The 115,020-nt window shown below is 53.2% G+C and overlaps 13 protein-coding genes and 1 long non-coding RNA gene across 27 annotated transcripts; 8 read left to right on the top strand and 6 right to left on the bottom strand.

Moving 5' to 3' along the window:
- Positions 1-10,049: 10,049 nt before the first annotated feature.
- LOC105702173 (4-coumarate--CoA ligase 1) lies at positions 10,050-14,185 on the top strand. 2 transcript variants are annotated; one of them, XM_012429540.2, is made up of 8 exons: positions 10,050-11,502; positions 11,878-12,054; positions 12,156-12,487; positions 12,574-12,720; positions 12,808-13,056; positions 13,119-13,390; positions 13,567-13,907; positions 14,065-14,185. In XM_012429540.2, the coding sequence occupies exons 1-7, from the start codon at positions 11,224-11,226 to the stop codon at positions 13,890-13,892; spliced, it is 1,782 nt and encodes a 593-aa protein (XP_012284963.1). In that variant the 5' UTR covers positions 10,050-11,223; the 3' UTR covers positions 13,893-13,907; positions 14,065-14,185. The 2 variants fall into 2 exon arrangements, with proteins under 2 accessions (XP_012284963.1, XP_012284962.1); XM_012429539.2 differs by having other exon boundaries at positions 10,052-11,502; positions 14,034-14,170.
- On the bottom strand, positions 11,495-15,141 carry LOC105702174 (glutaredoxin-related protein 5, mitochondrial). 2 transcript variants are annotated; one of them, XM_012429543.2, is made up of 4 exons: positions 14,612-15,141; positions 14,364-14,505; positions 13,995-14,207; positions 11,495-11,580 (listed from the first exon to the last, which is right to left on the bottom strand). In XM_012429543.2, the coding sequence occupies exons 1-3, from the start codon at positions 14,693-14,695 to the stop codon at positions 14,008-14,010; spliced, it is 426 nt and encodes a 141-aa protein (XP_012284966.1). In that variant the 5' UTR covers positions 14,696-15,141; the 3' UTR covers positions 11,495-11,580; positions 13,995-14,007. The 2 variants fall into 2 exon arrangements, with proteins under 2 accessions (XP_012284966.1, XP_012284965.1); XM_012429542.2 differs by lacking the exon at positions 11,495-11,580 and having other exon boundaries at positions 13,882-14,207; positions 14,612-15,129.
- A 358-nt stretch (positions 15,142-15,499) lies between these two features.
- LOC105701989 lies at positions 15,500-19,306 on the top strand. Its single transcript, XR_001104261.2, has 5 exons — positions 15,500-15,630; positions 15,710-15,786; positions 16,120-16,286; positions 17,650-17,799; positions 18,523-19,306. It is a non-coding gene; the product is annotated as an uncharacterized LOC105701989 (long non-coding RNA).
- Positions 19,307-23,723: 4,417 nt separating this feature from the next.
- LOC105702126 lies at positions 23,724-66,809 on the top strand. Of its 2 annotated transcripts, none has more exons than XM_012429442.2 (3): positions 23,724-24,159; positions 61,285-61,615; positions 62,184-66,809. In XM_012429442.2, the coding sequence occupies exons 1-3, from the start codon at positions 24,084-24,086 to the stop codon at positions 62,728-62,730; spliced, it is 954 nt and encodes a 317-aa protein (XP_012284865.1). In that variant the 5' UTR covers positions 23,724-24,083; the 3' UTR covers positions 62,731-66,809. The 2 variants fall into 2 exon arrangements, with proteins under 2 accessions (XP_012284865.1, XP_012284866.1); XM_012429443.1 differs by lacking the exon at positions 23,724-24,159 and adding an exon at positions 46,176-46,553.
- Positions 66,810-67,399: 590 nt separating this feature from the next.
- On the bottom strand, positions 67,400-81,512 carry LOC105702078 (titin homolog). 5 transcript variants are annotated; one of them, XM_012429349.2, is made up of 8 exons: positions 81,399-81,512; positions 80,832-81,037; positions 75,954-80,287; positions 75,785-75,860; positions 74,908-75,170; positions 74,614-74,769; positions 74,221-74,537; positions 67,400-74,130 (listed from the first exon to the last, which is right to left on the bottom strand). In XM_012429349.2, the coding sequence occupies exons 3-8, from the start codon at positions 80,262-80,264 to the stop codon at positions 72,600-72,602; spliced, it is 6,654 nt and encodes a 2,217-aa protein (XP_012284772.1). In that variant the 5' UTR covers positions 80,265-80,287; positions 80,832-81,037; positions 81,399-81,512; the 3' UTR covers positions 67,400-72,599. The 5 variants fall into 5 exon arrangements, with proteins under 5 accessions (XP_012284772.1, XP_023288596.1, XP_012284771.1 ...); XM_023432828.1 differs by having other exon boundaries at positions 74,221-74,534; XM_012429348.1 differs by lacking the exon at positions 80,832-81,037 and having other exon boundaries at positions 81,399-81,492.
- A 471-nt stretch (positions 81,513-81,983) lies between these two features.
- LOC105702081 (probable 39S ribosomal protein L49, mitochondrial) lies at positions 81,984-83,530 on the top strand. Its single transcript, XM_012429355.1, has 3 exons — positions 81,984-82,106; positions 82,889-83,066; positions 83,149-83,530. Exons 1-3 carry the CDS (start codon positions 82,005-82,007, stop codon positions 83,424-83,426), a joined length of 558 nt encoding a protein of 185 aa, XP_012284778.1. The 5' UTR covers positions 81,984-82,004; the 3' UTR covers positions 83,427-83,530.
- A 124-nt stretch (positions 83,531-83,654) lies between these two features.
- LOC105702080 (elongation factor 1-gamma) lies at positions 83,655-86,786 on the bottom strand. Of its 2 annotated transcripts, XM_012429352.2 has the most exons (9): positions 86,677-86,785; positions 86,399-86,548; positions 86,025-86,088; positions 85,796-85,938; positions 85,247-85,549; positions 85,089-85,175; positions 84,739-85,017; positions 84,500-84,652; positions 83,655-84,418 (listed from the first exon to the last, which is right to left on the bottom strand). In XM_012429352.2, the coding sequence occupies exons 1-9, from the start codon at positions 86,686-86,688 to the stop codon at positions 84,263-84,265; spliced, it is 1,347 nt and encodes a 448-aa protein (XP_012284775.1). In that variant the 5' UTR covers positions 86,689-86,785; the 3' UTR covers positions 83,655-84,262. The 2 variants fall into 2 exon arrangements, with proteins under 2 accessions (XP_012284775.1, XP_012284777.1); XM_012429354.2 differs by lacking the exon at positions 85,089-85,175 and having other exon boundaries at positions 84,263-84,418; positions 86,677-86,786.
- Positions 86,787-87,141: 355 nt separating this feature from the next.
- LOC105701974 (probable trafficking protein particle complex subunit 2) lies at positions 87,142-88,021 on the top strand. The gene is made up of 3 exons (XM_012429146.1): positions 87,142-87,337; positions 87,466-87,699; positions 87,767-88,021. Exons 1-3 carry the CDS (start codon positions 87,248-87,250, stop codon positions 87,863-87,865), a joined length of 423 nt encoding a protein of 140 aa, XP_012284569.1. The 5' UTR covers positions 87,142-87,247; the 3' UTR covers positions 87,866-88,021.
- LOC105701973 (transcription initiation factor TFIID subunit 7) lies at positions 88,017-89,893 on the bottom strand. Its single transcript, XM_012429144.1, has 7 exons — positions 89,738-89,893; positions 89,521-89,649; positions 89,348-89,428; positions 88,891-89,257; positions 88,471-88,821; positions 88,222-88,391; positions 88,017-88,104 (listed from the first exon to the last, which is right to left on the bottom strand). Exons 1-7 carry the CDS (start codon positions 89,822-89,824, stop codon positions 88,081-88,083), a joined length of 1,209 nt encoding a protein of 402 aa, XP_012284567.1. The 5' UTR covers positions 89,825-89,893; the 3' UTR covers positions 88,017-88,080.
- A 250-nt stretch (positions 89,894-90,143) lies between these two features.
- Positions 90,144-91,728, top strand: LOC105702163 (60S ribosomal protein L12). Its single transcript, XM_012429521.2, has 4 exons — positions 90,144-90,309; positions 90,404-90,477; positions 90,720-91,110; positions 91,453-91,728. The coding sequence occupies exons 1-3, from the start codon at positions 90,273-90,275 to the stop codon at positions 91,104-91,106; spliced, it is 498 nt and encodes a 165-aa protein (XP_012284944.1). The 5' UTR covers positions 90,144-90,272; the 3' UTR covers positions 91,107-91,110; positions 91,453-91,728.
- LOC105702162 (serine/arginine repetitive matrix protein 1) lies at positions 91,670-95,814 on the bottom strand. Of its 6 annotated transcripts, none has more exons than XM_012429515.1 (5): positions 95,464-95,814; positions 93,978-94,034; positions 93,047-93,855; positions 92,614-92,765; positions 91,670-92,476 (listed from the first exon to the last, which is right to left on the bottom strand). In XM_012429515.1, exons 3-5 carry the CDS (start codon positions 93,851-93,853, stop codon positions 92,047-92,049), a joined length of 1,389 nt encoding a protein of 462 aa, XP_012284938.1. In that variant the 5' UTR covers positions 93,854-93,855; positions 93,978-94,034; positions 95,464-95,814; the 3' UTR covers positions 91,670-92,046. The 6 variants fall into 6 exon arrangements, with proteins under 6 accessions (XP_012284938.1, XP_012284943.1, XP_012284942.1 ...); XM_012429520.2 differs by having other exon boundaries at positions 95,702-95,810; XM_012429519.1 differs by lacking the exon at positions 95,464-95,814 and adding an exon at positions 94,950-95,116.
- A 262-nt stretch (positions 95,815-96,076) lies between these two features.
- On the top strand, positions 96,077-99,780 carry LOC105702195 (nucleoprotein TPR). Its single transcript, XM_012429573.1, has 3 exons — positions 96,077-96,357; positions 96,529-96,747; positions 96,841-99,780. Exons 1-3 carry the CDS (start codon positions 96,264-96,266, stop codon positions 99,546-99,548), a joined length of 3,021 nt encoding a protein of 1,006 aa, XP_012284996.1. The 5' UTR covers positions 96,077-96,263; the 3' UTR covers positions 99,549-99,780.
- Positions 99,781-103,853: 4,073 nt separating this feature from the next.
- On the top strand, positions 103,854-106,745 carry LOC105701985. The gene is made up of 2 exons (XM_012429159.2): positions 103,854-104,121; positions 105,210-106,745. The coding sequence occupies exons 1-2, from the start codon at positions 104,077-104,079 to the stop codon at positions 105,483-105,485; spliced, it is 321 nt and encodes a 106-aa protein (XP_012284582.1). The 5' UTR covers positions 103,854-104,076; the 3' UTR covers positions 105,486-106,745.
- Positions 106,746-107,623: 878 nt separating this feature from the next.
- LOC105701981 lies at positions 107,624-114,337 on the bottom strand. Its single transcript, XM_012429155.2, has 3 exons — positions 113,078-114,337; positions 112,079-112,293; positions 107,624-109,125 (listed from the first exon to the last, which is right to left on the bottom strand). Exons 1-3 carry the CDS (start codon positions 113,809-113,811, stop codon positions 108,728-108,730), a joined length of 1,347 nt encoding a protein of 448 aa, XP_012284578.1. The 5' UTR covers positions 113,812-114,337; the 3' UTR covers positions 107,624-108,727.
- Between the last annotated feature and the right edge of the window lie 683 nt (positions 114,338-115,020).

Below are 115,020 nucleotides of genomic sequence, written 5' to 3'. Positions count from 1 at the left end.
TCCATCGACCGTCGTCAGTTACAAGAACCACGGAACACATTACAAAGGGATTCCATTAAATTGCGAAACCCCGACTAACGATAACGCGAATGAATCAAGTCTCGCAGCTAAATCGTATCGATTTTTAAACCTTCCACCCGTCGACCCCGAAAATAGAAAAGCGATCCAGTCACCCCCTGGAAGATCGTCAAGGCGTCGAGGATAAAGTCTTTAGACCGGAGCACGTGTAACGTATACGTCGGTATATCTCCCAGGCGGGAAAAAGGGAAGTCCGGAGGAACCGGCACGAGTTCCCAGGGTCGGAAAGATCGATCCCCTGCGAAGCGTTTCCCGGTTGCCAAAAAGCTCCCCTAAATCGCCCCCAGAAGCCGGGCCGCTTCGGGACTTCCCGCGAGTTGCGGAGACAGGATAATGAATTCGCGGCCGCGCTTATTCACGGGACGATAAAAGAGTCCGCGGGGCGAATTAATAACCCCTCGTATCTCCGGTGTGCCGCGGGTACCCCGTTGCGACAATATTTCCAAGCGACCCGATAAACCAGTGGATCGTTTCGCGCCGCGGACGGAGAAGCCTCGAAACCTCCGCCGGGGGCGATCCGCGTTTCCTCCCTCCATTCCCGGAAAAATCTCCCCGATAAACCGAGGCCCGAGCCATAATCCGCATCCTGGAAAGAGGATCGGGACACGCGGTGGAAATCGAAGGTCGTGGAGAGCTCGCGACCGGGTTGATCCCCGAGCGTTAATGCGCCGATCGAAAGCGGCGGTGATAGCGCGATAAGGACGACTCTCGGGACCGTGGCCGGCCATTTAAACCGGGGAAAACCCGAGGAAAACTCGGGGAAAACGGGCCCTCTCGACCGTTACCCGGCACGGCCGCGGTATCGCCGTCGGGGTATACGGTTATCGGGTCGTCGCGCGTTATCGGAAGCGAAGGAGGAGGCGATAAAGTCGGGGAAAAAAAAATATAAAAAATAAAGAAAGAGTCGATCCGTCCGGATAAATTACCGAGCGTCGAATGGCCCAGCTCCTCGCGTAAACGGTCGATTGATTTCCGCGAGCTCGGCCCCGGCCCTCTCTTCCGATTAAAGCGATTATTTCGAGCGAGGCGTCGCGCGGGCTCTAAGACGCGGAAGCGGCTTTCCGCGTCTACCCGCCCGGCCAACGTAGGGAATCAGGTAATCGCGAGAAGTGCCGCAAGGTAATTACGCGAGGTTACCGCAAATGGCGGCCTTTCGGAGGGAGTTCCATGCCGTTCCGGAGTTTTCCCACGTTTTCGATCCCGGGCCGCGTAAGTGGCCCTATAAACAAGGCCGACCGCGTAATCGAAGTTAACGTCCCGCGGACGGAGTCGCGCGATTGCACGCCTGCGTCCGGAGGAGCACCTCCAGGTCGATCTCGCCTCGGCATGAATTCACGAGTAGCGAGGAAACGAGAACGGGAAGAAGTCTAAGACCTAATAAAGACCGCTCCCCGAAGAACCGTGACAATTTGTCCAGGGATGGCATACCCCGCCCTCGAAAAATGAAGTGCCCCCCGCAGAGAGAAAAAAAAAACAAAAAAACTAGTCCATCGTCTAAGGTTCGAGGTAATTTTGACACAGGAATTCGAGGCACGCCTCGTTAAGTGGCCTTAGCGAGTTCGCCATAAGGAAACGAGGTGAAAGAAGAAGAACCCCATTCCGGCCTGCGGGGGCGTCCAAGTGGGCTCGGTCTCTCGGTTTTACGGCACTGCCATTTGAAATATCTGCCAAGGGAAGAAAACGACCGGGACGACCGCGACCTCCTAAAACGTCGGGACCGCAAAACCGATGGCTCCGACCTCGGCGACGGGTCTCGATCGTTTTTCCCCTTTTTTCGCCTCCCCTTTCTACCCTTATCGAGAAGTGGCCGAGAGAACCGGCCACTTCTCGCGACCGGGGAAATTTCTCACGTTCCTGGACCCTCCCAAATCTCCATACCGAGACCTGGACAAGGCGTAGGCAATCGGCCCTCCTCCCCCGCGACATATCCTGATCCGGCGTTAATTGCCTCCCCCGTTAAAAACGGGTGGAGGGAAGTAGAAGGTGTCGCCGTCGATAACGAGCCACCGAGAAGGATCCGAGTCGATGGGTCGACGATCATGGAAAAAAAGTGCCTCGGAACGTATCGATTCCCGAGGGGTAAGGGAGAGAAGGAGAGTGGGGGGGGGGCAGGGGAAGGGGAAGGAAAGAAGAAATAGAAAGATGGCCGAATCGCGAAAACAATTCTCGCTCGGGCGCGTCCTTTATCCCCGGGTCGAGTGAGCGAATCCAAGATACGCCCCGACGCGTCCGTATTGCAAAAACCGAGAGGGAGGGAGGTAGAAATTGCAACGTACGATCGTGGGAATAATTTTCCCGAGGTCGGGGGAAAGATGGATACGCGAGGAGACGAGGGTGGACGGATGGAACGACACCTAGGACGAATTGCGCTAGGAAGACGAGAAGGAAAGTCCGAGGCGATCGACGCCCTCGTTTCTCTCTCTTTCTCTCCCCCTCGGAGCCCCAGGAAAGAAATCTACGAGGAAGGCAACGGAACGTGACGCTCCCCGGGAGGTAGGGAGTTATCCGGGGATTCCGCCTCCTCGTCGTCGGGAAAAAAGGGAGAAGGAAAGCGGCCGAGCTTTAAAGCCCGACGGAAAGGAGCCGCTCCATAGGCGCAACGGAGAAATTAAAGACCCGGGAGACCTTTTATCAAAGCGGGCCAATTTGCACGGGGGTACTCGTTATCATCGCCCGTCCCGGTCGGAGGGAACAAATGCGGTGATTCACCGTGATCAGTGTCGCGAGAGCCATCGGAGTGCCTCTCTTCCTGGATGAAAAAGGGTCCCGATGAATGCCCTGCGTCGAGGAGAGACCCTCCAGGACGGCAGACATCCGAGGAACCCGGCGTTGAGACTTCGCCTCGCAGCCGGAATGAATTCGTCCGGTACGCGGGGTTGATAAGACCCCGGCATGGATTTGGCTCGCGGGAAGCAAAGACCGAGGAAAGAGGTTACCCCGATTCCCTCGTAACGTGTCGCGGCCCAGCTTGACGAGGTTCGAGATCGCACAACCCCCTCGCGGGGGGTGGCCTCTTTGGCACGGTCCCTCCCGGTCCGGGCGTAACGACTCGCGCCCCTTTCGTTTTATTCCATCTTTTTCCCATTGTTTTTGCGATCCCCCTCTACGGTCCCCCGGCACCGACTCGCCCAACTTAACGCCAGGACGGGCCACCCCTAATGTAATGGCCAGGAAGTGACGGCCGTGCCTCGTCATGGCCCCTTAGGCGCCCTCCGACCCCGAAGTCGAGCCGAGTCTCGAAGAAAAATGCCGCCTCGCCGATGCCACGTCCCCTGCCACGTAAACTCGGAGCCTGGGAAATATTAATAAACCCTAAAGATCGTTAATTACGGGCGATCGCAGGTGATTCCAGGGTCGCTACTCGGCCGCCCCTGCCTTCACCAGGTTTCGCGGATATCTCGGCGCGATCCGGCTCAGATGTCGAGTCGAATCTAGGAAAAAAAAAAAATACGCGCCTTACTGATAACGCACCCCCCGCGATATAAACTAGAGGCCTGGGAAATATTAATAAACGTTAAATATCGATAATTACAGGCGATTGCAGATGATTTCAGGGTCGCACCCCTGCTTGGACCGGGCCTCGCGGATATTTCGGGGCGATCCGCTTATCACGGCGCGAGAGCGGGCCGATAAATAATTGACAATTCGCCTTGTCGGGCCCGCCCATCTGGCGGTTTAATTTCGCCCACTTGGCGCGGCACACGTGAAAAGCCATCAATCGATGCACCGCTCGATTATCATTAAATTATCCCGCGCCACCCTTAGCCGAGGGGGGCCGTCCCGGATTTGTCCGCCACTTACGACCCGCCAAAGGAACGTTCACTTCCGCCGATTAATTAATTCGTTGCCGCCGCCGGAAAAGAAGCCCGGTCAAAGGGCGCGACTTCCCCGATCGAGATACCCCAATAACGAAATATTCCCTCCGCTCTTTAAACGAGCTCGACGTGGAGCTCCTCTCTCTCGGATAACCGGGGGGGTGGAAGCGTCGATTTTTCTCGCCCTCCTTTATTTTTTAATCCCTCGATTAACGACCCCGCGCAGAAGCCGCGGCGCCGGGAGATTCCGATTTCCGCATTCGCCCGGTGAAATCTAATTTCCGCTGGGCCAATTATAACGATTTATTTCGAAGTGAAGCCCGATTTTTGCCCGAGGAAAAGGGGGTTGAATTTACCCCCGCACGTTTCTCCTCTGAAAACGAGACACCGTCCCGAGCTAGGGATCCCGAATTAAAGTTTCCTCCCCCCCGATGATCCTTATATGATTCGGAAAAGAGCGTCGAGGGATGCAAGTCGGTTTTCCGCTGTATTGCCCCACGTTACCCCGTGTCTTGCACAACGTTGCACCGGGGCAGGGACGGGAATTACGTCCTTCCGGTTTCTGGCTGCGTTTCCGGCGAGAAGGACTCGCCGGAGCAAAAGGACCGGCCGATCGGAGCCCGCCTTCCGGTGGAACGTTCTCGGATCGATCGAGGCTGCAATTAACGGAGCCGTATACCGGAAACTGGCTGGCAGTGCCCCAAGTATCGCACTGGGACACCACGCGTTTCGCCCGCGGAAAAAGGGAATCCGCTCGTCCGTCACTTCGGAGCAGCCCCGTCGAGCTGGTATCGAGCGAGCTCCGAGAGCCTTTCGCCCTCTCCGCCGAGGAGCATCCCTTCCGAGCGATCGATGTCGAGAAGACGTCGACGAGACGTCGAAGGGACGTCCCGAGGAGGGACTCGCGAGCTCCCCCGGGAGAAGACGACGAAAGAGAGGGAACGGCTGCCCAAAGGGGACAATTCCGACTTCTTTGAGGAGCACGAGGCACTTATCGCGCGACATTAGGCGGCCCCTTTCTCCCGAAAATCTGGAAATCCTCAAATCATCGAGTCCCCGGAACCTTGCCTGGTGCCAAGTTCGATCTCCGTCGCCGAGGGATCGGAGGTACCGGATATAATTTAATGATAATCCGGAATCGGCTCGAAACACCCGATAACTAGGTCTGCCAATTACGGGTACATGGTCGATGGCGGGGGACGTTCACCTGAGCCGTCTTCTAGGACCTCTCCGTTGACGTCAGGGAATGATTTACCCGCGATTGACATTAGCCGGAGTCAATACGTCGAGCTCGGGAATAATTAAACGTAGGTCTCGAGGTTCCCACCGAGGGCCCCATCGAGCGACGTCCGAGATACGTTTCTCCGATTCCTCGACTCTTATCAATCCCTTGATAATGTACAGTGTTACGCGAGATTCCTCGTCTCTTCCCGCAGATTCCCAATGCACCGGCGAAATTCCCGATTCGATCCGATTTACTAAAACCCGGTATAAGTCCCGCCGACCCACGTGGTGGAAACGCTCGCTCGAGGCGACGCTTACTCGGCTAGCCTTCGATATTCCGATGAGAAACCATCAGGGGCCGATTTTGAATCATCGCCCTCGTACACGATCATTCTATAGCGATAAGGTCACGGGAGCCATTGTCTACCCCCATGGGCCTCGCACCATTAATTTGGCCAGGGCCTTTATCGGCCCCTCGATTCGATTCGCGATCACCAGGTTATAGGAACGATGACACAGGCACGTCGAGAGGTGGTAAGGTACGACCGCGAACTCTCGGTACGGTTAAAAAAAAAAAAAAAACAGAAGAAGAAAAATTGTCAGGACATTGTGCACTTTTCCCAGATTTCACGGAGCGCGCCCTCGACGGGGAGCTTTCAATCCGCATTAGTACGGCGACCGCGACCCACGGAATTCCGGACCGGCGAGGTGGGTCGCAATTTCCACGTGAAACTTTCGAGTTCACTCCACATTTTTCAACCCCCTTAGCGCAGCCGACCTACCCCCAGCCATTGAGAACGGGGCTAATTCCATCCGCGGGTATTCGCTCCAAACGAGGGATTGGCATACCTCTTTGACGGCGGCTCGCAAACGGGATTCCGGGCAGCCTAAAGGAGAGCCGCGCTACCCGGCACTCCGGGGAAGGTACACCGCACTCCGGCGCGGCATCACTGAGAAACCCAAGTAGATCCGCGTGGTAAATAAAAATCGTCCAGGTCGCGAGGGCCCGTCGGCGGAATTCCAGCCCCGCGCGGATCGGACACGCGGTCGACTCCGCGTCCGAATTCCGCCGGAGCTCGCTCGCTCGCGGAAGAGGCGCGGAGAGAAGAGGGGAAGGCGGGGGGCGTTCGGAGGTTAGATCGCGTCCCGCTGGCGATCCAGAGCGACGGAGGGAGGGGGTAGCGATCTCCGGTCACGTGCTCTCGGGGGAAGCCGTGGTGGCACGGCTACGCCCCCTCCCGGCGATCAAGCGACTTACGGTCCGCGTCGACCCCGGCCCCCACCCACCCCCCCGCTGTCTACCTTCGAGGGTCGAGAGAGTTCCCCCGTGGCGGCCTCCTGGGGCGGCTCGGCCGACGCCAGCCTCCGGGTGCCGGTTCCTCGGGCGGCCCGGGCCGGAGGGTTCGATCGGGGCGCGTCGCCGAGGTGGTCCCGTCCTCTCGGCCGGCGCTCCTGCCTCGTCGCGGGGCGGCGCGCGACTAGGTCGCCCGACTCGCGCGCGGGGGGTGGCCGGTGTCCCTTTCCGTTGGGCCGTCCCGACCGGTCGGGATCGCGCCTCGGGTGGACCAATCGGGCGCGGCGGTTCCGACTCGCGACTGGCTTCGCGTGGGGTGGCGCGCCTGGTGGCTCCTCGCGCGGCGGCCGAGGGCGACTGTGGCCGACTGTGGCCGACCGGGCCGACCGGGGCCGAATCCGCCTCCCGCGGCGCCGACCACCCCGACCGACCGACCGACCGACCCCTAGGCCTGCGTACGGAGGACCCGCGGAACGGAACCAGGGTCGATCGAACGCGCCGTCCCGCGCGGGAGGGCGCCACCTCGCCGGCAACCCCGTTTCCACCCCCGCGGCGATGCCGGTTCCGCGAGTCTCGCGGTCTCTCCCCGAGAATCGGGCCCACTGGGTCACCGAGACCCGCGAGACCCTCTTCCTTCCGGAGGACCTTCCGGCGCGTCCTTTCCCTCCCCCTCCGGACACCCGGATCTGGTCCTCGCTCCCCGGCTCCGATATAGGGACCTCTCCCGTGACTAAGTAGCACGGGAAGATGCGAATTGCGCCGCGTGGTGAGGACCGCGCGCCGTTAAACCGGAAGGGGAGTGAAATAAAGCGTAAGGAACTCCGGTGGGAAAGCGCTACGGCCAAACGGCCGCGTTAAACCCCGCCGTACGATCCGCCAATGGGCCGCGGCACGTGTAATATCCAGGAAATTACGTCCGTTAACGGGTGCGCGGGTTTTACCCGCCGCGGACTTCCCGTAACTCGGTTATCGGGCGTTTCCGTTTTGCGCTACCGATCCTCGCGGAGCAATTGTCCGGACGCGCGTCCCCTTTGGGTCGCCCTCCTCGCGGAGGGTGCACGCCTCTCTCGGTGGGTCTCGGCTTTTGAGTGCACTTCGTTGCATCCGCCCTGACGCGCGTTAAAAGCGTCACGGATCGCTCGCTCCCCCGGTCGGACAGCTATCACGTCATCTCCAGTTGTCCCCTCGTACCTCCCCGAGGGGGTGATACCTGCCTCGGTTCTAAGACGGCGATATCCGTCTACTTACGCGTGGAGTCTCCCCCACACACCTGGAAACGAGTGCACCAGCGTACCAAGGGCGGTGTCAATAATGCCACGTAGCTCATCCGCTCGCGCGATAGACCCATGTCCTGATCCACTTCGTATAGATTCGAGTATCGAGGTTTACCACGTCCAAGCCGGAATCGAGGGCCGAGTTTAAAAACGACTAAGGGACGGTCGGGGGGTGGAAAAAGAGACGCCCAAACCGGACACATCCCGCGACGACTTTTTGCTCGGGCCGATCGATCCCCCGCAAATGCGGGGCTTTAATTTAATATGAGAGGGGAATTGATCATCGGCGGCGTCGTCGAATTCCAGTGCGATTTGGGTGCATAATGCATGCGATTGCATGCAGCCTCCGAACGACGAGAGATGTACCCGCTGGTCTAGTTGCGCGTCTATCGATCCGGGGTGAGAGGGGTATCGGAATCGGACGTCGGTAATCGAAAGTGTCGCCCGAAGAGGAGGAAAGACGAGGTCCTAGTGGGTCCCGGAGTCCTGTCGAGAGAGATAAGTCTCCTCCCGGGTTAGCGGCTCCGCCGCCCGATGGTTCCCGCGAACGTTGGGGTAGGTCGTCGAGGTTTTCCGTCGATTCGAAATCCGGACGTACCCGGCCCCGCGACGATCCAGGAGGCGCCGGAAAGAGGTTAGGTCGGTCGTTCCCGACAAACGAGGGAGGCTTTTGGAGTGCCGGGACGGGCCGGGGGTGGAATACTTTGTCTCCCTTCCTGGGTTTTTGCGGGCCGCATTTGCGGGGCCGCCATTGTCGGCGACATGGCCACTTTCGCGGAGACCATCGCGAGCCATTGTCACCGAGCCGGGCGCATGCAGCCCCTCGAAGGGGTGCGCATCCCCTTTTTCCTGGACAACTTGCAGCCGCTTAGGACGGAGTTCCGCTACGTCGCGAGGATTCACATGAGACGCGACGTGTAGCGGGTTCTCGAGATTTCCTAGGGGAGCCGTCGGTCGCGGTTGCGTAACTACCGCGCGGCGTTATTCCCGATTTTCGATGAATTTTCCGATGAATTTCCCAATGAATTTACGAGCCACGCATCGGGAATAGCGCGTAGAGGGGCGACCGAGCCGCTTTTTTCAGCCGCCATCTCGACGGCGTTTAACCCTTTCAGAGCCACCCAAATGGCTTCGTTTGATCGCTGAAACCGGGTAAATAATTGAGAACGGAAGGCAATTCGAAAACCCTAGGATGGAGCGATATACCCCTTCGTGCGTGAACGACGAAGATATAATTGAAAACGGGATAAGAAGCATCGTCCTCGAGGAAAGGAGGTAAACTAGCGAGCGATAGCTCGTGTCCTCGTCTAGAGTGGAGGACGCGTCTTCGCCGAGTGTCGGGAAGGGTGCCAGAAAATGATTTTAAAATAAGCCGACAGATCAATGCCCTTCGATTGATTCCTGGCCCGCGTCCTGCTCCAAAGTAAATACCAAACCACACAGCCCGGCTGTGTAAACCTGGAATCCAGTTTGAGGCACAAACAACATTAACGGGCTTATTGGAACGTTTCCGTGATGTAGACGTTTGTGTCATGTTCAGTTTTCTTTCTCGCATTTCTTTCGCAATAGCCATAGCTGTTAAAAAAGATAAACAAATTCCGAAATCGTGGAAATTTTGATTTTTTACTCTAATGGGTTCTATGACTTTAGGAAAATTCAGAGCCTCCCGTCGAGAGAAGCTTTTGAGGAAATTCGCGACGTCGAGCCCTCTGCGAATGGGCTCGAAATTCGGCTTTTGAGAAAGTAAGCTCCCTCTCCCGAGGACGTCGAGGACCTCGGCGAGCCCATTGAGATTCTCCCGGATAATACGGAAAACTTAAAGAGTCTGCCCTGAGGAAAAACCGTAAAAACGAGCCTCAAGGTCCTCCATCGCCCGTTAAAGGAAAACCGCGCCCGTCGATGACCACCCTGGTGGTAACCGTGTAATTTACCCCGTCAAGGGCTCAGGTCCTTACGTTAAACCTACCCCCTTAAGGGTGCTAACGAGGTCGCGGAAGTGATTGCCAAGTGCGAGGCCCGATCTCGGCGAAGAATCGGAGGGTGGCGTATTTCATAATTACCCCCGTTACGTTTCGGTCCCGGTTGTATCGGGCAGTAAATCCTCGACTGCGGTAATGACATTTTCCCCCCTGGCGAGAGTGAAGGCGCGAGTCGAGTTTCCCTATCCGCAATGCGTTAAAAATAATCCCAGTGCACGAGATTCCAAGCAACGTGGCGCAACGTTCTTCCAAGGTACCAGCGCGGGTACCTAGCATGAAGAGGGGGGGGAGAGGAAAAAAAAAACGCGAAATGCCGTGCAGGTGGAAAAGGCGTCGTCGAGTCGTGCCACGTCCATACGCGGGTAAAAATCGCGAAATCGCGTGCCACCGTGTTGCACTAATATGCCACTCGACCTTCGTCCGTTTCGTTTATTCTTTTTTCCTCTCCTCCCCCGCTTTTTTTTCATTACAATTCCCACCTAGGTATTCCTGGGTCCAGAATAGCGCACGCACTGCTGCAACTCCACCATAACCATTCAGTGAGACCTCGGTAAAAAATGTTCCGATTATTCAGATCGATTATTTATATTTCCCCAGTCCGCAATTCGCGGCAAAAATCCGTCCCTGCGTCGCGACCAGAAGTTTAAAATTCATCTCCAGGGTACTCCGATCCCTCTCGATAACGCCGCGATGAGATAACTCGATCTCGCGATAAGCCCGAATGCAGTGCCCGCGATCGTCACGTCCGCGCAATCCTCGCGGATAACACGTCCAATAAAGCGCAGCATTTCCGGGCAATATCGCCCCGAATTCGTGATAATCACGGCGTCCGATATCTCATCTCTCCAGGGACAAAAGAAGAAGGAAATATAAATAACCGCGGTACGGCGTCGCAGGAGCGGCATCGACGATCGATCCGGAAGTCATGTAGGTCGTCGGAGGCCGATTGCCTAATTTAAAACGCATTGAACTTGGCCGTTAACGTAGTCGATAAGCTATCATAAAGCGCATTCAGGGCGGCGTCCGTCACCGGTAAAGCAGTTACCCGTGTCGGAAAGTTAGGCAACTCCCCCGGGTGGAGGTGCCTCTTTTGTTCCCCGCCAGAGAACGCGTACGGTGGGGCGTGCACGCATAAGCCAGAGTACAATTCAGCATACATTCCAAGGGCTCGTGACTTAACAGAGTATGAGCGATATCTGCTATCGTTAGATCATAATAAGGCCGATTAATCGACCTCGCGAATTTCGAAGGTAGACGCGCTCAGTACCGTCAGCTGTGCGGCCGTGAAGGTCGCACCTCCGGCTCGAATCCCGGCGGTGTCTGAGCGTTGCGGGCGATCCCTACTTTTACCGACCCGCCGGTAGTGGATTTCGATAGCAACAGATCCGACAGATCCGTCACCGAGTGGCGGTACGTACATACAGAGTCGGCCCGGCTACGCAGCTCGCAGTTTCGCGGCTCGTTGTCCGACGAGTTCCCATATCCGCGGTTATCATCTGACGTGACGCCCCACCGGTTTTCGAGGTTCCGAGTGATAGGAAGTAAACACTACCAACGACATGTCGCGCGTCTGCTTCGGCCGGATTTCTTCTCGCTACAGGGCCGTCCAAGTTCCTCCGATTCGGCGCTTCTGCTCCGTAATCACTCCGCCGTATTCGCTGAGAAACGCCAGATGCGACGTCACCCGGGAGTTCCGCAGATTCGCCTCCAGCCTGCTGAGGCTCAGCGAGGACAACGTCGTCAGCAGCGGCTTCTCCGACGTAGAAGGTTTCGAAGAGAGGCTGATCCATGAGCTCGTCTGGGAGAACCTCGACAAATGGCCGGAGAAAGTTGCGATGGTACGCCAATTTGCCGTCAAACTTCGGGTTTCTTCTATATGACTTATCTCGTTACTTTTCCTCCTCCCTTTAGCCTCCCTGTTGGTAGAGAAAAATGAGCGTTGTAGAGAAGGATACTTTAGCCCCGGTAGATTTAGACACATAGCCCGCCTGACAGACGGTAGACCTTGACCCACGATCAACGCCCTGAACGGTCAAACTTGTCCTCGGGACGTACTCTTTTTTGTTCGTTATCATCCAGTTGCTAGGTCGTTGATAACAATTACCGAGCGCCTATAAGCGCCGGGAGTGTATTATTACAAGCTAATTTCCAAAGCGCCTATAGACGCCGACGGGTAATGAAAGGGTTAAACTCGGACCGTCCCCTGTTCGCAGGTGTGCGCCGCCACGGGGAGGTCTTACACGTACAGCCAATTGCGCAAATACAGCAGTAGATTGGCCTCATCTTTTCGCAAACTCGAGCTTCACCCGGGCTCGACTATCGCCCTCGTGATGCCCAACATCCCGGAAATGGTCATCGCCATTTTCGCGGCGAGCAAAGCCGGCCTTTGCGTGAGTATCCGTCCCCTCCCATTGACCAAACGGTGGCCAAAGTTCCCCGGGACGGGAATAAAAATTGCATTTCAAATTAATCGTTTAATACATTCCTTTAGATAACTCCACTAAACCCGGCGTTCACTGCCCTAGAACTGAGATCAGTTTTGGAAAAATCTAACGCATCGGCAGTCGTCACGAGTTCCACTAAATTTCCTACAGTTGCGACGTCCATTGACAATATGGCGAGTATGAAACTACGACCGATCGTAGTCGACGATGGAAGTACCCCGCTGTCGTCCGACTGCATATACTTCAAGGAGCTGATTCACGGTGACATCGAGGAGTACATGAAAGTTGATAACACCCCGGCTAATTACGAAGATACCGCAATATTACCCTTTTCCAGTGGAACTACTGGGTTGCCGAAAGGCGTCGAACTTTCACACAGGTACTAGGGAGTATGTGTAATTTTAAACCACATTACAGCAATGAGAATTCCGGTAAAATTGATTTTACGAGTCGTCTTCCTTCCAGGAATATCGCCGCAAACGTTTACCAAACCTCTCACGAGGGCGTGGAGGTAGGAATAGAAGCCACGGGGATGTTTCAGGACGTTATTCCCCTGATTTTACCCATTTTTCATATCTACGGACTAGTGGAATGCTTGATTAAACATCTCAGGTACGCGGTAATGTATGCAATTATGTAACGACCTGTCCAAAGATTAGAAATTATTATTCCCCTGACATATCGTTTCCTGCAATCTAGACTTGGCGCGAAATTAATCCTCTTGCCGCAATTCTCGCCGAGCGGTTTCATAGACATTCTAGACAAGCATCATGCTACTTTGCTGTACTTAGCGCCGCCATTGATTCAATTTTTGGCGAACACCGACTTGGTAAAGAGTAATCACCTAGAGACCGTTAGACACACTATCTCTGGAGCTGCTCCAATTGGGAGGGAATGCATCGAAAAATTTCGCAGCCGAGCAAATAAGTCTATGCTGATTAGCCAAGGGTAAGATTGATAAGTAACGGGCAATTAGTTAAAAGAAAGTATCTTCAGCAGTAGTTTTGCAGGTACGGCATGACCGAAACCTCGCCCTGTATTACTTTAAGTAATAAGGGGAATTTCGAATCCGTGGGATTTGTTGTATCTAATACACAGTTACGCGTCGTCGGTGTCGAGGAAGACAATCTTAATCGCAATCTTGGAATTGAAGAGATTGGAGAAGTATGGGTGCGAGGTCCCCAAATTATGAAAGGTTACTTTCAAAATCCCGAGGCAACGGCAAACATTATGGATGGGGACTGGTTTAAAACAGGAGACCTGGGATACTATGATAGTCAAGGTGAGAATCTCAGTTAAAAGATCGATTAACGCTATGTACAAAGATCAGTCAATTAATAATTGGAACTACGTAACTCTGGATTTTCATGAATACGATGATCACCTTTAAAAGTGTCAATTTTCGTCTCCTTAACGATGAACATATGATTCAATGTATTGATACAACAATTTCTGTAGGTTCGGTGTACATTAAAGGTCGTCTCAAAGAACTTATCAAGGTAAAAGGTTTACAAGTGGCTCCAGCTGAATTGGAGGAACTTATGCGAGGCCATGACAAAATAGAAGACGTTGCTGTAATCGGTGTGGAGCATAAGAACTATGGCGAGATTCCGAAAGCATTTGTTGTTCTCAAAGCAGGAGCCAAGGTTACGGAAGACGAGATAAAAGATTACGTGGCTCAGCGCGTAGGAAAATACAAACAGTTAGGAGATGTGCAATTTACAAACAAAATCCCAAAGTCGGCCGCAGGGAAGATATTAAGAAAAGAGCTTGTTAAGTTGTAACACCAGTGGCTGACGGTATGTAAATTTGTACATACGTAGTTAACGGCATTATCTTTAAAGAATTTGACTAGGAACAAATTAACATATATATCAAATATTTACATGCGCTCTTAAATCACTTTGTCGACTTTTTGGTAGCAGCCTCCGAAGATGCCTCCGTTTTTTCCAGCAGGGCACTGCTGATGCCAGCTTTCTTCAGCTCGTTCACTAAATCACCATTTTGATGCATTTGAAGAAGTATATCGCAACCGCCAACAAAGTCTCCATCGATGAACACCTGTGGTATCGTTGGCCAATTGGAAAACTCCTTGATTCCTAAAAAGGAGAACACGCCTTCACTGGACCATCCAAACATACATTACAAATAACGGTATATGGATAAAAAAGACTGTATTACAGAAAGATTCTAATGTCAATTTTTATATAAACTTGTATAACATAATATAATTCATACGAAACATCTAAACTCACCTTGTCTAAGCTCCTCGTCCTGAAGAACATCATGCGCTTCATAAGTGACACCGTGCATTCGCAAGATCTGCACTACTGCATTGCTGAAGCCGCACTTGGGTTGTTCCGGAACTCCCTTCATAAAGACGACAACCTTGCTTTTCTACAAAACAATCAATTCCTCACATCACCGTACACAGTACATAAACCTCACTCAAGAAAAACTAGCTATCCCAAAAACAGGCCTTACCGGCACGCGTTCAACTCACCTTCACAAGTTTTCCAATTTCCTCCGGTGACGTGGCAAAATTCCTGACGCTGAGCACGCGCCGCGCGATCTTTAGGGCGAGCATATTAACCTCGAATTTCGAAAATCTTGGGCCACCGAAACTCCACACTTTCTCTCTCGGAAAGGAACGCGAGAGGTTATACAACTATTTACGTTACGAGGCGACCGGCGCGAGCAACGGTGTGGCGCGCGCTCTAGTTGAGGTTAGGTGAACTTCTTTCTTGAAGCCCCGTTGAGGTGGGAGGTGAGGGAACCAAGGAGAGACTCACGAATATTTCACTCATAAGAACGTCCTCGTGCATGCTATATCCATGGGCACGAGAGAGATGGAAAAAAAGCTCGGCAGTCGGAGTGGGGCGAAAGATGCAACGTCACGAGTAAATGACTATAACCAGAGCTATAACTGACCACGGGAAGGCTGCTCCATCAGCTGACGGCGCTGCGCCATTGCGATTCCTCCGCGGCACGTAGCGCCGCCCGGCGAGTGTTTAGCGAAGCTCGCGCGATCGCGCAGCTCCGATACAAAGAAAAACATCGTCGCAACGCGTAACCTCGAGAGAGCAAGGTGGAAGTAGGAACAACAAAAACAACGAGTCGACGAAATCACTCGACTTTTCGGTCGTAGGAACATTCGAAACGATAACCTTCCGAGGCTGCGCCATGACGCGGCTCGTAGAGGCGTGAGGAGACTCCAGATGAGACGACACTCGGCCGATGCCTGAAAGTATACAAAGCGATTGATGTCGATCTCACTGAACGAGCTCGTGCGCGCTCCTGGCCGAGGTAAGCAGGGACGCGCGGGGCTCAGTTAAGTCCCTGGAAATGAAGAAACACTCCCACGTGATTGTAGAGTATCTAGACGAGCAGATCCGTGTCCACGCTCGACCTCTGGCCGCGGCGTTAAACAGAAACGCCAAAGTCGACGGAGAATCGCTGTACGCAGTTGTCCGGGTCGAGAGGACCATTCGGACGGGTCTCGCATTAAAATGCGCCTGAAAGGTAAACCGATTATCGTCGCTTTGTTAAGTTGTTTACTGGAGTGCTAAGAGCGGCCATACGTCGCGGCATTTTGTTAAAGGTCGAGGGAATCCGCCGGAACCAGAAACCCTGGCCGAGGAAGGAAAAGGGGCCTTCCTGATTCCCTTTTTCCCGCAGGTAATTAAGATAATACTCGGCCCATTCTTCCCGAGAAACGTAACTTTAGGAACGGGAGCGTTTCGAAAGTCGCGTTTCCTACGGATCACCTTGCGCCGAGCAGTCACTCTCACGGCTGCAACTTTCATAAAGCGACCAGTGATACACGTAGACGGCGCGATAAAAAAAAAAATGGGCCGCTTTAGGAGCACGCCGGAGGAACTTTCGTTGCCCGGCGTCGAGTCGGAAAATCAGACCCGTCGAAGACTGCCGCGGAAAGATATTTGGGAATCTTGGCTACCGATATTCCAGTTGAACTATCATTTTTAATACGAGCCCCTTACCATTCCACAGATTCCAAAATAAACCCTGGAGCCTGCATCGACTTTAGGCGTGTCAACTAGGGAGCAGGGGATCGGATAAAGATACCGACTCCAGGCGGATGAAGTAACGGCTAACTTTGGACGTGGAATTCGCTCGAAGCGCAATCTTTAAATATCCTTAGAAAAGACTGCTGCGCGGTAAGTGAGAGGGCGTTTAACGGCAACCTCGACGAAGTACGAGCCTCATCCCAGAAGCCCCGTTCGGCGTGCGTAGCTTCTCTAACCTGAAAAGCGCAGAGCAGTAAAAACGTGTAATTTCCTGATTAATCGGAAGATCGGGCGCGCTCGAGGACGCTGAGCTAGGGGGCGTTATAGCGGGAAACAATGTCGCAAGATTATTTCCGCGGAAAGGTAAGCGAGGCCGATCGGAAATCGGAATATCGATCCCCAGAGGGGCGCGCGGAGCGCCGCGATGGCGTCACCACGTGGTCGTCACCGGCCGTGACGTCACGCGGGAAACGGTCGCCATGGCAACCGCATCCACGGCGTAGCGACGCCTACGTGATTTAAAATTCCGTGGCGCGGCTGGCATATCGAGCGCGAGGCTCCGCGTCGATCGGGGCCGGCGCGAGGCTTGTTCTAGGTCGGGCTAGATTAACGAGAGAAGCGGAATGAGCTGGATGGACTCACCCTGCTTAAACCGAGCCACTGGTCAAGCCATTACCCCAAGAACGACTCGTAACCTCCGTAAACCAACCTCGATCGCCTACTCGATCTAGAGATGACGAGGTCGAAAAATCGGCAAAGCCATTTCGAACTCCACGATAAATCGATATCGCGCGATATCGAACAACGTACACTGCCAAGCGTTGCGCGATTATCTGTTATGTACAACGACGGTGAAGTGTCGATTTTTTTTATCGGCGGTTAGATGCAATTAACGGCATAGTTTTGACGTAGCACGGCGTTGCGGAGAGGTGGTGGGGCACGGTCAATCGGCAGTCGGTAATATCGACCCTCCGCCTTTGGGGAATCGATGACGGGGGCGAAATGTCATGGCGTCACCACGTGGGTCGGGTACGACTGTGACGTCACGCGGGAAACGGTCGCCATGGCAACCGCACCCACTGCGTGGCGCCGCCCACGCGATTTAAAATTCCGCAAGGCACCCTGTTATGGCGTATCGAGCGCGTTGCTCGCCGTTGCTCGCCGTTACCGCGCGTTGCCCCGCGGTTGCTCCGCAGTTGCCCGCCGTTGCGCGCGTCGACCGGGGGCGAGAGACTTGTCGTAGGTCGCGGCCGGTTAACGAGGGAATGGTAAAGAGGGGAGCGAGCCGATAGGCGCGCTTCGGCACGGGATTAATTACCGAGGAATAATAAACAACGACCGTGAATGTTAGAGGCACCACTTTCCCCGATATTTCCCCATGCCGAGGAGCACAGGCGCCGGGAAATGGGGTGAGGCTTGCGGGACGTTTATACGTCATCTTTATTTATTCTCTCGGTATTAATCCATCCCTGGTAAATATACCCCTTAACACTCGTGCTTTTCCTGTTACCAGGCGGCAGGGTGCAAGGAAAATCCGAGAAGCCCAGGGCTACCGCAGGTGGAGGGCACCCCTGCACCGTGCTGGAAGTCGCGGCTCTTCTCCTGCTCGGGCGAGATTTGTCGTAGGTCGCGGACAGTCCACGGGAGAAAGAGAAAGGGGAAGGTAAGCCGATAGGTGTACCTCGTCACTGGACGAAAAGAAAAAACCCGCGAGCGGGTAGCGAAAACCTGTTCGCGGGAGCGTTATCGCCGGCGAGTGCGAACCGGAGAGATCGCCACCTCCCGGCCGAGATTATCTCGGGGATACCTTCGATCGATCCCATCCAGCCCTGGGTCCACTTTCGACGTTTCATCCCGCCGATCGTCCGGCCATTGGCTCCAAGGAACGCCACTCCGAGCACCGTTTTAACGCGGCCGAAACACTCCAGTGGTCGACGCCTAACGGCGAGACCGAGCGTGTCCCTGTTGGGCCCTTGGAGCGGGAAAGAGAAACGAAAAAAAGGAAAAATAAATGGAGGAAAGAAGAAAAAGAAAGGAGTCCTCCGAAAAGAAACCGCGGGGCACGGCCGCGATCCTTCCGGCCGCTGATTCGAGGAGAAAGGATCGTTACCCATGCCATGAAAGTTCGTTAGCTAGATAACAATTGCTGTCCCGACCGGTAGAGAGTCTCGTTACATTGGCGTCGATTCCAGGCGTGTAATGAGACTGCACGCTGGGAGGCGGAGGTAAAAAACCGGACGATTGACATTAATCATAGAATGCCGGTATATAGCAGTTATTATATTTCATTACCTTCGCCAGACTACTGCGAGCGGTTTTAAGAGGTCTCGAAGGTGGCTTTTTATACCGTGAGTTTACCAACATCCAGGTTTCCCTTTGTTTCCAGGAGTCGGAGGAGAGAACGGTCTTCGGGGTGGTTAATAACCGACTTCTTACCACCGTCGGCAGCTTCGATCTCCCTGGAGGGGAATAAATGCAAAATCGCCCACACTTCGGCAGCTGGACGCGAAATCGCACCGAGGGATCGGAACGACCAGCGACATTGATATGGCGTATCAACGTCGCAACGGCTCGCCGAACTCCAGACCGGGTCTCGGTTAGTAGGTTTAATCGGTTTAGAGACGATCGATCGGCATCCCGGTGAATCCATCTCGACGACAAAGAGGGAGACGGCCCAACCCCTTCTGTATATAATTCTGATAAACGCTGGCCCTCGGAGACCCCGTCACGCCAACTAATCCACCCTCGAATGCTTGGCTCCGGACCTCAAGGGCCATCGGATATCTCTCATTCTCCGAAAGGACATCTCTTAATCAAACCATCAAACGTCTTTCCAACAACAGCGGATGTATACGTAAGGAGTTGCAGTGATAAGGAAGATAGAGAGAGAGAGAAAGCCACTTTGTTGGGAGCGAGAAAGTGCCATTTTTGAGCCTCGACGTCGAGGGAAGGACGCAAAGAGAGCGACCCTCTTCGCCTGCGGAAAGGAGAGGGACTACCCTTACACCGTGCGGAAAGGTCGCGCGACTTGCGCAATCGACGCCCGTAATCTCCCGAGAAATGTGGCAAAGTGCGAGAGTATCGCCGATATAAACATGTCCGCCAGGCGTAGCGTCGGTCGTTGAAACGGTCGCAGTTAGAGCGGCCTTATCGCGGTTATCCGCGATGATAATTCCCGGTGACATTTTGGAAGGCGAGCCGATGGGCTAGCCTGGTTGGCCGGTCGGCGGACGAGTAACGGGGCGGTGCGTTTCGCACGGCCGTCGGAGCGTACGTCGAGGTGGTCGCGGTGGCGGATCGCGGAACGTAACGGTAACCGCAAGGTGTTGCGCACTTGACGGTTCCCCCCGACAGCCCGACGTGGCGGAGAATCGGCTGTGTAAATATCGCGGAGACCGCATTAACGCCGACATGGCGGTCGCCACCTTAATGGCGGCGATCGCCGTGTCGAATTATCGTCCGCGGGCCTTATCGGCGCGGCCGAGTACGCGCGGATAATCCCGGCCGCTTCTGCCGGGGCCGGCCAATGACGCGCCGCTTTCTGCCGGAAACGCCGAATCATCGCTCGCCGACGTAGCGGCACGCGTGCGTTCCCGGTTCCCTCTCCGGAGCGTTATCAGCGTCGCGGTCGAGCGGCGGATCTTGTCTGACCGTCGTCGACGATGCGGATTTTACGCGCGATTCCTCCCCCTGGGAGAAAATGCGACCTAACCTTCGCGGACGACGTCGGCTCTCCGGACTCTCTCGGGCCCGGAGCGGAGCGTCCGCGCGGTTAGCACAGGCGGACTTAACGTCGTTACGCGTGCCGGCTTGGAATGCGCCTTTATACCGATGCCGTGACGTCACGCGGCTCGGTGCTCGACGAATAAGTCGCCGCTCGAAACGCAAAGGCCGAGTTTGCGCGTCGAAAAGCGTCGCTTATCCCGCTTCAAGGAAATTCGATCCAACGCGGCGCCGTGGCTCGTGTGCGCGCGCGAGGGCTCCGATACGTTTTCGCGCGGTACAGCCGGTGGGTGATAGAGTGGGCTCACGTGGGTCGATAGTAATACATTTTCGAGCAGTGCCACAGTCGATGTTCCTCGAAAGAGTGAACGCGAGCCGGTAATTTATTTGTTCGAACCGCCGAGAGCGTCGGCTCCGCCGAGCGGCGATAGTGAAATAATTTGGGCAGCGATTGCGCGGAGAGCGGTCCGTGCCTTCGCAGCGTCGAGTCTTCTCGTCGGCAAGAGAGAGAGAGAGGGAGAGCGAGAAGACCAGGACGAGGCGAAGGAGAGAACGAGGGAGAGCGAACATCTGGGCAGGCGGCGCGAGCGAGCGCGGACAGCCGAGGGGGGGTGAGCCGTGGGGGGAGGAGCGCACGGGTCGCGCGCGAGAGCGAAGCGGCGGGAAGGGGCGCTAGAGAGAGACGCTCCTATGCGGGCACCGGGCGAGCAAGGGGGACGGACGACCGACGAGCGAAGTGCCGGGCGAAGACGGAGACACGAGGGTGCGCGCGCCATGCGGGCGAGCGAGAGACCGAGCGAGGCGGAACGCAGGGCGAGCGAGAGAGAGGGGACGAGGCTGCGCCATGCCGGCGCGAGTGGGACGGAGCGAGAGAGAGGCCCCGAGGCCGCGGCATGCGGGCGCGAGCGAGACGCCAATAGAGGACGGAGAACAGGGTTGACTGCGGGACCGACGGAGAGGAGGAGAGACTCGAAACGCTCGGCCGAAAGAGAGAGGCGGCCGCGCCGGTGGGACAGGGATAAACGTTTCTTCCTCGGGCCGGGAGGGGGGGGCGAGGACAAATGACGCGCGCGAGCCGTCAGGGCCGTAGGAGCACGCGACGCGCGACGGCGCGGCTCGAAATTTCGACTCTTTCGGATTATCGGAAATCCGGCCGAGCGGCCGAGGCGTCGGCCGCCCTGGCGGAGACGCGGCGCGCGACTCGGGCATGCCTCGAATACGTTATCGACTGCGCTACGTCGAGGCTGCCCGGTAACGAGGTAACACCCGGTAACCCCCGAAATCCCCCTCTCTTCCCCGGGTCCCCGGCGCCGTTACGCGCGCCGGCGAGTCCGATCGGGGCCCCTTTTTATCTAGCGCGCGCCGGCACGCGCGCCGATCCGCTCGGAGTTCTTTTTCCCTCCGTCCCCTCCTTAAACGCCTAAGGTTTCGGAGTGGCCGAGGCCGGGGGTCGTCGAAGGCTCGCGCTCGAAGAATCCAACTGCGGACCAGATGACGCAGCGGGCCCGGTGCACCAGAGGTTATGCGTCCTGGTTATCGGCAGCCCCCTCGCCGATCGACGCGACGCGGCGCGGGCCGAGAGACGCTCCTAGATCGCCGACTCTCTTCCCTCCTCCCCGAGCTCCGCTCTCTTTCGCGTCGCCTCCAGCGCCGTTTACCTACCGCGTCTCGCCGGTCTCGAGCCGCATCCTGCCCGAGACCCTAAAACGTCATCCTCGCGTCACGGAACCCGTTCGTTGCGCGTACTTCCTTGTGCATAATAAACGCGGCCGGCCCTCCTCACGGCGCGTCGGTGCCTCTCTCTCGCACGCCCGCGAGCCCCTATAGGGCAGTCTCCCTCGCTCCCTCGGCCGGGGACGATTTAAAGCGCCAGACGGCCGAAATTGGGGGACTCTGGTCCGACTCGCACTCCGGACTACCTGCGGGACGAGTCGCTGTCTCCGAGCTCGGATTCCTGGAAACTCCCCGGGACCCCGGGGAAGTTCACGGGCCTATATAATAGGTTGGAGCGGGACGCCGATAGGAGCGGTCGAGCGGGGAGCCGAAGGCGAGCAGGGCCGAGCCGAGCCGAGCCGAGACCGAGAGCCCTCTCTCGGCCGATATTGAGAAAAGATCTCGCACGCGGTACCCACTCCGGAGGAACGCTTTCTACGAGGCGGCTTCGGAGATCGTTTCGACGAATCGACGCTCCAGACTAGGGTCTACTCGAGCCACCGTCGCGGCGCCGATCATTCCCTCCCCTTTGTCCTCGATTCCTCGCGAATCGGAGGGATCGCATCAACCGGGCGGCGAACCACCGTCGCGGTTCCACCGCGGCCCGAAAGTGGAACTCGAAGTATCCGGGTATCGAACGACGGCGCGTCGTCCCCTGTTACGGCCCGACTTTTCCGCGATGAGAGATAATTCCCCGGGTTAACGGCGAGGCGACACGCACTCGGTTTTACGAGTCGTCGCGGAAAGTTCGACCCCGTGGCGATCGCGCCATTAGGCTCGAGAGAGGACGGGATGATTCCGCATCTCGAGCGCGGCCGTCGCAAAAATTGCCGCCCGGGAAGACGCCCGATAAGAGATAGTCCCTTATCGAGTCACGTTCGCGGGTACTCGGGAGTCGCCAGAGAAACGGGGCGAGAGAGAGAAAGAGAGATACGTAATGAGACAACGGACGCGAGACGTTAGGAAAGCCTTCTCTCTCTTTCTCTCTCTTCCTCGCTCCCTCTGGCTGCCCCTTCTTTCCTTTAGACACAGTCGAACGGTTCCGCGAGTTTCATACTCTTCCCGAGGCGCACGTCGGCGTAGACCGCGGCGAGGCCGACGTCCCTTCGATGCGCGCCGGGCCCGGCTTTGATGTTTCCTCCATCGAGCTAATGGATAATTCAGTTGCAACATGCCAATAGGTCGAAGTTTCGAGCGAACGCCGAGTAACTCTCGTACCCCCCCCCGTCCCCCTCCCCCTCCTCTCGGCGGGGCACGTTTAACGCGGCCGGAGTGCCGTCCGGCAGTTCCTTCCGCTGAAAAATTAAAGTGGGGGTGGACGATGAAATTAAATCGGAATTCACGAGATATCCGAGGGAGTATTCCCGCCCAGGAGGTCGCCGATGTTAACGCCTGGGATCATTGGAAATCACCGGTCAGGATTTTAAGGCCGAACCTCCCTTGTTACCGAATCGCATTGTTCTTAGTCACGTGATATCAAAGGCAATCGGAGCTTAAAGAAGGGAATCGTTTTCCCTGATTTCCAAGTGAAATAGGCCCCTAATGAAATCGTGTCCAGGACTGAACGTCTTGAAAGTCAGATGATAAATACAAGGGGCGATTTATGCGACCAGGTGGGCCAACTTTCCCCGATCTTTATCATTAACGTGATAATCTTTTGGATTCGGCTGGATCGCTAGGGTGTCCGGTAATCCTGGATAGAATATCAATGGGCCCTTGGTCTCGGATACGAGGCTCGAAAACCGCCTAGCGCACCGCTAGCGCTCAAAGTCGGTCGCGCGCGCATCGGCCGCCGGAAATTCCTGGTCAGAGAGCTCGGCTCTCCTCGCGGCGGCGGCGAGTCGGCAAAGCGCCGGAGACGGCGGCGCGAGCGAGCGAGAGAGCCCGCTAGGACGTGGAAAGAATAGCCGGCGGTGCGAGACGCGGCGAGGGAGGAGGGGGATCGGGAGGGGGATCGACGGGTGCGCAAAGTTCTCTCGCGCTACGTTAACGGCCGGCGCGAGAGAGAGAGGGCGGGATGCAGCGTTGCCGCGAGTGGGAGCGAGAGGGGAGTACCTTTCCCCCACTCCGCGGCGCGGCGCGGCCGAGGGTGGGGGGAGCGCGGCGCTAGTGGGTGGCAGCACCGGCAGCTGAGCGCGGAGTGATAGGAGAAATCAGTCGCGGTTCGAGTCCCGCCGCGAGTGCACCTGCGAGCCGCGGCGAGTTCCGCCGAGAGCGCGACGAGAGCACAGGGCTCTTGCTTACCGACCCGCGGCGCGTCCCGAGGCCAGAGCACGGACCCGCGACCGGATCCGGAAGTCGGACCCGCCGTGCCGGAAGTGACCCTCCTCGAGGGGAGACCCGTCGACGCCGAGGAGCTGCAGACCTCGAGAGCGAGCCCCGATCGGCCGGCTCGGCTCTAAACGGTCTATTTATTGTTTATCTTAGCGCAGTCGGGTCGCACTCGCGCCGAGGCGAGACCCATCCCCCCGTGGTCGGAGGGAGCGGGACGCCCGCCACCCCGCCGCCAGGATGCTCGACTTCGAACAGCAGGCCAACCAGGCCCAGGCCCTGGCTTCCCTCGACGAGGACTGGCACCTGCTCGAGGGTGAGTGCACGACCTTCGGCGGTCTTTTTTTTTTACCCGCCCCGGTGGGCTTCCCTCGGGCCCCGGAATTTCGATCCCTCGATAACGACGCCTCCGAACCTTTATCGCGGGACGGCCCTCCGATGGAACGGAAGACTCTTTACGATCTCGGATGGGCCCCGGGACGTCGATCCTTCGACGACGACGTATCGGATACTTTATCGCGGGGCGAATTTCAAGGAGAAAAGGACCTCCGATCGCAACTCCCTACCTCTCTCTCTCTCTCTCTCTTGATTTCCCAAGCTCTTTCGAGATATCTCGGTCACGGACGTACCCCGGGACGTCGATCCTTGGAGGACGACGTATCGGAAACTTTATCGCGGGACCGATTCCGGGGAGAAAGGTACTCTGATGGGAACTCTGTCTCTCTTTCTCTCGCTCTTGAGCTTTTCCGTCATCTCGGGATTACGTGGAAACGTAGATCCTTCTGTGACGACGTACCGGGGACTTTATCGCGGGTCGAATTCTAACGAAAGGGGTCCTTTAATCGGGGCTCTCTCTCTCTCTCTCTATCTCTGTCTCGAGCTTCTTCGAGATCTGGCGGACGTACGCCGCGTATACGTCAGGCGATTACGCAACCGGCGGATATGCGCCTCCCGCGAGCGGGCGAGCGAATTTCAATTGGATCACCAAGTTAATATCGATCAAGCCGGGGCGCCCGCGGCGTCTCGGCCGCGCGGATTAACGGGGCCCCCCTCCCCCCCGATCGTTTTCGAGGATCTCGGGGCAAAAGCTCGGGGGACGCCGAATGGGCGGCGCGCGTTAACGCGCCGGGACGCGCCTGTGTTATATCGTGTCCGAGGAGAGAGATAACGGGCTAGGGTCGGGCTCTCTCGGCTTGTACCGTTGCGGAGGAACTATAGTCGTTATACGGTAGCCGTAATCGCGACTCGGCCCCCTCTCTCCTTCCCATGTTGAATGTTTTTCCCGGGCGACTTCGTCACGGAACTATCAGCGGCCAAGTTCCGATCGCGTAAATAGGACCACGTTGTCGCCGAGGGGGCGCGTCGCGACGCCGAGCTCGCGTCCCTCGAGGAGCTGTAGAGAAGAGAGGAAGGACGTAGGAAGGGGGGGAGACTCGGATCGTCGAGGAGTCCATTTGCGTAATTCAAGAATTAAGAGACCGACGAGAGGGGCGGGATGAAACGACGGGGCGAAAAAGGAAGAAAAATATTGAAAAAGGCACGACGGAACGGGACGCATCTACAAAGTCGGTATCTCCGGGGTTTATCTCCGGGGCATCCGAGGACGCGGTACGCCGTCTCGACGTCGGCGTTTTTGATGAACGGGCCCCCGGAATCGGAGCGGGAACGCCGATCCTCCCGAGTCGCTTTAAAGGCCCCTTCGGAGAGAGCGGCGGGCGTCGTCGGGCCGGCCGAGGCCGGGCGCCGCGGCGCTCACCTGTCCGCCGCCACCTGGCCGACTCGACGGTCGCGCTCCGGAACGCCCGGGCGGGTGCACGTGCCCGCGAGCGGCCGCGGCGGGTGCGCGCGCGGCCCCGGCACCGGCTTATCGATGCGCCCTGCGTTCGAGCCGCGAGGACACCTCCGGGACCGACGCCGCGAGACGTCGCCGACGACCTCGGCCGAGGCCTGATGCGTGGGATGTACGAAATGCGTTTTGAGATGCCCTCGGTGGGCCGTTTCGACGAGTCGTCCTGATTTTTGAGGTCCCTTTAAAGAGGTAGGGGACGAAGTCGGTCCCCCGGACCCTTCTTGGGAAATCTGACCGGGTACATTATACCGCATACATTTTCTACATTTTCCACGTTTACACTTATACCACATACATTTTTTTGCATTTTCCACGTTTACACTTATGCCACGTGCATTTTCTACATTTTCCATCGAATCGAACTATATCGATACCCAAGTACCCGATCAGGGTCGCGCCGGGTTCGCTTCCGGGGGCTTAGCGCGGTGCCGACGCGGCGGAACCCCCGCGTGCCGGGCGTCGGACGGTGCACGAGGTTACGGTTACGCACTTTGGGCTCGGACTCGGTTAAGCCGTTTCGGCGTCGCGGCGGGGGGAGTTACTGGGATCCCGTTGCACACGCCGAGCGGAACGCCGAGGCGACCCGACGCCGAGCGAGTCGTTTCCCGGTCGCGAGGCCCGGAAATCGAGTACCGGGGAATCTCGCGCGGAAATCCCGTCCCGAGTCGCTGAACACCGCGAGTGTCGCTTCCGGGCGCTTTGACGGCGTTCGGTTCGACGGGTCCGTCCCTTGGAGGCCGTCCGCGGGCGCGGCCATTAACGCGTTTCTCGCGTTAATAAGAACCGCGGAGGGGGTGGCAGGGAGGGGGAAGGGAGCGGAACTCGTTCCTTTACGACCGTTAGTCGGAAACAAATGCTGAGCACCCACCGTCCGGGGTTTATTTAGCCCGGGCCGCGGCTCCCGTATTCAGTTTGCGAAAAGTGTACGTACCCCGTGATAACGGAGTCGCGGGGCGCGCGCGACAAGGAGCCACGCCGCGGAGTAATTAACGCGCGGAAAGAGCCCGCGGGGTCCCACCTGTCCGGGATCGCCCCTTTCGGACCGACCCCCTCGTCGTAATCGCCGACTTTCTCTGCGACCTCCTCCGCTGACTATCGCGAGCGCGGGGGGTGGAATCGATTCGACGCCTCCCGGAAATTTCGACGCTCCTTTAATTCGACTCCGTCGATTAGACGCGCTTAAAAGAAATCATTGTAAATTCCCCGCTCGCTTGTAAATTGTGATCGTCGTTGGGGTATATCGATATAGTTTAGATTTCCGGTAAAGACTTGATTTTCGGAGACTTGACTTTCCCTGCGACCTCCTCCGCTGATATACCGCGAGCGAGGGGTGGAATCGATTCGACGCCTCCCGGAATTTTCGACGCTCCTAAAGGAGTCGAATTAAAATTCGACGCCGCCGATTAGACGCGCTTAAAAAAAAATCATTGTAAATTCCACGCTCGTCGTTGGGGTATATCGATATAGTTTAGATTTCAGGTAAAGCCTTGATTTTCGCAAACGACTTTGCGCGAGAATTTGAGACGCCTCGGGAGGCGTCGGTCAGCCGGTCTCTCTGTTCTCGTCGCGCAGTTCCGGGTACGGAATTCGACGTGACTTTGACGTCAGCAAGGAGCGGACGGAAAATGAAGGAAAAGAGTCTCGGCGAGTCGACCTTCGATCGGCTCACCTTGCGGGAAGCGATCCGCGGATTCTCGCGATCGCCGCCAGTAGGCCGATAAGGGGGCGAGGTGCGTTCGGAGGTTATCACCGCGGCCGATTGGGACGAGTCGGAGCGGCACCCCGACGTCGCACCGAGCGCGGCGCGTCGACGCGTCCAAATTTCAAAACGAATCGCAACCCCGACGGAAATGACGCGCGGGGTGTTTAACCCTTTCGTCGCTGTCGGCGCCGGTGGGCGCTTTGAATTATTTACTTCCAACGTATCGCTGTCGCCTACAGGCGGCACCGCAATCGTTATCGCCGACGATGCGGCAACTGCGTAGCAAGGAACTGGAAACAATACGCGATTACCGAAATTATCGGCCGTGTGAGCCTCGAATCCAGTTTGAGGCACAAACAAAATTAACAGGCTCGTTGGGATGTTGCGGTGATGTGGACGTCCGTGCCATGCTGAGTTTTGTTTGTGCCGTTTTTATTTTATTTTTTTTTTTTAGAAAAACCAGAGCTGTTAAAAAAAATAAACAAGTTCCGAAAACGACCATTTTAGCGTTATTGAGGTTATAGGAGGCTCTGAATTTTCCATGGGAGAAAAAATCTTGAAAACGGTCGTTTTAACGTTTTCGAGGTTGTGGGAGAACCCATTAGAGTCGAAAAATCCAAATTTCCACGATTTCGGAATTTTTGAACAGCTCCGGTGTTTGTAAAGAAAGAAAATGCCACATACGTCCACATCACGGAAACATTCTAATAAGTCTGTTAATTTTGTTTGTTCCTCAAACTGGACTGTAGGTTCACACAGTCGAAATAATCGCCGTTCACAGATTAGGCCACGGTCGAGCATGTATATATATATATATATATGTGTTAGCGCGTGTATATATATGTTAAAATACGCGTGGTGTATATTAAAAATATTAGTATCGGCCCTTCGCCCTCGACGCGTCGACGCGCCCAGTGGGACGGCGGGTTAACTCGCCGCGCGCGTATCGGCGAGGGGGGTAGGGGAGGGACCACGGACCCCCCGTTGACGAGGCCGCGGACGCAGGATTTATGCGCCTACCAGGCGATATTTATACGTTACAGGAACCTCCCGCAAAAACGCACGGGTTGTGCCGGGTAACTCTGAATATCAGGCGCGAGTCCGCGCCATCGTCAATATTCTCCTTCGCGGAAACGTCCCATCGATTCGTTCCGTGGAGGGGGGGAGGTATCGTTCTCCAGGGTTATCACCGCTCGGACCGACAGATAACTCGACTCGGGACTCTCGTTGAGGCCTCGCCTCTTCGAGGGTGGGGAAGAAATTGAAAGAGATCCCCGCTCGCGAGTCGCACCCTCGAATTCGGACGGTTCCGCGGACGGGACGCAAATCGAAAACGCAAAGAGCGGTTGGTCGCGCCAAATGGAAGGGAAAAAGGCAAAAGGGAGAAGGAAAAATGGCCGAGCGAACGGTCTAGTTTCGACGTCGCGGCCGACCTCGATTCGCTGGCGGACCTCTCTCTCTCTCTCTCTTTCCGCCGCCCCGGCCGCTCTAACGGACGGGAAATGAAAATGGCCGCGGCCCAGCGGAAGGTCGCCGCTAAGGAGGCGAGAGGCGCCGCGTTTAACGAGGATAACTGTATCTCGCCGGTGGACGGGTCTCCGAGGTTCCTTAATCGTCATCTGCGGTGTCGTTCCGTCGTCCACCGGACGGACGGGGAGTTCGGTTTTTCTTCTGCCCCCGGATATTCAATCCTCGTGGCCGGCGATGTGGCGAAACGGATGTGGAGGCCCTCCTAGTCGGGGGAAAGGAAGCGACCATCGGGCGCGGCGCTCGCTCGGGACTTTTAAGGTACTCGGAGGCCCCGCGCGAATAGCCGTTTCCCCGAGTCGTTGTTTCCCGTCGTTTAGATCGTCCTACGACGAAGGCCCCTCGTCCCCTCCTGACGCAATAGAAAGTGGAGTCGCAAGGCTGTTTGCCACTTCCATGGGGCCCGAGGTGGCGCGTCTCTCGCCGCTCTCGGACGGGCCTTGCGCCACGGCGCAACGGACGGACGAGGCCGAGATCCCGTCTTGGGGTTCCATTTGGGGTTCCTTCGAGGTTCCGTCGCGTTTCCGTTGCGTTGGGTCCCATTGGAGTTGAAACGGTCGCGCTTTTCCGTCGAACGAGGAACCTCCTAACAGGTCGCACGAACGCGGCAGCGACGCGACGCGTCGCGTCTCTCTCGATCCGCGTCCTTGTCGGACGCGCGCGGTTTCTCCCGGTTCACCTTGAGTGGCGCTGCGGTCGCGCTACGGCGTTTTACCCGCGCGGCGCCGCGGCGACTCTCCCGTGCCGCGAAAACGCCGGAGCGCGGGACGCGCGGTCCCCCCTTTTTCGCGCGGTTTTTCCGCCCAGCGGGCACGCGTCGCCTCCTTCCGTCCTCGCGACGCGCCTCCCGCGGATCGTTGCGTCTTAGCGTCGCCTTAGCGGAGGCGCGCGGCGCCTGCGCGCCGACGTCGGGGGGATCAGCTGGCATAACGCGCGTAAAACGCGGAAAAGGCGCGCGAGCGCGCGGCCGCGGTCCGCGTAAGTGGCGGCGGCCCCGAAGGTCGGGCGGGACGCGGCCGCGGAGCGCGAGCGGAAAGCAAAACGCCGCCGCGGCTCGTCTCGATGCACCTGGGCGCCGTTTTTGCGCCCGGCGTTCCACCGCCGTTTTCCGCCGCTTCGATTTCACTCTCGCCGTTTCCCCGTCGATTTATGCAAATCGGGGTCCGGCCTCGCGGGATCGCCGCTATCCGGCCGCGATTAACATCCGCGAGCCTCCTCGCGTTTCGGAGTTGCGGAACCGCGCGACCTCTCGTACCAACCCGTGCCGCTCGTCGAGGGAGGTGCACGACACCTCCCCTCCCCCCTCGAATTCGTGTCACGACGTAATCACGAGAAAGTTCGGATTAACCCTTCCGCTGGCGTTGTCGAGCGTCGGGTTCAAGCCCGGGTCGCACGACCGACGGAAATACCGTGCGTTAAGACGGACGTTGCGTTATGACAAAGGGGACCGGGTGTCAACGAGTTGATATAGTTTTCATGACGGACGTTGAAACGATGAATCTACGTTCAACGGACGTTGAAACGACGGACGTACATCCAACGGACGTTGAAACGACGGACGTACATCCAACGGACGTCGAGACGTCGCTCGTTAGCGGATTCGCCGCCGCGCTCTCTCCGCACCTGCGAACGCGCGGCACCCGCTCGCCGTCAAGTGGTCATGGCCACGCGCGCACGCGCGCACTCGCGCGTACGTGACAGCGCTCGGCCGGCGCGTGCACGCCGACGGACGTCGGCGTGCACGGGCGAATTTGTCACCGGCCAAGAGGAATCGCCTACGGGCTCTATCTCGCGCGACCGCGGCACGTCACCGTCCGGCTATGTAAAAGCGTCGGCCCGTCGACGAAGCGTCGAGGGGGAGAGAGGCGAGGACGTCTTCTGGCCGTCTCGGGATCGCTCGAGGTCGATCAGCTGACCGGGCGATTTCGGGTCAGCTGATCGCTCCCGACCCCAGTCATCCGGGAAATCGGCCGAATGAGGTAATCGCCTCTTTCGCCCTCTCTTTCTCTCGCTCCTCTCGAGGGACGACGCGCTCGCTCGGCCCTCTCCGCGCGGGCCCGCGCCGATTTCGCTTTTAATTCGAACGAAAGTGGGTTTGTGGGTCGCGACGCCACGACACGCGTCGGTACGCGCGAGGAGCGCCGAGCCGAGGCCGCGCCGCGACGGCGAGCCGCGAGGCGAGGACGGCGACGAGGACCACGAGGACCCCAAAAGGCTCGCCCTCGGCTAGGGCGCGGAAAAGTCGACGCTGAATCGCCGCGGACGGCCCTCCGAGAGGTGTCCAATCCCCCGGAGAGATCGGGAGCTTTCCCGCCGATCCCCGCCCGGGGGGGATCTATTTTCGAGAACGGCTGACGGTCACGCCTCGAACGGCCGCAACTCTCGATTCGCGCATCCCGCTCGCCTCCGCGAGGCCTCCGCTCGCCTTGGAGGGAACGATCTCGCTTACCCTGGCGGTCTCCGCGGAGAAATTCCCGCGGACCTTCGAGCCTCGGGCTCTCGACGGGAACTCCGTCGGGACGGGTATCATATATATATATATACAATTGTAATTAAACGACACGCTCCGAATTTATATATCCCCGTCTCGATGGAGCTCCCGGGTCGTCGACGGCCAACAAAAGGCTCCGGTGCAGCCGCAGTTGCAGGTGCACTCGGGCCTCGGTCGACTTCTCCCGTGGAGGCCCTTCGGCCCCGTACCTCCGCGGCCCTCCCTGGTTCAAGGGGCCTCGGGGCCCTCCACCGAATTAGGGTGCGAGCGTCTCCTCGTCCCCCCGACCCCCGGGGAAAGCCTTTCCCGGTCCTCGTAATCCGCGCTACGCTTCCCGCTCGTAAACCCGCGCGGCCTACCTCGGCGCGTCCGCGCCTCCTACGGACGACGCGCTCCTCGCGATTACCCGACTTACCGACTAATCCCCGATAATTGTCGGATCGAATTTTCCTGGGGGAGGCGTCGGAGACTCGTGGGAACTCGATCGAGGCGCCGCGACGCCTCGGCGCCGCCCGTCCCGCCCGGCGGGAAATCGTTTAAGATGGCCACTTGTCCCCAATTGGGTCAGGAGTCAAGGTCGGCCGTTCGGAGCGCGTCCCCGGGACGAGGCGCGACGCGGCGCGTCGCGGCGGCCAATGGCCGGCCGCGTCGCGCCGCTCCGCGAATCGCGGGCCTTCTTTCGGGCCGCGCCGCGTTTTCCGCATGCGGCCGCGCGGCATTCTTGTCCTACCTGAGCGGGTCCCTGCCCTCGCCGCGCGCCGCGCCACCTCCCGCTCGCGGGTACAGTTAGGCCCCCGCCGCCGCCGCCGCCACCGCACTTCGCAAGCTCCCTGCCCCGAGTGCAACGTACGCCGGCGAGCGCTCTTCTTCCACTCTCACGGGCGTTCAGGGTCACCGGGCAGGCGCATTCCTCGAAAGCTCCGAAATCCCCTATCGACGCATATTTGAAATATAGAAAGAAAATCGGTATTTATGAAAAGGAGAAATCCTTTCGTTAAATCCAGCGGTAGGTACACTGGGCCATTTCTCCGCTCTCACGGAAATTCAGTATCATTGGGCAGACATTCCTGGGAATTCCCTTCACGGCGCACATTTGAAAAGAAATGGATATTCAAGAGAAAAGAAAAAAAAACGAGAACTCTCACATAAATCGAAACGATTTTCGGGGGTTAGGGGAGCTCGAGGGGAAACACGCGAGATGGCGCCACCGTCGCCGAGTTGTAGGAACCCCGGTACCAATGATCTTGACGCAGAGGAATAAGGGTATATTTATTAAAGCTCGGTTAAAAAATCACCCAATATTTTGGTTAAAAACAAGAGTATTAAAACTAGACGTGGGTTACGAAGTCGCCATGACACAGCTGCCGAGCGCAAGGGTCGCGCGAACCCGCGAGGGTTGGGCCACGCGTAAGGATTCGCATCTTACGTCGACTAAATGCCTCGGGTTTAAGCGCGCCCGAACGGAAGGGATTCCCGGTCCGCTACGGGGAGACACGTAAAGCGGGTCCCGTAGCGGGACACGCCGGGCGGCGGTAATAATTGAAACTTATTCCTCGAGAGCGACGGCACACCTCCCCGGCGCCGTCCGTGATTTAGTTTACCGCAGCGAAAACGCGCGTCTCGCTGACGCGGCAATAGGCCCCGCGCCTTTGTGAGCGCCTAGTCTCTTTGTCGAGGAAACAATGCGAGAGAGGTCGAGACTTTGAAAAACGACGCTCCTTATTGCCGCGTTAACGATGGGGCCACGCCGCGCGTGCCGCTCCCGAATACCTAATCGGCGTTTCTTATTCCCTTATCATACTCGAAACGTTCCCCTTCCGCCCAGCCGATATAAAGATCGCGTTTCTTTTCTTCTTCTTGTTTATTATTCTCATTTGGATTTAGGCCCTTTTCTTAAGGGCCAAGTATCATTGGTTTTTTTTTTTTTCATTTTCCGCCAACGCTACGCGATGTCTCCCCTTGACGGTCACCCATCCAAGGAGCGACCGCGCCCGACATCGCTTAACTTCGGGTGATCTTACCGAGGACCTCTTTTTTTTCTCTTTTTTAATTTGTTTATTTAACACGAGGTAGGTGTGTGGTCGCGGCTTGAGCGTTGATCGTGTTTGTTTTCGAGGGAATCTCGAAACTCGGGCCCCCTCTACGACCCTCGTTTTCGCCAGGTAATTCCGTCGGTAGGGAGCGTCGAAGTCCAAGTTCGGAGCCATTGTGGAAAAGAGGTGGCCCCGACCCGACTCGACTCCCTCGGGTCGGCCGCCATTAGTCGAACAAAGGAGGACACGATGTATTTAGAAAAGTCCCCGGGCCAGGATCGGCCGCGACGAATCCCTTTCCGAGTGGTGGCCTCTTGAGGGGGAGGGGGGGACGTGCCTGCGGAAATCTAATCTCGTGCAATGACGAATCGACCGGCCCCGAGTTTACGCGCTCGTAAACTCGGCCCGAAATCTCGGAGAGCGCCGAGCCGGTCGAATTACGCTCTACATAAATAAGGGTTATCGGCATCGAGGAATACGCCTAACGGCGATATACAGGGCGTAACCGGAATTCCACGGTTTGGCCTCGCTCTTCCGAGATTCTAATGAAAAGATGCCGTAGAAGTACTTTATTCCACGACGGCGCGATTTAAATGTAATAAAATTCCCTGTTATTCCTCGATTGATTATCGAAAGTTAACTATATAGACCGTGGGAAAAAATAGTACGTGACCTTTCCCGCCGGATTTTCAACGAGGGAAACCCTGGCCGGGAGTTCCGTTACCCCCTGTACAGGACGCGCTCGTTTCCGCACCGATCGACGGCGGGAATTAATTTCGAGCGCGTCTTTTGTCAGGCAGCGCGGCCGAGACCGTGCGGAATGTTTGTTGGTAAACCTGCGAGCCATTCGGACGAGATTTCCGCGGCGAGCCATGTTAAGTAGCAGCGGTAAACGTCGCCGGGGATTGGCCGGCACCTGCCCCGACGCGGCCAATAGCGTCACGGGGGCCCGCGAGAGCGCTCGGCGAAGAGAGAAGGAGAGAGAGAGACGGAGCGAGGCCGCGGCCACCGGGAGGGAGAGGGACGGAGAGAGGCCAGCGCGCTCCGCCACGCGTTCGCCGAGTGAATTAACTGCAGTTCGAGAGCGAGTCCGAGGTAGGCCGAAGCCGGCCGAGGGCGGCCGAACGGGGCCGAACGCTTTGTCCCGAGCGGCGCGCGACACGGCGATGGCCATCGCGCTCGGGCCGACGTCCCGCTGAGCGCGAGAGGCGTCGCACACGGCGCGGCGCGTCGACGCGTCGCGAACGGACGGCCAATTAGAATCGCTGTTAAACCGAGGCGGGGATAATGCGCAACACCGATTATCTTTCGTACAAGGAGTCTCTCAATAATTCCGGCACTTGGTGCAAGAAAAAGGGAGGGGTGGGTAGTCAAGGGACGGTGTCTCGGGGACAGGTGGGACCGAGCGATAAGGACGAGGGACGCGGATAATGGCCGGTATCGCGGGGACGCTCCATCATGGTTACACGCCCGGCCGTATCGAGGGCTAATTAAGTTTTTATCTAGGCCCGATTCCGGGCGTCTCCGACCCGCGAATCGATTAATTCGGATCACGGCGCGGCATCGACCTCGGACAAGAAGCGCCTTTCGGGAGGGGGGGGGGGCGACGATTAATCGAGGAGCATCGATGGTAAACTCGCGTCGATAGTCGGTCACCCTCGCCCTCGGCGAAAAGGGAACGCCGGAGAGAGCGAGAGGGTGCGGGGTAAACGCCGGGGCCCGGGAGGGGGGGCCTCCCCCCACCGGGCGAAACGGTGAGGAGCGGCGAGCGGGAACGCCGGCCGAGCCGACCGCGAGAGCAGGTAAGAAAGGAACGACCAGCTGTTTCCTCGCGTGACGTCACACGGCCGCCCGGGGAGGGGGGCGAGGGGGACAGGTGGACGATGCTCCTGCCTCGAAGGCGGACCCTGCGCGCGCACGCGAGCGCGCTCGGTGCACCCAGCGCGCGCGGATACGCCGCGTCGTCGCGGCCACGCCGACGCGACTCGTCACTCTTTTGTCGCGCGTTAGACGCGTAAGACGGAACGGTGACGCAACGCGCCGGAGCTGACGTCACGCGAGTCGAAGAGCCCTGTTTTTGATTTTTGCGAATATACATTGGATTTTCGGGAGTTTTCGAACGATCGGCAAATTCTCGATGACTTTTTGCGAATTTTCGATGACTGGGAATTTTTTATGATTTTATGAATTTTCGATGATTTTACGAATTTTTGTATGATTTCGCGTTGACCGTTGTGGATCCTCCACCTGGAGACCCTGACTATCTGAGAAACCTCGATAACGTATAATCTCCATGGCCAGGATATAACCGAGGAAATTTTGCTAGACCCGGCTAGAATGAAACGAGAGCCGCTCTCGTCCTTCCTCTCTTCCCACCGCTCCTCGCGCGGTGAAGCCAGTGGTCGCCCCCCTCCGCGGTTCCCCTCGCCCTGCCTACGCTCTCCTGCAACTTTCCCGCAAGCGCATCGCCCTTTTTCGGTCATGCGGCTATTTTCGGAAAGACCGATTAGGGGAAAAGAAGGACGAAAACTCCGCGACCGTCTTTCCCCATTCTAAAAGCCCTGCGCCACCCATCCGGTGGCGAACCGCGGACGCGCCGCTTAACCTCCTCTCGCGGTCCCCGACGCGGTGCTAATTCCCGCGCCGAGAGATCCGCAACGGAGTCGTTACGTCACCCGGAGTTGCACAACGGCCGTCGACGAAATTTCCTAGGAAATGGCCGTGCCCCCGACAGCGACCCTCTCGGTTACCTCGTCGAGTCCCAAAGGCGCGGAAACCGCGCCGGATATCTCTCGCTCCCTTTCTCGGGTGCACCCTCTCCGGTAGAGAGTGAGTGTGTGGGTGCGGCCGCCCGGACGCGGATGCACTCGTGTGCGGCCTTACATTGTGCAGGCTGGCCACATATTTTGTCGGGGATCGACCGTTGGCCACGCCGAAGGTATATGCGCCCGGTACAGAACCATCTCCCCCCCTCTCCCTTCCCTCTCTCTATCTCTCGCCGTGTCCCTCTTTCCCTCTTCCTCCCGACGTTTTACGGCCGTTCGGCCCGTTGCAACGCGCCGCAGCGCCGCGGTCCGCACTCATCGGACTCGTTTCGTTAGGGTGCAAGTACTCGGGCTGGTACTCGCGTTGGTACTCGCTCTCGTATTCCCATCCACGAGGGACGCATACGAGAGGTGCCCTACGCGCGAGTGCGGAGACGCACCATCGGAGATCGCCGGAGACCGGCTCTTTCCATCTCTCTCGACCCCGTCCGGTGGAAGATCGCTTCTCCTTCTTCCTCTTCACGGCGCGGTATTCGGGAGTCGGCGAAGCGGGAGACGCACTCCTCTCGGGACCTCCCCCCGGATCTTTCGGATCCTCCGACCGAGGAGGACCTCCGGCCCCGAATTCGCAGGACCCCCGGCCCCGAATTCGCAGGACCTCCGATGCCGAGCTCACAGGACCTCTTTCCCGTTTCCTCGGAGCGGTCCCACGGGGATCGCCGTCCTCGACCGCTTCCGCGCTCGTCTCCAACGAGCGTCTCTCTCGCTTCGCGAGGCCCCCCATAAAGGCAACCACCGATCCAAGAGGAACGGTACCCTCGTACAAGTACGCGTATACATGCAAAGTACCGCTCGCGTACCTCGGCCGACGAAAGTCCGACCCGAGGACGCGACGCGGGGGTGTCCGTCGAAGGGCCCTGGGGAAGGTGACGATGTCGGCCGAACGAAAAGCGAGTAGCTTATCGGGACCGATCGAAGAAAAAGCGAAACCCCCCCCCGCGGAAGAGTCATCCCTCCGGCATCCGACTTTCGAGGCGAGGAGGCCTCGCCGTTAAACGACGCCCGGTCCCCGTTGGTCCCGATAACCGGATAACGCGAGCCCTCCCCTGCCTCGGCCTCGAATTCCCGAAGTAGGTAGGCATGCCACGTGACTAATCGTCGGAGTCGCTCGAGCAGGCGGCCTTCTCTCTCTCTCTCTCTCCCTCTCTTGTTCTCTCTGCCCATCGGCCTGCCGCCCCCTCCCCTCGCCCCCGCGCTCCTTACTCCCCCCGTACCGAGGTACCGAGGATGATTACTCACCCGAGCACATTGTTTTCATTGTCCCGCGACTCGCGGTGCCATCGGGGCCGGCGTAGGAGACGTAACGCTCCTACCCCGCCGCCCCCGGGAGCGCAGCGCCGCGTGGACGCGCCACGTCCCGGTAACTCCCGAATCCCCCCCCTACGACCGCCTTTTCCGTTTAACGGGACGAACTCGCCCGAAAGGCCCGCTGGAGGAAATTGAAAATATTCCCCCTCCTCGTGTTCTCGTACGATTCAAGAGTCCGAGCGTACCGATTTATCGCCCTGGGCAGGTGAAATAATGACAAATTTGACATTTTTAATATGATACACCTGGTCGAACGGAGGATGTTCCGAGCCAAGGTGGGGCGATTCGAGGTGGATATCCCTTCGCGGTTCCACTTTTGGCTCGAGTCGACGCTCTTCGACTCGCGATCGACGTCCCGAGGTATCTCTCTCTATCTCTTTCTCCCCCCCCCCCGTCCTCGTCGCTCCACCCCTTCCCTAGGTCCTCCGCGAACGAGGGTGACCGAACTCGGCTGAAAATAACCGTTCTCGCTGAAAATAAGGACGAATACCGCGCACGCATAGCCGTTCGGTAAACAATCGCTTTACCGGCACGCTCGGATGCTCCCGGTAGCCTCTGTCCCTCCCCGTCCTAACCTCAAAGCGCGGGGATCGCCGCGCCGCGCTCGTGCCGTATGTTATCCCTAAGCGCGGCTTATACCTTATCACCGGCCGCGACAGTTATCACGGCGCTTCCGGCCGATCGCAATCGGGGTGAGGATAAATCGTCGCGGTTCTTCGCTCCCGTCGCCGAGGTAGAAACTCTCGTCGCCGAGGTAGAGCTCTCGTCGCGGCGGTAAACAACGCCTACGACGAGGCCCCGCCGCGTTCTGCCGCGGCAATCGATATTTCGGCGGCCTTCGGAAAGAGGTTAGGACGGCCGCCGGCGCGTCCTGCGCCCCGGGCGCGGGAATCGAGTCCGACGAGGAAGGCACCCCGAACGTGCCGCGTCTATCTCGTCGGTCGCTACGCATGCCGTACGTCGAGAAATGTACGCGTTATTAATGTTACCGATATTAATCCGCGATAATTCCCCGAAATTCGGGGATGGTATTGGCCCCTTAAAATCGGGAATCGGCGCGTATGGAGAAATACGTGTCTCCGAGTGTTGTTCCCCATGTACCGCAACACGCGTCGGAACCAATCGGACGGGCAAGGTACCCTCGCGTCGCCTTCCTTGCGGGACTAAGACCGAGACGGATCCTAGTTTAGTTTGCCGAAGAAGCGCGGAGGACCGACACCTAGCGCGGCCGCGAACGCCGACCAATAATAGCCGGGAGGTAGTCACTCGCGATTCTTATTTCGGCCGATTAAGCGAATCGACGGAGCCCTCCTAAGGCGAGCCATTCCCAGCGGATCGTCTCTACTCGCCACCCCCCGAATCCGGCCCCGAGCAACTAGGCAAGTGGAAACGGAAGCGAATTCATATCGTAGGAAATAGGAAGCGCCCAATCCTCCCGGAAGTCCTATCTGCCGAAGTAACTTCCCCAGAGTCCCCCGAGACTCGGAATTTTCCCGTCGAAGGTTAGGCCGCGGAACCGCCAAGATTATCACCAAAGTCCACCGTATCCCGGTTCCCCGTCGCCACCCCCCTTGTCTCCCGCTTTCTAATCTCCCCTTCCCCGTGGACGGTCGTCGCAAGTGTCGACGCCTCGCGGCTCGGGCGATCGCCGATTTGTTTTCTCCGCGATTTGCAATATCGACGCGTGTCAACGACACGCGATACGAGTCCTCCTTTCGTCGTCGGGGACAAGCCGGCGCATCGATCAGACCGCGCGCGAGCCGGACCCCATTTACGTATATCGACTATCGCGAATCGCGCGGCGACGTTTCGAAATCGAGAAATAACGGGGGGTGGGTGGGTGGCCGGGTGGGGGCAGCCGATATTCGCAACGACGCCCGGAGCCGTATAACCGCGCGCACGGGCGAAATATTAATCGAAGTTCGGGGGCAATTCGCGTTACGGTCCGATCGGCCCGTGCGCGCCGGCCGAGAATAAAACGCGCCCGCGAGCGCGCATGCGCGCATGCTCCTTGGGGTCACTCCGACGGCGGAACCGACACCGAGAGCGAGGGAGCGAGAGAGAGGGACACCCTTGACGCGCACCAGATACCGTTAAAAGACTCTCCGACTCTCTTTATACACGCTCGCCACGCAACGGCGGCTCCTCCTCTCCTCCCCGCGGCCGGAAGAATACGAAACGCTATGCGGAGAGGCACATCCCGCCTTCCCTTATCTCCCGGGATTATTCGGTTAACCGATAAGCATCGCGTTCGCGGGGCATCGGGGATACGGAAATAGCGGAGGCGACCGAGAGACACCCTCGCCGGAAGCGGTGAGGGGTGGCGGGGGGAGGAGAAAAAAAAATGGTTCCGTGTGCACGGCTCGGCGGACCGTGGCGGACTGCGCGGGTTGGGGAGACTCGCGCGGAGTATATCGTAGAATACCCCCCCCCCCCCCCCGAAGGGAGACCCGCGCCGTCTGACGTCACGTGGAGCGGCCGCCATCTTGACACCTACGGTGGATAGGTGGATCGAGCGATCCTTGACGGCCCCTCCTGGGGCACCCTCGATCCCGGGAAGCCCTTCCTCCTCTTGGCCAAGGGTCTCCCACCTCCCCCAGGGGACTTTTCGGGGTTTCGCAAGATGTAATTCTCTCGACGAGCACCGAGGTACAGGTGGGATTTTGGATACGCGGGGCGAGGAATTGGATCTTGTGTCGGCACCAGAGAGTATGTCGAAGCATGGAGAGACTTATTTGTTAGATGCGGTTAGAGCGGGCCCCGATTTCGTCCCGGCGTTGGCCACTTCCCGCAGTAGCTCTCCCCTCGACCCTTCGCAGACTCGGGTCCCACCCTTATGGCTTACTCGCCGAGACCCCTCCGGGGGCTTTGAAGGTTCTCAATGAAGTGAGTCGAACGGGATTAGGCATAGCCCGTCTCGCTAGGCGTCGTCGGCGCGTTTACGCGTTTACGCGTTTAGGAGACCCCGGGTTTAACCTCCGGCTGGGCGCGAACGGCGCAGGGTAAGGCCGGAGGGCCGACGTGGAGTCTTTTTCGGGGCATCCAGGAACGGAATGGCCGGTTCCCGTTTCCGTCGTAACGGTGGCTCCTGAATTGTCGCCGATATGTCGCGCGGGTCCTCGCGGGTTTCGTTATCGCATTTTCGCCTGGAGCGAGGGCCGGGAGGAGCTGGCGCGAGGGCGCGAGTGATAACCCCGCGGTCGAGGTTGCAATCGGTGCTGCGGAATGTCGCAAGCCCCTCGCCCCGGCTTCGTACTTTCTACTTTTCCCCCGACGCGTACACCTGACGCTTCTGGACGAGCCGCCGCTCTTACGGTCTGCCGCAATCGCGGCACTGATAACGGTTTCCGCTCCTCCTGGCTGATCCTTCCCTTCTTCCTAAATCGGATCAACGGAGCGCCAGGACTTATCGAGCCGTTGCGTGCGACGGTGGACGACATCGCGACGAAAGAGAGGCACGGGGTGAGGGAATCGCACATTAGGGGCAACGTCATCGGAGAAAATCGGATCTAGACTTTCTTGGTTACCGTTTCCGCGGTCGGCCGACTCCGGTGGCCATATCCTGAGGGCGAAACACGCGTACGTCTTTCCCTTGCAGGACGTCCAGGAGACGCGCCAGGTGCCACTACCTGGAATCCATCCGGAGATAGGTCGCATCCCGAGTGCTCCGGTTATCGGTGGAATTCGTTTTCCCGGTTGGGAGTCTCTAAGCGTCGCGTCGGGGGCAACGAGAGCATCTTTCGCCGCGCTCAGAGGGTAATCGGCCCTCACGCTGATATATCGGGGCTGAGTGAATTCCCCGATAAAGAGCTCGACCGCCCTTTTAAGGGCGCGCAAGTCCGCCGATTGTTTTTTTCTTCTTATTCTTCTTCTTTTTCTTATTTTCCTTTTCCGTCAAATTTAGCGTAGGGAATCGATCGGCCTCCTTCCCCGGTTGGCGCGTCCACGGGCCGTGCCGGTCCTCCGTCCGGCGCGGCGGTGCGCGCGCGTATGCGCGCCAGTGTGCGCCCGGCACACGCGTGCACGCACGCGGACCCCGCGGGATGCGCGCGCAGCCTCTCTTTCTCTCTCTCGGCCCTACGCGGCGGCCGGCTAGTGCGGGAGAGAGCGCGGCGACGTCGCAGTCCGTGGGCGAGCGGGCGAGGGAGAGGAGCGACGCGGAGTCGCGCTCGCTGGGAGTGCGAGAGAGAAGAGGAAGAGAGAGGAGCGACGCGAAATCGCGTTCACCGAGAGCGCGCGCGAGAGAGAGAGAGAGAGAGCGCCATGCTGTCGGGCGCGGGCGCGACGAAGAGGGCCAAGGATACGCGAGGATCCGCGCGAGGAACAGGGACGACCGAGTCGAACCGAGGCCCGTGGGCGCGCGAGAGAGACCGCGCGATGCGCGGGCCCGTGGGCGAGAAAAGGAGGTCCGACCGACCGGAACAAAAGACTCAGCGCGCGGCCCAACGTGCCTCCGAGAGAGACGTACGCATAGAGCAGCCCGCGACCACGAGAGAGACGCCCTCGGCCTCGTTCCCCCCGCGGACTTCCCTCGTCGCTCCCGGCCGCGGGATATATTCACCGCTCAATTTTAAACGCGATCCTGTCGAGCCGGCGGCGCACTCGAAGGATCGTCGACGGGCTCCCGAAGGGACTTTTCCGTCCTCCTTCCTCTCTCACTCCTCCCCCTCTCTTTGTAGGAATCCTCCTCGATAACTGCCGGAAACCAGCGGAGAACTCGAGCCGTCGAAATCCGAGAAGCACCCCGACCCTTCGCGGACTCCTCCCCCTGTCCCTCCCCCGCTCCCAGGAGGGCGATGCTCGGACGCGACCGGCGCTATTTCACTTTTCCCACCGGCGCTGCCCGTTTCGACGTTTACCCCGATAATGGGCTCCCTCCCCCCCACCCGCTCCTGGTATAGCCTCATTTTGCTTTCGCGCGACCGATCCCGGAACGAGAACCGGGATCTTCGGACTCGAAGCCTCGACGAACTCCGGCGAACCCTGATTAACGATCTCCCTTTTCGAGCGATTTTGTCGGAATTAGGTGTTTTCGCCTTTTGGTCGTCATACGTCCTGGGAACGCATCGGAGATGCGTCAGAACCGAGTCTACGCTGCGGTCGCGAGTCTCTTGGTCGGAGTCGCAATCGGCGCTCGGTCATCTAATCTGCGTCGAATTTTCGTTCGGCATCGCTCGAGTCGCGGGGAGAGAGAGGGACGGAGTCGCCACCGGGGAGGGACGGGAACCGTGACGTCGCGTGCCGCGGCGAGGAGCGGGGCGGGCGGGGACGGTCGCTTCGTCCTTCTCGCACCCGCTCGGACTGCGTCGTTGCCTCTCTCTCGCTCTCGTGGCCCCCTCCTATCGGCCTGCGCTCCTCGGTCCCGTAACCTTCGTATCTCGTGGCGTGTAAGGGTCGTGTTTTTCGACACGTACGGCGGGTCGGCGGGTCGACTCTCGCTCGATCCGACCGTCCTTTCCCGCAAGGACGAGCCCCGCCAGGACCTCGGAGGACTGACCCGATTCCCCCCGAAGTCCTACCGATTTCCGGCGAATCGCCCGACTTCGTTATCAGACCTTATCGACGGGTTTCACCCACGGCGGCGCGGTATCATCGGACTCGGGCGGAAGACACGTCGCCTGTTAATGTCCAATAAAAGGATGCTAATGGGATTAATTAAGACGCTGCGGAGTAGAGTAGAGATAGACGGCTCTTTGCGTGACGGTGGAGGTGCGCCTTTCTTGAGGGAAATATACGGAATCGCGGTTTTTCGATATCGTCCCGAATACCATTTTATTCGGCTATGAGTCCACGCGGGACTCTTGAAAGTTCCGAATCAACCGCCTGGGCAGAAAGAATAAAGAGAAAAGATCGTATTCCAGGCTCCTACATATGTATGCAAGAGGGAAAACTGGTTCCTATCTCGGGGATCTTTACACACGATACGACTCGCAATAGGTTAGGTTGCCCTGTGCACAAAGCCCCGCCGCTCCGGTTTTACTAGGACTTTAATAATTATTACTTCGATCCCGAGCTTTCTTGCCGTGGAAAACCGGCCGATCAGTCCTGCCCCGGTTTTCGACTCACTCCTACGACCTAATCTACGGCGCTGATTACGTTATCGGCGCGGAGGAGAGACAATAGTTCCTCCGGAATTACCTAAGCTACGTGGTATGAAGCTATCGTGGTAACTTGAACCTCACATTCGGTAGAATGGTAAATGGGATCTTGTCAATAGTGTACCCGTTAAGGTGACGTGAAACTGGCATCGAAGAGATTTTGTTTATAAAACTTTTCTCCCAACTCGGTTTGCCGAATAGTTTGAAACTTTACAACGCGAATAGGGAGACTATAAGGAAGGTCCTGAAACTCGTGATATGTCAATTCTTTTCAAATTTTTCTTTATAGGTATTTCAAGAATAGTTTATAAAAAATGAAATTTCCGCGAGTCTCGGGACCTACCTTAGGGTCTCCTTATTCACGTTTTAAAGTATGAATCGATTTGAGACACCCAGCTCGTAGAAATGTTTTATTGAGGATGCCACTTTCACATCCCCTGAAAAAGGTGTAGATAAAAAAAGTGTAGCAGAAATGAACGTTCGATTTGAGAATATTAATCATATTTTTCGTTAAAGGGCCGCGCCGATCGGCGACGTTTGTCGATTCGGTTAATGCCCCCGCTTAGTCGGGATTCAATGTACGTCGAAATAACGCACGCATAAAGGGGGTAACGGCGCTAACGAGGGCGGCCCCTCTCGCCTCGATTACCGACTAACCCGAAATAAGCCTCGTCGATGCTCCGCTTCCGCGGCGGACTCGATTAAACCGTGAAAGTCTCGTTGGTTAACGCGCTTAACGGCCTCGACTCTCGGAACGCGACTCGTGAGAGCGGCCCGTTAAACGCGTTAAGCAACGGCGGATCAAAAGTGAACGTACCACGGCCAACGGTGAAACCCCGAAAAGGCCGCGGGCTCTGGCCGTTCGGCGCCGTTAAACGGACACGGTTACGTCCGATTGCCGGTCGCTCTCCTCGGGGACGAGCCCGGAAAAACGACGGACCGACTGACCAGCAACACGACCGAGTGGCCCGTTAGCGATGAAGAATTCACCCGGCTGGATAAATAATTCGGTCGGGGGAGGGGGGCCCTCGACGAATTTATCCGACCTCGAAGTCGACCTCCCCCGGGACGCCGCGATCGATCCTCGAGACGGGTCGATTTTCCCGTCGACCTTAGGAATTTTCCGATTTTGAGCTGTCGCAACCCCTGCGACAGATACGCTTGTAAAATCAATCCTTTCTCGGGCACTCTCGTCTCGTTTCGTGGTATATCTCGAGATTAATCTCCTACGAGGGATGAAATGTCGAGTCGAAGAAATGACTCTTTGAGTTAACGAATTGCTTCTTTGGGTACTGTGAGATTTCTTTTTCTTTTTCCTTTTTTTTTTTTTCGACGCGTCGGTCTAAATTCGGTCTCAGTTTTTTTTTTATTTTTTATTTTCCCCTCGCGCGCCAAGTGAACGGATAACTTCCGAGTCGATCGGGCTATGCCGGGCACTCGTCGAATATCGTAATCCCTCTGTTCTCCGGGGTAAATCGCGGCGTTCTCGCATTATGGGGTGGAATCGCCCAAGGGTCGGGGACGCGCGCGAGTGGGACGACGTTTCTACGTGTACCTGGGACGTACGTGTGTACGACGCCGGGACGGGATGCCGCATTGGGCGCCTCGTCGCGAGGGGTGGACTGCGCACGTTGCTCGCTACGCAGAGACGCGGGCATGCATACGGTCTGTACAATACGAAACGTGCAGTAACCGAGTACCCGGCGGCGTTTATTAATCGCCGAAGGTTCAATTTCAAACGTATTAATCGCGCCTCGAAAAGGGGCGGCTCCGCCGTCAAGAGGGAGTACCATCCCGAAGGAGATGCGGAAGGTTTATTTATCGATAATTTAATTATCGATTTTTGGTACCGACTTTAATAACCCCGAGAAACCCTTCGCTCGAAGGGCCCGCGAGGTAAGCTAGAACTTCATATCCGGACTTCGCTAAGGATGGGATATCTTTTCCCGAGACTCGAGCCCAAGAATCCTTGGCGCCGTATTTCCATCTCCGGCTCGGTATGGCCCGTGAATATAAATCACTCGAAATATGGCCCCGAGAGTTCGGTAGAAATTCGTCACCGTCTCCTAATAGGAGGGGGCTCCCCTGGGATTTGTGGATCTCCCCAGTCTCGGGTCTGTCTCTACCAACGATAACGATCCTACTTAAAAATGTCTCGTCTTCGATACATTCCCCTCTTCCTTTCTACGTCCGGTCCCGTCTTTTCGGTCGCGTGTCCGCCGACTCGGTCGGTCCACCTTGTCCGGGGGCAGTGCACCGCTCTAGTGCAGGCGTGCGCGCAGGGTGCGCCGGGGGTGCACTCTCCGGCCTCGGGGAAAGGAGCGCGCGCGCGTTCGGGTCACTTCGGGTCGGCTCGGGTCGGGCTCGGCGTCGCCGCGCGTCCCGTTCGGCCTTCCCCCTCCCCCGGCCGGCCGCCATCGTCGCGCGCTCCCGGTGTATTCCGGAGTACGTGCGTCGAGCGGCGCGTACGCCCGCCGAGCGCTCAGTAGTGGTCTGTCCTCGGTGGCGAGTGCTCGTCCTCCGCTCGCTCCCGTCCGCGCCGCGCGAGCTTCCCGTTCTCCCTCTCCCTCTCATCCCCCCTCTTCTCACTCCTCGGCCGTAAGCGCGCGCGCGAGCACCCGCCGTCCACGGACCTGCCGCGTGCACGTAGTGCGCAGAACCGCGCGCGCTCTCTCTGTCTCTGTCTGTCTATCTCTCTCTCTCTCGCATACGGCGGGGGCGATTCGCGGGTCGCGCGCCAGCCGCTGGACCGACGACTCCTCAGGGGCGGGCCCTGATTGGCAAGCCAGCCGGAACAAAGAAGCCACTCGCGGCGCCCGGAGGCCGACCACCCGACCGGACCGGCCCGCAGCCGCCGTCGACGGATACGAACTCGAGGTAACGTCGACTGTGGTGACGTCACTCCCCCTCCTACTCATGGCGACCGCGGTCACACGCTCGACCGAGGAATTTTCGGGATTTTCACCTCGCTCCCGGATCTATCGCGGGAAATACCCGACGGTGCCGATGCATCGATTATGTGCCGATGCATCGCTACCCAGCGATGAAGTAACGGAGCGCGGAGAAAGCGAGGGTTAGGCTCGGAAGGGGCAGCGCCGCGGCGCTGACGGATATCTCCTCCTCAAGGTGAAGCCAGGCGGTAGGAGAAAGTCGAGCGACTCGTAGTTAATGGTTTCGGCGCTCCCCTCGAAACGGGGGCGCCGGTTGATCCACCCGCCAAGTAAATACCCCCCCAACCCCCCGGGGGGCCCCATGGCGGATCGATCAGGGATCGATTGGCTCTCCAAGGGGGAGGTACTCGGACGGGAACTCCGAGGTTAGCCGCGTTTACGGCGGGGATTCTCTTTCTTTCGGGACGCTTGGCCCCCCCCCGTAGACGGTCGCGTACAAGGGTGATTCACGCGTCTCGGCGTTGGGTAGTCGCAATTGTCGGACGAACCCGGGCACTCTAGAACGGGGGATTTAATTTCGGCTTCGGTCGGGATCTCACGCGGGGGTTCGAATTGAGGGTGCACCGGAAACGCACGGTCGCGAGGACTGCCGGGAGGTCGCGGCTAATCCGCGATTATTAAGGTAGGGCGAAAGTGGCGTCGAGGTGGTTTATGAAACTTTTGAGCGAATTGAGGGCACCGAGTTCATACTCATAGGGCGAATATGGAGGACACATAAGAAAGGTCCTGACGCCCAGGGAATTTCAATAAAAAAAAAATTTGTTTATAGGTATTTTTTCTATCGAGCGGAGATGATGGTTTCTCGCGAGTCGCGACGCTCTCACGGAGTCACGGGACGGAAATCGCGTCCGTTCTCTCTTCGGTCCGGGTCGCGTTTTCGGGGCGACAGGAATGCCCGGGTAATTTATTCCCTCCGGACCTCGGATCGCGGCCGGAGCTCCTTTCTTGCGCGCGGTAACACCTGGGGCCCCTCGCGCACACCTTCCCCTCGTCCCGTCTCGTCGGCCCCCCCTGGTTTAGAAATCTCCATCGATCGAATTCACCGTCGAGTCGAAACTCGAGATTGTATAATCGCGGCCCGGTGACGTCACGAGAGAGCCCGCGCCTTTCTCTCACGGGACGCTCTCCGTCCGGGTCGCAACCCTCTCTCCGGATACGAGGCGGTCCATCTGTCCCTCGAACCGACCCCGAGGGTGTACGTGCACAGGTACGACACCCCTCGTCCCTGGTAAAAGCCATTTCTCTCCCCCCTCCCCCCGGCCCGACCTTTCAATCCAAGATTCGGAGTGGCCGGGCCGGTCCCGGTTCTCGGGCCCCACGGGAATTTTTTCCACGCCTTCCCTGGCTATTTATAAATGCATATAACTTCATATGACAACATATATATATATACATGTATTCATACGCGTTATTTTTGTCATCGCCGATCGGGCACAACAGGGCTCTTATCGCAGGGGGAATTCCCGGCCTTATCGGCGAACTCGGTTATATCGCCGGAGATTCCGCTCCATTGTTTCGGGGTGTCCTGGTCGAGGCATCGATGTATACGCCTGGGAGTCGAAACGTTATTAACCCTAATGCTCGAATTTAGTCAGGGATTAATTTAGAACGGATTAAAATTGGCCGATGTCTCGCTCGCGTGTGCGGTGACTTTTTTTTTTTTTTTAAGAGCACGTCACATTAGCTCAGAACTGATTATATAAGGTTTTGATTGTTGATAAGCGGTTGGAAAAATTGCATCTAGATACGAATGCGGGATTTGACAAAACGGGGTACACACGCGAAGGGAGAGGCACTCGGTGCGTGCGAGACTCGCCTGCGCGTCCTTAGAGACAGAGAGAGAAAAAAAAGAAGAAAAAAAGGTCACGCATCGGCGCAGGCGCGGACGGAGGAAGCGTGAAAGTGAGGAAAGTGGGCCGCTCGTGCCGCGAGCGAGCGCGAGCACGGAAAAACCGCGGCGGAACCGCCGCGAGCCGCCGACCCTGACTGGCCTCGCGGGCCTCGTTAGCGTAGCCGCCGACGAGGCCTCCACCTCCGAAACTCCCGACCTCGATTGCCCTGGGTCAGTGTCGCGATGTATCGAGGCCGCGCGATCGAAGTTCGCCCCGAGCTCGAGGGGCGAAATCGGTCTTGGTCTTATGGCGTAGAAAAAAAAAAAAAAAATACACGGTCACGGGGGGACCGGGTAACGGCGAGAAAAATCGATCTTGGTCTTACGGTGTATCGGAAAAATTGCAAGACCATGGAAAGAAAAAATGCAAGGCCGGTATTAAATCGAGCAATACCGTGATATGAACTCCAAGAGGAGCGAGGCCGATTTTGCTCGTCGTTAAATTCGAGTCGGGAAATTCATAGAGGCCGGGGCTCTGGAAATTCGTTCTCGGGGTAAACTCAGGGGAAGCCAGGTTAAGTGGCGGGCGCACTCGGCTCTCGGTAAAAAAGCTCTCCGCGCGGTGAACGAACGTGTGCGCGCGTTCCTCTCACGTACACCGGCGCAGGCTTTCCGGGCAGCTGGAGAGCCGTCTTTCGGGCGACGCCGCACGGGAAGCGATTAATACGAGTGCGCGTACGTACATCCTCCGGCATTAATGGCCGCGCAAAGGGGCGTGACGAGCGGCCAACCCCCGGCGCGAGGCGCAGGGGAGCGGCTCGTCTCGCCTCGCTTCCCGGCCGCTACTCGCGCCACTTGACGCGCTACTCGGGGTATCGGCGCGACCGAGGTCAGGCTGTAAGTCGGACCTTTCAGGGGATCGAGCGTCGACCAGGGTGGAATTCGTTTAGGGTTGGAATATACGAGTTATTTACGATTAACCTCTTTTAGCTGCCGGACGTTATTCGCGCCACTTTTCACGCTACTCGATATATCAACGCGACCGAGACATTGTTGGAATTTTTTTTTTTTCTCACAAATGAAAAATTTGAAAGTCGTGTACGAAATTGTCAATTTCGCATGGGAAAGTTGATAGTATGAATTCGCGAATCGGGGCCCTGGATCCAAGGCCCTTTGGGGGATCGAGCGCCAACCAGGGTGGAATTCGTTTAGGGTTGGAATATGCGAGTTATTTACGATTAACCTCTTTTCGCTGCCGGACGCTCTTCGCGCCACTTGACACGCTACTCGATGTATCGGCGTGACCGAGACATTGTAGGAATTTTTTTTTTCTCACAGATGAAAAATTTGAAAGTCATGGACGAGATTGTCAATTTCGCATGGGAAAGTTGATAGTATGAATTCGCGAATCGGGTCCCTGGATCCAAGGCCCTTTGGGGGATCGAACGTCGGCCAGGGTGGAATTCGTTTAGGGTCGGAACACGCATCCGCCTCGTAGAGGATCGCCGCTACGTTCTAGAAACGGAAATTGAAGCGACACCCGTCGGGGCCACGGCCGGGTCCGCTCCGCGGTGCCAAGTTCCACTTGGCACCGGCTCGCGTGCTCGCCTCTCGAGGCGCGTTTACGTCCACTTGGGCGATCCGGAGGGCCGGTCTCCTTAGCGCGGAGGCTTCTCCCCTTTCTTGCCGCGTAATTTTCTTACGCGAACACGAGCCTGGGAATACCCGCGGACAAGGTGCACGCCGCGACGCCCGCTGCGGCGCCATTCGCATGCGTACCCTGGCGAGCGTGGATATTTTCCCCGCGGACCTGGGGTCGCCGATAACCCTAGGAAGTCACTCGACGTCGCTCCACGAGGTACGAGGCAACGTGAAAAAAAAAAAAAAAATCGTCATCCGAACGTCACGCAAGGTAGACACGCATCGGTACCGATATTTCGGCGGGTTCCTCTTATCGGTCCGATTGCGCCGAGGAGCGCGCTTATCGCCGCAAGGCGCTTCCTTTGTCCGGGGGTTCCGGCGCGTCCCGAGCGTCGCTTTCGCGGGCCTCGGCTGGCAAAGAGCCGCGCGTTATTTACGCGCGGTGCCCGCCCCTCCCGAGCCGGACTTTGCGCGGCCCAGGTGCGGCCGCGCGTGCCGGGTCGACCCGAAGCCGACTTCTCACTTTCCCCGACCATTAGTCCACTATTAGCACCTAGTGCGATATTAACATTTAATTAACATTTAATTGATATCTACCCAGTCATTATTATGCCATATCTCACCCACCGTTCTCCAGGGTGTTTCAACTCCCCTGAATGTAGGGTACGAGAAATTCTTCTTAGGAATTTCTCATCCCTTGGAATTCATCACGGCAAAATGTTCGCTTCGATTCGCGCGCCCTTGGGAAATTTCCGAGTTCTTTGTAGATCCTCGTAGTTCATTATAATTCCTTATGACGATTTATTTGCAAGGTCTGGGAGTACGTGGACGCTCGTCGGATATCGTAACTGCGGAAGAGCCGCACGGTGCGAGTGCGTCGGACCTCGCGCGACCTCGAGGCGCGTGCGCTCAGGTGCGCGAGGTCGTGGGGCAACCTGGGGGGCAACCAGGGGGTAACCAGGGAGCAACCTGAACGGCATACCGCGGGTCTTCCCGCGACGCGGCGCGCGATAGCGCGCCGAAGCGTGACGCCCAGTTAGCGCCGCCGCGCCGCCTCTCCGTCTCCGTCTCCGTCTCTCTCCCTCCCATGGTATCCGACCAGCGAGCGAGAGAGACGCGGCTAGGGCACGGCGCCGTAAATTTAGCGCACTGATCTCATTCCGCGATGAATTCGTCCCCGAAAATAGCGACTCCTCGTGCGCCCGGTACCGGAATAAACGGCGCGGCCCTCCGTCGCGGCTTCCGCCGGAACGCCCGTTAAACGACGCCTCGGTCTCGGGGGCGCCGCTTTTCGACGCCCGGGACCGATAACGCGTCCGTTAACCCGCGGCCCCGGGAGGTGCCCACGCACCGGGCGCGGTGCGTGTTTTCGCGAGTTTCTCGGGAGATATCAAAAGGACGACGCAACGTGAAAACCACTTTATCCGCGCCATGCGTTGCTTGGGAAATAAAAGAACTTCCGGGGCGTCGAGTTTTCCCCCAAGATGGCGGGCGCGGCAAATTTGAACGCGCCGTTGCCTTTAAACGCTAATTGCGGATAATTTCCGGGACGCGCCGACAGTTCGGTGTAGGGACCTTTAAACTCGTCAGGGGCGTTTTCTTCCAATGTCCCGGCGCTAATCGCTTACACCATTCTCGGGTTAACGGGGATCGCCATTGTTATCCACTTTTCCTGCCCTCGGGTGGAGGGACCCGGCGCAACGGGGTCGTCCCTAAGGAGGGTCGATCGCTGACCAAGCGCGATCGGTCGGTAGGTGTATTTCGGAGTTTTTCTGGGATCTCGCGGGGGCGCCTCCGCTCGTATTCCGTGTAGCGACAGGAACGCCGCGTTTCCCACGCTCCGGGGAGAGAAAAGTGGCGTCCTGGCGATCGATTTCCAGGAGTTCTTCGCCGAGTCTCGGGATTGACTCGCGCCCGTCGGTACGATCGGGCCCGACTCCACGATGAGGAGAGATCGACTCCTCGGCGATAACGCGCGCTCGGCCTTATCGTGTCCGTTTATACCGCGATAAGCCACGTCGAGGACGCGCGTTACGGCCGCGAATCGTCGGGTTTACGGGCCGGCAAGTGGTCGTTGTCGGTAAATCGAAGTCGTTATCGCGGTATCGGCGATTCGGCCGGGACTCAAGGGACCTCCCTTCCCCCTACTCTCTAATAATTCGGATTTTCGGAAGTCCCTACGATCTTGGACCGAGTGTTGCCCAGATTTTCCTGCATCCGGGAGGCCCTCCAGAGGGATTAGTGCCCGTGGGACCCGAGGCCTGTTGAGAGGGGGCCGAAAAATCCGGACCTAACGGTCGAGTGCGGAATTCTACGCCGTGGACGTAGCCCTTTCGGGACCCGGCGTGACCGTGACGGCCGGTTTAAAGGGCCCGCCGCTTTAAAAGGCCCTCGTCGGCCCGTTCCCGAAGGACACGTCGCCCCGAGTTTGGCCGAACTCGTTGGTCCGACGAGTGCCCGACGAGCGTCCGGAAACGCTCCTCCCCCTCATCCCCTCCGCCGTGCTTTTCCCTCGGGATTTCCCTCTCACCGCCGGAGAAGAGGAGCACGGCCGAGTTTCGGGCACCGACGCGGTACTAACGCGGTATCGACTGGCCCTCGTCGATCGATTTCCGGAGGCCCGACGTGCGTCCCTCTCTCTCTCTCCCTCGGCGCTGCATTATCGCCTCTTTCTCGGGCTCCCCCCCCCTCGCTCTTTCTCCCGTCCCTTCCGTCGCGGTCTGTCTCCGTCTCGGCGCGGCCGCACGAAAGACAATCCCGTTACGCCTGGCGAGAAATTCCACCGGCTGCGCCGCGGAGGAGAGCCGGTGGAGCTGGTGGAACTAGCGGAACGGGTGTTCCGCGCCTCGTTGGCCGGAAAGCCCCCTGCGTTCCCCGCGAGGAGAGGGCTCGCGCACCTGGGAACCTCGACGGGGCCGGGACAGGTGTTGAGGGCCGGGGAATAAAACCAAAGGGAGAAAAAGAAACGACAAATTGGGGAGGGGAGAGAGAGCGAGAGGAGGGGGGGGGAGCCCGCGCGCGAATTCGGGCCGCGGAATCGCGATTCTCCCCGCGGGAGGAGACCGCGAGAATCGGCCGGCGTCTCGACCAGCTGGAACGCGTGACGTCACGCGTCTACCTTGGTCGCCGTTCCCTCCCTCCGCCTTCCCCGCCTCTGTCACCCGACGCCGCTAGCGCGCTCTGGCGGGGAATGGGCCGAACTACCCAGAACGCCCGAGGAGCCCGGGGGGAGCGGACGCGGGCGGGGGTAACATCTGCTCTTAGCGCGATTGCCGTGTATATCGAGACGTGGCTTCGCGCTCCCCTCCCTCCCCCCGCCGACAAAGTGATCCTTAATTTCGCAGTCGAAACCCGAGCGCCGCGACGGCGGCGCTGACCGACCTGGTGGGAATTAAGGGCCCGATAGGTCGGCGCGACTCGCGGCATCCTTTGATCGGGAACGATCGGAGACGCGACTACGGTCCTCGGTGCACTTGCATCGACGGGAAAAGGGACGAGGCCCTCTATCTATCTTTCTCTCTCTAGCTTTTTATCCTTTTCGCGTCCCCCTCGCGGCTTATCGACGCTTCGCTTCCTTCCTCGACCTGCGATGCGACGAACTCTCGTCCTACCATCGACGAGGGGGAGTCCTCCCCCTTTAGAGGGGCATTTTGCCCCTCGTCCTCGGCGCACCGCCGAGACGCGTGCACCGGGCGACGCTGGATGCACTCTGGAGCCCCCCTCCACGTTCGTCGTGCATCTGCACGTGCACTCGCACGGGCACCTGCGCATTTGCATTTCGCCCCGTACGAGATTCGATCGTGTACGCGCTATCTCCCTCTCGCTCGCACCCCCTCGAGGCCCCCTCGCTCCGTCTCCCTCGCACTCAGGTGGGTGACTGCGCGCCCGGCCGATGGCGCGGCATCGACTATTTCAGTCGGTGCTTAACCACCGATCGGACGTACGCTCGCGAGCGCCCACTGGAGAGCACGCGCCTCCGCGGCGAGTAGCGTAACCCGCGTACTCTACCTCGGTGGCCTACGTACACTAGTGCGTATGCGACGATTACGCAAGAGTCGACGAGCGCGCGGTTACGTCGGATACGTAACGATACTCCTCGCGTGGAGAGGAGAGGGCTGATATATCTCGGGGACTCGTAAAGTTCCCTCCCTCGAACGCGCGAGAGATGTGAGGCCTCTTTGGCGAATTTTCTGCAAATCCGCGAAAACTCGAGCGCGAGGAGTTGCGTAACAGAGCCGATCGTAACGAGCCGCTCTCTCGACGGGAAAGAGGAGCGACCGATCCGAGGACGCGCCTTCGGCGGATTTTCTCCCGGGTAGGGGAACGTTTCCGAACGCTTTCTACTTGCCGAGGTCCTTCCACCGATCGGGAGGCGACCCTCCCTCCTGGGATACTTTTTTTATTTTTAAGGGGGGTTTTCTCCGCCATTTTCTCCCGGTCGGCTCTTCTCTGGCAAACCGGAAGAGAGAGAGAGAGACGCGCCGGGGAAAAAAAAATCCCTTTTCGAGCTATCCGCGACTCTCGGGGGAGAAAGTCGTCCGAATGGTCACGGCCTATTTAGCAGAAGCGGCTCTCGGCACCGCTCTCGGCTGCCTCTCGCGGCTGGTCGGGTTGCTAGGTTGCTGCACTCTCTCTAAATCGAGGAATAGCCGACACCCGGGTACCCCCCTCTCTCTCGCGGCGAGGCCGATCCTTTTATTCCGATCCAGGCGGAAATGAAGCGCGAGATTCGAGGCGTTGATCCTTATGGAAGGATCCTTCTCGGGCGTCGAGGGTCGCACTGAGCGCGGCGCGTCGAGAACGATCAGTCGGAACTATCGCAACCGGCGCGCTCAGTGTGACACCCGACGCCCTCGACGAATTAAAGAATTAACGAATTGACGATTAATTGAAATTTACGCCTCCCGTACGTCCATCGGGCTTCGGACCGCGAATCGGTGACGTTCTGCCGAACGTGGCATTAAAAGATATAAAAGAAGAATAAAAAGAGTGGGAGGAAAAGGAGGAGCCCGTAACGCGTAAACGCACTCGAGCGACTCTGACGTCACGCGCGTCACCCATCCGATAAATCCGCACTCATTGGAGATCCCGTCTGGCGGAAAAACGCGGCGGAAATACGTCATCCGGCCGCGTCACGGGGACGCCCTCCCGGTTTTCCGTTGCCTGACGCGCGCGAAAAGGACTACAAACCGCGAGCGATCGATCGCCGATCGATCTTCGACCGCCTTCGGGGCGTGCATAAACGGTTCAACGTCAGGGGGGGGGGGGATTTAAATTGGCTCCGAAATTAGCGCGAAAAGCGGACGACGTTACGTAAGATCCCGCGATGACAACTCCTAGGAGAGGGCTCACTCGTTTACCCCAGGCGATTTATCGTTAATATTCGGTTATGCCAAAATGGCCGCGGTCCGTCGAATTAATTCGACAATGGCGGTACTGGGCTCGGGTTGCAGCTCGTAATTGGCATTGTTTGCGCTCCTCCTGCCGGAAGTGGCGGGCCGCGTGTCCTTCTCGCGGTGTCGCGTGGCAAGAATTGCCGTTTCGCCTCCTCCGGGCGATACTAGGTTTTTTTTTTCTTTTCTTTTTTTTCTCTCTCTCTCTCCCTCCCCGTCCATTCCCCAGCGAACAGTGTATTTGGCGCGAGGCGCACGCGCGGACTCGGACGCGGAAAAAAAGAGGAAAAAAGAGGGGGAACACGGTAGTGCAATAACGTGTCTCCGGCATCTCTCTCTCTCACTCTCGTGGCCTCGCACGGGCCTGTCCTTGCCCGGAGCGATTCTCTCCTTCTCGCTCCGGCGACGGCGAATCGCCGCAGGAAAGGGCGCCATCGTTTTCGATTTCGCCCTCGGTTTACCGGGCCATCGCCTTCCGCGTCCATATTTGAACCTTGAATCTCTCCCGACGGTAGAAAAAATCTTTCGACCCTTTCGAACGGTATATTCCCTTCTATGTAATCTCTAAGCCTTAACCGAACAGCAGAGAGACGATCTGCTACGGTTCCGAGCCCTGTTTTCCCGAGTAATCATCGGAAGCCTTTATCGGTCGCGCGTCCCTCGTCCGCCATCTTGGAAATTCTGGCCCCTCCGCTCCTTTCTCCGATATACGCTTCGTACTCGAGAAAAGTATATAGAATAAACTCCGGTATAACGCGGTTAATACGCGTTATATGAATTCTCGTTTAAAGGACATCCTGCCGTATGGGGATTTTTTCCAGGACAACGCGCATAACGCGCTTTTGTTATTCATTGTAGGAGCGATCGCGGTTTATGGAAACCGTAGTCTCGGTGTCTTCGACGCATTATAGGCATTCGCGTTATATGGGAGCCCACCGTATTGAATGGATAAGAAGGGGAAGGGTTAACCCCCCGCTCTCGATTTGTCAGAACCACTGCTTGGTTCCTCGATAAGGGGTGGATCCGAATTTATAAATAGCGCCCTCGGGTAGGGGGAACATAAAGGTCAATTTCTCATCGATTTCGTCGGTTGGCCAGGTTCCTCGTCGCCTTCGTCGGGACAGTGGGCCCTTCGTTCGACGATTTCCGAGCAGCTCGAAGCCTGTCGTGCAGCCTCGTCGCCTTGGCTTCGTCGAATCGATCCTCGGGCGGAAAAAGCGACTCCGTCGAGGAGAGAGCGAGAGGCGCCCGTCCGAGGGGAAGACGTTCCGCGAACGATGTCACTGGGGAACTCGGCCGTCCTCGGCGCTCGTCTCGCTTTGGAAGAGATTGCCCTACTATCCCCTTCCCTCCCCCGGGTTAAAAGAGAAAAGGTCGTTATCGCGGCACACTATCCGCGGATTCGGCGGAAATCGCGCGATGTCCCCCTCCTTCCCGTGGGCGCACTTTCCACCTTCGACCTCTCCGTTCCGCCTCGGATTGGGGAGATCCGCGGAAATCCGCGGAAAACCGTCCTTGGGAAATCGGAGCACTCGACGGGCTCGGGATTCGTCCTTCGCGGATGCCGAGCGGTCTCAAGGCTGCGAGTTTAGTACCTCGGTGTAATGGGGAAAAAAAAAAAAAAAAATAGGAATAAAAAAGAGAAACATCCCGCAGACTGTATCGCTTCTCGCGATGCTTCCTCGGACGTAATTCGCGTCATCGAGGTGCAATCCGTGAGGTGTTTCTTCGGCGTTTCGTAATCGGCGACCGGAGAGCGTCGAGTCTCTCGATAGGAGAGGGGCCGTCTCGAAGGATGTTGCGTCGGGACGGAAGGCCGAAGGATCAATGGGACGTTGCATCGGAGGGAAAATCATTTCTCAAAGGGTAATCGAGTGACCGGCCCCTGCCCGGGCGATTTACTTCGGGTCTTAATTGAAGAGGCGAAATCGGCTGGACCGTCGACGGTCTCTCGGAATTGCTCCTCTCTCTCTCCTCTCTTTCCCCACGTCGCGCCCCCCCCGGCGACGAATTTCCGGATCGATGCCGAAACGTCGAGTCTGAAAGTCAACGCACGGAGAAAGTCCCGGATTTTCACCCGCGGCTCGGGAAACGATCTAGCCGTCGCTTTAGACTTTTAACGCTACGCCATTTTTCCTTCTCCTTTCTCGGGGTCCTTATCCCTTCATTTAACGATGCCCCTCGAATTTAAACGGGACATTGGATCGCCGCCTCGATAGAATCGCGAGAGCCGACTCGAACGCTCGCCCGTCCGTCGCGACGCCGCCTCGGAGACGCGGCGACCCGATAACTGCAGTTATCACGGCAGATAACGACGCCCCGCGCTCGACTCGGGAATCTATCCGACGCTCTAGGTGCACTCGGCAGTCGCGCCTCCGTTTTTATGCAAAACTTGGGGGAGCACGACGACGAGGGAAGGGAGATCGAGAGAGATACCTCGGGTACATGCGTCGAAGATCACGGGGTGTCCCCTGGATTCGAGTCGGAGGACCCGCGATAGTTATCTACCCGAGCAGGGCCAAGCCCCGTGACTTTTGCCCCGAGATATATCGATGACGATCGACGCCGATCGGCGGAGTTTTCGGATCCTCGCCCCTTGACACCGATTCGAGCTCGTTAACCTCTACCCCCCCAACTAGAAATTTCTCCGAATATTTTATCCGAATTTACAATGTATATTTTTTTTTTTTTGTAATTTCCACTCGTTCCCCTACTAGTCTCGTCGCACCTCATGTAGTGGAGTCAAGGACGGGTCGATCGATTCCGGATAAATATCGACCAGGTCCAATCGACTTCTCTCGAGGTCGGTCGATCCTCGAGCTAGTGGGGAATCATCGAAGGCTCGATATATCGCCTCTATTCGCGTAATCGAACGAGTGGGCGGGGGGGTAAAGGTCGAGTCGTCTCGACCGAAGGCGCACTCGGCTCGTCCTCTGTTGTTCTCGCCACTTCGTAATTCCGAGTTCACGGATAAAATACGGCCTGGAATCGAAATTCGACGGTGGGGGGGAGATAAAAAGAAAGGGGGGAGATACGGTATCGCGGGGCACGGCGGAATCGAAACGGCTGTTGCATTCCGCCTGGCAGGGGGCGCTCCTCCGACACGTAGGAATCCTCCCGGGGCATAGGTGCGTGCCTCCGTTTCCAAGGCTATTTACCTGTAAATTAAACCCGTGGAGCGGTGTAGGAGGGGGAGGGAGAGGGACGATTTCACGCTCGAGGTGAGCGCCTAGACTGACTTTCTCCGCGGGCGAAAAAAAGCGCCGATACGTTACCTAACTGCCAAGTCGGCGCACCGCCGCGCTCGTCATCGTCGGCGACGTCGTCTCCTTGGCTTCGAGTTCCCTAGGCCAGGCATCGAGCACCGAGTCTCGGGTCTACGTCGCCGGAGAGCCCGTCCGGCCGGGAGTGCAGCGGCGCCTCGGGTGACGGCGCGACGCGGCGTGACCCACGTGACCACCTGCGCGGCGCGCGACCTGCCGGAATATCGGCCCGCCGTGCGCATTCCGTGCGCGTCCCCCGCGGACGACGGACGCGCTCTCCGCCCGAGGAGGCCCGTCACTTTCTCCGTCCGCTCGCCAAGGAGACGGGCGATTAACTCGAGCGCCCTCGGCAGGGCGATGCCGATAATCTCTCCTGAATTTTATATTTAATAGGATATACCTAAATGTAAATACATTGTACAAAAGTGGAGTATATTTATAATATGTATATTGCAGATAGGGCGGGATAGAATTTCTGGCCACGGTATACGTTGCGACCCTTATTGAAATTGGAATCGAAGTCCTTGTACCATTCATCTGAATGATTTTCTTACGGTCACGAATCTCGCCCTCGGGACTCGAAATTCGGCCTACCGACTCGAGGATCGACGAGAAGACATCGCGCGGTCGGTTCCCGCTTGTATCTACTTATAAATCTACTCGTATCTATTTGCGTTAGGCAAGAGGGGACGCGCGCGGCCCCTCTTGCCCGTCGAAATCACTTCCGACTCCTTCGAGGACGCCTCGTCCTCGAGGGTTGCCTCGTCCCTTCGACGCGTATGGTCCTTTCCCCCTCTCTCTCTGTCTCGCTCTATTCCCCCTCGATCTCCGTCTCTCCCCCGTCCGCGCGTGCGCGGGCTCCCTCTTCGTCGCCCTCGAAATATTTCAGCGTTTATAAAGATGCAGCCCTCCGCGGTAAGAGCATCCGCCCTCTCTCTCTCCCTCCCTCTTCTCGCGTCCACTCCCTCTCTCTTTCGCCCTCCCGTCCCTCCTCCGCTCTCTCGGCATGGAAGAAAAGTACCGTGTCTATAAATACGGCGCTTCGGCTCGGCCTCAGGTCGGATCGCCGCCTCCCTCTCTCCCTCTTTCTCTTTTACTTTCTTTTGCCGAACTTCTCGAACGCCTCGTCAGTTACTCGAGCGGTGGAGGCGACGGAGAGGCCGCTCGGGGAGGTTTTCCCTCGCGCTATTTCTCAGTGATTTTCGAGTCTCCCTGGAAACGCCGCGCGGTGGAAATCCGTATTACCCGGTAATTGGGATCGAATTAATTCATTTAGACGGGACGAATCGCGTCTTGAATATTTTTCTCCCCCTCTGTTGGCAGTTTCGCGAGCGACGAGAGCGCAGGTCCGAGGCGAGGGCGCACTCCGGCGCGGCGCATGCGCCACGGACGACGCGTCGCTCGCGCGAGCGGGCTCCTACTTACCGACCGGAACGTCGGAAAGGCCGTATGTGGGTCAGTCGTCGCGACAATGGAGAAAAGTCCTCGCCCGTTACCCCGCACTCTTCTGGCTCGACCTGGTGCTCCTCGTCGCGAGCTTTGATCGCTGGATGGAATGAATTTTAGAGATTTATTCGATTTTTATACCGCGCCCCCTCTCCAGGGCAACCGATTTTCCAGTTCACCGGATTAACTTCCACGCGCTAAATTGACAGGTCTTCGTGCACGACGTTTAAACGTTGACCAATGATGCCACTTTGCAACAATGCGAAAGCTTTCCATGATAATCTATTCGTATGGCTAAAGGGATCCGCATGGACTGCGGAATCGAATCTCAGGCTCGATTCTAATGTTCTCGGCCCGAGTCGGAAAAATGAGAGTCGGTCAGGGGGGCTGCTTGAGCAAAGTCTCGAATTTCTAAGGGTTTTCGAGTCACGCCTTTTCTTCAACCTCGGGATGGCTCGACGCACCGAAATCTGGAAACTCGGGAATAGCCGCGATCTAGGAGGGGCCTCGACCGCTTCGTGCTCGCTTTCACCTAGGATCCGGAGCGAACGTCCGCACTCTACGTGAAGGTGGCCACGCGCGTTCCCGCAAGTCGCTCTAATAAGTTCTCGAATACATTTAATCGTGCACTGAGAGAGGGAGAAAAAAAGGAAACCCACGAAATATCTCTCCGAACAGTGCCGAGGAAATATTTTGAAAAAATTCAAGGAACCTCGCCAAAAGAAATTAAATCCAACGTTCTTGGGAAATTCACTCGAGTCAATTAATTATCCCTCTAATAAGGAAAATATTCTCAATGGTCTGAGGACATTTCTTATATTTTTCTTCCCGGTATACCGATTTGATATATAATTACGTTCATCGTTAAGCGAGGATATTCTCCACGTGCGACTCTATCTCCAGGAGTGGCTCCGATTCCACTTGGAGATTATTCTTGTCTTGCCTATCTCTCGCAACGATTTATCGCCAGCAGTGCAGTCGTATCGCGAAATGGAAAATCGGTGGACGCGTTAGCATGTAATTATAATTCGTGCCCGTAGACGCGTCGTGGTTAATCAGGATGTTTCCTCTTTATCGTTGCAGACGCTAAGATGCGACTTGAGGAAGACCTGGTGATCCGCAGGAGCAGGCCGACCATGATCTCAGCGAAGTACCGAGCTCGGGAGGAGCGCCGCAGGCTCTTGAAGATCTCCGCGGGGAAGCTGAGACGCATCGAGGACCCCGAGGCCAGCCTCTGTCGCTCCGTCCTCATCAACAACGCCGTCAGGCGCCTCCAGCGCGAGAACCGCGACGAGAAGGCCAGGAACTACGGATTGCCGGTCGTCACCTATCTCGACGACTCCGCCAAGGAGAACAACGTCTCCGGGAACATGATCGTCGGCGTCCCGGACAGCACCACGCCGCAGAGGAAAAGGTGAGGGCCGAGAAGATATCGAGGATCCCCAGGTCTTGGAGCGGTGGGACGACCTCGGGGATTTCGGGGAACCGTCGAAACGGGGTCGGAGAAAAGCATCGACGCCGACGTCGGCGTCGTTAGCCGCGCGTTTAGCTCGAGGGCCGCGGCCACTTCCGTGGGGCTCCGCGCGGTGCTTTGTTTCGCCGGAAGTGTCGCAAGGAGAGCCACTCATCGCTTACCAGTCATACACAGGACGATTGCGTTCGTACGTGAAATCGCCGCGTCGATAAGCGACGATGCTTTCTATACGCCTCGATAATGGGCTTTTGCATAAATAACGGGCCGGGTTATCTGCCGTCCCACGAGGCGACCGTAAAATAGGGCGCGCGAGTCGGAGTCGAGCTCGCCCGAGTCTCGGGAATCTTAGGGCGGAGGAATAAAAGAGAAAGAAAAGGAAAGGAAGGAAACAAAAAAGAGAGAAAGTCGACTCGAAATTCCGAATTCGCGGGAGCTCCTGTGTCCCGTGTACGCGGGTTTACTCGACGTCGAGAGGGGAAAATGTCTGACGATGGTCTTCGTTCCGCAGGTTGAGCGAGGAGATCAGAAACGAGAGCCTGAGTCCGAAGCGGCAGAGGCACGAGGACCTGGACCTCCAGGACGACGTGTTCAGCGACTTCTACATCCTGCCGCCGACCCCGAGGCTGCTGTCGCACATAGACGAGGCCCCGGAAACGCAGCCGCCGCACGCGCCTCACCCCGCACACCCCACGCACCCCTCCCATCCCCTGGGCTTCGCCGAGGACCGGCTGAGTCCGGGGGTCGAGAACCGCGGACCCGTCTCCGTCAGCTCGGGCCTCTTCGCCGACGACCCGAGCGATCAGCTCGCCTCCGTTCCCAGGACGGCGGACGTGACGATGATGGAGGTGGCCGACGTGGGCTGCGACCCCGAGCGTTTCTGCGACTTCAGATTCGCCGACTCGGCCAAGTCCCTCGAGGAGCGGCTCGTCGACCTCCAGGCCCTGGACGAGCACTTCGACCTGGCCAAGTTCGAGCGCAACAACAACCAGAGCTGCGGCCGCGCCTTCCACGACATCCAGACCTTCCACAGCCTGGTGCCCGGCCTCGAGACCTAGAGGACTCCCTGTCGGCGTCCTCTTCTCGACTACCCTCGAAGCGGCGCCTCGGGACTGTCCTCTTCGGCATCGATGACCACCTTCGGACTCCGACGAGGTCGACCGGAGACCGAACCGACGAGCTCCTGCTGCATCTAGAGGTCTTCGAGGCCTCTCTCGGTCGAGAACGCCCTGACCGGCTTCGAGGCGACCGCGAACGAGCACCCAGGACTCCTTGCGTCCCGCCTTGCTCGAAACTCCTCCTAGACGCTCCGGAAGAGATAGGGATTGTCCTCGACGAACCCTGCGAGATAACGCGACTCGGTATTCGAGGTGGGAGCCATGCACCTTGCAATTTGATTCGAGCGTTCGGGGAGGGTCTCGAGCAGGGAGTCGCGGTCCGAGGTCGACGAAGGCTCGAGCGAACCCGAGGAACTCCTCTTCTGGGACTCGAATCCGGGCAATCCTGCCCTCGTCCACTTCCGGAGCCGATTGCATGTCCGCAGATGTACGGACTCGAGGACGCTTCGCATCCATCGCCAATGGAGTCGCGCGGTCGCGGCGACTCGTCTTCGAGGCCTCCAGGGGTCGGCTCGTAGCATAAGGCCAAGAATCGGTTCGAGCGGGATCTCTTGTTGCCGGAAACGAGAGAGAGATCTCGTTCGCACCGTTCCTCCTCGGTTCTCGAATGTTGGATAAGCTACGAATTAGAACTCTGCGTGCCTCCTCGAAGGCGATTCTTTTTTGTAAGCTCCGCGAGACCTCGCCGCCCGTTGGCGCACGCAACTCGAGTGTGACGAGATACTCCACTCGCGTTATATCGCACTTCTTATCCGTTATCGGTTATTTTTGCCGATCGCGCCGAGAACGCAGCGGCCTGGCCTTCCATTCTTCTATTTTCTTTCTCCCCCCCGCGTATCCGCCGCCCAGTATCGCCGTTTTCTTTCCCCGTAGCTAATGGCACGGCACGAAATCGCGACCCGCGGAAACACCTGGCGCACTTGTGCCAATAATTGTACAGTACGTGGCCCGTGAGCCGGATCCCCGTAAGGACCGGATTCCGTGAGCCGGTCGCGCCAATATGAGCCTTACGGGACCTTCTCGAGAAACCCGGTCGGGGCAGCTCTTCCCGCTACCCACGCGGCTCGCGCCTTTTTCACGCATTTTCTATTTTCTCAAACACGAGGCGAGCGTCCGTCTTCGCGCGGGCACCTGGACCATGCATGGGTTCCGGGTGCCGCCTTGGAACGGCTAAAATCCCGGCATATTTCTCTCTCTCACTTCGCGCCGCCACGCACGGTATTACATACGCGTGATATCGCCTCACGCGTCCAGAAGTTATCCTTCGACTCGGCAATGACTCTTTGCCAAGTAGCGGACGAGATTTCATTAGCGCTCAATGGAAAGCCACGCCGTCGATGCCGTACCATTTTTTTTTTTCTTCCTTTTTCTTTTAATCGCACATTTCTCCGGCCTTTTCGGGAGGTCGCTTAGCTCGGGGAACGAGGGGACGCGCGGGGGCGTCGATAGCGATTGATAAGGCCGTTCCCCGGGCTATCGAGACCGCGGCAAAAGGTTGGAGAGATCGACCCTCGACTCCTGGGGCGTTTGACGAGAGGAGTCGAGCCTGACCGACCGATCGTCCGGCTCACCGGGTCGCCGTGGAAGTGTATGTATACAATATACATAGTGTTTGTATATATAGAGATACTTTTTTAACGTTGACACACGAGAGGCGTCCTCGCCGAGGGGGAGGGCCGGGAGGGCGTAATCGCGGGACGGCCTCGCGGTTTGTACATACGAAATCTGGATTTCTCGATTTCTCGCGAGTTGAGATGATTTATAGGTAACATAATGCGTAAGATTATCTCTCGTAACACGTCACGGCAGGCCTTTAGTTTTATCTGTCTTGAACCTTTGTTAATCCGTAACAATGTTCCATTAATTTTTAAACGCGTATAGCTGATAGAGCGTGACCACGATATTCGTACGATAGTGGGCGGGGAGGGTCAACGGTACGGATGGATTCGTTAATCCTAAACTTAGCAGCCTGTCCTTTTTGATACGGTCCCGTTTCCTTTATTTTAATTCTTTTCCCCTTTTTTTCCTTCCTTTCTTTCTTTCTTCTCGTGGCCCTTTTGTGCAATAAAGGAGCCGCAAAGGATTCGGGTCATGCTTAAAAATACTCCACCATGCGGAAGGGGCGGCGCGCGTTCCTTCGCGCGAGTCTTTTCATGAAATTTCACGAAGGCGGCTAGAATTTTCCCTGCCCAACGGAAAACACGGAGACGGTGGCTGCACGATGTTTAGGATTAATGGTTCAATTAGTTTATTAATCGACACGACGATACCTTGAGGCGCAGCTGACTCTCTCGACGGGTGTCCTTCGACCGCGTAGTCTTCGTCGCCCTCGCTGTTAAGGCGAGATGAAAAGTGCCATCCGAAGGGGTCAATCGTTTCTTCCGAAGCTTTTCTCGGATCTAGATATATCTAACCGTTTGAAACTAATACAACGTCAATGTTAGAGGCTACGAGAAAGATCCTGACACCTGTGAAATTTCATTTTTCGCGAGAAAAAAAAAGAAAGAAAATCGAACCAGAAGTGTCTAAACATATTTTTCAAATGTCGAAGTCGGTGTAAGGACCTTTCTTTACCGCCTCCATATTCCTGCTGTAGAGTTTGAAACGAGGCGCGCCCAATTTGGAGGTAATTTTCACGAACGAGACCTCTTTGACGGCACTTTCGCGTCGCCTTAACGCCTCCGGATTGCGCCTCTGCGTTTCAGGGCCGAGGAGAGAAAACGCGATAAAACGGGGCTTAGGGATGTCTTGGAATGAAAAAAGAAAAAAAAAATGATTAAAAAAAATAATGAATTGCTTTCGTTACGGTTAAGTCGTGAATGCATTTTCCGTTGGATAAACAGGATGTCTTGGCGACTCGCGCAGGACCGGGGATACTTCTCGCGGGAGCTCCTCCACGTGATATGAGGAACTCTTGCCCGAGGCTTATTCCGGAAACGCGATTCAGGATGGGCGATCGCGTTGTATCGTTTATTTACGTTACGTTAGTTCCGTTTCTACCCGCTTGAGATAAAGGCAATATTCGGCTTAAACGATGCCCGGCATGGAGGAGGGCTCCCCTCGGAAGGGACATTCTCGTGGGGAGCGATTCTCGATGAAGGGCCTCGTCGAGACGGAAAATTGGACTTAGCTCAAATGTATGCTTCTGTCACGTTACAGGTCCGGATAAGTCGGGGACCGATTATCGGCCGACCTCGCGGCACCTCGTGTAGAGGGATCCTAAAGGGAGCATCTCCGAGGTGTGTACCTGGCGACGCGTCGAAATTCCCTGTCCACCCTGGGGTCGGCAACGAATTCCGAGGCGTTCATCTCCTGGGCCTTAGCGGGATAGCCCGATAAACGTTTCCCGCAACAAAGCTACGGCAATATTAGGGGACAGTCCTTTCGTTTCTTGTACTTAAGTCGTCGAGACTCGGGAGCCTTTCGGTGTTATCGTTTCTCCTAGTTTATCCCTTCTTACGCAGTTCGCCGCCCTCCACCCAAACTCGAGGTCTGGGACTCGAATCTGGATTTCATGCCATCCTTAGCCCTCCTTGCCAGTCTGAAGTCACTGACAAATCTTTACGCGGCTCTTTACACGAATGCGAAATTTATCCTGCGCATCTATCCGCGTGCGAGAAGAGAGAAAAAAGTAAACATAGAAAAATCCGCATGGACTCCAGAATCGGGTCCCCGGTCGCAGGAGATAAGCGAAGGGGACGAGAGCGCGAGAGAGTCTGGACCAAAATTGTGCAGCGTGTACAAAATACAAATCCAATCTTCCGTAGTGCCCGGGCCGCGGCGAAACACTCGGACGTCATGTGATTTAATAAAGACTTCGCGCAAGGGAGAGGCGCGAAGTGGGTCGGCGTTATCATTTTCGATGGGGCGCATCGGCGGTCCCCCGAAGAGTCGCTCGTTATCAGGCTTTAAGGGATCACTTGTATATATACATATACGTCGTGTACAGATTCGAGGACTAGCAGCTTCCGTATGAGATTAGAGAGTCGAGCCTCGTGGCAGGACTCCGTTAATCCGGACTGCTTTTGTTTAATTCCGCCCCCTACCNCCACCCACCCCCTGACTTTACGTTTAACCGAGCACGCGAGAGACGGTTACTTCGCGTTTGCACCTTTATACTCGGTCGAGAACGACGATCGACCCAAGGGACGAAATAATTTATTGTTTCATGGACGGACGGTGTACCCGCGTTGCACATAGGAGAACCACCCTAAAACTAGCCTTAACCGAGATGACATTCTCGAGTGACGTCGAGGATTCCCGCGGCCCAAAATCTCTGTAAATAGCTACCTTAGGCAACCCCGTAAGACAGTTTAGCTATGTATAAAGTTTCATACGTTGTTTAGGTTTCAGTACTAGTTATCCAAAATCAGTTACCAATTATATGACAAAAATGGCGAATAAATCGTAAAAAAAAAATGTATGAAAAATATGCCCCACCACCTTCCACTTTATCCATTCGTCCTTCACGGGTCGATAAATCCCCACGGGAGAAAGACGTGCAGCGATTTATAATCGACTCTCGAATCCCCTCAAATCGAGGAAAATCGAGCTCGAGAAATCGGATGGCGAGTGAAGGACATCCGCGTTCTTTCGTTTGTCGTGTGTGTTTTTTTTTTTTGCATTTTTATTCTGTCTTGCGAATATATACAAAGGATGGAGAACTAAACAGCTATTACATTTTATAACTAAATAAACAGAGGCTGTTATAATAGTAGTAACGTGTGTTAATAATATTAATTTAAATAACGTAATATTGATAGCCGAGACCTCGGCCGGGGCCGCGGGGTTCCCGGACCCGGGCGAGACACGTCGCCCCTCGGAGGAGGTGCACCCTGGAGCTGGTGGCCCCGCGACCCTCGTGGCGATCTTCCCGGAGATCGCTCGGCCGGGAGTCCGGGTCCCGCGGGAAGAGAAAAAAGAAAAGAAAAGAAAAGAACGGAAAAGGAAAAAAAAAAAAGAGGAAAACGGGACCCTAGCCCGACCGCGCAAAGCCGAATGCGAACGGTCTTCGAGTCTCGGAACCGCCGTTCCTGGACCAACCCGGGCGCACACCAGAGGAAACGAGGTCAATCTTCCTCGATCGACATCGATATATCTCCGAATCGTTCGAGCGATATCGCTGGGCCCAAAAAAAAGGGGGACCTCTCTGTCGAGGCCCTCCCAGGCTCGCGGGTCCTCGGGAGACCCCCCTCGAAGTCGCTCCAGAATCGCGCTGGAATCCGAAAAAGACTCCAAATCTTTGAAAAATACTCTCTCGCTCCCTCTTCCCCTCCCCAAGCGCGGATATCACGGAACTCTAGCCGGGTAAACATCTGAGCATGAACGCGTATGGGGCAAAGCGAACACCCCGATGTGGATAATATATTGATCAATCGAAGGGTGGCAAACTGCCCCGGATCTCCCACCACCCCATACAAGGCTGTTCGAATGCTGTTCGTCAAGATGTCCGTCTACTGCCTCGGACGATTTTGTCCATTGCCACGTACACGTCTGAGTACTACCCGCGTTCATGTTCGGATGTGTACTCAGCTTATGGGGACTCTACTATGGGGACCCGACCCGACATCGAGCCATCCTCGGGGAGCGTTTCCCCCCTCGTAATGAATTTTCATCACCCGGATATATATATACATATATAAAAATAGGTTACAATTAATACGTGCGTTTTACGTTCTAGGTGTCTACGTCCTGGGTAATTGTCCGTGTTTCAGGCGGAGGGAAAAAGTACCACGAGGTTAGGTTGCGTCGGGAGTCGGAGGGAACTTCCGGGAGGAAAGGAAGCGTTGAGGGATTCCGGAAATTCATGGTGAGGCGGGTGGACCGCGAGAATTCGGAGGGAAAAATAGGAAGGGGGAAGAGAGAGCCATGGGGAAGTCGTTCGGAGATCATCTCCTCGTCCGGTGGGGTTCGAGAGCCGGCCAGGGGGTGGGCCTTCCCCGAGGACTCGCGATTGCTCGGTCCCCGATATATCGATCGCGCGAACGCCTCCTCGCGACGTCTTTACAATAATTATACCCACTGCCACCAGAAAAATAGAATTCTTAAAACTTAAACTCAGTTCGCGTTCGCCCTCGCGCCGTCCACAGAGTCGCGGGCGTTGAAGCGCTGCGGAGGAGAGAATACCGGCCGAGCCATCCGGGACCCTGAAGAGCACCCTTTCCCCCTGGCTCGTCACCATCCTCAAAGCGTCCTAAAAGTCGTCTCCCCGTCCCTCCGACCGGTCGTTACTCCTACCCTACAAATCGGCGCATTTCACCCTATCTCCCCTTAGCACGAGAAATCCACCAGGTGAACTCCGCGCTCCCGTACAAATGTCTCATTGCGATCTCCCCGAAGCCTTGCACTTAACCCCCGGCGAAATTTCATCCTGTACTCGCGTTAACCCGATCGAGGTTTCCCCATAAATTTCTTCCACACCGGTGCTCATATAGAAAAATAGACATCTTCGCCAACGTAACGATTAGTAAAGGCCCGAACACTCGTGTCCGAGCCATGCAACGACTCGCGCCGGAAGCGAGGTCTCGACCTCCCAGAGATCGACCGATCGAAATTTCCAAGTCCTACGGTGACAAAAAGAAACCCCTGGCCGTTCATTTTTCCTCGTGCAATAAAAAGGAATCCCCTAAAGCACGCTCTTCAAGGTCCTCGGCATCCCCTCGGCCGCTATCGTGCGTTTCCAAGGACGCGACCGCCTGTTCAACAATTATTATCTCGATCGTCCTTGCCAAGCGATTGCGGTCCATCACTTCTAGTTTTTCGATATACATGTATGTATATATATATATTTATATATATATATATAGATATATAAAAAATATCCTTAGTAAAATAGAGAATTTTTAAATATATATATATAAATATATACGTCGCGCGCACCTCCGCGTGTACCGTATCCGTGTGGCTCACTATTCGTTATGTATTTATGTATAGGGTATATACATGTATAAAGGGGACGCGCCTAGGTGTATTTACCTCGCCACCTACGTGCTACCTAAACCCGAGGTTGAGTTCCGAGTTCCCTTTCGGTTCCCCGGCGAGACCCCTTAGATGTCCTCTCCTCGTATCCCTCCGAGAGCCACCGGGGACCCGAGAAAGGCGCTTCTCTTCCTTATATCCTCCTTATTGCCAGAAACGAAAACTAGGTACGCCACGTACAGCCCTCCGACCCTGCGACGCGTCGCTCGCTCGTACAATGATTAAGAAATCTCGACCGACTTCCCGGTGCCGCTCTTTCTCTCTCCCACATATCCCGGTTCCAACTTAATCGCAGACTTACAACGCTAACTATGTACACTTGAACTATCACTCGTGGCACAATCCTCGACCTTCGGTCATCGGCGAGGGTCCCTTTGAGAAAAGTCTAAGAGCGAGGGTATGTCCTTCCCCGGGACGACGTTTTGGAAAACTGGAGGCAGAGGGTCCTGGGCCGTCCCCTCTGCCGCTGTCTCTAGGTAAATGCCAAAACGCGTCTCCTTGGAAGGATCGTCGCGTGATCGTTCAATAACAAACGGTCCATTTTCCCTGCTTTTGGACATTTCCCATAGGGCGCCCTATCAAAGGCGGTCTCTAGTCTTCCAGGGTAGCGGATAGGAAAAATCAGGGGGCAAACTCGCGCGACTCGGTGGTAGATAAAGGACGAGAGATAGGGCCGTGGGGAAACGGCCGATCGCCCAAGATCACTGGAAACCTCGCCGAGGGAAGCATCCTTCGAGGGTCTCTAGAATTCCATCGGTTTCTCTGATTTTTCCTCCTCTAAGAGAACGTCGCATAATTTCACCCCCCCCCCCCCAATTGGCATCAACCGGGGCTCTACTTTCCAATGGGTAAACTAGGATCACCGTTGAGAGATAATAACTCGCTATCACCTTAATTAGTTCATCGCGCGAAACCGCCGGCCACGTGGCCCGTGCGACTCTAGACTGATTTCTCGTAAGTTAACTGACTTATAGCTACGCCCCCTTTCGATATCATTATACTCTACTGATCACTTGCGCCATCAAGAGGACGCGATGCCTCGTCGAGGTCCCTGTTTGTCCATTGGAAGAGCGGCCTCTTCGAGGCTCGAGCTTCGCCGGGGACGTCAATCAAAGAGAACTGCTCTCGTATACGGAGATAAGGGAGAGCGCCGCGACGCAGCCTCCGACGAGGCCTCCCGATCGAGGGCGTAAAAATGTTATATAGAAAACTAGTCAACTCGTAACACGGCAGGGATATATAAATTTGATAACCCAAACAATGGAAAAGTCTCTACCGCTAGTCCGACCCGTCAACAATTTACAATTGCACCTCGCGAAATGCCAGCCGGGGATTCGGTTCCGAGCATTAAGCCGCCCCTCCCCGTTGCCCTATCACATTAAACAATGTACAAAATATCATCGGCCCACTGATGCTTAACCCGTAGAGACACCGTAACGCTGCACCCCGGAGATATGTGCCAGTCCGGCGCGTTTCCTTGTCCATCCTCAGCACTCGAGGGAAGGAGAAGACATTCACGAGCGGTAAGCGCGGTAGCAAAAATACCCTATGCTCTAAATTCGGCCCGTAAAGGAAAATCACGCGCCAAAACGAAGGCATAACGCGGCCCCGGCATTTGCGTCAGTAGGAAGCGACGATTCGTCCGTCGTAAATCATTGAACGTGCGGTATATATCGCGCGACAACGGGCGTCCCGACGCCGAAGCAAACATGGACGAGGAGGGATTGACATTTCGCGAGGTCCCCGTATCGACGCTGTCTACGAATAAGGCCCATTAAATAGTCAGTCCTTCGACGCTGTCCGATCATTTTCGTCTATCTCCGAGGGGGGTCCCCCTCGAGACGTCCTGGCGAGTCTTAATTACGATTCGCAAGACTGCATCATGATTAGCGCCTAGCCGTTCGCCCGACCGGCGGCGGTTAGACTAAAATTAATCGTTCGTTCTGTACACTGCGATTACGCGCGGTAGGGGTAATATAATAAATAAGCTCAACGCGAGTCGCCTAAACTTAAGATGATTCAACGTATCCGTAAGCCTAGGTTCGTGAGTATAATTACAAATAATTATTATGCTCGCTCGGTGAGTGGGCTAGTATGTATAAATCTCGAGGGAGGGGAGTCCATCGAGCACGGTCGGCCGCTACGTGGGCGTCCCGACGCCGCGACCCGGTCCGGGTCGGCTTAATACTTCCTCCCGACCCTCGGCGGGGTCCTCCTGGATGCGGATCACGAGGCGAGGACGCTGTGTAAATATATAACCCGCGACCGGGGGACCGGGTCCGAGCGACTCGCGCCTCTCCCTCTCGAGGGCCTCCACGGTGCGACTCGCCGCGCGCGACCCGGACGACTTTAGAATAGAAAGTAAAACGTACTTAGGTAAAGGCTGATATGGTTCTCATTTTAAACAATAATTCACTATATACCTATATGCAACAGCTTAAGTCAGTTAGATCGTTATTTATCCGTTAATAAAAGTTAACGACTCATCTGTCACCGCGTCACACGTTAGGCACTTTTTAAACGGGAATCAATGGGTTCATTCTCTCACGCGTCTCGTCGTTGCGCGTCGTGAGGGGGCTTTGGTTAGGGATCTTCCTCCGGAAGGCGCGGCTCGGGGAACGACTCTCGGTGGTCGGTGGACCCGTCGAGATCCGGGCGAACGCGGATTTGAGCCTCGAGGCGGTCCTGGAGGCCGCGGGCACGCGCCGCGCCGGACGGGGCAAGCCGCGTCCCCGTTCCGGCGACGGCCGTGCGCGGTTCCCGCGGAACCGCGGGTTGGTTCCCTTTTGGCAGCGAGCGCGTCCCGATGCTCGCCGACCCTAGGTCGGCGGTCACTTGTCGGCGGGTCTGGAGACCGTCTGCGGTATCACCGTCAGGGACTTGGGGATTTTTGGCAGAATGGGTATCGGGTTGGCGGGCGGCTTGGTGGTGACCTGGATCGACTTGGGCAGGTTCAGGTTGTTCAGTAAGCTCTGCGAGGGGGCGTTGTTGTCGCTGGCGAGCGTCCGCACGTCGCAGATCAGGGGCTCGAAGTCGCTCCTGCTCTGCCGGTTGAGCATCTCCTGCTGCATCCTCAGGTGCTTCTGGAACTGCGTCTGGGCGGCCAGCTGGGCCTTCTGGTACTGGGTGACGGACCTGAGGCCGGGCGGCGAGCTGGAGGTCCCCGCAACCTGCTTCTCGCCCATCAGTTTCTGGCGCTTCAGACTCTGAAGACGCTTGAAGTCGGGTTCGCTCAGCTGGAAGATCTTCCCCCCGGACGAGACCGTCACCTTGGGACCCTCCTTGCGCTTCAGGGCGCCGTTCGTCGCGCTGGTCGAGGGCAGGCTGCCGAGTCGCTGCAGATTCGGTGGAGGTTTCTTTATGATGGAAACCCCGGGGGTGAGCTTGACCACGTTGGGCCCGGCCTTGGAGGAGTGCGAGGCGTTCGTCGCGGTTGGCGAGGAGGAAGGCAGCACCAGGGAGCTCGTGCTCGGCAAGGACAGTCTGTCTCTCTCGAGGACGTAGCCTCCGCTCAGTCTGCGAGAGTTGTTGAACTCGGATATCGGCTCCAGGATCGGCTCGTCCATTTTCTCGGGGCCCTCGTAGGATATTAGCCGGTTGTGCACCGAGGTCGAGTAGTTGATCGCATTGCGGGAGGCGTTTGGCGCTAAGACCAGGTCGCCCGATCTGTAGTACTTCTCGAGGAGGATCAGGTGCCTGAGGAAGGAACTCTGGTTCCCGTAAGGCCTCTGCAGCTCTTGCCAGAGCAGTTTGGTGTCGCGATCGTACTGTATCATCGTCGCGCATTTCTCCCAACCCTGGGGGGTGATCTCGCGGACGTTGTTGAAGTCTATGTTGGCGTGAAGGTTCATCTCTTCCTCCCCGGGAAAGAGGGTGCGCACGCTGATCGAAGGGTTCGCCCCAAGCCGTTGCACGACGGGGTTGATGTCGCTGCCAGGTCGGGGCCTCTTCGGCAGTCGGGTCAGCGTGACCTCCTTGTCCATCGCGAGGATTTCGACGACCTCGTTGGTCTCCTCGCTGGACACTCCCGAGGAGTACCGATGGAATTTCTTGAGCTGATCCACGGACGTCTGTAGGCTCAGGATGTCCTCGTCCGTCGCCATTCCGTCTTCCATTGCGCTCATCTTCGCCGTGCGATTTTCGTTATCCGTCTCGGAGTTGGTCCCCTCGTTCTTGTTCGGCTCCGGGGTCGACTTCTCCGACGTCGAGTTCACCGCCACGTCCGGAGACTTGGATATACCGCTCTTACCTTGACTCTGGCCTTGGCATTTGGCTTTCTTGCGCTTCTCTTTGGCCACCTGACTCTGCGCCGCGTCCTCTTCCTCGTTCTCCAGAACCTCGATGTCGTGGTAATGTAAGATTCTGCAGAAATTCGACAGGCCCCATGAGATACAATCAAGTTATCAACGTTCAACCGGGAAAGAAATCGCTGGTACCACTCAAATCGCTCACCTTTTCCTGTAGCTCTTAAAGAAGGACCTGTGGTTCGTGTTCATGTTGTCCACGTCCTTGTACTTGAGCTGCAGCTGCGTGAAGTACCGACATAATTTGCACACGAACGTCCCGGCGCTCAGGAGGACCGGGATTCCTTGTTGCCTGAGTCGTTGATTCAACTCGCCAGTCTCGGTGGGAACCAGCTGATGGGTGTGGTTCCTGGCTAGTCGGCGTTTACACAGCGCACAAGTCAGGAACCTCTCGATCTTCGAATAGTGGTTCACGCAAAAGGACAAGGACGTGTGTTGACTCGACTCCCAGTCGATATCCACCTGCAGTAGAAGGAATAGGAGGTTCGAGTACTGGGCCCTAAAAATTTCTCCTCTACTTTCGGTCATTCCAGAAGCATACCTGATTGTGCAGACCGGCTTTAATTTTGAGCAGCCATCGGCGTTTGACGTGGTGCCTTGCTGGCTCCCTGCATTCTCGAGCGGTGCACTTCGACACCATTAATTGACGGTGCTGTCTCTGAGGCTTGGTCTGCATATTCGTGGGACTGGAGTGGGCCTTCGCGATGAAAACATTATTACATATTTTACCTTGTCCTTAGTATTAAGTAATGCATGATCGAAAGGAATAAATTGCAAGATTTATCATTGGATTCCTTGAATTTTTCGAGCGGCTCATGTGATAGAGGATACGTACTTTTCGGTCAACGTGGCGGTAGCACGCGTCGCAAAGGCAAGAGTCCTTGGTGAGATGTCTTTCCACGTTCAAGATCTTCTTGCGCCTCTCGTCGGACTTCATCTGAGCGAGATGCATCGGCGTATCCAAAGAGCCGAATTTCCCGAAACAGTAGCAACAGACGTCGGCACAGAGTCGGCCAGGATGAATCGAGAAGGAGGAGGACTTCTCGGGGATGACGAGCGACTGGCGGTCCTTCGGCGCAGCCTCCTCGTTGTCTTCATCTGTTACCAGAAAGAAAGAGGGTCAGGTCTCCGTTCTTACATCCTTTCGATCCAGGTTCTTTAGCTCTGCAGGACTGTTACGGTTTTTGAACTCAAACTGTCCGTTAAGAACATCGTAAAAACATTCAGGAAGATTTAAACCGCTTTAGGACTTTGAGTTTTCAAAAATCGCAGCAACCCTGCTTCGATACTATACGGCAAGTGGTGATCGCGATATTGGGCGCAAAAGGTGGAAAGCGGAATATTCTCGTCGTGGACAAGAGATTAAGCTAGTACTGTTATTTGAACGGCATGCTTTGTTACTGAGTCAATTGATTTTTGGATATCTGAACCTTCAGGACCAGAGGACCGTGACCGAAATGCTGCTTGATCTCCACTGGGAAAAAAAAAGAAGAAAAAAAAAAAGAAAAAAGAACGAAATGGCCAGTCAATTTCTCGCTACTCTAGGTCCCCTTCCAGACCAGAGGAGAGGTCGCGCAAACCGAATGTCTCTCTTGCCCTTTCCTCCGGAAGGTGGAGATCGCAAGGGAGGTATTTTCACGAGAGTATCAATCGGAAGCGGTAAAGGAGGCAGGTTTGATTAACGATGTAGTTATGCCCACAACCAGGATTACCGCAAGAGTGTCTGTGGTTAGTAGTGAACTTGCGGTTCGCACCAGAGCTGCTATCTCCCAAACCACTGGTTCCAAACTGAAAAAGAAAACGAGGCGAGATCAAAATTCACTCCCATCCCATCTTCACCATACTGATCCGTATGAGATGAATAATCCTTGACGCAATTACCTCCTTTTGAATGGTGTAGAAGTCCGGGGAGTCGCCTTCGCCGTCGCCGCGACCTTGCTTCAGGACCATCTTCAAGGGAGACCTCGACCGCTTCTTGTCCCTTTCCTTCTCCTTCTGCACGCGAATCACCGTCTTCAGGGTGCCCGTGTACTGTTCCTTCTTGGCCTTCTGGTGGTTCATCCTTTCAGCAGCCTTCTCGAGCGATTCCAGACCCAGAAGTCGGAGGATGGATTCCTTCTTGGCCTTGTCCTCGGGCGTCTCCAGGAACTTCGGGGTCAGAGTAGCACTCCTGGAAGACTCCCCTGATGTGGACGCCTCGTCCGAATCCTTCTGCGACGTCTCCGGAGTCTTCGTGGTCTTGCACTCCCCATTGGAAGCCGTTTCCATCGGCGAGGGTTGATCCTCCTTTTTCGAGGAGTGAGCCTCCATCTGATCCTGCAAGTTCCTCCTAGGGGCGTCGGAGTCGGCCTTGACGCAAGCCAGGTCGTTCTCCGATTTGCTCCTCAGGGTGTCCTGCTGGGGCTTGGTGTTCTCCGACTTGTCGCTCGCCGAGAAACCCCGGAAATTTTCCACCCCTTCGGCGGATTTGCCGAACTTATGGTTCACCAAGGAACGATCGTTCTCGTTGATCTTAGCCACCTCGTTGTCGAGCAGCGTCTCTTCCTTGTTCTGCTGGTCGGACCTTCGGTTGTCCCTTCTGCTGCGCTTCGGCTTCAGCGAATGTTGCACCTGCTGGTCGTCCTTGCGTTTCTTCGTCTCCCTCGAACGCCTGGTGCGAGTTTGTGGCTCCAGAGAGGCATCGTCCTCAGTCTTCAAGGCCTGATCGTCCTCGTCCTTCCTGTTGGACATACCTTCGGGTGTAGTCCTCTCCTCCGACGAAGAGCCCTGGTTCTCTTCCGCATCTTCCCCCGCCCTGATCGGATCGTTGTCCTTGATCTTCGAGTCGCTCGACTCGGCGTTTCGCGACTGCAGTCTCGTCTCGATTTTCCTCTGCTTCTCGGCAGTCCTCTCCCTTGCTCTCAGCACTCGCCTGTTCTCCTCGATCGTCGCCTTCTGCTCCTCGGAAGTCTTCTCGTCGCCCGACTTCTCTGTCTCCAGTTTTACGTCTAACTCCTCGTCTTTACTAGCTTGCTTGTCGGCCTCGCTCGAGGCGACTTTGCGTCCCTCTTCGGGGTCCTCCTCGCAGTCCTTAGACTCCGAGTTATCTAGCTCCCTCGTTTCCTTAGGAGAAAAGCTATCTTTAGGCACAGACTTTACAGCACATTCGGAATTTAAATCACAGCCATCTACGGTCAATGAGTGACAAGCGTTCTTCCCGGAGTCCGACGAGTCGGACTCCGGAAGGACCTCCGGGTCGTCCCGCGGAGACTTCTCCTCGTGTTCGACCTCGTCGATCTCCAAAGAGGTCGTCGACGTCGTCGATGTCATCGGTGTCGAGTCGCCGGATATCACCATCGGCGTGCCCGACTTCGGCGTTACGTCCACCGAGTCCTCCTCCTCGACCTGCTCCCTAAACTCCTGAAGAGATCCTCCCTCTGGAGCCTCTAAGGTGACGTTAGGAAGTTCCTCCACTTCGTCCTCAGTCGCGTCCTTCCCCGAAGGACCTTCAGCTACCAGCCTCTCAACCTCCCTTGAAATACTCTCCAGAGTCTCGGTGTCTTCCGACCGCGTCGTGATCGACGCGTTTTCGTCGTCTCCGACCTTGAGCTCCGACGCGGATACCCGTCCCCCAACGGTGGGGTCCTCTTCCAGAATACGTGGTACGTTATCAACGTCCCCTGGAAAGCTCAACCCCTTCATCGACTCCGAAGACTCCTTGGCTGTCGTTTCCTCGACCTTGGGCGTCTGTTCCTCACGAACCTCCTTGAACTCGCGACTCTCGCAGGTGGTCGCGCCTTCCTCGGCACCCGGGGTACTCTCGTTCTCTGAGGACAGAACCGCTTTCAAATCCGTCGCTTTGAGACCAGTCTTATCGGAAGTTCTAGGGGATTTCTTTCTTATACCATCGGATTCGGGACTGCCATCGGACACTTTGTCGATTATCCTCAGGGACTTCCTCGTGGCAGCCTTCTTACCATCCTCCGGAGTCTTGCGATCGCCTGGTTGGTCGGAGCTCTCCGAGGTGTCCGAGATCGCCTTTGGCGAATCCACGACGTTCTGCCCAGCAACGCTCGTCCCTTCGTCGGCTGGTTCCTCGACGGAGTCGGCTTTGCCCTTCGTCGACGGGTTCTCCTTGAAGACGCCGCGCGAGTCGCTGGCGGTACCTACCTTGGCCGGATCGTTCTCCTGGGTCTTCAGGGTCTTCTGGGGGTGCGCGTCGACCACCAGCTTCATATCGCCCATGACTAGCTTCTCGATCTCTTTGGCAGTGGCCGCCACCTTCGGCACCGTGTTCTCCGGAGTCTCGGATTTAGGCTCGCTCTTCGAGGCGTTAGCCTTGCCCTCCTCGGCGCTCTCTTCGAGGCCGAGTTTCTGCGAGTCGGCGCTCAGGGGCGCGACGATCTCCTCGATCTTCGGCACCTCAAACTTCTTCCCCAGGCCTAGACCCTTGTCCTGGCTGAAGATCTGGCTCTCGATCGACTTGGCGATCGTCAGCTTGATGTTCTCGATCATCTGATCGATCTGCGACTTGCCACCCTCGGTCTTCTCGGCCCCGTAGAACGGGCCCACGGCCTTCTTCACGTCCAGGTTGAGACTGCCTCTGCGGCTCTTCGGCTTCTCGCCCAGCTTCGCCAGGACGATCTCCTTGCGTGGCTCGCAAATCACCGGCTTCTTCGTGTCCTCCTGGACCTCGATGGTCTTCTGCGGAGATCTCGGAGCTTCCTCCATCTTCGCGTCGTCGAGCTTCGCATCGGGCTCGGTGTTCTTCACCTTTGTCTTCGAGCGCAACGTCGGCCCCAGTTCTCCGGATCTGTCCAACCGCTCGCTGTTGTTGTTGTTCTCTATCTCAGAGTCGATTTCGATCACCTCCTCGAAGCTTTTGGATCCGTCGCTCTTCATCGAGGGATCGCTCTCGGCATTCGCCGTGTCCTGGCTGTCGTTGGCGGTCAAGTCGAAGAAGCACTCGCCCTCGGTGCTGACCTCCACGGGGTCGTCAAGGCAGTTCTCAGAGACGTCGGCGCCGTCCGAATTGAGCCTGCGACGCCTCTTGACGTCCGACTCGGACGAAATCCCGGAATCGGAGAGCTGGCGCAGCTTACCGTTTCGTAGGCTCCTCTGGGGCAAGGCATTGCCAATCCTCTTCCTCGGCTGGATCGCTTTGCAGTTGAGGTCCAACTCCGTGGCCTCCTCATCCGAAGCAGTCTTCTCCTCCTCGGTGTCAGCTTCCTTCTTGATTTCGTTCTCGGTCAACAACTTCTCACCTATCAACATTTTTCGGCTTCTCGTTAACTTGCCCTCAATCTCAGCCTCAGAGTCACTAAGCATCGAAGCTATCACCTCGTCGATGGTTAGATCTATGGAGCACTTGTCCGCTCCAAGTTTTGGACTCTTCGAACCTGTACCGTCGAACTCCTTGATGATGCTACGTTTATTTTTTGAGACCTTTACCTCGAGCTCGTTGATCTTCGGATTGGCTTCCCTTTCTCTGCTGATGTTCCTTCGAATTGGGGTGACTTTTGATGTCTTACCGTTCTTGAGGTTGACTTCGACACTTTCTGCACTTTTGTTGGCTACTGTGCTCTCTGTTTCGATGTTCCTTGATTTTTTACCTAGTAGTCTGACTTTCTTGGTGGACTTTGGGCTGGTCTTAGAGTTTGCTCCAGACGATGCGTCCAGATCTTTGTCTTGTGGATCTCCTGTCTCCGACTCTTCGATTCCTCTCGTCGTGTACTTGGTCTTTTTCACCCTGAGATTGTTCTTGGTAGTCTTGGTGATACCTTCGCAATCCGCACTGTCGGTATTACTATCAGGAACTTTTGCGCTAGTTTCGGCTAGCCTGGCGTTTGTTTCTTCGGATTTCTTTACCCTTCTTGCTTTCACACCTTTTTTGACGTCAGCGCCGATTCTTTTGAGGGTCTTTATTGGGACTGCTTTCGTCACTTTAACCTTGATTAGATTTGCCTTCGCCGCTCTGAGTTTCTGCTTGCGTTTTAAGTTCTTCAGTACTTTCTTGCTCCGAGGCAGGTTTGCTTCTACTTTAGAAGACAATGAATTACCTGTGCTCACCGCTTCTAAAAACCTAAGGTGCCTCAAAGTCAACAATTCTTCGCTCTTCTTACTTCTGGTGTCTGTGGATGGCAAACCAGAGTCATTATTTGCCTTCTGCTTTGATTTAGAAGGAGCTAGGGGTCTCTTCTCCCTGGATGCCATCTCACTTCCACCCACATTGGGTCCTGAAATATGATGTTCCGTTCTGTCAAATTTTCTGAATTATAAATTTTACTCGTGCACAAATTAAAATTGCAACTATTAGAACTTCTTGACAAAATGTTTACAAATTAATTTTTCTGACAAGCAACCAATGGTTGATGCAATCTACTTCTCGGAAAAGGTAATGCCTTTATTCGCATAAAGGTTTATACCACATATTTTCTCTAACTGAAAAAGTACTTGAATCAATAAAGAATTATATAAACCTTAATTAAAATATAAACCTAATAAGTTCGTAAAGGTATCAAAAGCATTGGAGGCTCGACCTGGCTCCCGTAAAATATTAACACCCGTACTGGAAATGATAACGTAAAAGAATCAAGTAAACAAAATTTAATCACGCCGTAACAAACATTAAACGATATTTGGGACTGCGGTATCCCGAGCTTTCCTTCTCGGCGAACAAGAAATTACCACCGTTATCTTTTCTGATAGGAAGCATAAAGACCATTGAAGTTTGGCCCAGCGAAGAAGTATAAAGAGGAAATGTAATGAATCGATGCTTACGATCTTGTTCGGAGCAAATAATTGAGCAAGGGTAAAAGACTGGAGCATACTGGCGTTTGCAGCAGGCACTGCAGCCAGAAGCCGTATCTTCCCTTAAACGTGTAAGAAATGGACCGGGGGCCCGCTCCGAAGGAGAAGAACGCAAGGAAAAAATGAAGTCGGGCACAGCAAGTGGGTGACGGGGTGGCGGGTTGATCGGTGCGGCCCTGGCGGACAGAAAAATTACGTGACAAACGTTTGCATTTACACGGATGTACCGTGCGCCTCTTCTTGCCTAGGAAAACGCGTCGAGATATTTAGATCGATATCTCGGGGCCCGCGGGCCCGAGTCGTGAAATTGTCGGTCGAGAAGGAAGCTCGAATTGCGCGTTAACTACCCGAAGAGGAAATCGGGCTCCTCGGGCTCGGCGAGATCGGAAAATCGGTGGGCAAACCCTCGCGAAAAAATCGCCACGAATAAACAAAAGGTCGGAGCTGGTTCGACACTTCGGAAGCTTATCCGGGGCCCGGGGGTCCTCGCTCGGGCCCGTTTCTCGGCGGAAAACCTGGACGCCGTGGCGTACTCACCTCTGAGACCGAAAATCCTCCCTCGGGTCCGTCGTCTTTCCGGAAAACCAGGGAAAATAAAGACGAGAAAAAGACGGTCCCGTTGCAGGGTGTCTATACGCTGTCCTACTGTTTCGACGCTACCGCCGCCTGGCGGGCGAGCGCGCGACCTCTCCCAGGCCCATACTCCGTCCGCGCTAACTCCTCGGGACGTTGTTTCGCGAACCGGGGCCCTGCGGGCGGGCGCCAGCCCCTTGGCCGCGTGTCGCGCGTCCCCGGAGACTGCCGTCCCGAGCCGGGCCCGCTGGCGAGGTTACCTCCGGGCCCGGGGAATCGGTCGGCGATGCGCGAGCCGAGACACGACGCGGCACTTCTCCCAGCTCTCTACACGCCGTTTCGGCTAACTGGCGCCGCGATATTCGACGAATTACTCCGCTCCGGGCCGACCCAGGGGCGCGATTTCCACCGAGGCCGAGAACCAACCGACGCGGGCTTGCCGGCCGGAATGGGAATCTCGAGGAGGAGCGAGCCCGACGCGCGGAAACCCCCCAAAGACGCGAGAACGAGGAGGAAGACGCGCCCGTGCGCACCAATGGCGGACACCGACCCTTATTTACCGAATTCAAAATGGCCGCCCTACGGATTTTCGCACGCCTCGGAGTCTCGGCGATCTCTCGCGTCCCCGTGACCGTCGGCCTCCACGAGAGGGTCCTAACCTCGGTCTTGCAGGTATCTTCTCGCCGGCGAGCCTCGCGCATGCGATCGCCGATTTCATGACGCGACTTTCCGCCTTTCCGAGACGGTCTCCCTTCCGCGTGGCCCGTTGCGGGACCCACAATGGACCCTTCGCCTCTGAGCCTGCTTTCCACGGTTTTTCCGAGTTTTCACGTAGCCTTTCACCTCGACCGCTCCACGCGGTCGATTTTTAACCTCTTCAAAAATCTCTCTTTGCCAGGGGTCCGCAAAACCTCTAGCGCGAGCCGAGCGCAAAAGTTTACGTTCTTATCACCAATATTCGTCCGCAACGTGCCCTAGCACGTACTCCATCCTCGAGGGCACGTCTACGTCTCTACAGACTTTCGAAGGGAGCCTTGCGCAATTTTTCCTTATTTTCATGGGAATTAGAGGCAACATGCGGAGAGCAGACCATGCATTTGCATCTTTATTCGATTCCAGTTTATTTTATAACCTAAATGCGGACTTGCAACATAAGGTTTCTGAACGGCAGTAATGACTAAAGAGCAGTCCTCATTATGCCTAATGAATTGCAACAGCCAATTCATTTTACATAGCATTGTGATAGCGGACGATCTTATTCCAACGTTTATATTAAATTTTTGATTGTCCTTTTGGCTATTTTTTACGACCATTTGAGAAAAATTCACTGATATGTTATCGAGAGGTCTCTATTGTCCATACTGTTTTTTGGCTTCAAACTATTTAACAAAGTGGAATTAATTATACCAGCTCTACTGGTTTCCTGAACAAATTATTTTGTTATCAAATTACAGAAAAGATGGAGCAGCTTTACAGCTTCCCCGAAATATGATGAAAATGCTTCTTATCCAGATTTCGAAGTTTCCAGGGACCCACAAGAATGGAAATGCGTGGAGGACTTGTTAGCTCCTAAACTTATACCAGCCCCTCCGAGTGGTAAAGAGTTTCCATCCGGATGGCGGCCACAAAATAGTAAATATCTTTAGCATTTTTTAAAGTGAAGTTCTATTTATTTTTCTAACATTTTGCCCTAAAAACTTTTTTGTTATTTCAGTGACGCTAGCCAAAAAACATCCATACTTTGTGGCTCGTACCAAAAATCATATGCAGCCTGTATATCTTTTGATAACCTTCAGAGGAGTACGAAAAATAACCACATTGAACAAAATACAAGGTAATATCTGGAAACTTGAAGCAGAGTTAAAGGAATACATTGAAGAGTATGTAGGAAAAAAAGTTGGTACTAGAATTAATGAGGCTACGGGACAACTTCGATTTAGAGGAGACTATGTACTTTTAGTTAAAGAATGGCTTACTTCTAAAGGTTTTTGAATAAGTATAATTCAGTGTATGAACTAAAGAATGAGTATAATTTTGTTTATCAAATAGTGCACTTCTTATTGGGATGTAATAAATTACCTTTCAATTTTATAAGATATAAATGGTTTTTGTTACACGTGTACATCTGTCGCAGGTTAAAAATTAGTTTTCATAATTCCTCCACAATGCAGGAAGCAATTAATAAAAAATACTTTCAGGTAACAGATAACAAATACAATATAGTAGTTCTATGATCTTTGTTAAGTTTTCTAATATTATTAATTTGTTGATAAAAGTAGTTAAATAACATCAATTTAAGCCGCCCAAATAAACTTAAGTGAAATTATATAGGTTCTTTTAGATAAAGGCAGATACAAACGAAATAAACCATTAATAGAACATGTCTGTTAAAATTATTAACAATGCGTTATTTATGATATGATCATGAAGTAAGATTACAATATAACAAAAAAGAATTAAAATTGAGCTCTCATGCTATGCACTTTAAATCAATCACACCTTATGAATTAGGTAAATCCAGTACATATCAATGAGAATGTCGGAGAGCATAAAGAGAAGTAAGGACAAACTTTAAGTACTTATTACTGTAATTACGATGGCTCTAAGATTAAGTTCTGGCAAGGATGAAAATAACACAGCCATATATTTCTTAAGTAACGGAGCGATGGAAGGAACATGTCAAGCGAAGTCTCCATACATGTATGACGATTATAGGATTTTATAGGATTCTGTGTAAAGTTTCATGACCTCTAGGTGGTTATTTTTTTTTTCAAGATTTATTTCTTGCAAATTGAATTTTCGATTCTTTTGCAAATGTTACGTAGATTTTACTTGAAAATTTTGCCCTGATTAAACTTCCTGCCTTTTTTGTCAGTACCAGTCCAACTGAAATAGTCTTGCACTAATGTCTTGGTTTGTTCATCCGATGGCTCTAGTTTGGTCCAATTATATGACTCATAATCAACTTGCCAGTCAGGACATAGCTGTAATTAAATATTTTCATTTATTAAAAGAAAATCATGATTACTTGATAATAAATATGAAGTACTAAATATTAATCTTACTGTAAATGCTAAATTCTGTCCACGCCATACCCAAATACCACTGATGGTACTATCATTCTCAGTTCCAAAAAGACAGACGCTGGCAAATGTTGCTTTTCTCATTTTGTCTAGGCGCTGATACATTCCACTGATCAAATTACAGGACATAAACACCTTAAACAATTAAAGACTGTAAATTCTGAACTGTACTTCTACCGTTTAAAGCATATATTTAAATTGATAAAAAATTGGGTACTTACCTTAGTCAACTCATGGTTGTATTTATATTCACCAAACCAAATACTATAATTAGTTGGATCAAAATTTTTCCAGAAGTAAGGAATCGACTCTTCTACTTCATTGTTAGAGTAGAATCGTTTGAAGTCATCCATGTCAAAAGTTCCTTTAGGCATAGCATCAAACGGATTTTTGGATTCCGGTTCAGCAGCTAAAATTAATGCAGCAGGATCGGCTGCCGAACATTCTTTCTCTTTGTTCGATTCCCCCTTAAGTTCCTTTTCCTTTTTCTCTTTTTTTCCCTACCGAAAAATATGATACTTTATAGAGCATGAATTGAGGTGCAGAAATTGATATTTTCTTATTTATTTACCTTTCCATGTGTTTCACTTGAAGCTAACGCAGAAACTGGAACTGCTACTTTATCTTTGTTTGATTCCCCCTTTTTCTCTTTTTTTCCCTACCAAAAATTGCTTTATAAAGTAATAAATTTATATAGGTGCAAAAATTAATATTTTCTTATCTATTTACCTTTCCATGTATTTCGGCCAATTTCTTTGGATCATACTCCAAGGTTTTATCAGCAAGTTTAAAGGCACCAATAACAGCAACACATTCTGGCTGGTTGACAATCGTTTGGAACCACCGATTTACATTCTGGTATGGCTTTCTTAGATTAGGCTCAAGAACATATTGGTAGAGATGCAACAGTGTCATTGCAACGCTAATGTCTGCTAATGTAATGCGTTCTCCTACTAAATAAGTACGATTAAGTAAATGGATATTTAAAGCATTCAAAGCTTTGTTGATATCGCTTTTTGCATGTTCGATACTCTGAAAAATCAATATTATGGAAACATTAAATCAGAATACTAATAATATGGTAAACAGATATTTTGTGCCTTAAAAAATGTATGCAATATTGATTGTAGTAGAGATTCATATTACCAGATATATGAATAACTTTATGCTTTCATTGCATAAATTAATCTACCTCCTTGAGTTACGAAAATATGGTAAATTTCCACATATTCGCCTTTGAAGGAGGTAATCAATAAATTACCTACAATTTAAACATACCATTTTGTTGTACTGAATAATTCCAAGCAATGGAAATACCCAGGTGCAACTTGCAGGGAGAATTTCTGAATCGGCAAATCCAAACCATTGAATGACCTCCGCTTGTTCGAGTTTGGTCGTTCCCCTTAACTGATCGTTTGCCACTAAAAATAGAAGTAATATTTTTGGAATAATTCAATCTACCAATTGTGCATAACTCGACTATCATTACAACATTCATTTAACTTACCATAATAGGCTATGGCATTACTCTCTGTAATACATTTTCCATCAGAGGTTTCAAAAGCTGGAACCTGAAGAAAACAGTATCGTCGTTATTATGTATGTAACATCCAGCTGCAAATTAGTACAAGCGTTATAACCCATTGAAACTTGTCTATATTTTACAATACTAATTAACCAAAGTTGCTGAATATCTTTTTGTCGAATATGGTACAAAGTACCGATCAAGTAATGACAGTTTTTTGTCAGGAGAAAGTAGCTCTATACATTGAAGGATGCATCTATTCCTGTAAAAGCTGGCACAACCGAAGGTGCCACAAAATCAGTTGACATATCGCAATGCGAATGCGGCGAAAAGATTCCTTTTAGAGGTAGACTCACTTTTCCGAGAGGGAACTTTTTTCGGAAAGCTTCGGTCTTGTTGGTCTCACCGAAGACGAAATCTTTGGCGACTTTAACTTGGGCTCCGGAATACTGGGCCGCGATCAGCGCCTTGTAGGCCCTGAAATTTTCTGGGTACGTGTAGAGTGTCTGCAAAAATGTAAACGTCATTTTAATATCTCCTGTCTAGGGATGAAATCCCAACGCATCGTGGATAACCGGCGACGTCTTAATGCGCCGATGTTTCCAGATGAAAATCTGGCGTGGAAAACACTTACTCCGGACGCCATTATGTCTCACCACGGGAAGAGGAAGTAGAAGGCCGGCAAAGATCACGTTGCTCAGGCGCAAAGATGTACATACGCCTGCGATGTGTTCACGAATGCGTCATGTCACTGCTTCATGAACTGCATCGGAACGGAGACAGATGTTTTATGAAATCTATGAAGTGTTCTAAAAAGGTTCCATATCAAATTTGACTTCATTGTCGGTGCTAGAGATTCTCTAATAATCGGGAAGAATAATATATTCTACATTTTTCTCAATATCAACCAATTATTCGTAGTTTTTTTTAGTGTAGGAGTAGGAAGAATACCAGTTACTAGTTATTTCTACTGCAGCGCTTCCACATAGTAACTATGCTTCCTCAGTGTTTTAGTAGTCCGAGCCAAATCATCCCTGCACGTATCAGCATCTCTGGTATGTACATACTTTGGCTCTCTACTGTTCTCTACCAATCGGAATGGAGCGGAGATAAAGTGGTTGCGCCTTGACTTCCTTATCCATCCTTGTCTTCCTGTGAGCTGCTGTTAAGAAAAAGCATAGCTTGAATTATTAAAAAAGGCAAATATGTCTGGGAACTATTATTTTGCGATCGTCGGACACGCGGACAATCCATTGTTCGAGTTAGAATTTAATAATTCGAACAAAGAGGCGAAGGTTTGTTGTTTCAGAGGTTATGTCACGAAAATATCGACCAATGGAGTTATCTTATTATTTAATTCATTCAAATCTGTATCATTTTGGCGTTCTTTTGTAAGCACTTAATTTTTCCCTTTTCGTAATAGAAGGAAGATCATGCACACTTGAGTCAATTTATAGCTCACGCAGCTTTAGACCTAATAGACGAGCATACGTGGAAAACTACAAGTATGCATCTAAAAGTTGTAGACAAGTTTAATCAATGGTTTGTAAGTGCATTTGTCACTGCAACTCATATACGATTTGTTATGGTACATGACAGCAAGAATGAGGATGGCATAAAAAATTTTTTCAATGAAATGTACGAAACCTACATTAAGGTAAAGCAAATGTTCTACGTGCTGCATCTTTACATTGTCTTTCTCCTAACTTCAATTTTTATTCTAGTATTCAATGAATCCATTTTACAAACTGAACACCCCTATTAAATCTGTTGGTTTTGAAAAGAAAGCGCAGCTTTATGGAAAAAAGTATTTGTCTTCGTAATATATGATAAATATGGTATATATTTTGACAAACATTACTTTAATTTAAGAAAATGTATATATTGATGAGTAAATTGTTATTGTTGATATTTCTTATGCTTAAATCCATGTACATGCATGTAGAAAAACTTAAATTATAATTGAAACTTATATTGCATTTATGTTATTTATTCAAGATAAGTTTTTTGTACATAGCATGTAACACTTGGAGGGTTCTTACTCCAACTCTAACTCTTGAATCTGAAATAAATGAATTTGTTATAAATATTTCATTATTTCTTATTACCATCTGATTAAATTACAATTGACCAGTATTATTAGATTTGCAATTGTACATCTCAATGCTTGTGCACTTACCTCTTGTTCCTTTTGCATTTCTTGTGTAAGTAAATTGTCCAAAATCTCTTGGAACCGCTGCCTCAATTTGAAATTCTCAATATTAGCTATTTCAAGCTCTTGTTGCTGCCTTCGTTGTCGTAATTCATTCAATTCCATGTGTAATGTTTCCAAACGAGCTTGCAACGAATCTGGAATGTAATGTATTAATTAGAGATTGTCCATCTCAAAGTACTAGCATTGGATATATTTTCTAATTGCACATTATACCTTTTGAAATAGACTGTGATTCAGAATAATTATCAGGGACAATATATTCAGAGTGAAAGTCTTCCAACTTAGGGATTTTTGTTCCATCTTCAACACAATCTTTGTCACCGTCTCCACCACCATTACTGCTACCTTGAAACATTTCTTTACTAAACTCTGTTACAAGATCATGACTTGTTGTAGGATTATTGCTTGCCCGTTCCGAGTATCCAACTTGCATAGAGTTAGAATCGGAAACTCTACTATCAACAGATAATCGGCTATTCTCATCCAATTCCATTACATTGATATTTGGCTCATCGTCGTCATCCTCACTGTCACTGACAGCTTCACCAAATATATCATGTTCCGCTATAAAGTAACAAAATTAGTAAAATACTTGTCTGATAATTATATTATTAACATTTGCACTAAACTTACCAACATCAACACTTTGAGAATTATTTCCATCAATATTTTCTCTTTTTGTCTTAACCGTGCCGGATGATGATACTTTATTAGGTTTTGTTTGATCTTCATCTTCACATATTACCTCCCACTTTACATTGACTGCATCATTATCAACTCTTAATAATCGTTTCACTTCCTTTTCAATTTCAGGAGCTTCAACATACTTCTTTTTAAGGGTTTTTCTGAATCGTCTACGTCTTACGTTCTTTGTTGGTGGGGTTATACCATGTGGCCACAAAAACTTTTTATCCACTTTATTAGGATCTTTTTTCTTTTGTCTAATAGGAGATTCTTCGTCAGTTGTAGTTTGATCATCTTCTTCCTTACATAAAACCATCTAAGCAAAGTGAATAAAAGAAATTAATTCAAGGTTAAGGCAATTAGAATAATATATTAGCTAGTGTATTGTAAAATTCTTGGCATCTACCTGACAGATATCAGCAGTTTTATAGAAGCTCTTATTATCAATTGTTTTTAATGATTCTACTACAGTAGGTAGATCTACAACCTGTAAATAATAAAGAATCCTTCAAAATATTAACACTTTACAAATTAATGAAATAAAATACAATCAATTAATAATTGTGTTGGAAAACTCACCTTGGCATGGAGTAACCAGTGATCGAATCTAACCTCTCCATAACGCATATCATTTTCTAACTTGATGCTTAATCTATCTTTCAGTGGTAGTGCACTGCGCAGTGTTTCTCGCAGTACTCTTGCTGGCTCCTTTATTACACAAATTACTAAATTTAACGAATGTCACTCAAAAATTTAAAGGTTACAATTTTACATAATAGGAAACCTAAATACACACCGGTGGTAACCGCATAACAAATTGACTTTCCAGTTCTGCAGGTGGTTCATCCCGGCTTTTATATTCATTATTACTGTGTCTATGCATTTTACTTTTTTCTAAATAAAATCGTTTTTCGTCAAAACTCAGTTAAAGGTTTACCCAGGTTTACTCAGAGATGAGTTGGGACTGTTGGGAGACTGCTAACGGGCAGGGTCGCGCGATCGCAACCTGTGCTGCCCCCCGATGTGGGGGGATGTGTTGTTCCGCCACTGAGGTGTAACAGGTGGCAAGTATGTTAGCTGTCCACATCCTCCACTGGGGAGCAGCACAGGATGCGATCGCGCAACCCTGCCCGTGAGCAATCTCCCAACTCATCTCGGATGACTACTCTCTATTAGACTCTGGTTTATGCGTTCAGAAATATATGGCGCCGTTGCGGCATCCGGTCTTTTCGCGTTGAGCCTCAAGGATAGTTGGGTACCGCGTACAGTCAACTTTAAATCTGACTGCATCGGCATTGTATTAAGGGTTTTGTGTACAATAATAATTCACAATGCCACCCAAGTTCGATCCTACTGAGGTCAAGAAAGGTATATTTTTCCTAGAGAAAATTTATACCGTCTTATTAATTTGTGAAGAAATATTTTCTGTAGTGTGATTCATATGATCAATTTCTTTCTTTAGTATTTTTGCGGTGTGTGGGAGGAGAGGTCGGAGCAACATCCTCGCTGGCTCCTAAAATAGGTCCCCTTGGTTTGGTGAGCGTTCAGAAATTCACTTGGTTAAACTTTTTACTCTTATATCTTTCACGTGGTTTCCAGTGAAGGCATTCATTCATATCAGATCTAGTGTCGATGCTAATTATCACGTTTAAACAAGGACTGTTAATTTACAAAGTTTGACTCCCTCTCAAAGATATTTATATCCATATCCATTTACTATCTTTTCCATATCAATGTAAAATATTACTTTTTAACATAATAAATTTATCATGTTCTAGTCTCCTAAAAAAGTCGGCGATGACATTGCTAAGGCCACCAGTGACTGGAAGGGGCTTAAAATTACAGTCCAACTGACAATTCAAAATAGGCAAGCTACGATATCAGTAGTTCCTTCCGCAGCCTCTTTGATTATAAAGGCTCTGAAAGAACCGCCAAGAGATCGCAAGAAACAAAAAAATATTAAACACAGTGGAAATCTGAGTTTTGACGATGTCATAGCAATTGCCAGGGCTATGAGGCCACGTTCGATGTCACGTGAACTCAGTGGGACTGTAAAAGAGATTTTAGGAACCTCCCAGTCCGTTGGATGTACAGTGGAAGGAAGGCCTCCCCATGACCTCATTGAAGACATTAAAGCTGGAGAGCTAGAAGTTCCCGAAGATTAATATGGTGTGTATAGAGCTCTCTGCTCATTCTTTTTATCTTAAGTCAGCAACTGATTATTTTGTTCTCTTGTTGCAAGTATTGTTTTTCTAAAGAAAGTTCATTCTAAGTTTCAATTGGCAATCCTGCTTATATTTTACAATTTAATCAGACGCTGTCTTAACAAAAGTGTGAGTTTTGGGCTCTTGGTAGGGGTTGGCATCCCATCCACCTGGTAGTTTTTGATCGAAACCACAATTTCATCAAAATCCCAGGCACATAGCCACTGAGGAGAAAACCTCAATAAACAATCGAGCCATATGATACTTTAAATAATATTTACGTTAAATATCTTCTGTTTTGTTTCAGATACCAATTGATCTCAATAAAGAAATTTTTTAAATCCACAACTTATCTGCTTTTTCTTCCATTCTAAATGAATAATGATGTAATAATAACAGTATATAGCGATTACTTTATTAGGATTACTGCTAAAGGAGATTGTACATCAATATTCATTTTATATTCTTCGATCCTTTGAACTCACTTTTGTACCAATGTTTATAATTGAAAAATTTTGAGTGCATAGCTTTTGACAAGTTTTACTGAAAATTCATGAAAATAAACGTCTACTTAACACTTGAATCAAATCAATATTTGAATATCCCTTACAAGCTGAAACTATAGCACTGTCATATATTTTATTGCGATGTATATAGCGCGTATACATAGTTTTTTCTGATAGCATAAACCACGCCTAAGCACAACACATCGTTTAGAGTACATCGTAACCATCTCGGCATAGTGGAGTTTAATGCTGCAAAGATCTGCAGCACCAACTACATTCATAGTCTAGTTACCAAACAAACTTATAAAGTTGTACTTCGATGGTAGTTAAATTACGAATGTCACTTGCGTTGCCAAAGTGTTCAGCCGACAATGATAGCTCTTGGCACTTAAAACCTAATGAGCACTGTTGTTGCGTCGACCACGTCTCTTGCGACCACTTCCACTTCCGCCTCCGCCAGTTGCCGATGTGGAACGACTCGAGTTGGCCCATTGCTCGTAGAACCTTTCCGCTTCTAACCACTCCTGGTACTTGTACCACCATTCTTCCCACTTTATGTAGTCGTCTAAAGTAAGATCCCGCAGATAACCTCTAGCCTTATAATAATCGTAGCGAACCCGGACATCGTCCCAACATTCCAACCCTCTGGGGCCCTGCGACATCAGAGATTCAGGATAGTGCCCTGGAGGTGGCGAGTCATAACCTAAACGAGCGATTCTTTCTTCGCCTTCTATCACTACTTTCATGGCATTTTGACCATCCTTTGTAATCCTCATGTTTTCCATGTCTCTGCGGTCTACGCTCCACTGAGCCATCTTGCCAAATCTGAAAAGCATCGTTTATTAATTTCTTTGTAAACTTAATTCAAATGTAACCTATATTCAGTGGACTAAGAATAAATCATATCGTATAACAATCCCATTAAGTGTCATCAAAACTATATTTGTTAGAATTTTAATTACCTTTCAGACAACGTCATCCTTGGAGGCCCTACATGAGAAGCATTCGATGAGCTATCGCTGTCATCACTGGGCGACGAATCCGGCGGTGGTCGCAGCATGGGTGGCGGTCCATGATTTGTGTGTATCTTTTCTACTTTTACAGCTTTGCGCATCTACATAAATTATTAATTTACATATTTACAACTGACTACAACTAATACCGTGTTCTACCTCTCAAGATAATTCCTTTTCTGATGTGTACATTACACCTAAAATAATGATGTAATAAAATGAAACCAATGACACGAAACATACAACACCTAAGGCAAACATGAAATAAATCATATAAGTTGATTTTTGGAATGACATTTAATATCTTGATAATAAAATAAAGGCACTCGATAAAGCATCTGGCAGTTGAGCCACTTTAGGAGAAAGAAATCAGCAAACTCACCACAGGAACAGGATCCGGAATTCGTGGATCCTCTGGAATTCTGCTGTGATGTTTTTCCTTACGTCGTGCTTTCGTGGTTTCCTTCTCCTTAACAGCCTTGTAGTCTTTGTGATGTCTCGGTGGAGGCTGCGGAGCCGGAGGAGGGGTCCTCGGTCGAGGCAAAGGTGGAGACCGAGGTCTGCCACGAGGTGGAGGCGCTCGGGAACTGGACGGCGTGACATCCTTTGGATGACCTCGAGATCGAACCGGCGTAATCGATCTCGACCGCGACCGTGAAGGAGCCGCGACCCGACGACGCTCCTTGGGTGAACACACGGAACACGACTTGTCGGAGCAAGTACTTCCGGTACTTGGGCTGCGAGCTGGTCGAGCTCTGTTGTCGCGAGTTGACTCTCGAGTTCGCTCGCGCGGAGATCGAGGACTTCGAGGTCGAGGACTCCTGGGTCGAGGGCTGTGAGGACTACGTGGCCTGGGACTCCTAGGACTACGAGGATGTCCTCTGCTGGCCTCGCTGGAAGTCGCTCCTCCCACATAAAGCTCCTTGTATCCGCTGTGACGCCATCTGTTAGGATCCCTTTCTTCGACCTCTAGGAGCTTTTTGTTCCAATAACTGGACTGAGATTCCCTTGCCTTGCGCATCATGCAATCTAGTTCTCGTCTCTTCCCCGAACTCTCTCCTCTCTCGTGCGCCCTTGTTTGAGACGAATTTGAATCCATTCGTAGCTTGCTGGTCGTACTGCTGCTACTGCCGGCGCCTGCACCACTGCTACTAGCTCCTCTTCGTTTGCTGTCATAGTCCCGCGACATCCCTGAAAAGTATAGATTGAACATCTAATTTTTTATCGATTATTGATTCCTGCTCTTTGTTTTTTATCTATAAGATAATTTAAACGAACAAAAAGAAACGGTAATGCCTAGTCATCCAACGTACCGGTATATGTTTGGTGTCAGAAGATCCAGTGGCACGTAGAATGGTCGATCCAAACTCCTACGAGAGTAGTGAAGACGTTAGTTCTCATAATAATATGACAGGATGGCCATAACGATTACACTTCGCAATAATCGTCATATGTCAGCAAGAAGAGCCATTCCGCTCGTCCTCGAGGCTTGCCAGCTATTTCGATAAATAAGGTTGGGTACCGATACCATCCGGAACATGACCCAAGCTGACCGACGTAAACAAACAACACGAAACATTACCGACCGCTATCGCCGCCCTGGAACCGCGACGACCGTCGTTCCATTGCCACTCAGACGACGGCAAGTGTCAGGGCTTACGCGAACCGGCGATGTGAACATTTTATGAAAAAGAAATGTAGAAACATCGGGAACCAAAGTCGCGTTCAAGCAAGATATTTAAGCGACGAATCGGAGAAGCCGAACAATAGAAACAGTTCTTTATTACCCTCTTTAGGAAAGGTCTACCTCGAGGCACTCGCGGAGGCCATGGTTGCAACGTACACGAGGCATTGCATCCATCCCAAATGGCAAGACCAGACTACTCGACGTCGCACCAGGAGAACAACCATGGCCCGACAAAGTTCCAGTCCCACCTCTAGCTCGTGCCGAGGCCTACGACCGACTGGCGACACTCGACAACGTGAGAGGCGACGCAGAGTCTCGACATGGACCCTCGTCGAACGGTACCCGAGGAGGTATCGAGGACATCGACGACACTCGAGGCCAAAACGCGACGCGGGGCAAGGTACGGGATTCCGGCTCGCCGTCGTCGAGCAGAAGCCATCTCACTCGACGCCGAGGTACCGTCGGCGACCCTCGAGGTCGCGAATACTCGCGACGCGACCTAAGGTGGCGACCTTGGTGCGAACCGAAGCCGTTCATCGCGACGCCTCCTCCGAGGACAATGGAAGAGGTACCGACGAGGGCCTTCGGCAAGTCTTACCCGACACCTCGAACCGGATCTTTCGGCGACACTCGAGATCGCGCGGATACGACGGTGCGAGGCGCGCGACCTCGCTCGCGACCTTGACCGTCGCGCCAGGCTCCGCGGGCGTAGATCGCGCCGGCGCGAGGTGCGGCGACCTCGGCGTGCCCGGGCAGCGAGAACCGGTTTCGCTCGACAGGACGCGCGAGGGCGCCCCGACGCGGCGAGACGCGACGCGACTCGGGGCCGGTCGGGCACGGCGACGGGCGAGGCCGGTGACGGCCGCGATTGCGCGTCACGGCGGCGGACATGGCGGTGGGCCGCGAGCCCTTTGTCGTCCCTCGGGCCCGAGCCGAGGCACACACCTCCGCACTGGGTCGATCCGCGGCCGCAGCCGGACCGCGCACCGGCCGGGGAATGCGAGTCGGCGCGGCGGCCCTACGCGGACCAGCGCGGCCCGCCGAACGACGGCGACGACTCGTCGACTCGCGGCACGCGGACGCTTCGACAATCGATCTATCAAATTACCCACCCGAAGCGGGCGCGACGCAGCTGGTCCCGCGGAACTTCGCGACTTTCACTCCGTATTCCCGGAAGGCTCTCTCTCCCTCTCTCTCTTTTTCTCTCTCTCTCCGTCGGTCGCGCAACTGCGACACTCGATCCTCTCTCACCGCGGCGACCCGGAAACTGGCATTTTTCCTCTCACTGTGCCGCGGCAATCCCGGCCGGACTAATAGGCGCGGCGACCGCGTCGATTGACTTGCCCTTGCCTCGAATGGTGCCACGAAAGGCGGGCGAGCGTCGGTGATCACTCGGAGTTAAATTCGCCACGGCGAACCTCTACGACCAAGCGCGGACATTTTCGACACGGTTCGTCTAAGATGGCGACTGCTTTCGGGAGTACGCGCATGTCCGGTCCGTACCGGACGCCGAACGGTGACGCCGCCTTCGAGTTCCACTTTCGTTTCCCGCGATTCTGCCATTTGGCGGTGGATACACCTAAACGAATGCATATACTAGCAATGTTTCCTCCATTTCTCTAACAGCATCCCCATCGCCACAGTGCATCTGCTGCTCACATTCTCCACCGAGGCAGCACAGGCGCGATCGCGCGACCCTTTCCGTGAATGTTCTCTTAACTCGTTTCTGGTTCCAATAGGTTAATATCAAATGTTTACGTTTCTTGGTTTTCATTAACTACCTATCAGATTTACTTGTGTCAAACGTTCGTTCATATACGTTTACAGTTTTTCAGAGGTCAACGGATTTGAATTGTTAATTACTGGTTATTGTACGCTTTCATTGGAATTATATTCTGCAGATTTGATAGAGATGGCTAGAAGAAAGAGTCTTAATAGACGATCTCTAAAACGACGATCAAGTAATGTTTCCGGTATTCTTGGAGATTCTAATGTATTCGGAGAAGGTAAATGTATTGTCGATATATTGGTTCCTTTTTAAAAGGACAAATTTAACTCTTAGTAATTGTTTATTTAAATAACTACTAGATGTAAGTGATCACGAAAGGGTCGTTTACCTAGTAAAATCAAATTTAAATGTATGTTGATAACATGGAATGTTAATAATTTCATTATAGAAGAATCGGACTGGTGGCAAAATCTAGACAATGAAACCGTACAACCAAGCCAGTCGGTTTTATTCGGCCATTTGGAAAATACCACGAGCAACTTACAGGCTGATTCGGCAGTTGAAGCGTCCTTGTCCGATAAGGAATGGTGGACACATTTAAATAAATCAGATCAAACTTTTCATAAGGCTATTTTTACAAAAAGAACTAGCATTGGCTCAGCTACAAGTAACGTTCATTTCCTTTACTTATAGTAATGGTTACCCGAATGAATTAAGGAGTTCATCCCTTATATTTCATAATTTTTGTTTGTTTCTTCAGAATTAAATCAACAGTTACTATCATCCGAGTCTGAAACTGAAATATCTAGAGAGGTAAAGAAACGAAAACATGCTTTCAAAGTTCGTTCAAGAATGCTTCGCCAAAAGAAATCCTTACGCAACACACTAGATAAATCTGGAACTGCAGCTGAATCTGAACCAGTTCCTATAAGGGAAAAAAAATTAAAACAATTTGAAAGTCCATTTTGGTCGGATGAAGGAACAACAAGAAAGTCAAGAATGCACAAATCTGATTATAGTGGTACTCCCTTACATGGTGCAAGTCATAAAGCTGAAAGTTCAGTAAATAGTAGTAAAACCGAGAACGTAAGCGAAATCGTTAAATATAAACGTACTTTATTAAAACAAAAACATAATTTAGGGAAAAATATTCCTGATGTAATGAAAAACGAGAAACTCACAAGAACTCTACAGCATTCACTGCACACTAATAATTCATTAACCAATCTCGATTCATCAAGAAGTTCACAAGAAGAATCTAATAAAAATGAAAATTTTGGTGTTAAGAAGGCTAACGATCTGAAATCAAGATTTACTCTCTTGAAGAAACGACACAAAAATTCTAAGAAAAATGCTTTTGATGTTGTACTGGAAGATGAATCGTTAAATCAACAAAAGAGCCCTTCTCCTTTAAATCACAAATCAATAGATTTACAAAAGGAGTCTAGTGATACAAACGAAAGTTCTATCTCAATTTCAAATCAAATAATTAAATCAAGGTTTGCTGTTCTAAAACGAAAGAAAAGAAGTTTAGGAACTAGTAAATTCAAAGATGCATTCGCAGATAAAAGTATTGAGAAATCTAAAGATGAATCTAATTTCATTGAACAAAACGATGATAATATTGAAATAGTCAATCAAAGTGTTCAGCGGGGAACTGAAATGGAGGCAGAAAACAGGGAGTCTTCCAGAGTTACGACACCTCTTATGGCTTCTGAATTATATAGTTCAAAAATTGACACAATCCCTGAAAAGGCAGTCAGAGCGGAGTACGATTTAAGTCCAATCAAGGAAAACACTGAGAATAGCCATACGATCAATATTGGTAGACATTCGGATAAGAGGCAAAGTAATACAACATTAAAAGCGGTTTCACTAAGATCTTCCACTGGACACAAGCCTGATAAAATTGAGACCATTCAACCAAATGACTCAAAACTTAATAGAATCACAAAGAGATCAATGAGATCTAGACAAGAGATGTCATCTTTAGTTCCCGAAAACAGTGCTATGATCGATAATGTTAATATTAGTGATCATAGTCAGCATCTGTATAAGGGGCAAAGCAGAGACACGTTGAAAAGTAATTCTCCCTATGTCTCAGATTATCAACCAAGTATTAGCAAAAAAATGAGCACCAATATTGACACACTGCATCACCCTTCCCTTCATGAAAATGAAGATTCCAATGTAATCAGTGAAGATGAAGAATTACAATTACATTTTGATCATAGAAAATCAACCGCAACTACAAGTACGATTAGAGATGATAACACAAAGAATATAAGACGAACTACTGATGGCAATACCTCTACACTAAAGAAACATGAATCCATTGAATCTATTGATGCAGATGAGATCGGTGGTGGAGCAGATTCGGAGCATAGAAGTAGTTCTGAAATAGTCCTACAAATGTCACACAGTGAAAACCTGGAGGATGTAGACCCCAAGATCAGAAAACTCAATAAGAACATCAGCAATGGTACTAGTACTCCCAGTAGCAAAACACTCACATTACAAACCGTTCCAAGTCCTGATTTAATACGCAAATCTAAAAGCTTAAATAAAGATAAAAGCTCCATGATGAATGTTGATTGTCCAATTGTTGAAACTGCAAACGAATCAATGGAGAGTGAAACACAGATTGAAAAAACACTGACTCGTAAAGTGTCAGAACTTAAACGACATACAAGCGATAACAAAGTTCCTAGAGTCCATTTAACAAGAATAGAGTCTGTCGCGAATGTTACGAAAAAGCCCAAGAAAGTAAGTCTTCGCAGTTCACAACGTAACATTTTAGACATGTTTAAGAACCAGTCTATAACCGGAGCCAATACGTGGCAGGGTTCGCAGTCGTGTAAAGATGTTTTTCAAGACCCTGAGAAAATGAAGGTGATCACGGCGAAAGTAGAAGAGATCAAGAAAAAAGCTTTGGAAGATTTAAATCGGAATCGGATGGAAGCTCACGAGGCCGTAAAAAAGCTTGCGAAACTGGTAAAACCGAAAAAAAAGGAACCATCGTTAAAACCGAAGGCGAGTGATCCGCTTAAACTGGTCGATAAGGCATACATAGTGGACGGCAAATTGTACAAAAGGCCTAAATTACCAAGACCGAAGCCCTGGGTTACGGATCGTTTGTATAAATTTCTATGGAAACGTATGGAGCCAAGGTACAAGCTTGAAACTCGGATAAAGTCGGAAAGGTTCATCGTTAACTTGTCAGAGGTCGTGAGTCTTACTATCAGGCGTAAGCTGTATCGAAATTATGCAAGTGAGATCGATGCTTTGATGAAGTACATGGCTCGTCTAGGAATCATTGAAACTCGTAACGACTTTTATCACTTTTGCTATGAATTCCTTCCGTATGATTTTCGAGTTAAGGCAACGCCTATGTTATTACCAGGTAATGTTGAAAGTATTCCTTACAATCCGGCGTTGTTGCACAAGCCAATTCTTGAATGCATTTAATAACTACAAGATTCATTAGACATTTTCGCGATGGGATCATATCTTAAATATTACATAACTCTAATATATTACTCTGCCGGATGTACGTCCACTTAGCGCTTAAGGATTGCGTAAACGTTGGAAACGATACGTTTTCAAAGCCGCTGTTAGATATATTTATTTTTGTAAAATATTAAAATTAAGGCTAACGAGATAATGAAGTTTCATAATAAAACGAAGGATTACATATTAACGTCGTTTTACTAACTCGCTTCCCACATTCTTCAGGAGCTATTTTCCATATTAAACGATTTCCTATTAACGCTTTTTACGAAGGAAATTCTGACGGTTCAATCCGCTCGAACATCGAATTCGGAATCTTTCTGAATTCTTCATTCTTCTCCCAGGAATTTCCCTAAAGCTGGCGATGATGACAGTTTTGTTCGAGTTTCCAAAGTCGGTCGAAAGGATTTCGAATTTAAAAAGATCAATATCTTCCTACCCTCCTTTATCCTCTGCCTGATAGATTTCGGGAGAGCCCTTGTATTTACACTTACCGTGGGCGGCCCCCACCTCGAGCTGGGTCGCGTGTGAGGCTTGAGTCGAGGTGATTCCCACGCGTTTCACACTCCAAAGGATTAACGCCACCCCCTGAGTGTGCGAGCCCGTGCGCCCGCGCATCGGCCTCGTCCTCCGAAGCGCATGCGCCCTGCACGCTCGGTCACGTGCCAATGAGGAGCGAGCGCTTTCTTCGATCCCTTCGCTCTAGGGGAAAGGACAAATGGCGCGATGGCGGAGAAATGGCATGGCTTGGAAAACTCCGAGATACCTGGAAGAGAATAGCGAAAATCATTGAAAATCAGGGAATGTCTACCGGAGAATCCGACCTATATCAGCTGTTGCATTTACGAATGTTACTTTTGCTTGTGTAAATGTGAACAACGCATCTATTAGAATTACCTGCCAATGAGTAGATACGTGTCGAGGAGGAATCCTCGGACTCTCGGCCTAACTAGGGACAAACAACGCTACGTGCCGCCAATCATGAATGGAGCTTTTCAAATATTTACCGGACCGATCGTCGACTAGTTCAGATTGCCAGTTCACGAGAAGCGGTCTCGGCGGACGTGACCGTCGAAATGGCGGCGCGAGATTGCGCCGACAAATCCTTGGAGGGACGCGTCATTCCCGTTTGCTTTCCGTTAACGGGGAAGGGTCCTAATTACTTAAAGCGCGATCCGTAAACATTACTTTACAATCGGTGCAACTCATGCATCCCGTTAAATATTAGAACCGCCGAATGGAGAGCCCGAATCTCCTCGCAAAAGTCGGGGCTTCGGTCCCCCGGCACGCGACAAGATGGCGGACTCCTGCAACGCGGCGAAACTGCGCATTAACCTCGACCCTGTCGCATAGAGGCCCGTTTCAAGTGATTTTCCCCTGAACTTTGCCATTCCCGAGTTTCAGACTCATTCCAAGGCGCTTTCTATCCTCATTCTCCGTTGTTTTTTAATAAAGCCGAATCCTCCTCCCTATATCTTCCCTGCGAATATAAATCCGCTTTCGGTACTCGAAGCTGCACGCTCTCGAGATTATCGCGATCGGATGTAGCCAATCTCGGAGGTTCGAGTTCTTTCTCCCATGGTTTACGGCATCCAGGCATACAAAGGCTATTGGCTTTCGTTCGGGTCCCTCGCCACGCGATAATGGCGGACCTCTGCGATGCTGGTTACCCGATATCTCGCGGTAAAGCTGCGCATTAATTAACCCCGGCGCGCCGGCCCTGCCAAGTTCATCTCTACTTTGAAGTTTAATCTCTAATGGCAGTGGCGGCGCAATTAGGCAAGGCTTATTTTCGGTGAATACGAGTCCTGGACGAGGCCGCATTCGGGCCACGTGGACGACACGCGTCGATCGTTACCTCATCGCCGCTCGCAATTGTTTCCCCTGAACATGATTAGACGCCGCTGCACCGGCCGGCGTGGAAGCGTGCCTCGATAAGGGTCCGGGGTAAGACCAAGGGCGACGAGTTCGCCATCTTGAACAACTCTATGACTAATCGAAGCGGCGACCCCCAGCCCTCGGACGCCATAATATCTCACGGACACCGTTTTAAACCTACTCTTCCGCCAAGATTAAACGTTATCACGCACCGTTCCAATCTTAAAATCCGTACGAACTATCCAAAAAGGCATATCGCCATTTCGATAACGCTTAACAACCTCAAAGTTCATAACCTCCTGATCCGCGGCCTCTGAAACCCATGCCGGAATGAACTAATTCATAGTAGAACAGTCGAGTAAATATTGGTCGGCCATTTTGGTATCGCGGGGTACTTCGGGATTGTTTTTCTTTTTTTAATTACGCCTTGAAGGAGGTTAGTGCTTTAATGTTTAGCATTAAATAACAACAATCGTCGATCGCGGGGCGGTCCGGGCCCGATGTAATGACAATTACGAGTTTTCTGTGGGCATATCAATCGGCACGTGGCGCCGCGCGTCGAGGGGCGCGGCCGACGCGTGGCGACGCGTGAGAACGGCGTCGCTCGCACGCGGACAGCGTGCACGCGCGGCCACGTGCTCCCTGAAATTTCGGCCGAAGCGCGCCGATTTATCGGTATATATGTGACCACTTCGCGCGTGCACGTGCACGTATATTCCGCATACACCGAAAAACGAGCGGCCGAGAACGCAGTTTCGCGGCCGCGGCGATGCAAGATGCGAGACGAAAGATAGACGAATGCTCGAAGGAGCATCCGACCTGTTGCTTCGAATTCCTGGGACTCGTTCTCTCGTATAGTCGCGTCCACGATTATCTGCGAAACGGCTTCTTGTGCACGCGCGAGATTATCGCCGGGAACTCGTTGTCGGAGGTCAGTTAAACGTACATAGAGAGAATATACAGTCGAGTTAACGAGTAATTCTAACATAGCTTTCATTGATACCACTTCACGAGAAATGAGAATGCCGAACCAAATTTGGTGTCAGGAAATTTTTCAGAATATTCCCCAAGTTCGAAGTACACTGAGAGAAAGAAAAAAAAAAAAGAAGTTGACTTAAAGAAACATGCATTGGGTTAATAATATCCCGGGATCGAATACGCGCAAAGAAATGTCAGATTAAATTAACATAATTCGGTGGTCGGTATTAATTTTTTCTTTCGACGAGGTAATTGTTCCTTGCAATTATATACGATTCGGGCGACGGTGTATATTTGTTTCGGACAACTAGTCTTTTTTCTTTGGGAAGTGTAATTGCTGAGTCTGCTTCCCTTTAGGGTAAATCGTTGGAAATCATTGGGAATGGCCAAGCGGAGCGTATAGTCGTATACTATTTCTGCGGTTTAACGATCCGTTCTTATGCATAATTCGGTAATGTCTATATGCGCCCCTTTCAGCGGGGTGCGAAATATCGGCAATCGACGGGTCGCCCTTCCTGGAGAGAAAGCGCACCATCCGATCGCTCTTGGGCCGGTCCAATCGAATTAACATACTCTCAATAACCAATAATTCTCGCCGCCGAGATATCTCGACTATCGATCAAATCCGCGTTAATTCAATTCGATCTCGGCCCCCGGCTCTTGTGCGGGGTCCCCGAGGGGGCATATAGGCGTATGTGCTCTCCTCCAGCCATTGCGACAATTACGGGAGCCGGGCGAATACTAAAGTCACACGCTAAGTGTAACCCCCTATCTCTGCACATGTTCCAAGTACGAAACGAGAGTGAGGGCCGACCAACCTCGGCGAAATCATTTTTACAAGTAGCCGAAAGTTCCTTGCAAGCTGATTGCAAAAGCCTTTGACATCAACATCAATTCGTCGTTTATGACAGATTATTATTCCACGTTGGAGACATGCGCCCGGATGAACTAGGGTACGAATAAAGGGCTACAAGATTTTCCCATTTGGGGGAGCCGGGCATAAATCCTTCCATCGTTCAAGAGTAAATTCCATTTTTTTTTATCGTGTACGTATCAAACATAATATCCGCACCCACCCACGTGTACGTATATTTTGTTTAGGATTTTCCAAGGCACATGCTAGTCAGGGTCACTCGTGCAAGTTTCAATGCTTTCCATGGATTTAATCACGGAGTTAGATATCGCTCATGCGATATACATTCAGGGAACATGCGATAAACGTGTAGCAAACGTGCGGCAGGCATGTGGCGATTGTGCAGAAAGCATGTTTCGTGTGTATGTACACGGTGGGGCACCCACCCCGGCATAAAGGCCACCCTCTTGATAGGCGGTGGGGCACCCTCACGTCTCTGATAAGCGGGGGAGGCCGAGCTTATATATAGGGCCGCGCAACCCCGCAGGCCAGCATTTCGACGCGAGCCACCCCCGTGCGAACGTCGCGGCGCATCCCGAGAGTTCCCCCCTCTCGGGGTAATTTCGCAAGATTTAATTGCAGATCGGAGTACGGGCCAGCTGCAAATCGCTAATTATCGATACCACCCTCGACGAGATCTTGCCCATCGATTGCCCTACTTTTCGAGGGCCTCCGGCCTCGTGACGTCTACGTGACGTCCACTGTGACGTTATCGACATGCTGAAGAAGGTCCTCGGCAAGTCCGGAAGAAGGATCCTGAGGGTGAGCTTCCGAATTTAATCAGAAACCTGAATAGCGGAATATCCACCTGTCACTGACATTAATATTGTCATCCATGTCATCACAAAAAGTGCGCAATTAATCTCATCCAGAAATTGTTCAATTGTTCATTCGTGGTGGCCACGTTTTCGGATATTTCCGATCCGGTCTGCAACCTTTACTAACAATAGTATAAAAAACTCGGACAGTCCGAAGAATTTTCTAGGATTTTCTATCTTTGTATCGGGAGGAAACGGAAAATAATTCCTAACGAAGGCCACAGATGCGTTATCGAATTATTGTTCTCTGTTTCGGTAAAGAGAGCTGCGCACTTCCTATTGACCGTGAGCAGCCTGATACGTTTCAATAGATATTTAGCACGTATCGATTGCTGAAATCGCTTAAAAATTAACTAACTTCGAGTATACAGGGTCCATGGACCGAAAACCTTCGCGATCCTCATTAGTTTCCAACCGATCACCAAGCATTATCGGCACAATTACGTGTCGATAATCGCGTCTAGTCATTGTAAGCAAAGTTGACGAAAGGGACTGTATTGATTTCTAGCAGACGATATTTCTTCCTCGAGGAAATTCCATCATAGTTCCACTTTAAGGGACCGAACTAAGCACCGGTAATTGCGGCATCCACCTTCCTTTATTTTGCAATTAACACCGCTCAATACCTCGCCATCAATAACGGAGTCATGAATAACGGAGGTCTCTATGGACTCCTGAACATTAAGCCTTCTGGTATTATCAGTACGTCCGCACAATAACGAGCAATTAAATATTCCATCATTTTTAAGGGCCGGGTGGAATTCCCAATCAGAGGCGGCGCTCGAGAGTCCAATTTCCCAGGCTTATCACGTAGGGGCAAAATCGAATCCCACCACCCATGACCTTTATCCAGCTGGAAATCAATGAGCACTTAACGTGGAGGCAATGTCGGAATTTCAGATCCCTGGATGCGGAAGCTTTCTCGTCACGCGTTCTAAAAAAAGACCCTCTTCACCCCAGGGAGGATAAGAGCTTCCTGGAGAGGTTATTTATGATTCATGATCAGTGATATAGCTATGATTCTCGTTCCAGGCATTCAAGAAGCTCTCGGAGAGATGTCGGAAGTCGAAAAAGGAACGGGATGAGAATTTCGATGACGTCGCGCGGATGAAGTGGATCTCTACCTTGGAGGATCCTGATGCCGAATCCTTGGCATGGTCTTTGGCATCCTTCGACGCAAGAAGCGTCGATACCTTCGTCACGTTCGTCGCAGAAGGCATGGACGAGTGTCCTCCTTGCTGCTACTGGTGCATAGAACATGAGGAGAACCAAAAGAACGAGAACAGAGAAAATGAGATGATCATTTAACTCAGAGTTCATTCCCGAGGGGGCCGAAGAAGACGCGGATGTTTGTTCTGTTTGCTATTATCAGCGTGTAATAGCAGGGGCAGGAGATAAACGAAGGGCAGAACCGAGGGAACATAGAAAATGATATGATTACTCAAATCCAGGCGCCTTCACGAGGTCGCTGAAGAGGACATTCATATCTCTCTTGTGAAAGTACCTATCAACGGATTACCTCTACCTTATCAAGTGTATCAATCAGGACATGGCACAGATTGTGTGGACTTATTTCTTGCAGGACCGTGAAGAAGAATAAAAGTACTTATTGTTGTACCTAGCACTTCAGGGTGCCAGATATGTGGACACGTATTAGCCGACTGGATTACGATTGTTCTCCTTGCTGATACCATTATCGGGAGCATCAGATCTATGAAGAGACATTCTACAAGTTGGGTGGTGGGTGACGTGAAATTTTTCGGAAAAATATATCCTCGAAATCCAGAAGACCAGGGGTATCGGGAATCGACTCCCACCAGTTTAAAAGAATTCTATTAGGAAATGAGATTCTTCGCGGAGAGGTTCTTCCTTTGGTTCAACTCGGTCATTTATCAGTTTTACACCTCGCAATTGTTAAGCCAGGGAAATAGAAGGAAAAAAATTCCCGTGAGCCATATCGATTAGCCTTGCGTCGGGCTATTTTTACAAGGTGCACCTTTTCCGCGGTTACTTTGTACCGTGGCTTACATTTCGATTGTAGGCATCGACTTCGCTTGTAGTTAGTTTTGCGTTCTTGTGCAATAGCGACTAAAACGTACATCAAACGATCAAAAGTCCACCTTAGGTAAATTTTTGCAACTTGTGTTCGAACGGTGAAAAGAGGAGGTATTACAGATACGATTTTGTTCCTATACGTTAAAAACTCGAATAAGTGGTCTACAGAAGGCAGAAGGCGAAATCTTTACAGTAGGATTAGAGTAACAACTTCAACTAAGAGGAGAAAAAAATATGCGTACCTAAGTCAAGATCTACGTAAGAATATAAAAACTGAGTGCATGACACGTGAATTTACAAACTGCTCAATAGGGCCTATCGAGAGACTGACGAATACTATATTCTTCCTACAAGAATCTTATGTAAATAAAAGGATATAAGTACTGTTTAATAGACAGATATACGATGTATGCGGAGACACTATGTAAATAGATAGTACAAGTCTAAGTATTATTAAGGCTGTGAAATTACGATTCAAGGTTGTCCGGAATAAAGATACGACTGTAACGAGAATTATTCTTTTATACCCACCCTTCGGTAGTAATGGAAAAATGTACAACCTAAAGCCACCTTTACTTGATTATCTCTAGTTCTCTAAATGATATCCCGTAAAGTCCATGGCATTTGATAATGTCTCCGAGATAAAAAGACCAGCGGAATACCAAAATCTCGACAAGCTCACCTGGCAGAAAGTCAGTTTAAAGCCCCTTAATAGAAATGTCTAACTAACGAGGTCGAGGGAATGCAAATTTCCGTAAGGGTAGAATGGACACTAAGGGCGAACAATGGCCACGCGACTGCAGTATTCCTAATTCCCGCAAAATTGGAATCTCTCCCGCTCCTATTGGCCGCCGGATAGCCCGTAACATTGTCACCGGGTTATTTGTTCTCCCCCCATTTTTTCTCCTCCCGGTCGGTGGAATATTTTGCATCTTGCATGAATAATCTTCCGCTCAAGCGCGTGTGCAAAACTAACGAGTACCAGAACTGGTTGGCACATAATGGCGGAAGAAAGGAGATGTTGCCTAACCCGGGGTTGTTCGAATTTTGCACCCAGCCAATAAAGGGGATTTGCATTTCCCTCCCGCAAAAGGATTTTGCATGATAAAAACCTTCGATAAAATACATACATTATATCACCGTAACCTTCGGGATGTTCAGATGGGGCGAAACTTGGGCTTGGATGAATTTAAGAAATTAAAGGTAAACGTTATCCCCTATTTCATGAGAATTAACCAAGAGTAAAGGGAAGAAGAAAATTCCCCCAGGAAATTGTGTGGAAGGTGGATGTGGAAAGTTACCCCCGAGGTAGTTCTTTGCAAAACGTCACTTTATTACAAACGTGTATTGCAAAAATATCGAAACGCCCCCCAGAAGTGCGTATTGGGTTCTCGGCGGCACTTCCGGGGAAATTCCTCGCGGCAATTCCACTCATCAAAATGCGTGTTCAAAAGGGTGCTTTTTCGCAGCCCTCTGCGCGGTGGCTTACAATTTACCCAAAATATAAATATGTATGTACACTGTACAAAGGGATCTCCCGTGGAAACGGCCCGAGAACCTCGGCGCGTTATTTCAAAATAAATACTTCTTCGTATAAATTCTTATTAGGTACCTGTATGACTATCATATTATCACTCGCGGAATCCTGGCCGATCGGCCTGCCCGTCCTGAGGCTCAAGAGGGGAATTCCTCTCACGAGGCACCATTATTCCATATATACAACATAAATAAATGCACAAGGAGATACATATAAATATATACAACAATCGTCGCTAATTTCCCCCTCCACGAACACCCTGGTCAAAAGGAGCAACAATTAGGAAGCCTCGCATCGAATCTTTCAAAATCAGCGACCAGCGTACCTCGTTATCGCTGATAAAAAGCACACAGTCCAAGTCTTACTCTATCAATATCCTTACAATAACGCTTTCTTTGGTCTTACGCGCTCCCTAAAATCAGAGGCGAGGAGCCGAGGTATAATTCCTGTACTCGATATCGTATACACTCCCAGAGAGGGAAGATCTCTCCCAGAATCCTAACTTCCTGGTCACCAGGATGCGAACCCTTTGTTCTAGAAATTCGCTGAACAATATCCAGATTATTGTCGTAATTTCAAGGGAACTCCCAATCCCCTAATAGACCACTTCCAGGATCCAGGGTCTTGATCTATCGGTTCATATCAGAATTAGGCACCCCGTTAATGATACCACGCTTAGGATAAAGATTAACTTCCACCAATATTTTCCAAGGTCCTTCATCTCCACCCTGGACCCTCCACCAATAACCCTGAAATACCGTGTACAATGGGTGCTATTTCCAAGCGAATCGATCCCTCGGCAGGCAATTTCCATGTTTCAGGATTCGTCGGATTTCCGGGTACCTCCTGGCACCATCTCCACGTCGAGGCGCCTTCCTAGCTGGTCGATCTTGAATCCTTCACCCTTAACTCCCTATCATCATTTATAATGCTTGCTATTTCAGGAGGGATCGATCCCTCAATAGGCCAGCTCTGCTCCCCATGGTCTGTAAGGCTTTCCGTGCTGCTGTTGGGGGTACTGTCCAGGGTACTGCCCCCATCCTAGGGCTCCTCCACCGAGAAGGGGAGGCACACTTCCGGCGCCAGGAGGCATCCCCGAAGAGGCGGAACTCGGTGGCTCGTAGCTAGGACCCGAAGAGGTCGAGGTCAACGGCGCGGACGGCACAGGACCTCCAGGGGGAGGCGGGTGTTCCCTGTGAAAGCTCTGCAGGTGGGACAGAAGTCTCAACCTGAGGGGGTCTCTCTCGTCCAGGCCCTCCATTGTCACCAGGTACCGCCCTACCTCGGCGGCGCACTCGCCCCAGCCCACGGCGTGATAATCCATCGCCAATTTCGTACTGTCGTACCCTTCTGGACCTGGAATTAAAAAGAGCAGTGGTCAGTCTACGTGTCTTCACGGGAGCCATTACAAACAGCCTCGCGTGACTTGTTCGTATAACGAGAAGGCATTATCCCTCCCGATCTTTCTCCAGGGGTCGGTCAATTCTTCCTGAGGGTCTGTAACTTCACTTTAAGGTGACGTGGAACCCTTAAGGGGATATAAAAGTGGCATGTTAAGGGTCAGTCGTCCATGAAACTGACCCCGGAACAGCGAATCGTCTCAAATTGTACAACGTGAATGTGGGAATTTCTTTTTTTCAGTTTGTTCATAGACATTTAACAAAAATTTCTTCCATTTTTAAATTTCATCCAGTAAACATTTTATCCCATAGGATTATAATTTGTTAGCCAGTTTTATGGGATAACCTCCAGAAAAAAATGTTTCCTTCGACTCTACAGATTTAACGCATATTTATATACTTGTAAATTGGCAGATAGAGCGGGTATTAAAGAAGGCAATTGTTCGATATAAAGACGCTAACGTGGAACCCCGTGGTCTGGTTACGCACGCTCGAAGCGTGTGCTTTCGAAGGACGTGTGCGAGGAGCGACTCGCACGCGTGTGCGTGGAGCCAGCAGGGGACAGGTAGCGTGGGAACCCCGTTTCGATCCCCATAGAGAGAGGGGCTAAGCCGTATTTATACACGATTTATACGAACACGTCGTCTCCGGGCATAATGTACCTCGAATTATGCGAGATATCATTCCGCTCCTCCCTCTTTCGCGCGAACTGCGGAAATGACACGCGTCAGCTGGGCAACAAAAAAAAGGGAAGAAAGAGACCCTCTAGGATAATTTTCGAGTAATTGTAATAGTATATCAAAGATCGCCATCGGAAAGTAGATCGATTCGAGGTACGCACACCAAGCCAGGACTAAAGTTCATACGGATTATTTCCGCACACGAATAGATACGCATGAAAAAATGTCCCATTGTTGTGAAGTCGCGTAATTGGTCAACATTAGAAAGTCTACACAAACGTGATACGAATACGCGATTGAAATTTCGAGTTCATTATTGCAGGAGTACTATAGGGTGCAAGGGGGTAAGAGTCGTGTACACGTATCGGGAAAGATTGCACTCCGAGTATGAAACTCGAGTGACTCTTCGAGATCGATTTCGAAATGGTAATCGGCGAAGTGTCCGCGATTGGAATATCCTATCACCCCCTCGGGGGAGTAAAAGTGCCCGAGAGACCAGAGCGACGTCTCCATATAGCGTGCACGTATCGATGTACTTATGCACATAGATTATATACAGGCGGACCCTCGTAATTGGGAATATTAAATTTAATATCTCGTGGCCACCCTCTAGCGATAGAGGGGCCGCATTTACAAACAACGAAGTCCCGGAACAATCGGGGGCATCGACGTAGCTGGTTTCCCACAGGGTCCCCGCATCTGTCCCCGAGCGCGGTGTGTGCGCGCACCTCGTACAGAAGTATCGCCCTCTCTCTCCCTCTCGCGCGGCGCGGCATCTCTCGGTCTCGCTCCCACTACCGAGCCCCGGCCGAGCGGCCCTTCCTCGTTCCCCCCGATCGTGGGAACCCCTCTCGGAAGAGTTCTTGACTTCCTGTGCTTCCCACAGGATCTCGGCCAGGACCAGCACCTGCTCCCGACTGCGGAGTCCCGATCGTTTAGCGGGACTCCTTCGACCTCGAGGATGGACAAGGACGTAGAGAAAGAAAGCGAAATCCTTTGGATGCCACTTTCACATCCCCTTAAGGGAAGAACGAGCGGCTGCTGCGACTTTCATTTTTCATTTTTTTTTTTTTTGTTAACATGCTCTCGATATCTCGTTACTTTAACAATGTCAGAAACGATACCGAATTTCTTAATAAAATCGTGGAAGAGAGAAATGGCACAGGATTCCCGCGTTTCACGGGGAAATCTGCGGCAGATGGTGATTCGGTTATCGGATTGCGGTTAGGTTAGGTTAGGTGAGGTTAAGCGTGGGCTCTGCGGCCTGGTCGAAACACCCGCACGGTCAACAGGTGTCTTCCGGTCAAAAAGGTCCAAAGCGACCGCAATGTGCCCGACCGACAAGTGCGGTGAGCTGTTTGAGGTTAGGCGAATGGATCTCGAGACCTCCACAGGGCTGTTTACAAACAATCCGCGAGATCCTTCCTACCTCTCTTCTCAATTTCGCTTCGTGAATATCTGGAGCCCGTTAATCCGATCTCTCCCGTTTAATTTTTCGCTATTATCTAGACAGGCTATCGAGAATAAATAAATAAATCTATTCCAAGGAATTTTCAGAAAGAAAGAGGAAGAGAGCCGAGGTTGTCTATCGTTTCCTCGGAGAAGACGAGTGGTCGAACCGAGTTCCAAGGGGAAGGTTCCAAAACAACCCGAGGAACAGGCTCGACCATCCTATCGCGCATTCAGGGATCTCTTTCGCAAGCTACGACAATTGCGCGAGGTGCAATCAGCGAATGCGCTTCCGCGCCTCGCCGCCTACTTCCTGTGCCAGGACCTCGGAGGGAAAAGAAAGGGTGAAAGGGAGAGGCAAAGCGGTGGAGAAGGAAAGGCCTCGCTCTATTCCCAGGGAGGTAAGGAAGGACTCAGGAAGGAAAACAGGATGTGCGAACGCATTGTGCACCGGAGATGTTGCGCTGCACCCAACGGGAGCAGGATGTCACTTCCGGTGGACAAGGTGGCGTCCTTCGGGACCGTTAAGGATACAGTTTGACCGACCATCTGCTTCTTAAAATCACGCATGCCTTAATTATATAGAATCCTTGGGCGACCACTTCTCGTTGCGCCTTCGAGCGCATTATACGCGTCCTTTGCTCGTTTCTTTAGGAATCGTTCGACAGGTGCACCGATATTCCTTGGACATCCCTTTCCTGCTACGTTCCGAGCCCATCGCCGATTACCGAGTGATCCTCGGGTCTACTTTCCCCTTTTCTGCCCTGGATAATTCCTCACCTTTATTTCGCAGCGTCCTGAGATGCTCCACCGTCAACTGCAGGATCTCAGCCTTCTCCAGCTTCCCGCTGTGTGGATCCCTCGCCGCGGCCGGGACCAATCTTCTAAGCTCGCCAAGGGATGCGTTTATCCTGTCCCTCCGCTTCTTCTCGATCATCCCCCGTCTCCTCTTCCTGGACGCGTGTTGGCAGGAGTCGCCTCCAGGGGAGTTGCAACTGCAAACAAAATGGATCTCATCGAACCTGACCTCGTGGCTTCCGAACTTACAATCCGGGGGGACAATGTCGGTTTGATTGCATTGTTGCAATTAAGCGATGAGGTGACCCGGCCTGACCGAGATAAAGCTTCATTAATATTCATGTTTCAACGTCGGAGGCAATCGCACGGCGACGGCCGCCATATTGTGACCAGGGTCGAGGACCATTCGCAAAAGCCGAATCGCCGTAAATACGAGTGCCTCCATAAAATATGCTTTTGTTCCCGGCCGAACAAGCGATCGTACGTGTTGTGACACTCTAGGCCGTATTAGATTACAGGGCGCTGCCAAACTTGCCGGCCATAATGCGAGATTACGCTTTTGAGCATGAGAAGAGAGAAGGGTCGGAAAGTTTGAACGAGCGTCACCGGGGGAGGATTCGATTTTCAGGCCGGAAGTCTCCTTAAAAGCATCGTTATTGACGCCGGTAAAAGCGGTAATAGCGGCCACGGTTTGCGTCAATGAAACGGCTGGCCTCGGCCAAATGGTCGCCACTGCGCAGGACCTGCGGCATGCGAAAGTTCACCGGGTCGCTTGCAAAGCGTCGTAACTGGTTTAGATAATGTGCAGAGATACCGAGACCTTTAAGGGAAACTGCGGGCAATAATGCGTCATTACGAGGCGCCGATGGAGTCGAATTAACCAGAAGTTGAGTCAGTTAAAAGGGGCTCTTGTATAGAATCTCGTGAATTTTTCATGTCGACGTTCAAGCTAGATAAGACCGAGAACTCGAGTGAACCTACGGTTCCTTGCCGCTCTCCTCTGAGAAGACATCGTCACAGTCGGAGTCGCTCATGGCTCGCTTGAGGGGCCTTTGTTGATGCGATTGTTGCTGTTGCTGCTGCTGTTGCTGCTGCTGCGGCTGCTGTGACTCCTGCGTCCTGAGTTCCGTGATATCGATCTTGAGTTCGGGCAGTTCATGGCTGGCTCTAAGTTCGGTGAGTTCGCTCCTCATGCCGGGCATGTCCTGGTGCCTGATCTCGTGCCTGATCTCGTGCCTGATTTCTGGCCGCTGCATCTCGTGCCTGATCTCCGTCCGCTGCATCTCGTGCCTGATTTCTGGCCGCTGCATGTCCGGCTGATGTTGGCGCATCTCGTGCCTATGATCGGCCTTGACATCGCCCACGCCTTGACCACCAGGTGGAACATTGGGGGGGACGTTGGTCCCGCTGGTGGCCGGATGCCTCGGGTCGTGGGGATGGGAATGGGGCTGGGGTTGAGTCTGGGGGTGGTGATGGCGCATCTCCGCGTGCTGATGCGCCTGATACGTGGGATGGGGCGGGGGCGGATAGCCCCAGTGATGCGAAGCCACCCCGGGGGCCGGAAGCGAGGAGAGGTGGCTCGGACCCATGGGTCCCATGGGCGCCATCGAGGCCATGGGGCCCATAGGGGCCATAGGTCCCATCGCGCCGGACGTGATGTCCGACGAGAGCAGGGTGCTGTTCTCGTCGGACCGCGCCACCACGACTCGCCACATCCTGCCGTCCCCGATCTCCACCGAGAGGTCTACCACGGTTCCCGGGTCTCCGGTCCTTCGCTGGCCCGGGTGAACTCTCGATCTCTCCTCTTCTCCGGTCCAAACCTCAGGAACGTATCAAACCTCTTCCGGCTCGACACTATTCGACCTCTCCCACCGACCACTCCAGCACTGCGTATCCGACGACGACTCTCTTCTCATATCCTCCGTTCACGGTCCACCTCTCCACCAGAGCCTCGTTATCTCGGATTCTTCCTTCCTCGAGAATTTCTTCCAAGATCTGCCTCCCGCTGCGCACTTCCGACTCGACATCCCTCGAGGTCCGGATGTTCCGTCCCCGCCGGAGTTCACGTTTTCACGTCCACGTGTCCAAAGGTCCGATCTCGACTTTCCGCCCCGCCGTCCCGGATGGCGAACCGACTGCTTCCGGCGGAAACCCCTGCAACGGCTACGCGCCCGGTCGACAGCCTCCCCGACGCGAAGAACCAAGTTCGCCCGGAAGTCCTCTTTCGGCCGCGAAGCGAGCAGTCGCCCCACTCGACGCGCGAGACACGCGACCCGCGAGCTCTTCTCCGACGCCCCCACCCTCTCTCGCTCTCCTTCTCTCGCGCTCGTCCCAGTGGCCGAGGTAAACGCGAGAGGACGGCCGCGAGTCGCGATGCGTGCTCGGAGCGTGCCCGATGCGTGTGCACCGGTCGCGTGGCGGCGAACGTATGTCGTGTGCGGGAGGACGAGGCCGACACACGACCGGGACCCCCTCCCCCTCCGCGCGCCACGCGGACCCGGAGGGTGGGGGAGAAGCTCGAGCTTGTGGCGCGGACCACCTCCCCCTGCCCCTCTTCCTGCCCCTGCGAGGAAGGGGAGTCCAGGGGGACCGGCCGATTTCGTGGGAACGCCTGTGGCGCTTCGCGCTTATTGTCGCGCTCGTAACGCGCGGTCTAAGGGGGAGGACGGGGGGCCCCGTCTTGTCGCTCCGCGGGGACACACAATAATCGCAAACTTAGTAAAAAATCCTATGATAAGGAATTATAACTGGGGATGCGCGTAAAATTCCAGTCATTTTGACAATATCCTAGAGATACGTAAGTTTGGTGTTCCATTTACGAATGGAGGCTAACCGGTTGATTGATGTAATAATAATAGGAAGAATAATAACCCTGATGATAATAATGATAACATATTGAAATAATAATAGCATGAAGGAACTCT

This window comes from Orussus abietinus, unplaced genomic scaffold, assembly GCF_000612105.2.
Source record: "Orussus abietinus isolate OABI.00-Male unplaced genomic scaffold, Oabi_2.0 scaffold22, whole genome shotgun sequence".
Taxonomy (NCBI): domain Eukaryota; kingdom Metazoa; phylum Arthropoda; class Insecta; order Hymenoptera; family Orussidae; genus Orussus; species Orussus abietinus.
Note: the sequence above shows the minus strand (reverse complement) of the source record. Positions and strands in the feature narration are given on the sequence as shown.

Coding starts and splice junctions, on each gene's coding strand:
- LOC105702173 (XM_012429540.2), top strand. CDS start 11,224: ATGTCGCGCGTCTGCTTCGGCCGGATTTCTTCTCGCTACAGGGCCGTC. Junction 11,503..11,877: donor GGCCGGAGAAAGTTGCGATG/GTACGCCAATTT, acceptor CCCTGTTCGCAG/GTGTGCGCCGCCACGGGGAG. Junction 12,488..12,573: donor GGCGTCGAACTTTCACACAG/GTACTAGGGAGT, acceptor TCTTCCTTCCAG/GAATATCGCCGCAAACGTTT.
- LOC105702174 (XM_012429543.2), bottom strand. CDS start 14,695: ATGCTCGCCCTAAAGATCGCGCGGCGCGTGCTCAGCGTCAGGAATTTT. Junction 14,506..14,611: donor AAATTGGAAAACTTGTGAAG/GTGAGTTGAACG, acceptor ATTGTTTTGTAG/AAAAGCAAGGTTGTCGTCTT. Junction 14,208..14,363: donor GGACGAGGAGCTTAGACAAG/GTGAGTTTAGAT, acceptor TCTCCTTTTTAG/GAATCAAGGAGTTTTCCAAT.
- LOC105702126 (XM_012429442.2), top strand. CDS start 24,084: ATGCTCGACTTCGAACAGCAGGCCAACCAGGCCCAGGCCCTGGCTTCC. Junction 24,160..61,284: donor GGACTGGCACCTGCTCGAGG/GTGAGTGCACGA, acceptor TTATCGTTGCAG/ACGCTAAGATGCGACTTGAG. Junction 61,616..62,183: donor ACCACGCCGCAGAGGAAAAG/GTGAGGGCCGAG, acceptor TTCGTTCCGCAG/GTTGAGCGAGGAGATCAGAA.
- LOC105702078 (XM_012429349.2), bottom strand. CDS start 80,264: ATGGCATCCAGGGAGAAGAGACCCCTAGCTCCTTCTAAATCAAAGCAG. Junction 75,861..75,953: donor TCTACACCATTCAAAAGGAG/GTAATTGCGTCA, acceptor TTTCTTTTTCAG/TTTGGAACCAGTGGTTTGGG. Junction 75,171..75,784: donor TAACCACAGACACTCTTGCG/GTAATCCTGGTT, acceptor TTCTGGTAACAG/ATGAAGACAACGAGGAGGCT.
- LOC105702081 (XM_012429355.1), top strand. CDS start 82,005: ATGGCCGCCCTACGGATTTTCGCACGCCTCGGAGTCTCGGCGATCTCT. Junction 82,107..82,888: donor TCCTAACCTCGGTCTTGCAG/GTATCTTCTCGC, acceptor ATCAAATTACAG/AAAAGATGGAGCAGCTTTAC. Junction 83,067..83,148: donor CGGATGGCGGCCACAAAATA/GTAAATATCTTT, acceptor TTGTTATTTCAG/TGACGCTAGCCAAAAAACAT.
- LOC105702080 (XM_012429352.2), bottom strand. Junction 85,018..85,088: donor CAAGTGAAACACATGGAAAG/GTAAATAAATAA, acceptor ATTTTTCGGTAG/GGAAAAAAAGAGAAAAAGGA. Junction 84,653..84,738: donor ACAACCATGAGTTGACTAAG/GTAAGTACCCAA, acceptor TAATTGTTTAAG/GTGTTTATGTCCTGTAATTT.
- LOC105701974 (XM_012429146.1), top strand. CDS start 87,248: ATGTCTGGGAACTATTATTTTGCGATCGTCGGACACGCGGACAATCCA. Junction 87,338..87,465: donor ATTCGAACAAAGAGGCGAAG/GTTTGTTGTTTC, acceptor TTTTCGTAATAG/AAGGAAGATCATGCACACTT. Junction 87,700..87,766: donor TGTACGAAACCTACATTAAG/GTAAAGCAAATG, acceptor TTTTTATTCTAG/TATTCAATGAATCCATTTTA.
- LOC105701973 (XM_012429144.1), bottom strand. CDS start 89,824: ATGCATAGACACAGTAATAATGAATATAAAAGCCGGGATGAACCACCT. Junction 89,650..89,737: donor TTGTTATGCGGTTACCACCG/GTGTGTATTTAG, acceptor TGTGTAATAAAG/GAGCCAGCAAGAGTACTGCG. Junction 89,258..89,347: donor AAACTGCTGATATCTGTCAG/GTAGATGCCAAG, acceptor CACTTTGCTTAG/ATGGTTTTATGTAAGGAAGA.
- LOC105702163 (XM_012429521.2), top strand. CDS start 90,273: ATGCCACCCAAGTTCGATCCTACTGAGGTCAAGAAAG. Junction 90,310..90,403: donor TCCTACTGAGGTCAAGAAAG/GTATATTTTTCC, acceptor TTCTTTCTTTAG/TATTTTTGCGGTGTGTGGGA. Junction 90,478..90,719: donor AAATAGGTCCCCTTGGTTTG/GTGAGCGTTCAG, acceptor ATCATGTTCTAG/TCTCCTAAAAAAGTCGGCGA.
- LOC105702162 (XM_012429515.1), bottom strand. CDS start 93,853: ATGTCGCGGGACTATGACAGCAAACGAAGAGGAGCTAGTAGCAGTGGT. Junction 92,766..93,046: donor TTCCGGATCCTGTTCCTGTG/GTGAGTTTGCTG, acceptor TAATTTATGTAG/ATGCGCAAAGCTGTAAAAGT. Junction 92,477..92,613: donor AGGATGACGTTGTCTGAAAG/GTAATTAAAATT, acceptor GATGCTTTTCAG/ATTTGGCAAGATGGCTCAGT.
- LOC105702195 (XM_012429573.1), top strand. CDS start 96,264: ATGGCTAGAAGAAAGAGTCTTAATAGACGATCTCTAAAACGACGATCA. Junction 96,358..96,528: donor TTCTAATGTATTCGGAGAAG/GTAAATGTATTG, acceptor ATTTCATTATAG/AAGAATCGGACTGGTGGCAA. Junction 96,748..96,840: donor TAGCATTGGCTCAGCTACAA/GTAACGTTCATT, acceptor TTGTTTCTTCAG/AATTAAATCAACAGTTACTA.
- LOC105701985 (XM_012429159.2), top strand. CDS start 104,077: ATGCTGAAGAAGGTCCTCGGCAAGTCCGGAAGAAGGATCCTGAGG. Junction 104,122..105,209: donor CCGGAAGAAGGATCCTGAGG/GTGAGCTTCCGA, acceptor TTCTCGTTCCAG/GCATTCAAGAAGCTCTCGGA.
- LOC105701981 (XM_012429155.2), bottom strand. CDS start 113,811: ATGTGGCGAGTCGTGGTGGCGCGGTCCGACGAGAACAGCACCCTGCTC. Junction 112,294..113,077: donor GAGGAGAGCGGCAAGGAACC/GTAGGTTCACTC, acceptor TTTTGTTTGCAG/TTGCAACTCCCCTGGAGGCG. Junction 109,126..112,078: donor CAGGACGCTGCGAAATAAAG/GTGAGGAATTAT, acceptor TTTTAATTCCAG/GTCCAGAAGGGTACGACAGT.